At 43.8% G+C, this 144179-nt stretch overlaps 1 protein-coding gene across 1 annotated transcript; it reads right to left on the bottom strand.

Annotated features, from left to right (window-relative positions):
* Positions 1-53648: 53648 nt before the first annotated feature.
* On the bottom strand, positions 53649-125308 carry TAAR1 (trace amine associated receptor 1). Its single transcript, XM_030195502.1, has 2 exons — positions 125231-125308; positions 53649-55000 (listed from the first exon to the last, which is right to left on the bottom strand). Exons 1-2 carry the CDS (start codon positions 125251-125253, stop codon positions 53860-53862), a joined length of 1164 nt encoding a protein of 387 aa, XP_030051362.1. The 5' UTR covers positions 125254-125308; the 3' UTR covers positions 53649-53859.
* Between the last annotated feature and the right edge of the window lie 18871 nt (positions 125309-144179).

Here is a 144179-nt window from a genome sequence, read left to right as displayed (position 1 = left end):
CATTTCTTGATTAGCTTTCGAAGGTTGCCCTTCTTCGTCAGATCGGAAATAAGCAAATGTGCTAGCTGACAGTGTATATAAGTGAAAACATTCAAGCATTACTATGACAGTCTGACAGGGTGGGAGGATGGGGGTGGGTCAGAGATATGCATGGGGACATCAAAGCATATCATTGATATTCTAACAGGATGGGTGTGGATAGGTGAGGGGTGGGATGATCAACAGAGACATACAGCTTTATGGTTTATAATGGGCTAGGAACCCCAGATCCTTGTTAAGTCCTTTCTGTTGGGTGTTAAAATATTCAATCATTCTGACTTCAAAGGTCTTACGTTCTTGTATGGTTTTAAAGTTACCTTTCAGTATTCTCACTGTGAAATCACTGGTACAGTGTCCTGGTTCTGTGAAGTGCTGTCCCACCGGGGTGGGGGCCCTACTGGCTATATTGTTCATGCGATGTCTATGTAAATTGAATCTTGTCTTAAGCATCTGGCCTGTTTCTCCAATATAGCATCCTTCGTTACATTTTTTACACTGAATGATATATACCACATTGGAAGATGAGCAAGTGAAAGATCCCTTTATGTTATTTGCTTATTTCCGATCTGACGAAGAAGGGCAACCTTCGAAAGCTAATCAAGAAATGTATTAAGTTATGTCCAATAAAAAGGTATCATCTTATTTTCTTTTTCATGTTTTATTTTGTTTGATAACAGATCGATGTATAAATTAAAGCAGAACTTCAATGATCAGGTACTAAAATATCAAACCGATGTTGTAACCATTAAGGACAATGTTTCAGCAGTTATAAAAGATAATTTGATTATACATCAAAAAATAGAACAAATTGAAAATTATAACAGATGTCTAAATATGAGGATATTGAACTTCCCAAGGCCTGTTGGGATTCTTCCTTTAGAACTATTTAAAAAAAACCTTATTGAAAATTTTAAAATTTTACCTCAAAATATTCCTCTTATAAATAAGATATTCTTTCTTCCGGAAAAGAAGAGACAAGTAGGTTCTTATGAAGGAATGGAAGAGGTCCAGGAAGAGGAGAAATTGAATGATTTAAGAAATATTTCCTTGATTTTGGAGGACTCATTATCAGAAGTAACAAAAAGGGCCACATTATTGGTGTCATTTGTATTTGAACAAGACTTTAATGCCATTTTGAAGTTACACTTTAAGAATGTTAATCAAACATTTTGTGGTCAAAAATTAAGGATATTCCCATATGTCACTAGATCTACTCAAGACAAACGTGAAAGCTTCTTAGATATGAGAAATGAAACAAAATTGTTGGGGGCTACTTTCCTTTTATCTTACCCCTGTAAATGCATAGTTAAATATTTGGGAACCAAATATGGTTTGTTTGTTTTTTATCAGATCAGCTTAGGGCTTTCATAGACCTGAAGAGGGGATCAGGGGAATTAACAACTGTTAAATAGGCTGTATGATTTAACATACGGCGGGCTGGGCCTTTCCTTGTTTATTGTATTCCACTTTGATTTCCTTAAATGTTTTGGTCACTCCCCAAGTTTGTGGTCTATGGAAGGGTTAAATACCCAACAAAAATGAATTAAAAAGTTTTTTTTCCTTTTTGTTGTATGGGAAGACAAATTGAATTTGTATTATTTCCCTGTGTTTCATGTAACAAGTTATTACTTGTGTAATATGAGTAAAGCAATAAAAATAAATTAAATTTTTTAAAAATTACCCTAGCGAAAGGTAGGCACAACTGCTCTAAGGACGGCACAAATGGGCTGCCTAAGGGGATCTTTTACTAAAGATTAACTCGACATCTGCAGCAAGGCCCATTTTATTCCTATGGACCCTGCTGCAGATAACTCAAGCTAATCTTTAGTAAAAGACCCCCTAAGTTTCCACATGTATCTTGCAATTCTGTTGCATTCTGTTGCATAGTGTAGACCTTCTTTGTCCCCAAGAATGTCAACACTATGCAGTGGTAGCATATACTTTTATGCATGCATGTCTCAGGCAATTCTATAAATAAGAATATAAAAATAGCCATACTGGCTCTGACCAATGGTCAATCTAGCCCTGTATCCTGTTTCAAGCAGTGGCCAATCCAAGTCACAAGTACCTGGCAGAATCCCTAATAGCAGCAATCCCAGGGCAAGCAGTGGCTTCCCCCATGTCTATTTCAATAGCAGACTATGGACTCTTCCTCCAAGAACTTGTCCAAACCTTTTATAAACCCAGATATACTAACCGCTGTTATCACATCCTTCGGCAACGAGTTCCTGAGCTTAAATGTTTTTTGAGTGAAAAAATATTTCTTGTTTTAAAAGTATGTCCATGTAAATTCATTGAGTGTACTTTTTGAAAGAATGAAAAATTCATTCACTTTTACCTATTCTATACCACACAGGATTTTACATACCTCAATCATATCCCCCCCCCCCCCCCCCCCAGCCGTCTCTTTCTCAAGGTGAAGAGCCCTAACTTCTTTATCATTTATCATCATCCCCTTTATCATTTTGGTCGCTCTTCTTTGAATCTTTTCTAATTCTGCTATATCTTTTTTTTGAGATACGGCGACCAAATTGAACACAGTATTCTAGGGGGGGTCTTTTACTAGGGTACGCTAGTGTTTTTAGTGCATGCTAATAGTTAGAGCGCTTTAAATGTTAGAGAAGTCCATATATTACAGAAAGTTAGTGTTACATATAAATAACATTCATTCAGAAACTACTTACAATTTGTTTTACCTCTGGTGTAATTAACACATGTTACATCAAGATGAATAGTCAAATAATAAAATACCCAGTTACATTATGAAGAAGCTGGCTCACTCAGAATGCAGTTTTTGTATATTTTTTCTCCATAAATTCCTCAAAGAAAAATGAGTTGTCTTTAGAAATAAACAAATCCAGGTCGAGATTTGTTCTTAGTATTGCCGGTGCTCTTAGCTGCCTTTCTGATACTGATGCAAAAAATGTATATTGTTACCAAAAGAAAAACCTGTACTGCAACTAGAATATCAGTAAATAGTTTTTTGTTCTTGGCAAGCAGCTTAGGATCAGTTTTCAGCCTGTCCGGTTATACCATATGTATAAATATAGCCAAAATTTTCAGATGAAATTATAAGGGCCAAAGTGTGGGGAGCCAAGAGGGACATATCCTCATTATCTTACATTCAGATCCCAGAAGAATCAAAGCAGAAGAAAACATAACTTTAACTCCTGAAACTCCAAATACATAAATTCCAATTTTGAAGGTGCTGATCTAGCCTCATGTGGCCAAAGATCTACTCCTAGCCTCATTTTATTGTATACATCATTGTGTTAAGATTGAAAAGCGAGGTTACATGTCCAAAAATTGGATGTTCTAATAGTAGGAGACAGCATCTTATCTCATGATATTAAAAACCCAATTGGATCAATATTTAAACCTCAGGGTCAATGTTTGTTTTAAACCTTGAACTGCAACATTTAAATTATTCATGAATATTTAGCACCACTAAGAAAGTAAGAACATAAAAATTGCCATTCTGGGTCAGACCGATGGTCCATCTAGCCTAGTATCCTGCTTTCAGCAGTGGCCAATCTTACTGTACTTTAGTGTACATCACTTCAATAGCCTTCAGTGACTTATGTATTTAGATACAGTAGGTATTTTTCTGTTCCTGGAGGGCACACAATTTAAAAAAAAATAATTAAAAAAAAGAGTTAAAATGGGTTTGGAACCTGGGTCCCTTGGTGTACAGTCAACTTCACTAGCCACTAGGCTATTCCTTACCTCTGCAAGCAGCTTTATTCAGAATGCCCATAATACCTGAAGCTGTCATAGAGCCTGGTATTCCTTCCCAGTTTCATTTTCAAGGGAGAGGAAGGCAGACAGCAACCACTGGGGGATTAAGGAGTTGTCATGCCATAATCCTTCCAGTGGCCAGCTGCTCAATCAGAGCACCTTTTTATACCCTAGATATGTTTGAAACAGGTCTAACTAAGACTGTTCTTATTTTTAGACTTGGACGTTGCCTTCCCTTCGGTAATCAATGTTAGATGTCCTGATTTTGGGCCCTCCCCAGTCCTGCCCAACACACGCCCACAACACTCTCCCTTGCTATTTGGACGTATGGTAGTGTCACAAACTGGGCAGGTGGCACTTTAGCACTCTCCATTCGTTCCCAAACCATACACAGTATATATTCACACTTGACCAGTTATCCGATAAAGAGTGGAATTTATTGTGGCCGCAACATTCTACAGTTTATATCTATGAATACATTCACAGTAGCAAGCAATTTCTAATCAAGTATACATTTTACAATGATACACAATTTTATGACTCCATTTCTATATATAGCATTTGAGGCAAAGTGGCCTAGCCTTCTGAGTCACACAGTTCTCTCTTTTTCTGCCATAATCACGCTGTAGTTTTTGCTCCGCCTGGTGCATATACCGCTGCCATGCCCAGGTGCTAACATCACATCTTTGCTCAAGGGATTGCCGTAAAAGCATCCTCACTCTCATAACCGTTAACTCTCTTTCTTGAAGCTTTCAGCCTCCCCATTCCATCCAAGTCTGAGGTAGGCTCTGCTGATCATCTGTTAATTTGGCACTGGCCCCCCTCTGTAGAAGAGGGGAACTGCCCTTGGTCTTAAACATCATCCATGCCACTGCTAGCCTGGGACATCAAACACATGACTTTTTACCTTGCTTTGGTTTGCAACATAGTGCTGTGTGCTCTTTCAGGCTAGGACCCACCACCACAGACCGGGACAGCGAAACCTCGCTTGTCACGGTCCCCCCATATTTCACCCAATCTGTGGCCACGTCCACTCTGACACCTTATGGGTGTACTGCACAGAATGCCCTTGTAAGGCCTTGCTGAATCTTGCGCCAATCCGTCAAAACTATGCGCAGTACTGTGCCCAACTCATTCTTTGTCTTCTCTTGATCTGTTGCTGTGTGTGTCGTTTGCAGCTCCTCCTGGCTGCCCACACAGGTAATGTCACAACTGACATGCCATCGGTACCACATCTCGCCAGTGGGCCTTGCTGTGCCCTCAAACCAATCGGTGTTAAAATTCAGTGGGCGTTTCAGTGCCCCAAACCTATTTTAATAACTGACACATTCACACTTACCTCCATCCCCTCATGTCTCTCTCCCACTTGTCCTGGGTACACCGCTTCACGCAAACATTGCCTTTATTACCTCACTGGTTGTGCTATCCCAGCACCCTGTGTCTCCTTTCTGTGCTGTCTCTCATAGCACCCGTTGTCTTTTTGGTGCATCCCGTTGAAGGATGCACTTACCATTTTTTCAAACCCGATGTTCTGGGCCTCCTGGCCATCCAAGCCAGGAGACAAGCTGTATCTCCATACATTCTCTCAATAAGTCTGCTACCATGCAGGCATATATTTCTTTGCTTAAGTTCCAACTTTTCCAACAACAATTTTCAAACAATGCTTTACCACATAACTTAAAACTGTTTGCTGTTAAGTTGCTGTGTACCCGTCACTGTCATTGTATATGTACGCATGAATGTGGACCTACCATCTTGTAACCTATATATCTATATATCTCCTACAGCCAAAGTTGTCACCTATAATTCCAGCTATTAAGCCATTTCTAAGGTGTGAAGCATACCTGACAGTTGGAGTTGAACATTACCTGATGAAACGAGTAGAGAAATACTGCCCCTTAACCTGTTCTCTTGTGATGGATTTGGAGTTGAACCTTACCTGATAAAAAACCTAGAGACATACGGCTTCTTCATCTGTTCTCAGTGCAATGCATTTTATCTTATACGTGAGCGACGCTTGATTTGGCCTCTATAATGTATCTGAAACATAAGCAGCACTTGATCTAACATCTGTACTGCACCTTAAACTAGAGCAGTGCTGTCCTGTCGTGCAGAGTGCTTCCACATTCCATAATTCATAATCCATAATTCATAATTCCGCAAACTATTGAAGACTCATCTCTTTGATAAAATTTACTGTAAGGATCAAAACACATGAAGTCCACACTCACTGTTCAGAAATACACCAATACATTACCTTCTGAATTCTCAGCCCCCGTAATTTTATCACATTTATACCTTTACTCACAGAAAAATGTTATACCGAATGTTCTCTTGCTAATGTTCTATTACCCTATCAGTTTCCCGTTGTCTCTTTCCAGTGTTCCATTGTTCTTTTCCTTTGTCCTATTTCCTAACGATACTTTGACTTTGTCTTGCATAACTTCTCACAATGTAATCCATAACTGAGTTGTAACAAATCGTATTTCCATCATTTACAATGTATTGGAAGCCACACTGAGCCCGCAAATAGGTGGGAAAATGTGGGATACAAATGCAATAAATAAATAAAATAAATAAAATAATGGTGATGAGCCGTGCTCATCTGATACTTACTGGTGCAGTGGGCCGTCTATAAAGGAGGTGGGACCACACTTGCCCTGTCTAGGACGATAGGATAGTAGCTTTGATACCTCTGTCTTATTCATAATACGTGGATGACGTTACTATAGCCACTGTTGCCCGGAGAAGGAATGCTGTCATAACTTCTGTGTGTAATCCCTCCATGTGTGCCCTATCTTGCCTCACTGACATCCTATGCAAAGAAAATGCGCAATGTAAAAACATACTATACCCTGGTGAGGAAATCCGTCCCGTGATGCGAATTGGACCATAGAAGTGAGCCGTCACCCACGTAGTGTCTCGTGAAAAAACAAGCAGGGTGGACACCTGTGGTGCCATTGAAACTCAGCAAGTCAACTGCGATAGAGGACTTGCATGTATGAGTACTATTGCCATGAATTATGTTCCTAACACCTTTTGTCAACCCTGAGAGAAATGCGAGCGAAAGCAAATAACCCGTTAGCTAATCATTCTTGTCGTGAATACTTCTTTGAAGAATGCTGGTTAACCACTGCTTTCTTGACGTGAATGCAAGCAAAACACTCTTTTGTATAGGAAAATGCTGGATAGAAGCTGTATCGTAGAGACGATGCTGGCTATAAGATGTGCCGTAGAGACGATAGATGCGTCAACCATCAATCTGTAGGAAGCATGAAAGCTGGTACCTGTAAAGTTAATGTGTGTTATTGCTACACTGCAACCTCCTATGCTCATGTAATTAATCTACCTAGCCTCAATTATGTGCTGGTTTAGCCATGTAAGTGGTAGTATTCAACGTGCATCAATTATGTCTGATACTACCTACAGTGTAGATGTAGTTACCACATCTAGACGTCAGGTCTATTCATAGCTGGGGAATCTAACTTGACACCAAGTTGTACATCACTGCCAATTGAGACTCTATAGTGATAGAAAGGTGAGAGTCACTGTCATGAATTACGTTTCCGAAGCTCTTTGTCAGTAGCCTCACGCCTCAGTGCTCTGTCCACCCTGCACATTGCACCAGGGCCGAAATCGTCTATGCACGTACCTTTGGAAAACCTGGGGAAGTGAACATGGCTCTCCCCAATGCTCAGCACTCTCCTACTGTGTTCGTCAATTGGCTTCCTCAGGCTCCTATTGGGTGCAACAAGCACTGCTGCTGGCGCGCCCTCCTCACTACGCCATGCAAGAACCCCCCAGAACAGCACCGCTGGAGAAGGTGCTTGTAGCGTGTGCTCTATCACGCTAAAGTGCGCAAAATTTGCCAGTGTTTAAAACTGCTGCCACCAGCGGATCAATTCCCATGAGGCAGCATGCCTGCACTGTCGGGTGCCTGCCCGCCAGCAAGCTCGTGGGCTGCATGGCGAAAGACCCGCCCGGCACACCTCCCGGGACACGCGGGTGCTGCAGTACAGTTCCCCACCATGGCCTCCGCCCCCATGCTGGGAGTCCCCGCTCTCTGTGCCGGTACCCTGCCCAGCCGCTCATTGCCCCAGGCATGTGGACGGCCGCAAGAGTGTGACCATGCTGACTAGGGGCCATGGCCAACAGGCACAGCCCTCCTCAGGTGCCCGATCTGCAGAGCAAGGGAAGCACCCCTCCGCTCCAATTCCGATGCCACGGCTCAAGGGAAATCCGATAACGGTTGTCCAGGAACAAAAGTGCGCTAAACCAAAAGGATGCGGGCCAAATCTATCAGAACGGCACTCACCCCTGTTTTCAAATGCTCCTGATGCTGCTCTGAACACATCGAAATCGCCCAGACAAGTGATTCCTGGCCGACTATACAGAACAAGGAACACGTGGACCGTCTTGAGCCGTGGGAGCAGCAGGCTTCAATAGTGGGTGCACATTGCAGGCGCCGGCCTTCCTGCTCCCAGAGGTCACTTCTCTCCCACCCCACCTCATACTTCCTGTCTTGCCTGCCTTCCTATAGGTCCTCTCTTCTTTCGTGCCTCTCCTTACGTATCCCTTACCTAACTTGCCTATGCTTGCAATCCCCTCTAAACTTTCCATCACCCTCCCCCCTCTCCCTCTTCCCCTATTACCTCCTATTCCTGCCATGCTAGGCCACCGCCCATTTGTGCTCGTGACCGCCTAATGCTGGGTTACTGTCCTGACATCCAAATCCTGCCTTTGCAAAAATCAGGATTTGGATATTTCACAAAACCTGGCAGATTATTTTTTGTTTAAAATAAGTTAAGAAACCAATTGATATCTGACACTGCCAACTATGAAGATTTTGTATTATTTCCTGAGCCTAATAATTTATGTTTCCAAAAAGATTGGAAAGATTTTTAAATCTCAGCTATTACTGAAATACATTTTTTGTTACATCAGTTTTCGACATCTCACTGTGTTCTGGATAATTGCCCTTCCCATCTATATGCATCAGCATCTTCAGATTTCATTATTTAGTTAGCTTCTGTGCTATCAGGTATACGTAAATCAGTACAGTTTCCCTAAATTTAAGGGGACATTGTGTAAACACCTATACCTAAAAGTCATTCACTATCAGCATCTGATCCCTCAAATTATAGGTTGAATGCAGGAATTCCCCTTTTCAGAAAGATTACAGAGCATATAGTTGCAGGTCAATTAGGCAATTATTTAGAGATTCATGATCTACTTTCTGACACACAATTTTCCTTTCATAAGGGTTTAAATACAAGACACTTTTGGGAAGTTTGGTCCATGAAATAAAATTATAATTATCTCAAGGTCACCACATCAGTGGTTTTTCACCTGATTAGACAACCAAACAGCAGTAGTGATCCAAGGAAGGACAAATACTGCAAGAGTTTATCCAAATGTCAGCTTTAATGGAAACAGGACCCAACCTGGCCAAGTTTCGAAAAAAACCTTCGCCAGATTGTGGTCATGACAAATGTGACTATATGGAACATATACACATTCCACACCTTCACAGACACCCATGAAGGACATAGCTGCTAGCTGACAGTATGACCAAATTTGCACACTACACAGCAAGACCTAAGGATGAAAGATTGATAATTGCAGTCCAAAGCAGTGGATTACAGATGAGATGGTTCAAAGCAAGCACAGAAAAAAAGTGGTAGAACAGACATTTGTATTTTCTGTAAAAAAAAAAAAAAAAAAGAGCTAGAAAATGGTCATTCATAGCTGGCTACGAAGTGCTGATGGCAGAAAATATTTATACAGAAAAGCCCAATATGGTGGCATGATTCATTCATTGGAAACTCTGTAAACATTACTACATCACTGTACCAGAAAAGCATTGAAATCATGATCCTAAGAGAATTGTGGAAAACAAAGAGGTTATGATAACTTAGGACATCCCCATCGCGACCGATAAAAAGCAGGATGCAAGAAAAATGGACATAGTGGTAAAAATTTGAAACACCAGAACAGTATTAATCATACAGGTATCAGTTCCAAGCAATTACTCAATGAATTGTGTGGAGAGAGAAGATCCTCAAGTACCAAGAAATGCTGTCCAAAACCAAGAAAATATGGCAGAAAGATACGGAAATATGTCCCATCATTTTGGGGTCCACAGACTTAATTGAAAGGAATTTTCAAGCACACCTGGATAGATAGCCTATACATCTTACATCTTACTAACTCCAGAGGGAAGTTATCGTTAGCATGATATTTATTTATTTATTTATTTATTTGCTGCACTTGTATCCCACATATAAGTTTTACAGTGAGCATTAGCAGTGAATTTGAGAAATTGAGATCATATTCCACATACCCTAGCTTACAAGTGAGGTTCTTTACTGTACATGCTGAAAATGAACCCATTTGGAGAAATTGCCCCAAAACACCTTCAGACCTCATACTTCCAGACTGCAGGCATTGTATATCACATAATCATTAGAGAATGTCTATGCCTACATCCGAACTATACATATCATATATTATGCTCATGGCCAGAATACAGAATAGGCTGGTCCAGGCACAGCCCATGTCGGGAAAGGAGGGGGGATGCAGAGTTTTGAGAGCTCTGCAGTATGTGCAACCATTCTCTCACACATGATGAATCCAACAGCTACCAGTGTCACCATAGAGAAGGTCATGTGATTCCATTATGGGAGCTCCACCAGAGATAGGTTGTAAACAGGTGTCTCTTTCTTTCCAAGCTTATTATAGTTTTGCTATCCCATCCTGTGCTATTGGAGGAATGCAGTGTGATTAGAGTACAGAGCTTTTGTTTTGGTGATGAAGTCTACAAGTTATTATTATTATTGTTATTACTACTATTTATTACATTTGTACCCCGCGCTTTCCCACACAATGCAGGCTCACTTACATAGTAATTTGAAATACAAAGTTAAGAATAGAATTTTCAATAAAACAGTAGTAAAACAACGTAAAGTTGGGCTTAGTAGTGTATGATAAGTTGAGCTAGATAATATATGACTAGGATAAAAGAGGGTAGACATGATAGGATAGTGTAATTTGGGAGAAAAGGGGTAAGGAGGGATAAAATTAAGGAGAGATGGAAAGAGAAGGAGGGGAGGTTGGTATTTGAGTCAGAACAGAATTGGGAGTGGAGGTTGGCGAGATTAGGTTGGGGCATTAGGGTAGGCTTGCTTAAAGAGATGAGCTTTCAGCATTTTTCTAAAGTGCAAGATGTCGTTTATTAATTGGATTGGTCTGGGTAGAGTGTATGGACAACAGGTTCTAAGATTTTGGCAGTAAAGGGGAGATTGGGACGCAGCAGTAGTTGTTGAGATCTGTAGAAGAAGTGGAAATATCTTTAATTTTAAGACAAAGAATAGCTGTTTTCAGAAGTCTGGTACTAAACCTAGAGATAGGCTGAGGGAAACCATAGAATGGATAAAGGGTAACAGGGAGTCAAGGGACCACTTAATTAAGGAAGATGGAACTGGATCGTTCAGCTAGGTTGTGGTATTCAACTGCTTAATGATTTTGCTTATCCCTGAGAGAGATGGTTGGGTGAACTGAGTCATGGTACTGCAAGCAACAGATGCCCATTGCGAGTAAGGTAAAGATTACTAAAATGTAGTCAGAGGTGGGAGTCTTTCACACAAAGTAATGATTTTCTTCTCAAATGGGTTGACAATGATTGAGCAAGAGGGATCCTGCTTGGAAGTCATATGAGTGGTGTGAAAAGTGGTAAGACACTTAAGTGTGCTATGTAGGATGGAGGTTTTGAGTGCTTTAACAATTGTAGCAGTGACATACTTCCTTTTAGCTGTCAGTATGGCAGATTTGTAAGAATGAGCAGTGCTTTTGAAAATGGAGAGATGGATAGAGGAAGGGTATCAATGCCTTTTCCTTTCAGCTTGGCAGACCTGCATTTTAAGTAGCTGTAGATCTTTTGTAAACCATGGGCTATGTGTCCTATGCTTTTCTGAGAGCTGAAGAGATTGCAGTGGGGCAAAAGCTTCAAATGCTAAACGTAGCTGTAAGTTCCACATTTGATCAGGGAGGGAGGGAGCAGTTAAGGAACTAAGATCAAGATTAGAATGGTTAAGGAGTGAAGTTGAGGTAATTTCTGTAAGATCTCTATGGGGGTATTGTCTTAAGAGGTAGCGAACGATGAGATATATGTGAAGACTGAAAATGATAAGGGAATGGTCTGGCCATGACAAAGAGAGCATAGAGTTAACATGCAAAGAATGAGTTTGGGTTGGAGTAGATAAGAAGAGATCTAGTGTGTGTCCACCATGATGAGTGGGGCCAGTGACATCTTATGTTAGAACATAATCTAGCAGAAAGGTTGAGAGATCTTTCGAGAAAGAGGAGATTGGATCATAGAGATGAATATTAAAGTCTCCTAAGATAACTGAGTAAGGTGAGCTAAAACAAAAATCAGCTAAAAGTGAATGAAGGAGTTTGGATGATGCAACAGAAGAAAAAATCTGAATGTGTATTGCAATGAAAGCAGAATTTTAGTGATTCTAGGAAGGGGTGTGATAGGGTAGAAAAGTTAAACAAAGCCAGCTTGTACTGCGACCCCCCTATCCCCACCCCGATGACTGTTGTGATTACAAACAATATAACAATACTCAGGGGAAACTGCCTGGTTCAAATATGCTGCATCAGTTTCAGATAACCAAGTTTCTGTAGGGAAGAGAAGAATACAGTTGTGAGAAAGGACAAGATCATATACTAGTGTGTACTTACTGTGGACAGTGCAGAAATTCAGCAGACCAACTAAAAGAGTACAGAGGTTGGGAGGAAATAGGTGCAAGAGGGAAAGGGAGAAAGGGATGGCTATGAGATGTCTTACTTGTCCTAAGGAGTGAGATGAATAACTAGAGTGTGGCCAACGGCCCCAGATAACCAGGATGAGCTGTGCCAGACACATAATGATCAGAAGAAGGCTTCTAAGAGGAAAACATATAATGCTAGGCCAAGAGGGCCAGAATAAACGTAAGAAAAATTAAAAGTAAAAGAGGGGTGCATAAGAAGGAGCGTACAAAGGAGCAGGACCCTGTGAGGTCACTTCCTGAATGGGCGAGACTTATGGCACTGAAACTACAGCATTCACTGCAGCCCAGGGGGCAACGAGCTGGGAAGAGCTCTGTGATTGGAGGGAAGAAGGGCTAGCGAAAGGCCTATATGGGCTTTGGAAGTCGAAATTAGATGTGTTCCTTTTAACACCTAATAGCCTTGTAATCATTACAGCTCAAAGGGAGGAAGAAGATGATGAAGGGAAGGAAGAGGAGACAGATGAAAAGGAGAAGGAGGAGCAGAAAAATGATGAAAAGGAGAAAGGAGGAGGAAGAAGAAGAGACAGAGGAAAAGGTATGGAGGGAGGCAGGCACTGAAGTAGTCCCACCAAACTTAAGGCAGTGCTTCTGGAGAAGGGAAAGGCAGCAGAGCATCCACCCCTCAAAGACGTACTGTGGGGATAGAGTGGAAGGAAGAGGTACAATAATTGCCATTGCTACCACCTGGAGGAAAGGTGGAAGAGTGGCCATAGAACTAACAGCTGCTTAGGAAAGAGGACACCATCCCCACCATTGAGGATCTACTTTATCTGGCCCTGCCCCACATCATCCCCTGCAGCTTCTGGCCACAGAGGACCAGGATATCCTCATGCATGTGCTTCATGTGAGTGACCATGAGGTCCAGCACCTGAGATTGCTTCATGAGGTCTAGCAGCAAATCCAGTCCCTCAGACTGGACCTACTGCCAGCCCACACAGACCTACATGAGGACATGAGGATATGACCCACTGGTTATCCAAATGGAAGCCATTAGGGCAGAGCTGCATACCTTCACAGAGGCTGTGAGACAGTTTGGGTCATTTAGCTCTTCTCCTCCACCTGACTACCAGCCTAAAATATGCCCCACAAGTATTGGAAAATGGGCCACACTTATATACAGTACTATCACTAGGGGTTAACCCTTCACTTTTAATTTTATAGATTGACCCCACCTTTGATACTACATGACTTCAATTAGAAGTTATATCTAATATTTTGAACCCAGTGGCTAGGCATACCCCAAGGTAAGTCCCAAGGCAAATCAATCTGATGGGGTCAAGGGGGGTTGGGATTGGTGGAGAGTTGGGTTATTGAATGAGGGAGGGGCTTAGAGGGAGAACCCTTAACTCGGGGAGGATTGGATCAAGGAACATTAATGATTTTGAGGAGAATAGGCTAAAAAGTTTTCATGTCCCGATTTGGATATTCCATTTCTGATTTAGACACCCTGCATAAAATGTGTTTTTAACTTTTGGGGATTTATTATTTCCATCTTAGCAATCTTGACATTATCCCCCCTGTATTCAGTGCTGCTGACCGGTTAAAAAGCACTTAACCGGCTATCCACCGATATTCAGTGGATAATCAGCTATCCCCTGCTGAATATCCCTGTTAGCGGCTAGCAGATAACCAGCTATATCACCCAATATAACTGGCTATCCATCTATTTTTTAAGCCAGTTTAGTGGCCGTATTTGGCCATGTGAAAATGTGGGATATCTTTGGCCAGTTTGGCCCCTGGGATTGGTTGAAGCAGCCTGCTATTGCTGATACTGCCAGGAAAACAGAAAAGAAAGATGAAGAAGGAAAGAGAGGTACAGAATTGTGGGAAGGTGGGGGGAGGCCAAAGAGGGGGAGAGGTTCAGCATCAGAGGAGTGGAACAAGGAGGGAGAGAGGTTCTGCATTAGCACTGGGCAAGGAGGCAGAGATGTGCTGAATCAGAGGGCCAAGGAGGGAGAGAGGTGTTCCATCAGAGTGGGCAAGGAGGGAGGGAGTTGCTGCATTGAGGGATAAGGAGGGAGAGAGAAGAGCTGCATGGAGGGCAAGGAGGAAGAGAAGTTCTGCATAGGGGGCAAGGAGAGAAAGCAGCGCTGCATCAGGGGGCATGGAGGGAGAGAGGTTCTGAATGGGGGGCAAGGAGGGAGACCAGTGCTGAATCAGGGGGCAAGGAGGGAGAGAGGTGCTGGACATGAGGTCAGGTAAGGAAGAGAAAAATCTAATGAGGGGTTTGAGGAAGAAAGAGGGTGTGGAGAGTGAAAGATATGCTGGATGTTGAGGGGGAGGGGCAAGGAAAGAGAGAGGTGCCAGGACCTGCAGGGAAAGAAGGAAGAGGAAGGGGTGCTGGTCCTGCAAAGGGGAGACAGAAAAAGAGCAAGGTAAGAGAGACCAACACTTGCTGGACCCCTCAGGGGGGGCAGGGAGAAGGAAGAGAGAGAGAGAGATGCTGGCTGTGAGAGGGAGACAGGAGTAAAGGAAGAGTGAGAGAGAGAGAGAGAGAGAGTTGTTGGCACTGGGGGTGGAGGGAAGAGGGACACAGAACAGTTATGTTGGATAGGGCAAGAATCAGGCCACAGACATGGGAGATGCTCAACATGGTGGAAAGCCAGGGGTGATGCTGGGTCAGATAGGTAGGGATGCAGAGAGAAGATGGATGGTAGACATGGAGAGAAAAGAAGTGTCAAATAGACAAGGATACTCCAGCAAAATAGTTAAGAGAAGAAAGAGGAAGGCAGAAACCAAAGACTAGGACCAACATAATAAGAAAAATAAAATGACCAGACAATAAAGGTAGGAAAAACAACTTTATCATCTATTTATTGATTGGAATGTATCAGTTTTTGGAATGTGCATCTGCCAAAACTAGTTTTAGACATGGCTGAGGCCCAAGAGAAAAACCTCATTCATTGAACTTCAATTTCCAGCATTGCAGTGATAATTCTCCAGCCCTGGGATGGGCCATTGTTGGTGTCTCTGAGGGTGATGTTCAAATGGTGGGTGAATAGGGGCAGGAGAAATACTGGACAGGGCAGATAGCAGTACAGAGGGAAGATGGATGGTGGAAATGGAGAGCCAAAGAGACCCTGACAAGAGAGTTAAGAAAAGACAGGAAAGCAGAAACCAGAGACTGGGACCAACACAATTAGAAAAGTAAAATGACCAGATACTAATGGTAAAAAAATGAATTTTATTTTCTATTTATGAATAGAATGTGTCAGTTTTGGAATGTACATCTGCCAAAACTAGTTTAAGACAAGACTGGAGACCGCAAGAAAAACCTCCAGCACTTCCAGCTTTGGGATAGGCCATCTTTAGCATCTCTGGTTATCATTTTATTCAAATGACCAGAAATTCACGGAAGCATCATACCACAGTGACTTTTAAGTATTGCATAGCTAGAAAATAATCCACTTTGTACAATTATTGTATTCTATTCATCTCAGTAATGCTGATGAAATGTTAGTGCTGACTGTTTTGTGTAAATATTCAAATAATATTTTCCAGAAGTATTCTAGAGCATTTTCCCTCGGGCTTAAGAAAAGCTAGTCAGGTGATATTGTCTTTTACAGGCACTTAAATAGACAGCCATCTGGCATAAGTTTTAATAAGACTACTAATTAGATGTTTTCAGAGCTACATCTTTAGCACTTCATTTACAGTCTCACACTCTAAAGTCACACTTTTGCTGAACTAACTTAAAGCCATTAACCTAATGAGACAAAAGAGAAAAGCGCTTTTTTCACAGTTTATTCTAACTTGTCAACTGGGCTTAAACAGAGACTCCTGGGTTTCATTAATTCTTTTCCACTTTTCACTCATTGTAGTAAATAACTTCACACTGGTGAAGATCACTGGTGGAGAAATGACAAGGCCTAGAAATGAAATCTGAGGCCTGATTAAGGCTGTGTCTTCAGAGATCACGGAGTGATGGTAAACAAAAGCCAGTGGAGATTTCATAAACAGGACAATCTATGACAGAACTGATGCAAGTTCAGCCTCCTGCTAACTGGATTCACATTTGCTCAACAGTGTTGATCCAGTCTTGGTTTTGCCCCATTGCATGCAGGGAATTGTAATATTGCTTTTCTTAGGGGATGCAATGGGGAAATCAGAACTACAAGTCCCTGCATGCAATGGGGTAAACCCAGGACTGGATCAACACTGTTGGGCAAATCTGGCTCCCTAGATAGAACTGAACTCAGACACCTACTAAATGTATTTATTTATATTTGTATTCCATTTAACTTTACAATCCTAAACAGATGACAGATTAAACATCCACAATAATATGACATACATAAAAATACACATGATTTAATTTTTAATGCATCAATATGTATGCACTGAAAGATTACTTTCCCTTCTTTTCATGATCTTATTTTAGTTTTAGATTTTCAGTATGAAATTCACTTACAGAAGCCTGTAAAGGTTTACAATGGATGATTTCATTCCAATTATCACTGCCAGGCAGTGGGTTCAGTTCCTGGTACAAACTTTCATTCATTAAGTCAGTGGTTCCCAAACCTGGTCCTGGAGGCAATCCAGCCAGTGAGGTTTTCAGGATACCCACAATGAATATTTATGAGAGATTTGCATGCAAATCTCTCTCATGCATATTCATTGTAGATATCCTGAAAACCTGACTGGCAGAAGTGCCTCCAGGACCAGCAGGCAGATTATCAGAAGCCCACAGCTGTTCCATACTGCGCTCTAAAAATAGCTCAGTTACCGCATGGGTCTATACCGCTCCTATGATCAGAGATAATAGAGTGCAAATTTAAGCAGGGTATTATCTCTGATCATAGGGTAAAAGTGCAGTGGACCTCCAACACTCCTAGCGCCCCACCCACACCCACACACACTCATAAGGCCCTGGTGACCCACTGGGCTGCAAGCCCAAACCCCCGTACCTGGTGGTCTAGTGATCCCTCTCCCCCCGTTCCTTTACGTTAGAGGAGGGAGTAGTACACTCCCTTCACTTCAGTGCCACCTTCAAAATGGTGGCATCCAGTCCTGCCAAGTGCATCCTGGGATACGCTGGGTGGGCTTCCCTACCATATAAGGGAGTTTCTCCCTTATATGGTTGGGAAGCCCCGTCCAGCACATCCTAGGATGAACTGGGCATGGCACCGCCATTTTGAAGGTGGTGCTGAAGAGGAGGGAGTGTGCTACTCCCTCCTCCACCACAAAGAAATGGGGGGAGAGGGGGCCACTAGACCACCAGGTGGGGGGGGGGGGTTGAGCTTGCAGCCCATTGGGTGGGGCTCCTGTAGGGGGAGGGGGCTCAGGTTACAGTTCTGTAGGGGAGATGGAGGAGCTTGCTAGCATGCAAATTGGCTCCCCATTCCTCCCCAGTGCTCCGCAAACCCTAACGCCAGCTCTGTTAGTTTGGCGCACTGCCCACTAAGTATTGGGGAGGAATTGGTAATGCACTGTTTAGCATGCATTTGCATGCTCATTGCATTCAAAGCCAACAAGCACGTTGTTGCATTCGCTTGCCAGCTCTGATCATTGGGTGGAAGCAAACACAGGCGCCAGTACGGCGTTATTGGCATCTAGCATCTGATTTGCTTCTGATCATCAGCACATTGGGAACCACTGTATTAAGACATCTGGCGCTCTTGAAGAGGTAGAAAACTATCATTACACAACAATGAAAAACAGTGACCAGATCAGGGTGCCTAGGTTAATAGGGCAGGAAGGTGCCTGTTTTTTACCTTTTTTAATAATAATATACAGTGCCTAAGGGGTCCGTTTACTAAGCTGCAGTAAAAATTGGGCATAGCACAACTTTGTGCAGGTTTTTCCCATGCACAAAAGCAATTTTTATCACAGCTGTAAAAATGGCTTTTTTTTCTATTTTTTTACATTAATGGCCATGTTCTAATGTTGCCATTAGCGCGTGGCCATTAAAAAAATGAGCATGTGTACACTTATCACCACCCATTTTTGTAGGCAATAAGGGCTCATGCGTTATTCGTGTGCTAACCAGTTAATGCATGGTAATGTAGTTACACTGATTAGCATAGGAACGCCCACCGTCTTCCCCCCAGTCACACCCGGATAGCAATGCACATTTGGCACTTGCTGCAGGATACCTGAGTGTGTCCCATTGTATGCCTTTTTAAGCTGCATTAGGGGCCCTAAATGTCTTTGCAAAACACTAGCACAAATCCTGCAGAAATCATGCTTAGATTGAAGGTGCAGACATTACATGTGCTTAAAAGCAGATGTAAAAATATGCTGATAATTTATAAAATACGCACATAAATCGTTTGCACAAACACCGACCCTGAGTATTTCTACTGTACAAATGTAGACACAAAATAATTTTTAAAAATCTAGTTTTATAAAAGCCCATTTAAGGGGTCCTTTCACTAAGGTGTGCTGAAAAATGGCCTGCGGTAGTGTAGACACGTGTTTTGGGCTCACGCAGAATTATTTTTCAGCGCACCTACAAAAAAATGCCTTTTTTAAGTTTTTGCCAAAAATGGACATGCGGCAAAATGAAAATTGTCGCGCATCTAGCGGTAAAGTCTCATGCGGTAACTGGGCAATAATGACCTTCTACACATGCCAAATACCACTTGGCATGCATCTGATACGCGTGGCAGAAAATAAAAATTATTTTTGGGACGCGCGTATTAGATGTACGCCAAAAATAAATTACTGTAAGAGCCACACGGTAGATGTGGTAACTCCATTTTGGCACACATTGGGCGCGCTTAGACGCTTAGGCGGCTTAGTAAAAGGGCCCCTAAGTGTATAAATCCCTGCAATGACTATGTCTGTGGGGTGGTTTGTTTTTTTTATTTATAAGAATTTAAATTTACAAGCAATAAAATACTTGCCAGAAATATAGAGAAAGTAATACACAAGAATAATTTCAATCAGGTAACTCTATACTCTTCCTTAGACCACAAAATAGGGAGAGTGAAACAAGACAAGGAGATCAATTAAACAACAGTAAACAGAAAAAAACGTGGTATTAACCTGATTATCCCCAGTTATTATTTATCTGAATCATTATTCCACATTCATCGTCTGGTTGGCTTCTTCAAACCCAAAAAGGTGTATATTCAATTTATTTCATTGGAAACATACTTATTGTCCAATATGAGTAGAAATAATACACCTAATTTCATTTTTTCTCTTTTAAAACCAGAAATTATTTAACAATGTGAACACTTGAGTCTCTAATCCAATTCCCCCTGATTAAGGTAATCCCAGTTTCACAGGCTTCACTCCTTTTGAATTAATATTAGTAAGTAATAATTTATATTACTAAGAGGAATCATTACAAAGGAAAATAACAAACTTTTCAGGAAATATTTCTGAGGAAATCTTTAGGAGTCATACCGGAACAATCTCAATATTAATCATCCGTAATAATATTCATTTTGTTCAAATTTCTGGTCTATTATCATTTTCAAAATCTTAACCATTTCCTACTCCTGTAGAACTTCATTTTCTGTATCAATTTTTCTTTCTCAAAGGGTTCCATTAGGTTATCCATGTAGCTCACTAATAAGATTATATCTGAAGCAAAATTATTTACTACCACCGTTAGGTCCTGGAGCGCCATCCAGATGATATTCAATGTAACCTCCACGGGAGCCAAAAACTCCAAGCTGATAGCTCTTATGGGTTTAGGAGTGGCACCGCCGACTCAGGTTCAGTTGTAAATGACTTCCGTTTCAGCATGGACTCCTAACTCACTCCTCCACTCCTTTGGACATGGTGGTTAAATGATTCGAGAGCGATGAAATTGTTTCCAGGTCCAAGAGCGTCGACTCTATGTCTGTGTTAACGGGATGTTCTCAGTATCTGGTCATTCAGTTAACACAGAGGAAATACATTTGTCACAAATGAAGTGCATAGCAGACAATGCAGATGCACTATGCACTTAACGCCAGCTAGTGAGGTGGCATTAAGTGATCTATGTTATCTGTTATGTAACAGTTAATGGGTGGTAAATTACCCAGTTAGTGGACTGAATATTCCCGCTAACTAGGTAACTCCCAGCTCCACCTAGAGTCCTCCCTGGACTGCCCCAGCACTTCCCAAATAGGGTGGAATTCAGTTCATGGTGCCCAAAATTAGGTCCTGGAGATTTGTGCTAAGCTGGTAACCAATAGAGGGCGCTCTGTGCAAAGCACTCTTTATGGAATACTAGCTTAGCATGGATTTCACACCTGACTATATACATGCCAGCATTTATGCCTGCCAAAAATTTGTTTAATGCTGGCACTCAATTTATTCAATAAAAAGGACAGAATATTTAGCTGTGCAGGGACATATATACTACAATAATCTTTATCCCAGGCAACTGTTTAACTCAGCACAATGCAGCAGCAGTGTAAACATCAAATCAGGAAACTTTCATGGATTTTTTTTTTTTACAATACTCTCAACATAATTTCACAAGTTTCAAATAACTACTATAAGGATGATCAGAATTCACAGCATCAACATTGCTATCCAAATCTTCCAAAGCAATGACGTGCAAATCTTCATTTATGTGAGACAGTGTGCAATGTGAACCTGTTCCCTGAGGAAGAGACAAAATTTGGCCAAGTCGGTGGAGGTTCTCAGTGTGGAAAACAGCCGCAAGTTAAGTTGCATTAGTGCTAGTAACAAAGTTTTGAACATTTTTTGGAATGTTTTTAAAGAAAAGTTAACAAAATTCAAAGTGGATAAGCCAAATCATTAAAAAAAAACATTAAAAATGGTGGATCGATGAAGATTTGCATATCGTTGCTTTTGAAGATTTGGATAGCGACGTTGATGCTGTGAATTCTGATGATCCTTATTAGTTGTAATTTGAAACTTGTAAAAATATGTTGAGAGTATTGTAAAAAAATCCATGAAAGTTTCCTGATTTAATATTTACTCTGCTGCTGCATTGTGCTGAGTTAAACAGTTACCTGGGATAAAGATTATTGCAGCACTCAATTTATGGCAGCTGGGAATGCAATTTAAACTATTCTATAACATTGTATCTAACTTATGGGAATGCCCCTGATCCGTCCATGCTTCTCCCATGGCCATACTCCTTTGAAGTTGTATACTATAGAATAGCGATGAGGGCGGATGTGCACGTAACTCAAATTGTTGCCAATTAACAGCAGTCATTGATTATTATTGCCTCATTAATTAGTTTGGCACAGATCTGGCATCTGCGCACAAAATTGTGTGCCCAGCTTTAGGCGACCTATATAGAATCTGTGGAATAGTGCCAAAGTGGTCTGCCCAGATTTTCAGTGACATTATATGGGTAAGTGCTGCTGAAAATCCAGCCATGACTGCTCCTACCCAGACAAGTCCTGTTGAATATTAGCCCCTTAATATATAACAGGTGAAGCCCAATTTTGGCGTCTAGGTCAGAAAAGGGACATCCAAGTTAGGATTTTCAAAATTTGAAATGTACTTTACAAGATGCTCCACTGAATATGAAGCCTTTTGTAAAGTACGCATAAGGGCATGTGGCACGTCCAGCAGGAGGAAGCATTGTACAAAAACAGGTATGTTCAAAGCAGGAGCACACTTACATACAGTGTATAAGTTTGAGATTTTCTACCAAATGAGTAAGAAAGTAGCCATTTATTTATATTGTAATCACCCCCCTTATACCTCCAGCATAAAGTGTGTGCCCCAGGATACCTATTGCAAGTAGCCATGCCAAATATCCAAAGTCACACTGCTGAGAGCAGGGGGGAGCAATGGCATACCAAGGGGGGGCAGTGGGGGCGGTCCGCCCCGGGTGCACATTGCTGGGGGGGTGCCGCGGCGCACGCCTGTTGCCCTGTCTCGGAGTTCGCAATTCGCATGTGTTCACTGCTCCCTCTGAGTCTGCCCTGGAACAGCCCACCCTTGGCTACGCCACTGCCCTGTGGCCCCACGCAGATACGCCCCTGAGATGGAATCTTCTGTCTCTCAAATAAGGGCAATGAAGAGTCAAGTGCAGCAAGATATTTTGGTAATGCACCATAAACTTGACAATTTGGAGTCTAAGTCTTTGAACTTTAGGATATTAAATTGAATAGATTTTTGAAAGAAGTTCTCAAATATCCTGAAAATGGATTACCACTTTTGCAAAAATATACTACTTTGTGACTTGCTCCTAGTACCGATCTCATCCTGGAAGCTTTCCACCACTGGGCCTTGGGGACTTCCTCATGCCTCCAAAGGCCTTGCCCTGAGTTGGCTCCCAGGGACTGATATGCCCCAAGTTTACTCCCAATGGATGTCTGTGCTGCTGCACCTGGGGTCCGATTAGATCCCCAGGCCTCACCCTGAGCTGCTCCCAAAGATTAATTGCACTGAGCACCTCCCAAGAGTTGCCGGTCTTGATCTTCTCATCTTGCTGTGGTGCCTCTATGGGCCCTGCTATGGCCTAGAATAACAGCTCTTAATAGAGCTCTGTGAACCACAGCCCCAGGATTTCCCCCAAAGAGGGAAGGGCCGCCAGATAATGAAAACTTTCTCAGTCCAAGTCATGCCTGATAATTCTGACACCAAAAATAGCTGTGTGTGTTGGGGGGGGGGGGGGGGGCGCTGAGGCTGGATTGGAACAGATACACACAGGCTCTTTATAGATCTCTTGGGGGTGGCTCTGAAAAGAGCCCATAGGGCAGACCTGCCAGACCAGGACCTGGAGTACAGCAGAGCTGGAACACTGAAGCTGGACTGGAACAGGAACATGCTGAGGCTAGACTGGAACAGGAACTACTAGGCACTGGCTCTGAAAAGAGCTCTTGGGGGCAGGGCTAGTAGACCAGAGCCTGGGGTAGAGCAGGGCTGAAACACTGAGGCTGGACTGGAACAGAAACATGCTGAGGCTAGAATGGAACAGGAATTTCTGGGCACTGGCTCTGAAAAGAGCCCTTGGGGGTAGGCCTGATGGACCAGGTCCTAGGGCAGGGGTAGGCAACTCCGGTCCTCGAGAGCTGCAGGCAGGTCAGGTTTTCAGGATATCCACAATGAATATGCAGGAGATAGATTTGCAAGCACTGCCTCCATGGTATGCAAATATATCTCATGCATATTCATTGTGGATATCCTGAAAACCTGACCTGCCTGCGGCTCTCGAGGACCGGAGTTGCCTACCCCTGTCCTAGGGTACAGCAGAGCTGGAACACTGAGGTGGAATGGAACAGGAACATGTTGAGGATGGACTGGAACATGAACTGCTAGGTACTGGCTCTGAAAAGAGCCCTTGGGGGCAGGCCTGGTAGACCAGGGCCTGGGTACAGTACAGCTGGAACACTGAGGCTGGTCTGGAACAGGAACTGCTAGACACATGATCTGAAAACAGCCCTTGAGGGGTGCCTCTGATAGAAACCCTTGGGGGCAGGCCTGGTTCTGTCAGAAAGCTGTAAAATAATCCTGGGGTATTGCGTTGTCCTCATTGGCATCTCTTGCATAAATGTCTGCGTTGAATGTACTCAGCATCACAGCTATCGGAGCAAACTTATTGCAACATATGCCTTTGTGCCTTATGTAACAGCGAATACATAGCAAGGCTTCCAGAGTACCCTGTCACATCCTGTTTATAAAGTTTGTCTTGATGAGGCTCATCTGAGAAAAAATTCTTTCAACTGCTGCATTGCTGAAAGGTAAAGCCAGATAGGCAAACACAGCGGGGGGTGACACGAAGGAGGATGCAGAACAAACATGTCCAATGGGCTAAAAAGTTCACATCAGATGCTTTATTCAAAGTAAAATGAACTCGAGACGACTTGTGTTTCGGCTCAAAGGCCTGCTTCAGGAATCCCTAAACAATGTAAAGCCAACATACTTAGAGCAAAATGCCCCAGCTCAAGTAAATCATGATCTCCCAAGGCATCTATGTGATTTACTACAGTCACCCAAAACTGCTCAATGTTGTTGTTAGTAAAGGTGAGCCACACCAATGTGCTGATTCGCATCCACTACTGCTCCAGATCTCCAAGATTCCCTTTATACAGAGGAAAAAATAATAAGTTTGAAAGTTGAGGTTTGTGGGGTCTAAGGACAATGGATGGAAAAAGATCTGCAAGAGACTCTAGCTGCTGTACATTTGTCGGTAGTCTCTGATGCATTTCCTTCAAAGGTTCAAATAGGTAGTCCCGACAACGCTCTTTTATTTGATCTGCAGGTGTGCGTTCAATTTGAGCTTCATGCAGCAACAGCTCAAATTCAGTCCCAAAGTTCATAGCTGCCAATGGTAAATGGCGGGACCTATCTTCCAAATTATATGCGTGTTGCTCCCCATGATGTAAATGTGGATGCCTCACTATTCACAGTATATAACTCATTTACTAGCACACTATCTGGTCTTTATACTGGATTCCAAAATATAACCACAACACTTCTTTACATCCAGTTTAAATCCTTCCAGCCTCACTTTTCAATTGATATATCTCAGTCACTGCCAATTCGATTTCTCATTCAATATATCTCCAATTATTTCAAGTTCATCAACAGTTCTAATAGTTTTTTACTCAAGTGATCTCAGTGATGCGTACCGCCCACCACCCTTACAGGATTTACGTGGCGATTTCTAGAGCATAACCTCTTCACCGGTCAACTCTTTTAGGGGGGTATGTCCTTGAGGCAGCTCGTTGGTGAGCAAAACATATCGGAAAATAGCACCCCTGTGTCCGACTAAGTAAAGTTTTGAAAAGATAAGTAAAATTAAAAATCATTGGAAAAAATTTTATATATATACTAGTAAAAAAAGGCCCGTTTCTGCCACTGATGAAACGGGCCCTAGCCGCCACCGGACTCCCTTCCCCTCCCCTTAAGCTTGTCTCCGTGCTGGTCTAGAGGTACCTGTTCGGTCGGGGCAGGAATGAAAGAGCCCCCTCTTTCCTGCCCGTAGCGGTGCTGCTAGCTTCCTTGCTGCATCGTGTGGGAGTCCGGCTCTCGGCGTTTCAAAATGGCTGCCGAGAGTTGAAGTCTCGCGAGGCAGCTTCAACTCTCGGCGGCCATTTTGATTCGCCGAGAGCCAGACTCTGACACAATGCAGCCGGGCAGCTAGCAGCAGCGCACCGGGCAGGAAAGCGGGGGTTCCTTCGTTCCTGCCCGAGCGAACAGGTACCGCTTGACCACCAGGGATAGTGGCGTAAGGGGATGGGAAGTGACAGGGGGGAGGGAAGGTGATGAGGGAAAGAGTGTGGTACCGGGGGCGGGCTGGTACCTTGAAAGGGGCAGGGCGATGTGGTGAAAGGGGCCGGGGTGATGGGCACGTCGGCATTTGCGGCTGGGATTTGTTTGAAGGGAAGAGTACTGCTCCCCGTGCATTGATTTGCCTTGTTTTTGTGTTCCGCCCTCAGCGTCATCACGTGTGACGCGAGGGCGGGGCATGCCGACATGGTAAGTGTTGAGGCTTCACCACCATGATGTTACGAACCGGTGTGTGAGTGCCTGCAGTGACGTCAGTGTCCTCAGAACGTTGAGGGTGTGTTTTATTATAGTAGATATGAAGCTAATGTCCTAAAATGTTCTAAAAAAGTTGACCGGTGAAGAGGTTGATGCTCTAGAAATCGCCACGTAAATCCTGTAAGGGTGGTGGGCGGTGAGCATCACTGAGGTCACTTGAGTAAAAAGCTATTAGAACTGTTGATGAACTTGATATAATTGGAGATATATTGAATGAGAAATGGAATTGGCAGTGACTGAGATATATCAATTGAAAAGTGAGGCTGGAAGGATTTAAACTGGATGTAAAGAAGTGTTGTGGTCACTATTCACAGCAGCATGTTGCAATACAATGTTATCAGACTCGAACAGCTTGTTCACTTGGTTGAGTTCCTGTAGTATGGGCCTTAAGAATACCAAGTACAACTTGTTTTCTGGTGTGCAAAATATCTGATAAAGCAGCTTAGCAGTGTAGTTGTGCGCCTCATCCTTCACAATCTGGAAACGATGGTTTAGTTCATCATTGATCAAGGATGTGCTGAACACAAGTTGCTATGGACAGCAAGTGAATGTTTGACAACTTCAGGATCTTTACTGGTTCTTCGTCAACATTGATGCATTCGTATAATCATCTGTATATCTGCTGGCACACTGTACTATGGCAAAACCAGTTATAGGTCTCAGCAGCCATGAATTCAATGTTCCTTGGCATCACCATTAACGCATGCGAGGAACTGAGTTAAATTGAATGGCCAATGCACTTAATGTGTACGATGTTAGGGCACACTTCACAAAACCGTAATATGACCGAATGGTATTACAGCCATCGGTCGCTAAGCCCAAACATTTGTCTATCGCAAGATGATTTGCTATAAGAACTTTAGTAATGCCACTGAATATTCAATCTGTAGTACCAGACTCAAGCAATATTAATCCTAGAAATATGGTGGTAATACAGCTCAAGGAACGACTGTAGTAGTGCACCATCACACATATCTGTTTCTATAGGCCAATATCTGTGCTTTCATCAATAATTAATGAGTATGGCTGTGTGCTGAGGTCAATGGCCACCTCGCATTGCTATTGGAGGGAGCAAAAATGAGGCTTGAATTTGACTCAGGAAGTGTTGCTGCTTTTCAAATTGAAGCCTCATTCTGGCTCCCTCCAATAGCAATGCAAAGTGGCCAGTGATGTCAGCGCACAGCTGTTCAGTATACAGGCTTCTGCCAGGTATGGTGCCTTACTATTTAGGCTGAGTGTCATGTGTGGTGGCAGTACTCAGCTTGGGAGATAGACAGGACTGGGACTGCAGTGGAGGTGAACTTATATGGTGACAGGTAGGGAGAGAGCTGCAAAGCACAGGCAAGGCAAGGATCACGCTGCAAACCTGGCGGCCACCCAAACCCGCATGTGCAGCCCAAATAGTGAAGTTTCAAGGAATAAAAGCAATTTTTACTTTCTTTCTGTCAAGTAAACAGAATCAAATCCATTTCAGTTTTTCATTCTTTCAAACGTTTCAGTACTAGAATTAAAATCAAAGCTCTTTCAAACACCTTCAGTTATAGCCTGTTCACATACAGTCTAAAACTCATAACAACTCAGAAGTTAATGGATATTAATCAAATTCTGACCCAAATACTTCTCACTGACTCAACTGCCCTTTTCCCCACAGCCATTTGTTTCTTCAGCCAGACTCAACAACAGCCGTTCTTCTCTCGCTACTATGCTCGTGCACCTGGTACTAGAACACTGTCTGCCTTCCACAAGCAACATTGGCTTTGCAACATTACAAATTAAACCGCTCCAAACTTTTTTAAATACTTCTTTTCAGACATTAAAATAACATTTTCCCTTTAATATTAGCAAACATCCATCACATGTTCACACTCAGAGCGATAATCTTCATTCATTCATTCATTCTCATGTACACAGTTCTGCTCTGTTTTACATTTAACATTCCAGCAGCAATTTTAAAACCATCAGGGTCTCAGGAATTATAATACATATTGCCAAAAGTTTTACAACACACGGTGCCATTCGCCCTTAACATATCAACATTAACCATTCTCCCAAACATTTGCATTCACTCACATCTTTACCATTCAGCGTTTTCTCACCATTTTTTCAACCCCTGTAGCTGTTTTCTGTTCCTTTCCTGCCACTTTATTTTCCCCAGAGCTCCAGAGAAACTTAAAAGGTCTTTTAAAATTCAGCCATAGTCTGCTTATGACTGTTATGCCACTGCCTGCTTCCTTCTCTCAGTACAGCCCACCTTCCTGTTCACGAGCTTTTACACCCATTGCATACCTGGGGAAACCAACTCTCTCACTGGCCCCCACCTTTGTCATCAGGGTCTCTCAGCCAATCAGAAAACTGTGTCTGGACTCTGTTTTGCACCTCTCAAACATCCGGGAAACTCTTTCCATGAATGTGTACCCACGTGCTGCCCACGCATGTACTGTGAACTCTAACCCTGTGTTACCACGGTATCCAAGGCACTGTCACTACACAAACACCCCCAATGCTGCTGTTACTGTCACACTCCATAGCCTTCATCAACCCTTGACCAGCCTCATTCTCATCCCTGCTAATGCCTCCTGATACTGGAGCCACACCCATGTACCCTGGAGCCAGGGCTGTGCCAACACAGTAAGCGCGGTAAGCGCCGCAGGGGGGCACCTGCCTTCAAGGGCGCTGCGCCATCAAGTTGTATTTTTTTTAAAAAACCTTACTCCTCCGCTCCATCCCCGATTCCCCGGCGCTGTAAATTTACCTCGCTCCAGCTCCAACATCTGCGCAGCGTCAGTGAAAGCACTGCCTGTCTGACATCTCTCCACCAGCCTTCCCTTCGCTCGTTCGTTCCCTCTGTGTCCCGCCCTACTACTACTACTACTACTACTATTTAGCATTTCTATAGCGCTACAAGGCGTACGCAGCGCTGCACAAAGAAAGAAGAAAGACAGTCCCTGCTCAAAGAGCTTACAATCTAATAGACAAAAAATAAAGTAAAGTAAGCAAATCAAATCAATTAATGTGTACAGGAAGGAGGAGAGGAGGGTAGGTGGAGGTGAGTGGTTACAAGTGGTTACGAGTCAAAAGCAAGGAAATGACCTCAGAAGAAGGCGGGACACAGAGGGAATGAACGAGTGAAGGGAAGGCTGGTGGAGAGACGTCAGACAGGCAGCGCTTTCACTGACGCTGCGCAGACGTCGGAGCCAGAGGCGGAGAGAGGTAAATTTAAAGTGCGGGGGGGGGGTGCGCCAACTGATGGTCTGCAGGGGGGCGCCAGAGACCCTAGGCACTGCCCTGCCTGGAGCCCCTCTCTTGCACTGATCTGAAGCACTTCCAGTTCATGGGTGAACATGGCTTCTCCCCCGGACTGGCAACATGCAGTTAGCAAGTCCTGAAACACCTCTCGCCCTGCCTATCTTGGGTGAGCATTTAGTTTATTTTTTATTACCCTTTTACACATGGAAAGGCCCGTTGTTCTAATAGGCCTTAGACTTGTGACCAGAAAAGAAGGACACTGCCAGACATTGCCAAGGTTGCAAGTGGTCAAGAAGAATAACAACTGCACATTCTTGGTTGGAACAAGTACTTCATGGTCAAAATGACCTTGCTGCATGATGCATGTGGCACAATGTTTTGGTTCCCCAAATCACAACATTGGGACTCAACAAACTTGTTGTTCCAGGCTTTGAGGCTTGTTTTCACCCAAGAATTGGTATAAGAAGCCTCTGCAAAGACATGAAGTTATCTGACGTTATCTGGAGTGGTTGTTCGAAGGGCTGCCGATAGGGGAACAGATGACTACAGATCTAAGCTGCCAAACCATGGAGACATCCTAAGCTTGTTAAACACAGCCCTGCCTGCCTACTCCTGTCTGCACCTTTTGTCATCATCATCAAGAGAGAAGTAGTGATAGTGAATAACAGCTTCAGGTATTATGGCCATTCCTAAAAGAGCAGAAAGCAAATTTATTTTATTTATTTATTTATTTATTGCATTTGTATCCCACATTTTCCCACCTATTTGCGGGCTCAGTGTGGCTTACAATACATTGTGAATGATGGAAATACAATTTGTTACAGTACGGTTATGGGTTACATTGTGAAGAGTTATGGGAAGACAAAGTCAAAGTCAAAATATCATTAGGGGAATAGAACAATAGAATGTAACAATGGGAGAATGATAGGGCGATAGAACAATAGCAAGAGAAGAATTTTGTCTGTGGGTAGAGTTTTAAGTGTGGTGAATATACGGGGGAAGAGAATTCAGAAGACAGTGTATTGATGCATTTCTATTAGTGTGTATGTAGGGAATAGTCTAGTGCAGTGGTTCCCAAACCCAAACCTGGAGGCACCCCAGCTAGTTAGGTTTTTGGGATATCCACAATGAATATTCATGAGAGAGATTCGAAAGCAGTGGAAGCAGTGCATGCAAATCTCTCTCATGAATATTCATTGTGGATATCCCAAAAACCTGACTGGCTGGGGTGCCTCTAGGACCGGGTTTGGGAACCACTGACCTAGTGGTCAGTGCAGTGGACTTTGAACAACGGGACCCAGGCTTAACTCTCACTTTAAGTAGTTTATTTCTGTACAAATTTGTGAGCCCTCTTGGAATATAGAAATACTTACTATACCTGAATTTATAAGACACCTGCAATCTTGATGGCTATAGTAGTGGTGTACCTTTAGATACAGAAGGTTTTTTTAATCTGTTCCAGGTGGTCCCACAATAACATATAAATGAATTAAGGTGGGATGGCCCTGCCTGCCTACTTCTGTCCGCACATCCTGTCATCATCATCCAGAGTCAGCACTTGACAGCTTCCTGCCACCCTCCACCTCCGGTGTCTGTGAGAGAAAGAGGACCCTTCATCTTTGGTCAGGTTGTAAACTATCTTTTATCATAGTGCTACAGAAGATAATAGTCCTCACATTAGGACTTAGGGTATTAAGTGTACATTCTCATCACCTTGTCTTGATGGGTACATAATTATTCACTGCTCTAACATCAGTTTAACTAATTTATCTTCCATACATAATTTTATCTGCTACCAGCCCAGAATGCTCTAGCAGGGGGGTGAAACTTGGGGACTTGGTGGGAGATGGAGGACCAGGGATGGACATAAAGAAGGAGTAAGGGGTGGTACACAGGCCACCGTGCCCCACCCACACACTCAGTCTAGAGTGACAGAAAAGCATTGCTGCTTAGGCAAAATGACTAATGAATTCAAAGAGTTGAACTAATTGGTTAAAAGGCTATGAGAAAAAGTAACTGGTTAAGAGTGTTGGTATTAGACTGTGTGGTATATGGTTTATAGCCTTCTATGCATTTCAGTGGTTATCTCAAGCCAAAGCTTTAAATATTGTTACTATTTCAATGCCTTTATATATCGGTATAGCAAATCCTGTATATAGTTCAATAAAACTGTTAAATATTTTGTTTAGTCTTGTTCACAGAGGTAATTTTTTGAGGTTTCCTGGAGGGGGGGGGGGGAGAGGGAAAACCTGCACACTAACCCTTTTCTTCCCCAGGTGGAGGCACTCGGGGCCAGAAGCTTAAGGGATTGATGGAGCCTGCCCTAGGGGGACTCCAGCCAGGTTGGGCCCCGGACCCAGAGTCACCCACAAGGGGGTTTTACAGATATGTAACATTATTCAAGATTATTATACACTTAGAAGGAAATCTCAAGTGATATTTAGCACCCAGTGTCAATGCTTTCTGTCTCTCTTATGTCCATCTGATAAATCCAGAAATATCCAAAATCTATTTCCCAAAAAATTAATAGAGGAAACTTGTCAAAAACAGAGCCTAAGTAATGCATCCCTATCTTCTAAAAAGTCAAAGGATACTAACAAGATAGCCCTTTTTGAGAACTTCTTTCAAAAATCTATTAAAAGTATCACAAGTTGATAACTTTATAGATAGAAAATTTAATATCCTTAAGTTCAAAGACTTAGCCCCATTCTCTACTACCCGGCTACCGTGTGCTCCAAGTGGTAATTTTAATTTTGACGCGTGTCCAAAATGCACAGCAGAAAATAATTTCTATTTTCTACCATGCGGCTCTAACTGGGCAGTAATTGGCAGTGTACGCAGGCTGACGATTACCACCTGGTTAATGCATGAGACTTTACTGCTTAGTCAATGGGTGGTTGTAAGGTCTCAGGCTCAAAATGAATGTTCTGATTTTTATTTTGCCGCACGTCCATTTTTGGCAAAAAAAGCCTTTATTGCAGGTGCGCTGAAAAATAGACCTTTGCACGTCCAATACACACACCTATACCAGTGCAGGCCATTTTTCAGTTTGCCTTAGAAAAAGGCCACCTTGGTAAATGTAAGAATTTAAAATTAATGGATTCATGTTCAAATTACAAGTATGGACATACTTTCATTTTGAAAATATGCCAAAGTGCACACAGGGAAAAATATTCATGTACTATTTACTTGTGTATGTAGTTTGAAAATTCCCCTTTTCTCATTGTTCCATGTTTTTCAGCATGACAATTCCATACTAAACGTTCGGCTCTGCTCCAGGTTACACAGTACAATTCTTTAATCTTTTCTACCAGAGTTCTTCCACAAATACTTCATCAAAAGGGCTCTATGTATCCTTTTTTAGAGATCTTGGTGGAAACAGAGAAAGATGGAATAAGCTCACTAGGCCAGGGACTACAGCCCAGCTTGTTGCTAAAAATCCAAGCCAGATCTATGAGCATAAGCATAAGCATGGAAGCATAAGGGAATCACAAAAGTTTCCCTTACTTATTGCATCACTATTGCCAAATACATTCAGTTATGAGGACACATGTGTTGTGTATCAGACACTTCCCAATGAGAAAGTCTATTTAAAAAGTGTGAGGTAGATATTCAGCCAGAAGCGGTCAGCATTTTTTTTTATGCTCAGACATTCAATGCCGGACCATGTCTGGGCACTGGCATTGAATATCCGGGCATATGCAGCCAGATAAAATCTAGCCAGTTAGGGGACCCTTTTACTAAGGCACGTAAGCCCCTATGCACCTCCAAAACGTGTCAAATTGGCACTACCGCCCAGCTACCATGTGTCCCAGGCGGTAATTCCATTTTTGGTGTGCGCCCAAAAAACACGCGGTAGAAAATATGTTTTATTTTCTACCACGTGGTGCTTACCCGGCGATAATTGGCAGTTGACGTGCGCAGGATGCTTACCTCCCAGTTAGCATGTGAGACCTTACCGCTAAGTCAATGGATGGTGGTAAGGTCTCAGGCCGAAAATGGACACGTGATGGTTTTCATTTTGCCGCACATCCATTTTCTAGCACATTAAAAAAATGCCTTTTTTTCCAGGCCCGCTGAGGAAATGGATCAGTGCACGTCCAAAACATGTACCTATACCAGTGCAGGCCACTTTTGGGTGCACCTTAGTAAAAGGGCCCCTTAGTGCAGTACTCACCAGTTAACCAGCTAAGGTGAGCCACATAAAGATATATTGTGTTTTATGTGGTCCTATTTATGAGGTTACCTTAACCGGTTAAGTGCTGAATATTAGTACTTAATCGGCTAAGTACCAACTCGGCCCCTGGAATGCCCACAAAATAACCGATTTCACCTTAGGCACTAACTGGGCATTTTCAGAGGCACTATCCTGTTAAGTGCCACTGAATATGCCCAGTTAACCACAGACAAGTGATTTAAATGGCCAAGAGCCTCTCCTGGCCATTTAAATCATTCTGAATATGAACTATTGTGTATACAATGTATAATCCCACTTCAGATCTTAATCTTCTTTTTCCCTTTGTCCATCCTGATTCTTGTCCTGGGAGTAGGCTGAGACTCAAGGGAGGAGATCTTGGGCAGCCAAGAAAGGAAGTGTGGTAAAGGTTCATGAAAATTGTTGGGAAAATGTGGGATACAAATGCTATAAATAAATAAATAAATACTGAAGGATTTGGAAATTAAATGGACCAGAATTAAAGTGGTAAATGGGAAATTAGTCCCATCCTTGACCTGTCACAGACAGATAAAATACCTAATATACCTCATTGCATATCACTTCAATCACTCTCAGGCTTGTAGGCATTGTGTATATCAAAAACTAAATAAATAATGTTATATTGCTGTTCTATAACATCTGCATTCTGTGTGCATATTTGTTAAAGTGTTATGCTGCCACCTGCTGGCTGCAAAAATACCTACATCCACAATAACTTTTTTTTTTTCATTTATTTTATAAATTTAAATTCTGCCTAAAAACTAAGTGGATTACAATAAAACGTACAGAAAATAAACACAAAACCACATACTGTAAGCAACTTTGATTCCTTAAAACTGAAATCTTATCCTAGCTCCTGCCTGGTCTACTGACCTTCCACAGGAGCCAGTGAATCTTTGGAATGTTCTCCAGTAAATCAGACTCTCCATTTTTGTGGACTGGGATTTAGAATGCATTGCTTTTACAGCAATTCTTCTGACATGGTCCAGCAATTCAGCACCTGTGCCCTGAGGGTTGTTAATTGCTCCTGACAACTTGAAGATGCTGAGACTGTGGTTCTTGATTCTATTATCCAGTAGGCTTTATATATATATCCAGTTCCTGTTATATGTCCAATAGATATAGAACTTATGAAACAACTCTGTCTTATATGCCAATCTGAATTTGGGTTTAGCTCTATGTTTACCTGCATCCATCACCATTACATATTATGAGGACATAACTCTTCTTGTTTTCATTGAAGAGTTACTTCTCCTGACTTAAAGCAGCAGAATTTCTATTTGAAGTAAGAAAAATGGCCTAAGTGGAAATTCATCAAAAAAAAGTAGACTTCAATGTTCACTTCTGAATATATTGGAGGATATTCAGGTAGGAGGAAAAGGTCTTATAAATCACAGGGATATGTCACGGCATAGTGAATTCGGTATCAGCAAATCCCTCGTGATTGAAATAATCATAGACAAAAAAAAAAAACCTCCTTCCTCAATTTGTGCTACCATATGTGCGAAACTACTATATAAGAAAATAACATTTCTCTTTTTTATATGTATATGTAACAATCATGAAACCCAAATGACCAACAGTTTAGCAAGAACAAATATTATTCCACTTATCTGAAACCTCAATCGGTCCCAACAGGCACCTGTTTTGCTGCCGCTTTTTCAAGGGACATGAGCTGTGGAATGTTACTGGTTGTCTTACTGCTTTCTTCTGTCGGCAGTGGAGCTAACCTGTAGTAGTTTCAGTTACCGATATGAGAAAACCCAGGGAAAATCTCTCTCCAAAGAGAACCTTGTCTAGGGAGTAGTTGTTTAGAACAATGTCCTAGTGCTCAGTTTTCCAGCGACACCTTTGAGAGTAATTTTATAACGGACATAAGTGAGTAGAACAGGTTTTTAAAAATATATACATGACATTTTTGAGAAATAAAAAACTTATAATCAAATAAACAAGGATCATCAAATAAACACAATCACTAAACACAGCATAAATGACTTTCTAGGAAATAATAACAGATACTCACTATCAAAAGAAACCAATTATCATTAAAAAAATGAGAGAAGGAATAAAATCAAGGAAAAATTAACAGAAGAAAAGCAAAGAACTATTATCAACTAATCAGTGACGATCCTAGGTCGGCTGCCACCCGGGGTGGATCACCGATGCGCACCCCCTCCCCGGGTGCAGAACGACACCCCCCCTAGTGCAATGACACCCCCCTGGCGCATCAACCCCCCCCCCCCCAGGTGCATTTTTAGCTGCTGGGAGCAGCCGTGTGGCTCTCGGCTTCGCTGGCTCCCTGTTCCCTCTGCCCCGGAACAAGAAGTAACCTGTTCCGGGGCAGAAGGAGCAGGGAACCAGCGGAGCCGACAGGCACGCGGCTGCTCTCTGCACCCCCCCAGTAGTGTGCACCTGGGGCAGACCGCCCCCACTGCCCCGCCCTTGGTACACCGCTGCAACTAATTCTAAACAATTACCTGTCAAGCAATGCTTTATTACCAGTGGAGGGGCATTTTTGATATGACATTTAAATCTGACTTTGGATGTTTTGTTTAAAACTTTCAAAATTCAAGAGGTGAATATAGCAAACTTTGAAACAGCAAAACAGTTATCTTTTTGTTTTGAAAATTTCCGTGTGCTAGAAAAATTTCCATTTGCTAGACATTGCTGTATTCAGTGTGTCTATCTTGTTGGACCATTTTGAAAAAAAAAATGTTCTAGTGAAAAATGCACAAAATCAAGCCATTTGGATGTAGGAAGAGCCAGAATTTGTAGTAGACTGGCCATAGAGATATCCCAGCAGAGCAGGGGGGCACCCTAAGAGGCACTGCAGTGGACTTCATATAAAAGGTCTGGTGAGCCGTCCAAAACCCACCAAAAACTTACTGTGCCCAACTATATACCTGATGGCTCTTATGTCTGCTGGTGTCACCTATATGTGAGTACATAGGTTTTTGATGGGTTTTGGGAGGCTGACACTTTCCACCACAAGTTAGAGTGGATTATGGGCTGAGGTCCTCTTCTCCACAGTGCACTGCACCAACCACTAGGCTATTCCAGGGACCTGCTTGCTGCTCTAATAGGACTGGCTATAACATCTGAGGCTGTCATAGAGGCTGGTATGTGCTGTTTCTTTCAGATCTTTGGGGGATGGGAGGGGGGTCAGTGACCACTGGGGGATTAAGGAGAGGCCATTCCTTTATTCCTCCAGTAGTCATCTGGTCAGTTAGGACACTTTTTTGTGGCTTAGTCATTATTAAAACAGGTCTAGCTCAACACGTCTTAGTTTTCGACCTGGACATTTTTGTTTTCTTCCATTATGGCAGAAAAACATCCAAGTGTTAGGAATACCCAAACCCCATCCTTAGCATGCTCCTGACACACCCCATTGTGAACTGAATACACTGTGGATGAACTGCATAGAAAAACATTTGGAAAATGGATTTTGAAAATAACGATTTAAACGTTTTGGGAAGCAAAACCTCCAAATGTTGCTTTATACCACTTTTAAAATGTTTTTCTCTTTTGAAAATGAGCTCCACAGTAACATAAGAGCCTCTATATGCCATTTGCTTCCCGTCTAACTCTCTTCTTGGCTATGGACAAGTTCCTTCAGTTGCACGGGATAATTTAAAAAAAAAAACAACAACAACAACATTATAATCCTTCCCCTGAAATTTTACTAAACATCTGTAAAATTACAAAAAAAAGTTAGTCCCAAGAAACATGTGGATAAACATAAATTGGACAGCCATGAAAGGGCTGAAAAAAGCTTACAAAACAAAGATGGGTGGCTGGGAGTCAAACACTAAAAGAGGAACTTTAATAACGGCTGTGCTGGGGTCCTTTTACTAAGGTGTGCTAATAGATTTAACGTGTGTAGCATTTGGTGAGTGCTAAATCTGTTAGCTCACCTTAGTAAAAGGAGCCCTAAAACAGTAACTTTAATAACTGCTATGTTGTGTTATTAAAGTTCTAACTGCTTTTTTAGATAAGCTGAGTATTATAAACATACACTGAAATTACCTATTCAACCCTAATTCCACGTTTTGTAAAATTTGAACACAATCTATCAGCAGGCAAAATATTCACCTGTGCAGTTTTCCTCCCGGCAGCAGCAGGTCCTGTCTCAACAATTATTCCAGGATTAAGAGAAATTAAGCTCTGTTTAATATATATACTTCTAATGTGATGTCTGTTAATAAAACTTTGGTGATTAACATGCAATTAGCTTGCCAGAGAGACCCTTTCAGTTTAGTTTCCTTGATCTGTCAATAATAATCAAACAATATCACAGTTTTTTTTCTTACTTCCTCACAGAAAGATCCTAGGCAAAACTGTTTTCTTTTAATGTTAATGTCTCTAGCAAACAACGTATCTATGTATACACAATAACTTTGACCCTGTCTTGCTTTCTATTAGTTTTAATAGGCAGAGACTTTTTTAAATCAACCATTAGAAAAGTAACTTTAATAACTGCAATGCTATGCTAGGCTCTAGCCCCCAAATTCTATATATGGTGCCTTAAATTATGCACACTTATTTGGCTGCATAACCAATTAGCAGCACTAATTTGTTTGAATTAGAATTTACGCACACAGCTTTTTAGGTGTATTCTATAACACAGCGCGCATAAATTCTAATGCGCGGAATCAAAAAGGGAGCATGGCCATGAGCGTGGAATGGGCAGGTTGTAGGCTTTTCAAAAAACTATGCACAGTATTATAGAATATACCCAATCTACGCCTAGCAGGTATTTAGGCTTGGTTTTGGGTGGCCTAAATGGGTGTGCCTACATTTAAGTCACAAGAATGGTGCATAGGCATATTCTATAAACTATGCCTAACTTTAGGTGTAGTTTATAGAATCACGCTAACCACATGGTTTTTTGGCACCTCATGTTTATAGAATTATGGCCCTAACTGCTTTCTTAATCAAACACTAAACAGTGACTTTAGTTACTGTTACACCACACTTTAACTGCTCTAAACAATGACTTTAAGTGATACACTATACTATAAACTGCTTTGGTGAGTTAAGCAAAGTAATATAAAAACACCTATTTGAACATAATTTCCCAGCAGTTAAAATACTCACCAATGAGTTTCCTCCTTGAAACAGCAGATCCTGTCTTTGGAAATTGCCTACAGACAATTTAAAGAATGTATTTTATTCATATTTATAATCTATGGAGCAGTTGATGGGGTAATTTGGAATTATGTATTTCTGTCTTTTGTTTATTTAAAAAATGCTAGGCTGTTTCAGCTTTTATTATAAAATCTCTGTCCGGCTATTGTAAGGTTTGCATTTTACTAGTATCTCTTATTCTGCTCTATGCACTTCTGCGTGATGTTTGGAGTTCTACCAGGTTCTAATTTAAAAGCTGTACTATCTGCTTTTTAAAGCTAAGTATCAACAACCTAGTTTCACCATGGTTAAGGATGAACCCATCCTTTTGGACTAGGCTCACCCTTCCACAAAGTGTTGCCCAGTTCCTAATAAATCTAAATGCCTTCTACCTGCCCATATAAAAAAAAACTCTGACCCCTAGAGGCAATACCACAATATTACTGTTGGGTACTCAGCCATTTTGATAGTGCCAGTTGTCAAGGTAAGACCAGTGGGTATCACCCTTGCTCCACTAGACTTCAGGGAAACCTGAAAAGCCTGAAGAGTGGGTTATGAGAGATGGAGTCTGCCAGGGGGCTACACACTACTGTTAATCATTTGTATAGTGTTACTAGGCATATGCAGCGCTGTACACATTATCCCCAGGATGCTCTATATCGCACTGAGATTTCTGTGTGGAAATTGAAGCGTATTCCATTACAATTGATTAACAAGCTAATCAGCATTGATAATTGGATTTTAACAACCAATTATCAGCACTAATTGGATTAGAATTTACATGCAGAACTATCTAAACATATTCTATAATGTGATGTGTGCAAATTCTAAGTTGCATAGTTGAAAAGAGGGCGTGGCCATGGTGTTATAGAATACACCCGCTCCATGCATAATTTGGGCGTTGGGATTTACACCAAATTTTATTTAGCATAACTGCCCTTGACTAAATTTAGTTACACAGAGTAGCACTCGGCGTATTCTGTATACTGTGCAGAAATGTAGGCTTATTCTATAAAGTTGGCCTAAATTAAGGTGTACTTTATAGAATACACTTAGGCAAATTTCATTTTGGCGCTGATTTTTTTTGGTATGATATATAGAATCTAGTCCCATATGAAGGTACTTTGTCTGTCCCTAGAGGATTCACAATCTACTTTTTTGTACCTGGGGCAATAGAGGGTTAAGTGACATGGAGGGGCATTTTCGAAACATCTAAGTTGGAATTTGGACGTCTTTGTAAAACGTCTAAATTCGGAGGCGGGGAAAAGGTCATTTTTGAAAAAGATGGATGTCCATCTTTTGGGTTCGAAAATACCATGGTTGTCCTTGGATTTGGAGGTTTTGAAATTTGGACGTCTGATTTTCGGCCATTTTCGATCACAAAGACGTCCAAGTCTAAAACATCCAAATTCAAGCCATTTGGATGTGGGAGAAGCCAGCATTTCTAGTACACTGTTCCCCCTGACATGCCAGGATTGCAATCGGGCACCCTAGGGAGCACTATAGTGGACTTCATAAAATGCTCCCAGGTACACAGCTCCCTTACCTTGTGTGCTGAGCCCCCCAACCCCCCCCCCCCCAAAACCCACTACCCCCAACTGTACACCACTACCATAGCCACTACAGGTGAAGAGGGGCATCTATATGTGTGTACAGAGGGTTTCTCGTGGGTTTTGGAGGGCTCACTGTTTCCTCCACAAGTGTAACAGGTAGGGGGGTATGGGCCTGGGTCCACCTGTCTGAAGTGCACTGCACCTACTACTAAACTACTCCAGGGACCTGCATGCGCTGTAATGGGCCTGAGTATGACATCTGAGGCTGGCAAGTAATATTTTTAATCATGTTTTCTGAGGGTGGGAGGGGTTAGTGACTACTGGGGGAGTAAGAGGAGGTCAACCTCGATTCCCTCCACTGGTCATCTATTCATTTCAGGCACCTTTTTGTGCCTTATTCGTAATAAAAACAGGTCTAGCTAAAAATGTCCAAGTTTTAGTGCTAGATGACTTTGCTTTGTTCCATTATGGCTCAAAGACGTCCAACTCTTAGAAACTACTACTACTACAATTTAACATTTCTAAAGCGCTGCTAGGGTTACGCAGCACTGTACAATTTAACGCCCAAGTCCCGCCTCAAACACGCCTCCGATATGCCCACTTGAGATTTGGACGTCCTTGTGACGGACTTCCGCTAGAGACGTACAAAATTGGGTTTCGATTATACCGATTTGGATGTCTCTGTGAGATGGACGTCCAAGTTCCAGTTTATGTCACTTTTTGGACACCCATCTCTTTTGAAAATGAATCTGTTAGAGAGTTAAGTGTCTTGCCTAAGGTCACAAGGAGCTGCAGTAGGAACTGAACCCAGGTCATCAGGATCTAAGTCCACTGCACTGACCATTAGGCCACTCCTCAAGGGGGAGACTAACACTTGGTTGTCTATACATTGGGGGGGGGGGTTGCCTTAGGGGACTGGCATCATGGAGTAATTTCTCCGAGTGCCAGGTTGCTATACAGCAGAACATATGCAGAGATTTTGGAAAGCTATTCTCAGATCTGGGGGGGGGGGATTTCTACATTTTTTTACCCTCATGTACAGCGTTCTAAAAATCATTGTTCCCTTTATACATGGAGGGACTTTAATATATGGTCCTGTAACTATTTTACAAGATGATCTATGTTTGGCAGAGTCTCTGATAAAACAGTACAGGAATTCTCCACATCTTGAGCTGGATATTTCAATTCCCCTGCACATAAGGAAAGTTGTTTGTAAGAAAACTATACAGAAGCTTCCTATTAGACTTATAAATAAAACATGTAATTAGTATACTAGTTCCATGGTTGTTCATGGTAAAGGAGTTTACTGCTGAGTTCCTGTCCCAGAGAAAGTGAATGTGTGAGTGTGTGTGTGTGACAGAGTTTTTTTTTGTGTGTGTTTGTATTGTGGCGGGAGGGTGGAGGTTGGGAGGGGCGTTTGAATGAGTGTATGTGTGTGTTAGTGATAGAGGCATTTTTTCAATCTCCCTGGGGGGGGGGGAGGGGGTTGGAGGCATGGATGGTGAAGTTGGAGGGGGTAGTGTTGGGCTTGTGTGTCTCTGTGTGTCAGAGAAAGAGAGACAGTGTGTATGAGTGTTAGACTCTGTGTCTTGACAAATAGAGTGAATGTTTTATTGTCTGGTGTGTTAGTGATACAGACATTGAGAGTGAGGGCATCTTTTTTTTTTTTAGTTAAATTAAGCTGTACCTTGTTTCTTTATAGGGGAGTTTATTGCTGGTATGTGTGTGTGTGAGAGAGAGAGAGAGTGTGACTGTGTCAGAGTGTGTGTCACAGAGTGTAAGTGAGAGATTTTGTGTGTGTGATAGTGACTGACTGTGTATGTGAGAGAGGTGGAGTGTCAGAGTAAGTCACATTTTTTGTTTGAGTAAACTGTACCTTGTGCAAAAGTTGTTGTGGCAGCATTGAAGGGCTTCGTTTTTTTTTCTTTGTTGCTTTTCGTTGACTGAAGAACAGTACAGCCGGCTCCCATTTACCCTTCCCCTTCTCTCTCAGATGTGGTCCCGCCCTCATTTCCTGTTTATGCAAGGGCAGGACGCTGATAGAGAAGGGGAAAGGTAAATGCGAGCCGGCTGTGCTGTGCTTCAGTCAGGTTAGTAAAATGTTTTTAAAGCTATGGTTGTCCGAATTCAGAGAGGAGAGGGAGGTAGGCGGGAGTGTGCTTTGGGGAGGAGGGTGGGTGATGGGGGCTGTGTGCGGGTGACAGGGTCCAGTGGGGAGAGGGAGAGAACCCGGGGGCAGGGCCGGTCTTAGCAAGTGCGGGGCCCTATGCAGACCAATTTGGTGGGGCCTCATCCTAGCCCCTCCCCACCCTAGCCCTGCCTCACCATAGCTCCGCCCCCACCCTAGCTCCACCCCATTGATAAGATTATTCCATTTTTAGAAAATTGTTTATTTATGAAATTTCAAATAAAGACAAATGAAACTAAACTTGTACAAAAAAACTGATTGAAATAATAAGCACAATGCTATCATGAACCCCCCCCCCTCCCCATAAATTCAGTTCAAGTCCACTACAATTAGTAGTTCCAATTCTCATAACAAAGGAGAATAAAGGAAAAATACTAAGAAAAGATCCAGTACTTTCAAATTCCCCTATTTTTTAATTTAAAAAGGTTCCTTGGAAATGGATTTTATATGTGCTCTTTTCCTCTCCTAAGCTGAACATACTTAGAGAAATGCCCCTCTTTCTTGAGGCTACAATGCTATTTGCTTTGGAAACTCAAATTCTCCTAAATACACATGATCTGGCCAGCTTAGTAAGATAAGTACCTTTAGATGGACAATTTTTAGTCTGCCCACTTGGGATTCTTTAGGTTTTCAATAACTTTGGGCAAATTAACAGTAAAGTCTGACACTACTAGCCCTCTCCACTTGCCCCTGTCCCCACCCCTCACATACACGCACCACTTTAGCTAACCTCTTGATCTTTTCCTGTCACTGCCCTTCATAAAACATTGAATTTTGACTTAATCACTGATGGGAGAATAATAGACTACTGCAATAGTATTTACCTTTAAAATGGCACAAAAGGGGTTTGAAACTTCCTTCTTCCTTATAAGAAAAGCTATCATCATACCTGGCTTACCTTTGAATGGCAGTGGCACAAACTTGCTCCAGCTCGAGTTCCACTTGACTGTCTTTATTTATTTTTAAGTCGCACTCACTTGCACACCGGCTCACCTCCCACCAGGCTCCAGGCAGCTTTCCCGCTCAGTGACTCCCGCCCGCCAAACAGGAAATACCTCATCAGAAGGCAGGACATTGAGTGGGAAGTGAAACGCTGGGGTGAGCCGTCGCTGCAACTGTCTGTCAGGAGCCGGGGCCGTCGCTCTGGTGCTGCAACTGACTGTCGGGGCCGTTGGTGCAACTGTCGGGGAGGCGGGAGGCTGCTGACGATGGGCTCAGCGGGAGGGGGGCACCATGCCGCAACGTAGCGGGAGCGGAGCGGCGGCGGCCGAGCGGGATCATGATGTGGTTGTCCAAGCGGGGGTCGGTCAGAGTGAGGCAGAGTTGAGGTGCGCCGTGCAGGGCCCCCCTAAGCGCAGGGCCCTATGCGACCGCCTCTGTCACCTCTGCCTAAGACCAGCCCTGCCCGGGGGGGGGGGGGAGAGGGTGTTGTTGCGTGTGTGGCTGATGCCGCTTGTCTTCTTCTTTCTTTCGTTCATTGATTGAAGTTCGGGCACACGTGTTATGCTGTTTTTTTAGTCCATTGGAGTTGTGATTGGGCACTGCTGCTGTTGATGCACAAGGAAGTATGTGACGTCATTTCCGGAGTTGGAGTTACAGAGGCAAGAACGCCTCAAGCTTTTGTGCCACGCAGTCAGCTTCAGAACGTTGGAGGTGCTTTTTATTATATAGGATTAGCGCATGGCCATTCAATCAGAAAATGGAAATTGGCCATTTTCCAGATGCAGTAGAAATTATCTTAGCACATGGGAAAGACCTGTAACTTTGTAAAAGGACCCTATGTAAGTTATGCATGTATTTGCAGAATATCGCTTAGGCAGAGTTTGGGCATTTAGGACTCAATTCTATAGGAAATGCACACTAAGCGCTAGTCTATAAATGGCGCTCTAAGTTGGGCACCATTCATAGAATAGCGCTTAACGTCAGGATCCATGCCCGACTTTGGGAATGAACTTTTACATCAACTAAACCCTAGTGTAAATCCCCACAAATAAATTAGAACATGGATCCCCCAAAATTCTACAACACTGCGTGCAAATCCTAGAAATGTCCCTGACCCACCCATGCCCCTTCCATGGACATGCCCTATGTTGGATCCACCCAGAAAAATGTATGCGCACATCATAGAAGGAAACTGAGGACATCTACAGGCACCTCTTCTATTTCTGCAGCCTATGTAAATATCCTCAAAATACTCCAACAAATCTGAAATGTTCAGATTTCACAACTCAGCTTCATCTAGAATATCAACAAAAGCTTTGGGCACTTCTTGAACAGATAAAAATGCCAGATAACACAATGACTTTACCACACGGAGAACATCTTCATTTTCTTTATATGCTGCCGCCAATCCGTTACATTGCACATTTCTCCATACAGACTGAGTCAGATAAAAAAACCATCCCTGAATATTGACATCCAGGAATTCAGCCTCAAAAGCCGCTTTTGAAGCAAGCTCAAAATCCAAAATACAAATTTCTGGAGCTAAACAACAGCAGAATGTCTTTAAAACAGCAAATAGGTTGATTGAGTTTTATCAGGAAAGATTGCATAAATGCAGGGATAAACACCACCACAAACTGCATGAACCACGAAAAGCTGACAGAATATTAAAGCAATAGCTTCAAAAGTCCCATTGCACATCCAAACTTTAGCAGCACATAAGAAATCTAATATTGTTTCAGAAGCATAAATAACCTTTGGTTTAGAATTTGCCTCATCACCATTTGTACAATTAGCTTTGCAGTATAGCAGAAACCGCATAGTCTTACCCACATGAATGGCAGTCTGATATTTCTTTGTAATATACAAACCCACTGCAGAGTTTGACTCTTCCTCGAATGCATCAAGGCGCTTCTGAGCATGCTGGATTTTACAGGCCGTAGACATTTTCAGGGGAGCAGATGCGAGAACTTCTTCAGTAAAAGATGCCAAAGCATAACTTATCATACATTGAGGAGGTAGCCTATTAAGGCACCCATCAAGTGCCATTCTTTGTAGTTACTACTACTACTTCTATTTAACATTTCTAAAGCGCTACTAGGGTTACGCAGCGCTGTACAATTTAACAGGATCAGGGGTGTGGTTTTGAGGTTGCAATTCTTGAAAAGACACATTAGCAGTATTCTACTCCAATGAGGTAGTTAAACTACCATAGCATCACTGTTGGTTGCATTTCCAGTTCAAAGTGGACTTGTTTTTCCATGAGAAATGTTAAGAAAAGCCATTAAGGTATATTTTGTCTCTTCCCTTTGAGGATTTAAAATCTCCATGCCTCTACTAGTACAGCCTTGTGGAGCATGACGGCTATGCTTGTTCCCTGTCCCCCTTAAGAGACGCTCAGTAACATGATATATGCTTATATGTTAAAGTCACGTGCTTAAATGTCAGGACTAAATGACACATGCTTAAGTGACCGACAACAGGCCTGTATAATAGGATGACAAGAAAGAAGACACTCACAGAAGACCACTTTGAATCCACTTGAAGTATGCAAGAGAATACGTAGGATCCACTGTAACTGAACCCAGGTCATCAGGATCTAAGTCCACTGCACTGACCATTAGGCCACTCCTCAAGGAGGAGACTAACACTTGGTTGTCTATACATGGGGGGTTGCCTTAGGGGACTGATGGAAAAAAAAGAAAACATGTTTGCCTAAATGCAAGGTTTTATGTTTGACACAAACCCAACAAGTATAACACAGAGGCATTTCTCAGAACAGAAAGGTCAATAAATGGGAAATAAATACAGTAAAGTTATTTAAGAAAATCTGCTGTTCTCTGCAATAAAGTTGAAACTAGTATGGATGTTCACCTTTCAGCAGTAAGCCAAAACACACAAGCTACAGTGAGTGGCTAGGGGGAAGAAAAGTTCAATATCCTTGAGTAAACCAGTCATGACTTCAGTCCAATCAAAATTTGAATAATTTGAAGGTTCCCAGTCATTGACAATCCTCAAGGAACTTGATAAGAGTTTGAACAGTTTTGCAAAGAATGGTCTAATATTGACAAATCTAGCTATGCACATTTACTGGAGGGTGGCTTACCTCAACAGACTTCCAAAGTAATTCCTTTATGTAGGAGTTTGAGACTTATCCAATTGTTTCATTTCAGTTTTGTTTCTAGAGCATATAGTTTATGCTTCACTAAGATAATATTGTTGAGGAGGCTAAGATCCTTTTACCAAACAGCGGTAACAGGTGGCCTGCAGTAGTGTTGGTGTGTAGGATTGTCACGCATCAAGACCACCTTCTACCACCATAGGTAAAAGGGCACCCCAACATAATAGATCATACAAAAAAAATACCCGACAAAAAACCCCCAACAAAACAGACTAAAACCAAAACAGACCACAAAAAAAAGAAAAGTAAAAAATGTGCTTTTGTATTTGAATGCCTCATATAGGATAGAAGCGGTGATGTAAAGAAATGTCTTCTTTAGTAAGGACAGAAGTAGATATTCAGTTGTCACATTATCCATACTTTAGGATTAAATCAAGACTGTTTTATATGATATGGCTTTATCTGTTTTAGAAAGTTTACTGGCAAAATACACAGCTATAGATCTTTTTGACTGAGCCATTTGTGAAGTTTATGTAATATCAAATGGTCTGACATGAGCAGCTATTTATATGTGTATTATTTTTTTTTGTGTGTGTAGTGTGTTTGTTGTATTGTTTTGTTTTGTTTTGTCAACAACTGTGTTCTAGCTATTGGTGCATTTCTTTTCAGAATGAGTAACTATTGGATCTTTAACTGTGGTAGAATTGAACCTGTCATTTGACCTAAACTGGATTTTGATTGGCTGTTCTATAGTCGACATAGAAGTCCTTTTTTTTTTACACTGATTATCTTGTGCTTTGCAACCGTTATGAAATACAAGTTGATTTTGAGCCGTTGCTCATGCCAAATCTTTTCAGTCTGGCCAAACCCACTGGATGAGTTTTTCTTAACTGAGAAATTCAGATGTTCTCCTGCTGTCATCTCAAAGGTCTGCCCAAAAAGTGAAAATGAAAACTGTAGTGATGGGAAGTGCAAAAGGAAAAGTTAGGGGTCAAATGGGGAGATGGGGGAGAGTGAAAGAAGGACTGGGGAATGGATGAGAATGTGAGGGGGAAATGAAATGGGGTGTGTGCATGGAGGAGGAGGATAGAGGCTGGGGGATGGGGATAGAAGGAGGGAGAGTATGAGGTAGGGAACAGGAGAGAAAGGAACGTGCAAGAGGGTGGTAGACTGAGGAAATGAGTGCAGGGACATCAGGGATGACTGCAGAATGCCTATTTGGCAAGAGGTGTATACACATATCACCACACTAAACATATACACACTTTCCCCTCCACTTCTCTATTACACACCAGAAACACACACACAGAGACATATATGACATCCACCCCTCCCCATACACATATCATATCTATCCCCTATACAAACTCACATACACACACATATCATCTCCTTATACACGCCTTCCCTCTCTCCCACAGATATCTCCACACCCAACACACATACCCTGCACCCCACGCAATGGCATACCAAGTGGGGGCGGTCTGCCCCGGGTGCACGCCACTGGGGGGTGCCGTGCGCTGGTCAGCGTCATTCGTTTCCATGCTCCCTCTGCCCTCGAACAGGAAGTAACCTGTTCCGGGGCACAGGGAGCATGGAAACAAACGACGCTGACTGGTGTGTGGCATTCCCCCCCCCAGCGGCGTGCACCCGGGGGGGGATTCTTTTGCTGGGGTGACGCAGTGTCATACCTTCTCGGGGGGGGGTCACGCTGCACGTGGGGGGGCGCTGCACCCGGGGGGCGGGGCGCATCGGCGATCCGCCCCGGGTGTCAGCGCCCCTAGGAACGCCACTGACCCCATGCACACATATACTTTTATAATAGGTACAAATATATATAGAATACAACTCGTAGACATGCCTTTTACAACCTTATCAACCTACCTACATAAACCCACAGCTCCTGCCAGTCTAACAAGACACACTTTACCATGTCTCATCCCACAGAGTTCCCCACCCAGACATAAATGGATTTGTCAGTATGGGTAAGGAAATGCATCATTTTGTCACACTATGGAGGTAATTTTATCAAGTAACTCCTGCACATATGAAGCCAACAAGTGCATAAATGACCTCTTTTAAATACCAACTGGCTTTACGTACATGCCATAACATGATGGCACATACTGTTATGTGCCATCAGTAGGCATCTTGGAGCAACTTGTCCAGGAACTGACAAAAGGGGGAACTGTTTTAGATCTAATCCTTAGTGGAATGCAGGACTTAGTACAAGAAGTAACAGTATTGGGTCTGCTGGGAAACAGTGATCATAACATGATCAAATTTGACTTAATAACTGGAGTGTAGTCACTATGCAAATCTACAGTAGCGGCATTTAATTTTCGAAAGGGTAACTATGATAAAATGATGAAAATAGTTTTAAAAAGCTGAAAGGCTCAGCTGCAAAGTTTAGGACTTTAATTCTGGCATGGACGTTATTTAAAAATACCATTTTGAAAGCCCAGACCAGATATACTCCATATATTAATAAAGGTGGAAATAAGAGCAAATGGCAGCCAGCATGATTAAAGGTAGAAGTGAAAGAGGCTATTAGACCCAAAAGAACATCTTTCAGAATATGGAAAAAAAGATCTGAATGAAGAAAACAAGAAGCAACACACTGGCAAGTTAGATGCAAAGCATTGAAAAAGGCCAAAAAAGAATATGAAGAAAAACTTGCCTTGAAAGCAAAAACTCATAGTAATATGTTTTTCAGATATATCAGAAGCAGAAAGCCTGTGAGGGAATCTGTAGGAGTGTTAGATAGGGCACTCAGAGAGGACAGGGCCATAGCAGAGAGGCTGAATGAATTCTTTGTCTAGGCCTTTACTGAAGAAGATGTAAGTGATCTACCTGTACCTCAGATGGTTATCAAGGGTGATGATGCAGAAGAAATCTTGGTGAATCTGGAAAATGTACTGACCCAAATCAACTAATTAAAGAGTAGTAAATCACCTGGACTGGATGGTATGCACCCTAGGGTACTAAAAGAGCTCAAATATTAAATTGCAAACCTGTTGCTAATAATCTGTAATCTGTCATAACAATTTTCCATAGTACTTGAAGATTGGAGGGTGGACAATGTGACACTGATTTTTAAAAAGGGATCCAGGGGTGATCCAGGAAATTACAGACTGGTAAGCCTGATATCAGTGTTGGGCAAAATAGTGGAAACTACTATAAAGAATAAAATCACTAAACACATAGACAAAAATAGTTTAATGCAACAGAATCAGGATAGATTTAGCCAAGGAACATTTCTTTGAAGGCATGAATAAACATGTGTATAAAGGTGAACCAAATTTAGTGTATCTAGATTTTCAGAAAGCATTTGTCAAAGTCTTTCGTGAGAGACTCCTGAGAAAATTAAAGAGTCATATCATAGGAGGCAATGTTCTGTTGTGGGTTAGAAATTGGTTGATGGATTGAAAACAGGGGGTAGGGTTAAATGGCCAATTCTCTCAGTGGAGGAGGGTGAATAGTGGAGTGCCCCGAGGATCTGTATTGGGATCAGTGCCATTTAACATATTTATTAATGATCTGGAAATGGGAACAATGAGTGAGGTGATTAAATCTAAAGAAAACAAAAAAACTATTCAGAGTTGTTAAAACACATGCAAATTGTGAAAAATTGCAGGAAGACCTTAGGAAGTTGTAAGACTGGGCATCCAAATGGCAGATTAAATTTAATGTGGACAAATGCAAAGAATAATGGGAAGAATAATTCAAATCACAGTTACTTGATGCCAAGATCCACTTTAGGAGTCAGCACCCAAGAAAAAGATCTATGGGTCATTGTAGACAATACAGCTATAGCCAAAAAAGCAAACAGAATGGTAGGAATTATTAGGAAAGGGATAAAAAAAACAAGACAAAGAATATTATAATGACTCTGTATTGCTCATGGTGCGACCACATCTTGAGTATTGTGTGTAATTCTGGTTGTTGTATCTTAAGAAAGATATAGCATAATTAGAAAAGCTTCAAAGGGTGACCAGATTGATTAAGGTGATGAAACTCCTCTCATATAAGGAAAGGCTTAAGAGGCTAGGACTCTTCAGCTTGAAAAGAGATGGCTGAGAGGGGATATGTTAGAGGTCTGCAAAATACTTAGTGGTGTAGAATGGGTAAATGTAAATTGATTTTTTATTCTTTCAAAAATACAAAGACTAGGGGACACTCAATGAAGTTATATGGTACTACTTTTAAAATGAACAGGAGGAAATATTTGCCAGAGGATGTGATATCAGCGGTTAATGAATCTGGATTTATACAAGGTTTGGACAAGTTCCTGGAGGAAAAGTCCAGTCTTCTATTGAAGGGGGAAGCCACTGCTTGTCCCTGGGATCAATAGCATGAATCTTGCTACTATTTGGGATTCTGTCAGGAACATGTGACCTTAATTGGCCACTGCTGGAAACAGGACACTGGGCTAGATGGACCATTGGTCTGACCCAGTATGGCTGTTATGTTCTTATGGATGTAACCTGGATGTTCCTGAACAAAGCCTAAATAAGGACATCCTTCTTTTTAGACATGGACATTCTTTCCCCTTTGGTAACTGCTGTTGAATATCCAGATTCCAGGTCCTAATCCCACCAAAACACACCCAGAACATGCCCCTTTGCTATTTGGACATACTGCAGTGTTGGATGTCCCTATTCTGCCTTTGCAAAATTGGAATTTGGACATCTTAAGACATGGACATCCATTTTGGCTTCTTGAGACTTCCATATGCTTCAAAAATGAGTGTCTATATGTTTCAAGGACATGTAGTGTCTGACATTGCTGCCTGGATGTCTCATCACCATCTGAAACTAAACATGACCAAGACTGAGCTTCTTATCTTTTCCCCTAAACCAACCTCTCCCCCCATTCTCTCTCTCTCTCTCTGTGGATAACACTCTCATCCTCCCTGTCTCATCCAGTGGCGTAGCTACGTGGGGCCTGAGGGGGCCGGGCCCCCCGCAGATTCACCCCAGGACCCCCCTCCCGGCGAACCCGCCCCCGCCGCCGCCTACCTTTACTTTTGCTGGCGGGGGATCCCACTCCCCGCCAGCCGACGTCTTCTCAGTCCTTCCTGCTCTTCAATTTGTTTGCTGACGTCCTGCACGTAATTGTAAGTGCAGGACGTCAGCAAACAAATTGAAGAGCAGGAAGCGACTGAGAAGAAGACGTCGGCTGGCGGGGAGTGGGATCCCCCGCCAGCAAAAGTAAAGGTAGGCTGCAGCGGCGGCGGGTTCGCGGCGGGAGGGGGGGCGGCAATGTCGGCGGTGGGGGGGCGGCACCGGGGGGAGGGCTAAAATATGCCCCCTCCCCCCGGGCTCTGGACCTCTCCCCCACGGAAGGCTGGCTACGCCCCTGGTCTCATCAGCTCGTAATCTTGGGGTAATCTTCAACCCCTCTCATTTTCTGCACATATTCAACAGACTGCTAAAACCTGTTGTTTCTTTCTCTATAATATCACAAAAATGTGTCCTTTCCTTTCTGAGCATACCACCAGAACCCTGATCCACACTCTTATCACCTCTCGCTTAGACTATTGCAACTTGCTTCTCAGAGGTCTCCCACTAAGCCATCTCTATCCCCTTCAATCTGTTCAAAATTCTGCTCACGACTTATATTCTGCTAGTGTCGCTATGCTCATATCAGCCCTCTCCTCAAGTCACTTCATTGGCTCCCTATCCATTTACTCACACAGTTCAAACTCCTCTTATTGGCTTATAAGTGCATTCACTCTGCAGCTCCTCAGTACCTCTCCACTCTTATCTCTCCCTACACTTCTCCCCGGGAATTCCATTCACTGGGTAAATCTCTCTAATCTGTACTCTTCTCTTCCACTGCTAACTCCAGACTCTGTTCCTTTTATCTTGCTGCACCATATGCCTGGAATAGACTTCCTGAGCCAGTATATCAAGCTCCATCTCTGGCCGTCTTCAAATCTAAGCTAAAAGCCCACCTTTTTGATGCTGCTTTCAACTCCTAACCCTTATTCACTTGTTCAGAACTCTTATTTTATCATCCTTACTTTAATATTCCCTTCTCTTGTTTGTCCTGTTTGTCTGTCCTAATTAGATTGTAAGCTCTGTCGAGCAGGGACTGTCTTTTTATGTTCAAGTGTACAGCGCTGCATACGTCTAGTAGCGCTATAGAAATGATAATTAGTAAAAGTAGTGGTAGTATTAGGACAGACAAACAGGACAAACAAGAGAAGGGAATATTAAAGTAAGGATTATGCTGCAAAAATTTGTTTGTATCACATTCCTTAGAAACTGAAGGCTTTGGTCTTAATGAAAGTGACTATTGGAGATGTGCCTATAGTGGACACATATTGATAATGATTCCCCCGTCCCCAAAAACACATTTCCTCTGAAATGAGTGACATCTGGCATGTCAATAAGTAAAACAAAAAGAGGAAAAAAAAACAAACCCTCTTTATATAGATACATGGTTATCAATAGAAATCAAACAAAATAAAACATGGGCAACCTTCGAAAGCTAATCAAGAAATGTATTAAGTTATGTCCAATAAAAAAGGTATCATCTTATTTTCTTTTCCATGTTTTATTTTGTTTGATTTCTATTGATAACCTTTAAGAGTGGACTAACACGGCTACCACACCTCTCTACTTATAGATACATGTAAATCTGATGCACTGAAACAAAAAAAAAAAATATGAGGAAACTTTCAAGGGTTGTAGACTTTACATAGCTATTACAATTTATTTTCCTATAAGACCTATTGGTCTTAACTGCATCAACATTACATAAGGGTAACATGTGCAGGTCGTCTGTATTAGAGAAGAGCTGTATAATACAGAAAAGCATATTTTCTCTAGAAAGTACGGATGAAAAACATAAGGAGGTGAAAACTGTTATCCTAGTCTTGCCTTCTAGGTAGCAAATTAAGATCAGCATACATTGAGACTGATGTAACAAACTCACAGAATGTCCCAGGAAAGTTTGCAACAATGTAAATGAGATCTACAGCATTCATTTGCCAAAAGATTACCCACAGCTTGCTAAAAGGCACAAAGATGACTTGGGGAAGTTGCCTCTGAATTAATAAACTGCTTTGCACTGCAACTCACTAAGGGCCCTTTTGCAAAGCAGCAGCAAGCTCAATATTAAAAGGAATATATGGGTGTCTCTATCGTTTAGCACATGCAAATTTTAGCATGTGCTAAAAACGCTAGCACACCTTAGTAAACAGGGCCCCGAATTTTGTACTTTGCACATGGTCAGGCATTTTTCTCTTGTCTTTTTTTTTCAGAATTTGTACAAAACAATGCTAGGTATTACATCGGAGCTGTTGTTTGAAATCTTATTTGTAACATTTACCAATCTGTAATGAGGACATTCTTAGAGGTGGTACCTTTATGCTGACCATCTCTTAGCAGATCTATGCATGTGCATCCAAAATCCGATTGCTGTTATTCAGAAAACAACCTAGTCCGGGAAGAGTCTGGACTGAAGACTTTTCCAAACATAATCATCTTTAGTGCTTTACGAAACCACATGTAAAAAAATGCATACACCAATGGGTTAAATGTGGAATTCAAGTAGCCAAACCAAACTAAGGCATCTATCAAGATGGGTGGCAAAGTGTAGTTCAGAAAGGGGTCACTTACAATACAAAAGAAAAATGGGGACCAGCAAATAAGGAAAACCCCTATCACTATCCCTATAGTTTTTGCAGCTTTCCTCTCTCTGCTTCTTGAAATTCGCTGCTTTTCTCCAAGCCTTGACTGGAATGCAAACTGATTAGTTACATCTTTAATTGACCTGGCTTGCCTCCTGGCAATCAGGTATATTTTACCATAGATACAGAGCATCACAAATCCAGGGATGTAGAAAGACATCATGGAGGACACCACGACCGAAGTTTTAGTGAAAAAGACATAGCAGCCTCCAACACAGTTGACGTGATTATGGAAATGCTCTTCTGCCCCTTTTAAGTTCAGCTCCAAAAAGACCATTATGAAAGCAAAAATGGCTGGGATTGTCCAACTGACCAGGATCATAGAAAGGATGATGCACATGTTCATTTTTGTTTTATATCTTAAAGGGTCACACACGGCATAATAGCGGTCAACGGAAATGAACGAGAGATGGAAGATAGACGCAGTGCTCAGCATGATGTCTGTGCTGGTATGTACTTTGCAGAACAGATCTCCAAAATACCAGCAGTGCTCCACAGATCTCGCCATGCTGTACGGCATGACAAAAATGCCAAGCAGAAGGTCCACAGAGGCCATGGAAAGGATGAGGTAATTGGTTGGGCTGTGAAGCTGCTTGAAGTGAGAAATGGAGATGATAACTACTAAGTTGCCGGCCACGGTCATTAGTATCGTGCATATCATAAAAATGTACATAGGGATGCGGATGCTGCTTGGCAAACTGTTCTTCAGACAGGACCCATTAATAAATTCATAGCAGAACTGCACGTTTTCTGAGACTTTTGAATCATTTGAGTTCATTTTAGATTCTCTTCTGGGTGTTCCTTTGTTTACTTTCAATGCATCTATGAATTTCCTCTTTCTTAGGATAGATTTGGAGTTACAGCTCAGTAAACTGTAGATGAAAAAAAAAGAAAAAAATTAAATAAGTCTTCTGAAATTAAAAATATTATGCACCTTTTAATATAATTTCTTGCACTAAAGTTTTAAATTGTATTTTTTTCTCCAAGGAATTATATTAAAGACAATGAGACTGATATTCAAAAGTAATGATGTAGTCTGTGTGGGGCTGACCCCGTAAGGGTTGGGTTTTTGTTTTTGTTTTTTAGAAAAAGAAATCCTGGACACTTTAATGAATAATTTTTGCTATATTGCCAAAATTATCTCTAAAAAGAAGGCATTTTGAGACATTCCTATGTGTGTCCCTAGCGTTAGCGAATGCTAATTTTTAGCCTGCACTAAAAACGCTAGCGCACTTTAGTAAACAGGGCCCTAAGTGGCGATATTCAGCCACGATACATATAAGTTTGGTGACCAAGCAGTCCACACAAATGGCAGATATAACCTGAAATGTTTAAAGCCCCATTTTGCATAGGAGAACATTGGAAATGGGGCCATCCAGGTCAGGATATTTGCATTTCCAGAAAATGGCTACTATAAAATTACACAGTGGTAAACCACGTAAAGAGTAGGTGCACAAAAACATAGAGGAGTAGCCTACTGGTTAGGGCAGTGGACTTCAAGAAACCCGGGTTCAAATCCCACTTTATCACTTTTATTTATTTTTATTGTGAGCCCTCCAGAAACAGAAAAATACCTGCAGGTACAGTAGGCATTTTTCTGTTCCGGGAGGGCGCACAATTACAAACTATGGGGTCCTTTTAAAGAGCAGTGGTAAGCCCAATGCGGGCTTACTGCTGATTGTTCCAGGACTACCGTTGGCCCATCATGGCCACCGACGGTAGTTCCGGGTCGAGCGCATGCCATTTCTGATGGGGAAAACCCCCCAGAAATGGTTAGCATGGCAGTACCCCAGCGGTAATTGGGTATTGCCGTGTGCTGCCCAGTTACTGCCAGGTTACCGCGGAAGCCCTTATCGCCACCTCAGTGGGTGGTGGTAAGGTCTCCCCGTTGCAAGGCCACACAGTAAGAGTTTTCTTACTGTATTGCCATTTTGTTTTTCACTGTGGTAAAAAGGGCCCTGGCACATAGGAAAAATGGCCCCCGCCACTACTGCAGTGCCCTTTTTCCCACAACTTGGTAACCCCTGTTTACTAAGGTGTGCGCTAAATGTTTTTAGTGCACGCTAAATGCTAGAGACACCCATATATTCCTATGGGTGTCTCTAGCATTAGCACACACTAATGTTTTGTGCTCACTAAAAATTCTAGCGTACCCATAGTGCAGCTTAGTAAGCAGGTCCCCGTGTAGATGTCCATAATGTTCCTATGGGCATCTACACAGTTAGCGTGTGCTAATTTTTAGCATGTGCTAAAACAGTAGTGCACCTTAGCAAATAATAAGAACCCTTCATAAAAGACTCACCATCACCATCTGTATTAGAACTAATCAACAGTAAACTCCTTAATTTGGTTACTTCAACCAAACTGTTAACATTTATCGCTATACCTTATTTTACATTTTGCATATCTGATATGTATTAATTATTTCTTTCTTCTAATTTTCTTGATATCTTTGTACATTAATTGTAACAATACTCTGTTCATCTCATTCCGTTAATGACGATTGTCATTGCGGCATAATGTAAGCCACATTGAGCCTGCAAAGAGGTGGGAAAATGTGGGATATAAATGCAGCAAATAAATAAATAAATAAAAAATAGGGCCCTAAGAGTTAAAATTGGAATTTGAACCTGGGTCCCTTGGTTTACAGTCCATTCCACTAACCACTAGGCTGCGCCTGTGTCCTGCAGGGATATCTTTGTGGTCAGTCTTCTAAGAACGCTGCCAGACAGATGTCCTTGGCTCTGCTTTTTTGTCATTCATATGTTGGATGTTCCAGTTTGTAAAATGGCTGTTCATGCTGGACATCCTCAACGCATTGACGCCCATCTCATGTATTTTCAAACAGAAAATCCTGACATATTTCCTGTTGGAAAATACATGTGAGATGGATGTCTGTATTAGACGTTATGAGCTAGACATCTCTATTTTGACTAGGACATCCTTTCAAAAATGCCCCTTCACATATTTTTTGATAGTGACACACCTGTGGGATTTAGTACCTAACCCGTGACTAGAATGCATTAATATTTTTACAATTGAATAATGCAGATGGATATTGTTGTGGCAGGCTGGGAATGCACTGTGACATCTGGAGCACAGCTCTTAAACAGATATCAATGGGCACTATACCAATGACCTAATTAACCCCCTCTTTTACAAAGCCATGCTAGTGGCTGCCAGTGCGGTAATGCCGACACAGCCCATTCAAAGTGAATGGGCTGTGTTGGCATTGCCACGTGGCTTTGTAAAAGGGGGAGGGGTAACTGTCTCATTGAAATATTTGACACTCTCTGGAAAAAGTGACTAAAATAGCAGCTCTAAAATATTGAAAATGGCTAATTTTTCATGTCATGGGTACTAGTACTACTACTACTACTTATCATTTCTATAGCGCTACTAGATGTACGCAGTGCTGTACACTTGAAAATGAAGAGACAGTCCCTGCTCGAACAAAAGCAGTCTGAAAAACATTACGCTTGAACTTCTAATGTGGAGGGGCATAATCGAATGTCGCCGGCGAAATGGATCGCCGGCGATCTATTTTGGCAGCGGCGCAACAGCTAGCCGGAACCGTATTATCGAAAAAGATGGCCGGCCATCTTTTTTTCGATAATACGGTTTAGCCCGGCCAAATGCCAGAGTTCGCCGGGTTTGAGATGGCCGGTTTTGTTTTTCAGCGATAATGAAAAAAAATGCCGGCAATCTCAAACCCAGTGAAATCCAAGGCATTTGGTCGTGGGGGGAGCCAGGATTTGTAGTGCACTGGTCCCCCTGACATGCCAGGACAGCAATCGGGCACCCTAGGGGGCACTTCTAAAAATGTTTTAAAAATATACAAATACCTCCCAGGTGCATAGCTCCCTTACCTTGGGTGCTGAGCCCCCCAAATCCCCCCCAAAACCCACTCCCCACAACTTTACACCACTACCATAGTCCTTATGAGTGAAGGGGGGCACCTACATGTGGGTACAGTGGGTTTTGGGGGGGGGTTGGAGGGCTGAACACTTACCACCACAAATGTAACAGGTAGGGGGGAATGGACCTAGGTCTGCCTGCCTGAAGTGCACTGCACCCATTAAAAACTGCTCCAGGGACTTGCATACTGCTGTCACGGAGCTGGGTATGACATTTGAGGCTGGCATACAGGCTGGCCAAAAAAGGTTTTTATTTTTATTTTTTTTAGTGTGTGAGGGGGTTGGTGACCACTGGGGGAGTATGGGGAGGTCATTCCCCATTTCCTCTGGTGGTCAACTGGTGAGTTGGGGCACCTTTTGAGGCTTGGTCGTGAAAATAAAAGGACCAAGTAAACCCGGCGAAATACTGATTAACGCAGCTTTTCCATTATCTGCGAAAGCTGGCCATCTGGTAGCCACACCTATGCCCGCCCATGTCCCGCTTTCACTACACCGCTGACACACCCCCTTCAAATTTCGCTGGCTCGGCGACGGGAAAGCGGCGATGCTTTGATTATACGGATGTCGCCGCTTTTGAGAGATCGCCGGCCATCTCCCGATTTATGTCGGAAGATGCCCGGTGATCACTTTCGAAAATAAGCCTGATAGTAATATAGTAGGTGACGGCAGATAAAGACCTGTACGGTCCATCCAATCTGCCAAGATAAACTCATTCTATCAGCTGCTGTATTTTTTATTATTATTATTATTGTGAACCCTCCAGAAACAGAAAAGTTAACTTTTGTTAGCTTTTTTTATTTTTCACATAAAAGGATGGGGTTTGGACTGTTGTATTACAAATTGTTTGCTCTAGAAAAATTCAATAAAACCTTGTTTTTGTTGTTGTTGTTTTTTTTTGTTTGTTTCTGGTAACTTTAGTCACCTTTTCCCAGAGATAGTCACATATAACGTGGAGGGGAATAATCGAACGGCGCCGGCGAATTACATGGCCGGCGATGTATTTTGGCGGCGCCGCAAACAGCTGGCCAGACCCGTATTTTCGAAAAAGATGGCCAGCCATCTTTTGTTTCGATAATACGGTTCCGGCCAGCCAAATGCATTGGATTTGGCTGGGGTTTGAGATGGCCGGCTTCATTTTTTAGCGATAATGGAAAGCTATGTCGGCCATCTCAAACCCCGGCCAAATTCAAGGCATTTGGCCGTGGGAGGAGCCAGCATTTTTAGTGCACTGGCCCCCCTGAAATGCCAGAACACCAACCGGGACCCTAGGGGTCACTGTGGTGGACTTCAGAAAAGCTCCCACATGCATAGGTCCCTTACTTTGGGAGCTGAGCCCCCCCAACCCCCCCCCCCCCCAAAAAAAAAAAACCACTACCCACAAATTTACTGCACCACTAAAACTGCTCCAGGGACCTGCATACAGCCTCTAGGACTTATTGCTGCTGTATAACTTTGCCACACCAGTTCACACCTGAAGACTAATCTCTCTGAAAAAGTCCTTTCTTGAAATAACCACGTTTACTCACAGTTAACTGCAGATCAGAGGTTGAGCCCCACTGGCAAAGAGTCCCCTGGTACTAAGATTAGCAGTAGGTCACAGCTGGAACAATGGTGTACAATGCCCTCTTTCAGCACCATTCAAGGTAAGAACTACATTCTCTGACGTGGGTAACACAGGAAAGGGATCTAAAACTGTCTTACAAAAATGGCCACTACCGCATCGACTACAACAGGAAACAAAACAGGGCACACTCTGACCCAGTAAGCAGGGGGAAAAGCAGAGCCTACCAACTACCAATACCTATACCCACCACAATGCATTGCTGATGTGACTCTGCAGTGCAAATAACAGAAAAGGTGCCACACTCACCCCAGAGCCACATCACAAGCAGGCAAAGGCTGTCAGAGGACAGAACACATTCTGCTCTCATGGAGGTGGGTACGGCATTTGAGGCTGGCATAGAGGCTGGCAAAAAAGTATTTGTAACCTGTTTTTTATGCTGGGAGGGGGTTGGTGACCACTGGGGGAGTATGGGGAGGTCATCCCTGATTCCTTCCGGTGGTCATGTGGTCAGTTCGGCCGCCTTTTTGAAGCTTGGACCTGAAAAAAAAGGGACCAAGTAAAAGCGGCCAAATGCTCTTCATTGCCGGGTTTTTTTTCCCATTATGAGCTAAAGCTGGCCATTTCATAACCCTGCCCATGTCCCACCTTCGCGTTGCTGCCAACACGCCCCCTTGAACTTTCACCGGCTCTGCGATGGGAAAGCGGCGATGGTGTCAAAATAGCGACTTTCGATTATACCGATTTGGCCGCCTTTGTGAGATTGCCGGCCATCTCCCGATTTGTGTCAGAAGATGGCCGGCGATCACTTTCAAAAATGAGCTGGAAAGTAACGTGGAGGGGAATAATCGAATGGCGCCGGCAAAATACATGGCCGGTGATGTATTTTGGCGGCGCCGCAAACAGCTGGCCAGACCCGTATTTTCAAAAAAGATGACCGGCCATATTTTGTTTCGATAATACGGTTCCAGCCAGCCAAATGCATTGGATTTGGCCGGGGTTTCAGATGGCCGGCTTCGTTTTTTAGCGATAATGGAAAGTTATGTCGGCCATCTCAAACCCTGGCCAAATTTAAGGCATTTGGCCATGGGAGGAGCCAGCATTTTTAGTGCACTGGCCCCCCTGACATGCCAGGACACCAGCCGGGCTCCCTAGGGGTCACTGTGGTGGACTTCAGAGAAGCTCCCACGTGCATAGCTCTCTTACTTTGGGAGCTGAGCCCCCCAACCCCGCCCCCCAAAACCCACTACCCACAAATGTACTACACCCACTAAAACTGCTCCAGGGACCTGCATACAGCCTCTAGGACTTATTGCTGCTGTATAACTTTGGCACACCAGTTCACACCTGAAGACTAATATCTCTGGAAAAAGTCCTTTCTTGAAATAACTACGTTTACTCTGACGTGGGTAACACAGGAAAGGGATCTAAAACTGTCTTACAAAAATGGCCACTACCGCATCGACTACAACAGGAAACAAAACAGGGCACACTCTGACCCAGTAAGCAGGGGGAAAAGCAGAGCCTACCACGTACCAATACCTATACCCACCACAATGCATTGCTGATGTGACTCTGCAGTGCAAATAACAGAAAAGGTGCCACACTCACCCCAGAATCACATCACAAGCAGGCAAAGGCTGTCGGAGGACAGAACACATTCTGCTGTCATGGAGGTGGGTACGGCATTTGAGGCTGGCATTGAGGTTGGCAAAAAAAGTATTTGTAACCTGTTTTTTATGCTGGGAAGGGGTTGGTGACCACTGGGGGAGTACGGGGCCAGCAAACAGCTGGCCAGACCCGTATTTTCGAAAAAGATGATCGGCCATATTTTGTTTCGATAATACGGTTCCGGCCAGCCAAATGCATTGGATTTGCCTGGGGTTTGATATGGCCGGCTTCGTTTTTTAGTGATAATGGAAAGTTATGTCGGCCATCTCAAACCCCGGCCAAATTCAAGGCATTTGGCCATGGGAGGAGCCAGCATTTTTAGTGCACTGGCCCCCCTGACATGCCAGGACACCAACCGGGCTCCCTAGGGGTCACTGCGGTGGACTTCAGAAAAGCTCCCACATGCCTAGCTCCCTTACTTTGGGAGCTGAGCCCCCCAACCCTCCCCCCCCAAAACCCACTACCCACACATGTACTACACCCACTAAAACTGCTCCAGGGACCTGCATACAGCCTCTAGGACTTATTGCTGCTGTATAACTTTGGCACACCAGTTCACACCTGAAGACTAATCTCTCTGGAAAAAGTCCTTTCTTGAAATAACCACGTTTACTCACAGTTAACTGCAGATCAGAGGTTGAGCCCCACTGGCAAAGAGTCCCCTGGTACTAAGATTAGCAGTAGGTCAGAGCTGGCACAATGGTGTACAAAGCCCTCTTTCAGCACCATTCAAGGTAAGAACTACATTCTCTGACGTGGGTAACACAGGAAAGGGAACTAAAACTGTCTTATAAAATGGCCACTACCACATGGACTACAACAGGAAACAAAACAGGGCACACTCTGACCCAGTAAGCAGGGGAAAAAGCAGAGCCTACCAACTACCAATACCTATACCCATAGGCGGTCGGTGGCCGACCTGTTTGGGGAGGCTAAAGGGGCAGGGTTATGGGTGGTGCCAGGGGGCGGGGCTTACATCCATAATTATCTGACAACACACAGGAAAAATAAATAAAAGTAAAATAGTCACAATTAATACCTTTAACAATTCAACATCAGATCCTCCAAAATATTATAAAACCATGTCTGATGTTATGACAAACAAACTAAAATTAATTTTAAGTGTTGATGTCACCTTCGAATGGCCAACACACAATCTCTCCACTGCAAAACACTATACACAAACTTGTGCAAAAACACACTCAGAAACTTACCAAACCAAAAGGCAGCACTGTAATTACACCAGGCTCTAAAACACCAATACACTACCTAGTGAAAAAAACAAAACCAAAAGGGCTGCAAATAGTACACGCTAGCAGAATACTGAACCTTGATCACACATGAAAAACACATGACAACAGATATGACAAAAGGAACTAGAAATCAAAAGATACGAAGGCAAAATATTGAACTGGAAAATTATCTCAAGAAGTCAGACTCGGCATGCAACAATACTAGAGAAATTGAAACTTACCTGCAAAATATCAGAAATGTACATTTCCAAAAGCTGACATATTGCAATTAATACATTCTGAATAAAATACTTTTCTCTACCTTTGTTTTCTGAACATTTAGTTTTTCTATTCGCTTTGGTCCCAGTGTCTTCTGTTTTATGGTGTCTTCTTTCCATTTTAAATTCTTTCACTCACCATGTCCACCATCCTCCTGTGTCCTTATGCGTTCTGTCTACCATCTGTGGCACCCTGTTCATATCCTTCCTCCAGTTGCAGCATCTGCCCTCAAAGCGTTCCGATCCAGTCCTTAAATTCAGCAGTTTCCCCTCCATCCATATTCAACATTTCTCCTCACTCCCCTCCCCTCCCCTCCATTCATCCATCTGTGTCCAGCAACTCTACTCCTTCCCCTGCCCTCCATCCATATCTAGCAAATCTCTCTCCCCTGGTCCTTCCATCCATCCATCTAGCAAATCTCCTCTCTCCCCTGACCCCTCCATCCTTCCATATCTAGCAATTTTCCTCTCTCCCCTGCCCTCCCCTACATGTCCAGTGATTTCTCTTCTCTCCCCTGTCCCGTCTACCCCCCTCTCCTCATCCTTCCATCCGTTTTCCCTCTTTATCTCCCCATCCTTCTGTCTTCCTCTTCTCTCTTTCTCTCCATATCCTTCCATTCGTCTACCCCCTCTCCCGATCCTGCCATCCAACGTCTACCCCCCATCTCTCCCAATCCTTCCATCCAGTCTCTCTCTCTCTCTCTCTATCCCCTTCTTTCCATCCAGTGTCCCTCTCTCTACCCTTTTCCATTCATCATGCACCCCTCTCTCTCTCTCCCCATCCTTCAATGTTTCTCCACCTGTTAGTTTCTCTCCCTACCCCTTCCTTCCAGCGTCTTCCCTCTTTCACCCCCCCCTTCTCCTCATTTTCAGCAGCTTCTCCCTTTCTCCAGGACTCCAGCCCTTCTCCATGTCCCCTCCTTCTCTCCCCATCTTTCCACTCTCTCCATTAAACCTGCCTAGTGCCTCCCGCTCCCCCTTCCACCCGGTATTAATTTGTTGGCCACTGCTGCTTCTCCTCATCAACACCTCAAAGTGCGACCAGAGGCAAACCCAAAGAAGCAGACACTCAACAGCTCACACACAAGTTACTCCATCCATCCCCCGTCTGGTATCGCTTTATCTTTCTCAACAGTCCAAGCCCCCAATCCCAGCGATTCTCCCCCTCATTCTGAAACTCCCACCTTCCCACTTGTGTCTGAGATCAGATCACCGCCACAACAAACCCTACACCTTTCCTTCATGGGCAGTTTCCTTTTTTTGGCATGGCAGCGTGAGAAGATGCATCAGAGCAGAGGGGGCGGGACGCCAGAGAAGGAAATTGGTGGGACCGGTGGCGGGCGATTTAAGGCATCAGTTTGAAAGTAGGGTTGGGGGGAGTTTGAGAATAAAGGAGAGGTGCTGAATCGCGAACAGGGAGGTGAGATCGAGATGGCAGGACCACGAGGAGAGAACGGAACCTCGGGCTCCGAGCACGTGCGACTTGGTATCACCAGGCTTGACCTGTTGGCTGTTTAGAAAACCGGCCAACTAACTTCCTGCTCCTCCAGGGGCAGAGAGAGGAGCGGCTGCACCGCAGACAGCCCATGCTTGAAGGCTGCCACAGCCCCACTGCTGTTTACATTTTTTTGTTACTTTTTTTTTTTTGTCGCGCTGAAGAGAAGACTTTCCCGCTTTTGCGGGAGTGCGGGAGATGATCCGCCAAAGCGGGAGTCTCCCGACTTGGCAGGTCTGGGTCTGTGTTGGGTGAGTGGGCCTCGTGCCTGGAGGGAAAGTGGCTGCTCCAATGGCTACGTTTGGGGGGGCAATGCCCATGGGCGGGGAAGGTCACAGCTGGGCTGGGGAGGCTTAGCCTCCCCAAGCCTCTTATACGGGGCGCCCATGCCTATACCCACCACAATGCATTGCTGATGTGACTCTGCAGTGCAAATAACAGAAAAGGTGCCACACTCACCCCTGAGCCACATCACAAGCAGGCAAAGGCTGTCGGAGGACAGAACACATTCTGCTGTCATGGAGGTAGGTACGGCATTTGAGGCTGGCATAGAGGCTGGCAAAAAAGTATTTGTAACCTGTTTTTTATGCTGGGAGGGGGTTGGTGACCACTGGGGGAGTACGGGGAGGTCATCCCCAATTCCTTCCGGTGGTCATGTGGTCAGTTCGGCCACCTTTTTGAAGCTTAGACCTGAAAAAAAAAGGGGCCAAGTAAAAGCGGCCAAATGCTCTTCATCGCCGGGGTTTTTTTTTCCATTATGGGCTAAAGCCGGCCATTTTGTAACCTCGCCCATGTCCCGCCTTCGCGTTGCTGCCAACACGCCCCCTTGAACTTTTGCTGGCTCTGCAACGGGAAAGCAGTGATGGTGTCAAAATAGCGGCTTTCGATTATACCGATTGGGCCGCCTTTGCGAGATCGCCAGCCATCTCCCGATTTGTGTCGGAAGATGGCCAGCGATCACTTTCAAAAATGAGCTGGATAGTAACATAGTAGATGACCACAGAAAAAGACCTGCACGGTCCATCCAGTCTGCCCAACAAGATAAACTCATATGTGCTACTTTTTGTGTTTACCCTACTTTGATTTGAACCTGTCGTCTTCAGGGCACAGACCGTATAAGTCTGCCCAGCACTATATAGTATAGCAATTCATGGTTCCTAAAAGAATTGTAAAACATCTCATTTTGATAACTGCATATTCATTAAGATGGTATCTGCTATCATATTATAGATATAAACCAATTGTTTTTTTTATTTTCCCTGTTTTCTTTAATGATATAATCATTCAGCATTGCGAAGATATTTATTAGGATATGACTTATAGGAGGAAGGGGCTTTTTCAGTTTTGCTTCTGACCGAACCATTACAGCACACAAGATTTGAGCTTTCTCTCAGTTAAAAATGATACTAGCAGTTCTGTCACTTCAGAAATGGATCTTATGCAGATTTCTGACAAATCACAATTACTGTTGCTGTTATTGTAGACTGAGAAAACAAATTTCACCATATTTACTTCTTTGTTCCTGATAATATGATATTAGTCAAAAATGCCATTTTTCCCATTCAGTACTTAAGGGAAAAACTAATTCTTGAAACATTCCCTTGATATCTTCTATAATTCCACTTCCTCAGTGACCACATCTGTAAAATCTGCTTGTGATGGGGTATATAGAACACTGCCCCCTCACCCTTAAGAAGGATCCCTCAGTTTCTGCAAGCCACCTTAAGTAGAGGAGTGTGGTAGCCGTGTTAGTCCACTCTTAAGGTTATCAATAGAAATCAAACAAAATAAAACATGGAAAAGAAAATAAGATGATACCTTTTTTATTGGACATAATTTAATACATTTCTTGATTAGCTTTCGAAGGTTGCCCTTCTTCGTCAGATTGGAAATAAGCAAATGTGCTAGCTGACAGTGTATATAAGTGAAAACATTCAAGCATTACTATGACAGTCTGACAGGGTGGGAGGATGGGGGTGGATAGGAGGTATGCATGGGGACATCAAAGCATATCATTGATATTCTAACAGGATGGGTGTGGATAGGTGAGGGGTGGGGTGATCAACAGAGAAATACAGCTTTATGGTTTATAATGGGCTAGGAACCCCAGATCCTTGTTAAGTCCTTTCTGTTGGGTGTTAAAATATTCAATCATTCTGACTTCAAAGGTCTTACGTTCTTGTATGGTTTTGAAGTTACCTTTCAGGATTCTCATTGTGAAGTCACTGGTACAGTGTCCTGGTCCTGTAAAATGCTGACCAACAGGCGTGGGAGCCCTACTGGCACCAGTATTATTCATGTGATGTCTATGTAAATTGAATCTTGTCTTAAGCATCTGGCCTGTTTCTCCAATATAGCATCCTTCGTTACATTTTTTTACACTGAATGATATATACCACATTGGAAGATGAGCAAGTGAAAGATTCCTTTATGTTGAATATCTTTCCTTTGTGGATGACTGTGGGGTCCTGTGAAATATTTTGGCATAGTTTGCAACTGGATAAATTACAGGAAAGTGTGCCCTTCTGTTCCTTTTCAGTCTGTGATGGAAGTTTACTTCTGATTAGCTTGTGTTTTAAGTTGTGTGGCTGTCGGAAGGCCAGTACTGGTGGGGATGGGAATATCTCTTTCAGTAATTCATCCTCCTGGAGTATAGGTTGTAGATCTCTTATGATTTTCCTCAGTTTTTCCAGCTCTGGATTGTATGTCACTACAAGGGGGATTCTGTCTGTGGATTTTTTCTCCTTGTACTGTAGCAGATTCTCCCTGGGTGTTTTGAGGGAGGAGGCAATATTCTTGGAGATTAATTTGGGGTTGTAGCCTTTCTGTTTGAAGGATGCAGTCAGGCTTTTAAGGTGTCTGTCTCTATCCCCTGGGTCAGAGCAGAAATGGTGGTATCTTGTGGCCTGGCTGTAAATGATGGATCTTTTTGTATGTGAAGGATGGAAGCTGGAGTTGTGGAGGTAGCTGCATCTGTCTGTGGGTTTCTTGTATATAGATGTTTGTATACAGCCATCACTGATTGAGACCGTGGTGTCCAAAAAATTGACTTTTTCTGGGGAGTAGTCAATTTTGAATCTGATTGTAGGATGGTATGTATTGAAGGCAGAATAAAATTGTTTCATGCAAGGCAGAATAAAATTGTTTCAATGCAAGCCACCTTAAAACCCTTAGTCCCTCTCAGGGAGGAAGTGAGACAGGAAGAGTGGAGCTGAAACCAGGAACTATAAAAGGCAGGGCCACAGTGGAGTTGGGAGAGGGGGCCCAGAGGCAAGAAGCGAAGGCCTAGGGCATACATCTTCACTGCATACCTGTGAACTGGAACCACAACAGCCAGGTAGGCCAAGTTTAACTTGGACCTTGTAGCTTTACATGTTGGATCCAGCCTGAGGCAGGCTAGCTGGTGAAATGTTAAGAGCTATACTGATAACTCATGGAAGGCAGCCCAGAGACAAGAGGAAGTATTGCTTTACCAAGAGACTGTAGTGCATACAGTGGTCCTGAAGGAGCATGCCACGGAGGACACTGGAAGGAGAAATCCAATGCAAAACTAGTCTTTGAATATGAGACTAGTTTTGCATTGGATTTCTCCTTCCCCTGTGAACTCAACATGACCCCCATTCCCAAAACCTTTAATAAATTTTAATTTTGCTTACTCTAACCTGCTATGTGGTGTCACTTTATCCGGGCCCTGAGCCCACTTTGTTCACAGTTTCACACTGCCATAACAAATGTTTCTTCAACAGGGCAGATGTCATGAGTTAAAAAACTTTCTGTAGAATGAAGCTTTATAGAAACACCAAAATAACAAAACTAGGTAAACTTCTTAATGTCTAAACGGTAAAGAAACTTGCACAACCTTACAAACCTAGGGGCCCTTTTATAAAGGCGTGGGAGAGCTAACGTGCGGGTAGTGCATACCCAATCGGCACTACTGCCGGGGTAGCATGTGCACCCGGCGGTAATTCCAATTTTGGTACGTGCCAAATCCCATGGTAGAAAATAATTTTCTATTTTCTACTGCGGGGGCGTTCCTGGCGGTAAGCGGCAGCACACCCATGTTGGTGCGCGCTGCATGGTTACTGCATGGGTAGCGTTTAAACCCTTACTGCTAGGTCAATGGGTGACAGTAAGGGCTCAGGCTGTAAATAGGCAAGTGCTAGTTTTAATATTAGAGCAGGCCCATTTCCCGGCCCATTAAAATAATTGCCTTTTTCTCAGTCGCGGTAAAAAATGGCCCAGCACTTGCCTAAAAGATGCACCCACACTACCGCAGGCCACTTTTTACTACGGCTTTGTAAAAGGACCCCCTAATCACCTGGTCTTTAGCTACTGTTATTTACCATCCCTTATCAAGTAGGGATTCTACATGGAAAATGAGATGTCTAGTTTCTCAAGTATTTTACAAAAGCCTTGCTGAACATGAAGCCTTTTGTAATATATATATATATATATATATATATATATATATATATATATATATATATATATATATATATATATAAATGTATATATATATATATATATATATATATATATATATAAATGTATATATATATATATATATCAAACATATAAACGGCGAGTGACCGACTCACTCGCAAATGCGCAGTAGAGACTTCCCTCTCTGTCCCGCCCCCGCGTCAATCCATGATGACGGGGGCGGGACAGAGAGGGAAACTGCGCAAAGCCGCCGAGGTCGCTACCGCTCCCCCCCCCCGCCCAAGGTCGCCGCTGCCGCTACCGCTCCCCCCAACCGGTGTCGCCGCCGCCAGCCCTCCACCCGGCCCAGGCCCTCTCTCCGCTACTGAACTTACATCCATTCACCGGAACGCAGCACGCATATCAGCTGAGCTGCCGTCCGCCTTCCTTCCCTGCCTGTGCCCCGCCCTCGCTGATGTTACGTCACACGAGGGTGGGACACAGGCAGAGAAGGAAGGCCGACGGCAGCTCAGCTGATCTGCCCTGCTGCGTTCCAGCGAATGGATGTAAGTTCAGTAGCGGAGAGAGGGCCTGGGCCGGGTGGAGGGCTGGCGGCAGCGACTCCGGGAGTGGGGGGGAACGGGAACGGTGGCGACCACACGGGGGGCCAGCGTTGGTGACCACACGGGGGGGGGCAGCGTCGACCTCCGAAAATCCCAATACCAGCCCGTTTTAACGGGCTCAACGGCTAGTATATATATAAGTACACAGGGAGATGCAGGTGTCATTTTCCATGTATCTGGTGGGAACAGCCATTCCCAAGGAAACATGGTCAATAAAAAACAACCTCATTAGGGGCCTTACTTACTAAGGTGCGCTAGTGTTTTTAGCGTGCGCTAATTCTACAGACACCCATAGGAATATATGGGTGTCTCTAGCATTGGCGCATGCTAAAAATGTTAGCGCGCCTAAAGTGCAGCTTAGTAAACAGGGCCCTAGGTGTTGTGAACATGTATGTCCTGGTACTTAAACATATAAGAGTTGTTTTTACAAGACTGGATTCCAGGAAGAGCAAATTAAGGAAATGAACTAAAAACTCTCTCTGGGCAATATTCAGCTCACAGTGGTGAGCGGTTTTAAGGTTGCTGACAGTCAAGGTCTGAATTAGATTTGGGTAGTCAATGCCAGGCCATGTCTGGGTTTAGGCCTTATACATACAGGTCTTCAGCAGACCCAAAAGTTATGCAGATACTGGCCAATATTCAGTGTCTGAACCTGCATACCTACCCGGGCATAGATAGCACTGCACCAGCTCCAATTGATTCAGAATGCTGCAGCAAGACTCACAGAAGGTTGCAAGCAACGTGACCACATTACACCATTTTTGCGAAAACTTCATTGGGTACCAGTACAATACAGGGCTAAATTTAAAACTCTATGACTGATCTTCAAGTCCCTTAAAGGAAATGGCTCCGAGTACTTGAAGAACAGGATGACCCTCTACACACCTCCAAGAAAGCTAATGTTCTCCCAAGGGCTATCCCTAACCACACCCTCTCCAAAGGACATTACAGGATGTGATACCTGTAAGCGAGCTTTTCTGGAGTAGCCCCCACACTCTGGAATGCACTCCGTGAAAGGCTCCGCTTAACACAAGACTACCTCTATTTCTGTAAGCAGGTGAAAGCTTGGCTTTTCAAGCAGGCCTTTAATGGAAGAAGTAACTAACTTGTTAGTCTCACTCACATAGGATTACAATATGTCCGGGTTTCCCCGGACATGTCCTCTTTTTGAGGGCGCCGTCGGGAGTCCGGGCGGGTTTCCGAGTTTTCTCTATTTGTCCGGGTTTCTTCTCAGTTCGGGTCACATGACCATGACTTGTGCACTGGCTGACGCCAGCAGGCAGCAGCGTCTGTGCGTGTGCCATCCAGCCTGATCAGCTGATCTATTTGTCTTGCACTGGGACCTTCTGCGCCTTTGCCAGCAGCGTCACCATGCACGCAAGGTCCTCGTGCAGTGCACGCGTCGGGTGGCGGCTGGCTGGTGGGCAAAAAGGAGCTCGAACTTGGAGAACAACAACAGGAGGACAACAGAGTAGGTTGGGACCGGACGATGGCAAAGGGCCAAGGCACGGTGCGTGCGTGCACCACACTGACTCACCGCTTGTTTGATTGAGCACATCCACGAATCCAGACACGATCATCACTGATGTCTCCTGAGCCGTTGAGCCTCAGAGCCAGGCTAACGGTAATGTTACTAAGGGGAGCAAAGCTTGAAGAGACGGAGGAATCAAGAAGAAGAGAGAGACAGCTGCCTGAGACTGCCAGAAGAGCTGTGCGCCGCTATCTGCGGCTGCAACCTGTCCAGAAAGTTTACCAGTTAAGTTTTTTTCAAGTTCAACAGGCAGGCTGCAGCACAGCAGTAGACAGACTGTCACTTGTCTCCGTGATCTTAATTCCTCTGTCTCCCCCTCACACTGTTGTTTTTTTTTTTGTTTGTTTCCTTATCAGCACAGCACAGTAGTGTTCCTCTTAATTCAAGCTTCCCAAAAATCCCACACCACACAAGGAAACCACCTTCCTCCACAGCAGGGAACTAATGGGGGTTTTTTTCCAGGTGGTAAGGTTTCAGTGAGGCTTTTGCAAATATTCACCAGAGCTCACACTACCTGCCTAATGCCGTACATGCATGTGCAACAGAGACTGGGCGCACGCCTCACACAAAGAATATAAAAACTGCCGAGGTTGGCTTGCTTTCTTTAACTACTCTCTTTCCTGAAAAGACCACACTGTTCAGCTATGCAGCACTGAGGTAATAAAAAGCAAAAACAGTTTTATGACAAAGTATTCCTCCAGACTCTAACCCCAGTCAGTGTTCTACAAAAAGAATGTGTATGTATGTGATGCTTGGCACTCTGGTGCTGAGTGATATGACTCGGGTCTGACAGTCCCTGACTCCTCCTGGCCCGGCCTGAATCAGAATCTTTGAAGAAGATGAGAGAGGAAGCAAGCAAGCTACAGCAGCACAATTGCACATCCTGAATCCTGCACTGTGACTCTCAGCCTGCCTGCCAGGAGCCAGTCCAAGTTAATCTTGGTTCTTGGAGTACCAGCTGACAAAGAGAAGACCCAAGAGAGGGCCATTCTGTGGAATTCTCCACTGCTGTGCTGTGCACCCCCCCTCACCAATGCAACACCACCAACCGATTACTGCACTCAAGGTGAGTAATTGGGAGACTTTTGTGGAGTCTGGGATTGAGGTGGGGGAGGGAATGGGAATGGTGGAAGGGGGTTGAATACGTGGAAATATATATGCTGGTTGTCCACTCCTCACCGTGTTCAACCCCTGGATAAAAGTCATTCATTGATACCCAAAGAAGACTCCACTAAACACTAATTGGGCTCATAGGAGCCAACTTTTCAAAATGATTGGGGGTGATGAAAATTTTTTTTTTTTTACAGGTGGTGCATGTCCCCGTCCCCCATCCCCCTCCACCTCCCTCCGAGTTCCAGGCCCCCTCCCTCCCTTCCTTCGAGTTCCAGGCCCCCTCCCTCCCCTCTCTCTCCTTTCCCTCCTCCTCCCTCCGAATTCCAGGGTCCCTCCCTCCCTCCAAGTTCCAGGGTCCCTCCCCCTCCGAGTTCCACAGGGTCCCCCCTCCCGGTTCCACAGGGTCCCTCTTCCTGAGTTCCACAGGGTCCCGTCCCCCGTCCCAAGTTCCCTCCCTCCTGAGTTCCACAGGGTCTCTCTCCTGAGTTCCACAGGGTCCCCCTCCCTCCCTCCCGAGTTCCACAGGGTCCCGGCCCTCCCTCCCTCCCAGTTCCACAGGGTCCCCTCTCCCTCCCTCCCTTCCCCCCTCCCAGTTCCAGGGTCCTCCCTTCCCCCCTCCCAGTTCCAGGGTCTCCTCTCCCAGTTCCAGGGTCCTCCCTCCCTCCCTCTGAGTTCCAGGGTCGTCATCCCTCCCTTCCTCCCTCCCTCCCTTCCTTTGAGTTCCAGGCCCCCTCCCTCTCTCCCTCCCTTCGAATTCCAGGCCCCCTCCCTCCCTCCGAATTTTAAAAGTCATCTCTTGACTTGTCTTGACTTACCTCATCGGGGACGGGTTACGGCGGCCGGCAGCAGCGGTGAAATGCATGCAGCCTCGGCCCTTCTCCCTATCTGTCTCTCAGCTCTGGTCCCGCCCTCATTTCCTGTTTCCACAAGGGCAGAACCAGAGCTGAGAGGCAGAGAGGGAGAAGGGCTGAGGCTGCATGCATTTCACCGCTGCTGCTGCTGCTGCCGGCCACCGTAACCCGTCCCCGACGAGGTAAGTCAAAACAAGAGATGACTTTTAAAATTCGGAGGGAGGGAGGGGGCCTGGAATTCGAAGGGAGGGAGGGAGGAAGGGAGGGAGGGACGACGACCCTGGAACTCAGAGGGAGGGAACGAACTACTTCCGGTGGGTGGAATATTAGGGGTGCTTGAGCACCCACAACACCCACGGAGTCGGCGCCTATGATTGCGCTCATAAGCAGTTCAAGCGGCAGCCTCGCGAGACTTCCATAGAAGTCTTGTATAGGGGACGGGGCAGGGGCATGACAGGGGGTGGGGTATGCATCCTCTTTTTTTCTTAGGGCAAATATGGTAACCCTACACTCACATACAAGGTGTGACACGGGCTGCACATACTGCAGTAGGACATGTTTATCCTCTCCTACCCTAGCTGAGATTATATTTAATCATCTCTCTGACCTCATGTGCAACTTTCTTTAAATTAATCCCTTTATTTTCTAACTCCTCTTACTTTCTTACCTATCTATATGTTCCATATTTGCTTATACCTGATGCTGTCTGTTAAAATGTTCTGTTGCATATTGTGTTGATATTGTAATGTAAATACCACACAGATCAAAAAAACTGCTTGCTGATAATGATAACCTCAAAAACTGTACCAGCAGTTCTGTAGTGTCTATATTAAATAGACACTAAGGAACTATGGATATTGTAATGTAGCATGCCACGTCAAACTTTGTACTGTTATGTGAATATTTTTACTGCTGTAATTGGCTATTGCTTATGTTTGATTTATTCTTACTGTACACTGCCTAGAGTGAATTCTTTCAAAAAGGCAGTAAATAAATCCTAATAAATAAATAAATAATGGGCCCTTTTACTAGGGCGTGGCAAAAAGTGGCCTGCGGCAGTGTGAGTGCGTCTTTTGGGTGCGTGCCCAGCCAGTTTTTGCAGCGTCCTGGAAAAGGGGACCCAAAAATGGATGTGTGGCAAAATAAAAACAAGTTTGTGTCCATTTTCAGCCTGAGACCTTACTGCCACCCATTGACTTAGCGGTAAGGTCTCATGTGCCACCCAGGCAATATGCATGCAATGCACACCCACTGCTGTTTACTGCCAGGTAAGCACCACGCGATAGAAAATAGAAGATATTTTCTCCCATGTGTTTTTGGCGCACACAAAATTCAGAATTACCACCTGGGGCATGCGGTAGCCATGCGTTAATGCTGATTTGGCACATGCTGGATGCATGTAGGCCCTTACATGTCTTTTAAGGGCCCCTTAAGAAATAAAATGTGTGTTCCTATCTATCTGGTTAGATATGTGGGCACTGACACTGGATTTTGCTAGTTCTCACATATCTTCAGATTCTACTCCAACTCTGCCCTGGACTGCATTGGTACTAATTAAATAGTGCTGCGGTAGTCGCATCAGATTTTCAGTGGCACTATGGGATAGATTGTACATATGGTGCCAAAAAAAATAGTGCTGAAAAAAGCGCTATTCTATAAGCTGCACTTAAAATGACGTGCAGGTTACGGACTAGCACATATGCCCGGGAACTGCGCCTAACTTTAAGCACGGCAACTGAAATGTGGTACAAATATACGCACCTACATTAGGCACATATCCCCGTTATTCTATAACAAAGCATATTCATTTTAGGAATGCACCCATTATGCCCTTGACCCTCCCATTTCATATCGTGCCCCCTTTTTCAGCTCACGCATAAATTTTAGGCGCAAATCCTACACCTAAATTTATATGCGTAAATGCCAATTAAATCTAACTAGTGCCTATAATTGCTTGTTAAAAAGCCAATTATTTGTGCTAATTAGCTTGCTGTTCAATTAAATTGCATGTGCAAATTGGGTGCATGGCCAAAGTAGCACTCACAATTGTTGGTGACTTTTATAGAATTAGGAGGTATGTGGTTAAGTGCCGCTGAAAATCCATAGATGGTTCACTCGGCCTGTAAATAGTGGCTTTTTAAAATCTCCGTTTACACATGTAGGGCATTTACATCTGTAGATGCTGCCAAATGCCATGCAAGTGTTCTAAAATAAACCCCTTAAATACAAACACCATCAAAAAGAGCGCAGTATAGTATTAGAGAAATTAATGCTTCAATACCGTTTTCATTTTCATTTCTATGAGGTGGAGTAATGATCTTGGGCAAGTCACTTCACCCTCCGTCACTTAAGAACTTGATTAGATTATACAAACATCAGAGGCAGGAAAATATTTCTTCACTCAACGTGTAATTGAACTCTGGAATTCGTCATCAGAGAATGTAGTAAAAGCAGTTAGCTTAGCGGGGTTTCAAAAGGGTTTGGATGACTTCCTAAAGAAAAAGTCCATAGACCATTATTAAAATGGACTTGGGGACAATCCACTGTTTATTTCTAGGATAAGTAGCATAAAATGTATTGTACTGTTTTAGGATCTTGCCAGGTACTTGTGACTGGATTGGCCACTGTTGGAAACAGGATGCTGGGCTTGATGGACCTTCTGTCTGTCCCATTATGGCAATACCTTTGTACTTATATAAATACCTATTGTACCTAACCTTGGTTCACACTGAGCTTGTATTTGAAAAAGTTGAGTACTACATCTAAAATCCAAATCAAAACAGTATCACACCTTTTCAATTAGTATTTTGGGTTCTGCAAAGAAATAAGAAGAAAAGTAGAGGAAGCTATTTGGGGCCTCCTTTAGAAATTCAAGTGAACAAACACCACCATTAAACAGTGTGTTCAGCTCATTAACTTTTACTTTCCGGGCCTTCACTATCCTCCTGCAGTATAGTAATTCCTGGAGCTCATGAACTATAATGTTTCTACAGTTTGGTGAATTTTATGAATGGAACGATCCTAGCATACGTTTGGACTGATGGAGCCAGAAGTTCATATTTTTTTCTGAGAATGTAAAACAAAAGTGATCAGAAAGACACGTTGAAAAGAGCATAAAGAACCCCTAGGGGCTTTTTTTGGATTTTTTTTTTAATTAAATTACAAAATGGCTTAGAAAGAATTGTGATAATTTTAGCAATTATTTGCTGTGTTTACTTGCAACTGGTGCAGACATTTTGCCTCCCTTTGCACAAAAATCAGCAGTGCATCAATGTCAACCAAGCTGCTCTGAACCTGATTATGATACCTTTATTATCACTCATGATCCATGAGTTTAGTGCGAATGCTTATTACTACACAGATGATATCCTCCTGATACATTTTACAACTGCTGACACTGTGGACCTTCAGCCTCTTCAGACCTTCCTTAGAGCTGTAACAAATTGGCTTTACGATAATCATTTAGTCCTTAATCCTGAAAACAAAACCCCGTGGAGGGGCATAATCGAAAGGGGCGCCCAAGTTTTCCTGAGGACGTCCTGGCAAAGGGGCGGGGGAAACCCATATTATCGAAACAAGATGGGCGTCCATCTTTCATTTCCATAATATGGTCGGGGACACCCAAATCGTGAAATTTAGGTGAACCTTAAAGATGGTCGTCCTTAGAGATGGTCGTCCCCGATTTTCGGCGATAATGGAAACTGAGGACGCCCATCTCAGAAACAACCATATCCAATCCTTTTGGTCATGGGAGGAGCCAGGATTCGTATTGCACTGGTCCCCCTGACATGCCAAGACACCAACCGGGCACCCTTGGGGGCACTGCAGTGGACTTCACAAATTGCAGAGCTCCCTTACCTTGTGTGCTGAGCCCCCCAAAACCCACTCCCTTCAACTGTACACCACTACCATAGCCCTAAGGGGTGAAGGGGGGCACCTACATGTGGGTACAGTGGGTTTCTGGTGGGTTTTGAAGGATTCACATTTACCACCACAAGTGCAACAGGTAGGGGGGGATGGGCCTGGGTCCGCCTGCCTGAAGTGCACTGCACCCACTAAAACTGCTCCAGGGACCTGCATACTGCTGTCATGGAGCTGGGTATGATATTTGAGGCTGGAAAAAATATTTTAAAAACATTTTTTGAGGGTGGGAGGGAGATAGTGACCAATGGAGGACTAAGGGGAGGTCATCCCCGATTCCCTCCACTGGTCATCTAGTCATTTAGGGCACATTTTTGTGGCTTGGTCGTAAGAAAAAAAGGACTAGGTAAATTCGTCCAAGTGTTCGTCAGGGACGCACTTTTTTTTCCATTATCGATCGAGGACGCCCATGTGTTAGGCACGCCCCAGTCCCGCCTTCACTATGCCTCCGACACGCCCCTGTGAACTTTGGTTATCCCCGCGATGGAAAGCAGTTGAGGACACCCAAAATCGTCTTTCCATTATGCCGATTTGGGCGACCCTGTGAGAAGGATGCCCATCTTGCGATTTCGAAAATAAGCCTGATAGTCTCATGTTTACAGGTCGTATACCTCCTTTGACCTTTTCCCTCACTCTGGTCAAGCAGTATCAGCAGTGCCATTCTTTAAATATTTGGGAGTTACTTTAGACTCCGAACTTATATTTTCTCTAATGTAATAAAAAAAGTTTGTTTGTTTTTTTGCTCTCCAACAATTAAGGTCAATTAGAAGCTATCTTGATCAAGATGCTTCACTTGCTCTATTTTACTCATTTATAAACTCTCGTTATAATTATTGTAACATCATCTATGCAGGTGTTACAAAGTTCAACGTTAAACATTTACAAACTCTGCAAAACACAGCAGCTCGAATATTCTCTAAGGCTAAATGTAGGGATCCTGTTACACCACTCCTACTGTATTTACATTGGTTACCAATAGAATATAGAATTAAGTTTAAAATTCTCTGTTGACCCATAGGGCTTTACATACTGGCAGACCTAAGGGCCCTTTACAACGTGGGCTTACTGCTCGCTATTCCCACCGGTAGTATTTCTGGTTCGAGCGTGCCTCATTTCCGAGGGAAAAAACTCTGGAAATGGTTAATCCATGGCCACGCGCTAAGAGTTTTCTTACCGCTTGGCGATTTTATTTTGGGGGCTTTTTGACCACTGTGGTCAAAAGGGCCCTAGTGCATGTGAAAAATGGCCCCCACTGCTACCTCAGGGCCCTTTTCCCTCAATTTGGTAAAAGGACCCCCTAGTTAGTTATCATCCTATCTATTCCATATGCTCTACACATTTATTACAATCTTTGAACAACCATGTACTTGTACTCATAAACCTCAATCGAGCAAGGTGAGGAGAGACAAGTAACTCTGCATTTTATTTTATGGTATCTGATCTATGGAACAATCTGCTCCTGTCCTTACAATCTGAAAACTCAGACAATTTCGGACAGTTCTTAAGCCATATTTTTTAAAGTTAGCTTTTGGAAGCAATCTAGATAATTAGGAAGTGCTCCCTTTTGTTCGCCCCTCCATGTGGTGTTGGAAAGAAATGAAGGCAGTAAAGGGCAGAGCAAAGCCTGTACAACTAATGGTGATTAAGGTCATAGGAGCCAACTTTTCAAAATGATTGGGGGTGCTGAACACAACCCAATATTCTCCCTCTTCCTGCCACTACAAAAAAGAAATCTTAGTTTGCATTCAAGGATCCCCTGTCCCTCTCCCCCTCCATGTATTATCTCCCCCCCCCCCCCCTCTCTCTCTCTCTCTCTCTCTCTCTCTCTTGTGCTGGCCATGCAACATCTCCTCTCTGTTTTTTCCCCCATCCAACATCATCCATCTGTCTTTCCCAGGATATCTTTTCTATCTCTCTCCGCCCCAATCCAACATCAGCACTTGACCCCACCTGACAGCAGAGCGAAGGAGGGAAAAGTAAAAGTTACCTTCCTTCTTGACTTCTTCAGCTTTTTAACGTCGTCATTGTCTGGGGCCGCTGGGCTGGCACCTTTCCTTGGCTTGTTGTACCTCTCTCTGGGCTGGCTCGCTCTCTGAGACGTCTCTGCCCTTTTTCAGTTCTGTTCTGATCGGGAGCAGGGCCGCCCGCCGGAAAGCACACCGACCGTCCGTGACCACCACACACCACACAGCTTCGCCTTCGGCGCTCTCCCTCTGCAGATTCCCGCCTATGCGGGACAGAAAAAGGAAACTGCTTACTCTACACTGTAGCTTGCCCTGCACAGCTTCCGGACCCGGAAGTTGGAACAATGAAGCTGTGTGCAGGGCAGTCTAGGAAGCATGCAGGGACTGCAGCGGGAGCCGGCCGGGAGGGACAGGAGTCGGACAGAAATGCACGCATGGCGCCACCGGCCCACTGCCTAAATTCGGGCTTCGGCGGCGGCTCTGGTCCCGGAAGCTCCTCTGTGCTCTGCCTCGGCTCTGACTGTGCCTGTGCAGCATGATGATCATCATCCCGCCTATGCGGGACCGGAAAGAGCAGCCAGAGCCAGAGAGAAAGCTTCCGACGGCGAAGGCAATGTCACGGAGACGAAGACCGAGTCAATCCGGATTCCGGAACATTGAAGGAGGAGGCAGAGCGGACGGACAGCACAGCGACAGCGGTGCAGCAGGGCAAGGACGGAGTCGGGTCAGAACGGTGCAGGGAGTGGGAGCGGGACCGGGCGGGAGCCGGGAGGGACTTTATGCCCCACTTCACTTCATCTCGTGCCACTTCCAAATTATTGGGGGTGCTTGAGCACCCACAGCACCCACGAAGTCAGCGCCTATGATTAAGGTATATTGGGGTGAATTCTATAAATAGCACAAAAAACAAATCAGCACCAAAAAAGCACTATTCTCTAAGCCGTGCTTAAATTTAGGCATGGTTTATAGAATAGTGCTTGCACCCAGGACTAACTTTAGGCATGACCATTTGCACCAATTGAAACATGCTGAAAATGTACACGCCTAAACTGGGCATTTACTCCCCTTATTCTAATGAACATAAATGCTAGGATCACTCCCGTTCTGCCAATAACCCTCCCATTTCCATGGCCATTTTTTTACTTGCACACAAATTCCACTTACATCTAATTAATTTTAATAATTGCTTGTTAAAAAGCCAATTACTGGCACTAATTAGCTCATTTGTCAATGAAATTGCATGCACAAATTTGCATGCACAATTTTTGGCAGTTTTTATAGAATTAGGGGGATTGTGTATATGTGCTTAAACGAATGATCTCTTTTCTACCACATAATGGAGTTCTTTTAACGAATTTTATAATGTTTTATTATTGCCAACCACCTAGACTTGCAGAGCAAATGAAGCAATATAGAAAAACTTAATAAACGATAAACAATAAAAATGAGCAGGTTCTTTCTATTGAAAGCTCAGCAGTGGTAGTAATTTACTCACCAACTGGATTCCTTGAGTCACCCTCTTTTCTTTTGCCAAGAATAACGAAGGCTTGTACTAAATATATATTACATTTTCCTGGGGCAAAGAATGGGGTGGTTGTTCAGTTGGTCATTGAAGCAGGATATTGTCCATTTTCCCAGGTTTCACTAAGAACGGTTCTTATGGTTCCCTATTTATTTATTTATTTATATTTTGCTCACACATTTTTCAGTAGTAGTTCAAGGTGAGTCACATTCAGGTACACTGGATATTTCTCTGTCCCAGGAGGGCTCATAATCTAAGTTTGTACCTGAGGCAATGGAGGGTTAAGTGACTTGCCAAGATCACAAGGAGCAGCAGCAGGATTTCAACCGGCCACCTCTGGATTGCAAGACCAGTGCTCTAACCACTAGGCCACTCCACTCCACTGATGTACTCATTAGTACATCATAATGTGATATTATCTTCTGATCCCTTGGGTGCAAATACTCCATCTCTGATGTCTCTTAAGACTTGAATTTCAAATACTAGAAATCCTATATAATAATTTGCACCTCCAACGTTTCATGTCTGGCTGCCTGGGTTCGTAACATCTCCTGACATCAGCCAGCCTCCAGTGTTCCATTCCCCCTCACTGTCCCGCACTCGCGTCAAGACGTAATGATGTCAGAGGGCAGAACAGTGAGAGGAAAGGGAACGCTTGTGGCGAGCTGATGTCAGGAGGGATGTTACAAACGGAATGGAAGCCAGCGCCAGCCAGCCAGAGAACGTTCAGGTACAAATCGAGGGGAGGAGAGAATCGCAGGACATCGAGGGGAGGGAGGAAGGGAAGGGGTGGGGAGGGCAGGGCAGAGGAGAATTGATGGACATGGATTGGATGGGAGGACAGTAGAGGAGAGAATCACGGGACACGGAGGGGAGGGGAGGGAAGAACCGCTGGACATAGAGGGGAGGGCAAGGGAGAGAGAAAAAAAAAAGCTTACATGACAGCCTTCCTAGGGCCCGTTTCATTGTTGAGGAAACGGGCATGGTTCCATTAGTGTACAATAACGCAAAGAGTTGAATATATTTTGTTTCTGCATTTTAAATACCTTTTACAAAGTGGTGGTAAGTCCAACATGGGTTTACCACATGCTAATCTGTAGCTACCACTTGCTCAAAGTGGGCACCAATGCTAGTTCCAGTCCCAGCATGCATCATTTCCCACGCTAGGGAAAATCAGCCTGGATTTTTTAGCTTGGTGCTAACCTGTGCTAGGACCGCTGCTTTTTAATATATTTATAAATGATTTAGAGATGGGAGTAACTAGCGAGATAATTAAATTTGCTGATGACACAAAGTTATTCAAAGTCGTTAAATCGCGACAGGATTGTGAAAAATTACAAGAGGACCTTACGAGACTGGGAGACTGGGCGGCTAAATGGCAGATGATGTTTAATGTGAGCAAGTGCAAGGTGATGCATGTGGGAAAAAAGAACCCGAATTATAGCTACGTCATGCAAGGTTCCACGTTAGGAGTTACGGACCAAGAAAGGGATCTGGGTGTCGTCGTCGATAAGACACTGAAACCTTCTGCTCAATGTGCTGCTGCGGCTAAGAAAGCAAATAGAATGTTGGGTATTATTAGGAAAGGTATGGAAAACAGGTGTGAGGATGTTATAATGCCATTGTATCGCTCCATGGTGCGACCGCACCTTGAGTATTGTGTTCAATTCTGGTCGCCGCATCTCAAGAAAGATATAGTAGAATTGGAAAAGGTGCAGCGAAGGGCAACTAAAATGATAACGGGGATGGGACGACTTCCCTATGAAGAAAGACTAAGGAGGCTAGGGCTATACAGCTTGGAGAAGAGACGGCTGAGGGGAGACATGATAGAGGTATATAAAATAATGAGTGGAGTGGAACAGGTGGATGTGAAGCGTCTGTTCACGCTTTCCAAAAATACTAGGACTAGGGGGCATGCAATGAAACTACAGTGTAGTAAATTTAAAACAAATCAGAGAAAATTTTTCTTCACCCAACGTGTAATTAAACTCTGGAATTCGTTGCCAGAGAAAGTGGTGAAGGCGGTTAGCTTAGCAGAGTTTAAAAAGGGGTTGGACGGTTTCCTAAAGGACAAGTCCATAAACCGCTACTAAACGGACTTGGAAAAATCCAAAATTCCAGGAATAACATGTATAGAATGTTTGTACGTTTGGGAAGCTTGCCAGGTGCCCTTGGCCTGGATTGGCCGCTGTCGTGGACAGGATGCTGGGCTCGATGGACCCTTGGTCTTTTCCCAGTATGGCATTACTTATGTACTTATGTAATCCTGCAGTGCCACTCACTACCTGGTTACCGCCAAGTTAGCATGAGAGCCCTTAAGGCCACTTCAACGGGTGATGATAAGGGCTCCCCCCGCCCCGCATGGCCACGTGGTAAGAGCAATCTTACCACATTGCCTTGCCATGGCTATTTACAGGGTTGTTGTTTTACCCGCTGTGGTAAAAAGAGCCACAGTTCATGGCAAAAATGCCCCCCCCCCGTTAGCGACGGGCCCTTTTTACCGCAGCTTGGTAAAAGGAGCCCTCATATTTTAATATTAATCAGTGCATTTTAAGCTTAAGGTGTTTTATGCTTTTTCCTTAAATGCTGATCTTCTAGTTTGTAATGCATACTTGTTAATCTATCAAGAATAAATAAATAGATTATAAATCTCACTGTGTAAATTGAAAGGCAATTACAGTAATTCTATAAAGCTGTCTTCCCTTGACATAGTCTATTTTTATTATACAATTAGGTAGAGATTGATAATTCACTGCATAATATTTTTTCTGAGTAAACTCCAAATGATACTCTTGTTCTTTCGTGTTTATTCACTTGCTCAGATACTGAACAATGAGCAGCATAATGAATAGACCTATTATGAAATTATCTCCGATTTCCATTTGAACATGTCCTATTTGATGTAGTGGAAAAAATTAAATGAATTATTCAGTTGCATGGCATGATTAATCACAGTAAACGTTTCTAGTAAGTTCATAGATAGTAAAATCCTTGCTCTCAACACTAACTAGGGAGTCCTTTTACTAAGCTGTGGCCAAAAAGGGCCTGCGTAGGCCTCAGCGTATGTTTTTGAAGCGTGCTGAGGCCCCCTTTTACTGCAACAGGTAAAAGGCTGCATATTTGTTACAGAAATGGCTGCCATTTCGGGGGGGAGCACTTACCACCACCCATTGAGGTGGCGGTAAGGGCTCCCGCACTAACCCGGCAGTAACTGGGCAGTAACTGGTGCACACCGGGGGTGGGAACTATCACCGGGCTGCTGCTATAGCCCAGCAGTACTTACAGTTTAGCGAGCAGTAAGCCCACATTGAGCTTACTGCTGCTTAGTAAAAGACCCTTTAGGATTCCCAAGACAGTGCTATTTACAGGTCCTATTATAAACAGGTAAAACCCTTTATCGCCCCTTAAATATGTTTGAAATGTGTTTCCAACTGAGTTGAAACTGTATTTTAGGTGAGTACAAAACTGTCCTCATATCTCAAGACACCATTGACCTCAAGAGTACTGAAAGCTCACAATGATGCTTTCAGAGGCATAGCCAGACTTCGACGGGAGTGGGGGTCCAGAGCCCGAGGTGAGTGGGCACATTTTAGCCCCCCCCCCCCGGCGCTGCCAACCTCCCCCCCACCCGCCGCCAACTTTTACCTGCCGCCGCCAACCTCTCGATCCCCCCTTGACGCCGCGAACCCTCTCCCGCCGTGTACATTTGCTGTGAAAGCATCCAGGGGCGTAGCTATCATGGGGGTATGGGCCCCCGTAGATTTGGCCCTGGACCCCCCTGCCACGACCCTCTCAACCCCCCTTCCTGCCGCCAACCCTCCCCCACCGCCATCGCATACCTTTGCTGGTGGGGGACCCCAAGTCCCGCCAGCCGAAGTCCTCTTCTGAACCGCATGGCGTTGCCGAATGATCTGATAAAGTTTGAATCTGTTTCTGTGCTTGCATCTGACGTCCTGCACGTACAGCGTGCAGGACGTCAGACGCACGCACAAAAACTTGATCAGATCATTCAGCAAGCAACACCACGCGGCAGAGAAGAGGACTTCGGCTGGCGAGGGTGGGGTCCCCCACCAGCAAAGGTATGCGATGGCGGTGGGGGAGGGTTGGTGGCGGGAAGGGGGGTTGAGAGGGTCGCGGCAGGGGGGGTCCAGGGCCAAATCTACGGGGCCCATACCCCCATGATAGCTACGCCCCTGAATGCTTTCACAGTCACGTTGAGGAAAAGTTAAGGGCCCTATTTATTAATTAGCACTAAGATTCTACAGTTACTGCCAAAACGAACTTGCTATAACTATAAAACCTCTATTAAGTGTTGGGGCATTCCAGGCAATTTCCCATTCATTTAATGCAGGGAAAAAAGGTTTACCTTAATTCTAAAATGTTAGAACATAAGGGGTCATTTTACAAAGCTGTGGTAAGCCCTAACACCACTATCGCAGGGCGCACTCAGGCGTCCGACTGTAGTTTTGGCATCTGCGCATGCTTCCCACATGCTAAAAAATATGTTTTTAGTTTTTAGCACTAGGGTCGTGTTTGGGGGTGGAAATCAGGCATGTCCTGCATTAACCGGTTAACACAACTACACTGCCACGTGCCAACTGATTAGTGCATGATTAGTAAAGGAGACCTTACCGCCTAGAAAATAGGTGTCAGTAAATGCTCCCACACTAATGGGGAAATTAGCTAGTGGCCATTAATTGAGAAAATGAGAAATGCGGCCATTTTATAACCACATTAAAAGTGGCCTCAGCGTGTGGAAAAACCCCGTGCTAGTGACAGAGCTGGCCACTTTTTAGCGCAGCTTAGGAAAAGGGCCTTTAAGATTATAGAATACTAGCACATATATAAGGGCCCCTTTTACCAAGCTGCAGCAAAAGGGGGCCAGCGCTGGCATTGGCTCATGTTTTAAACGCACGCCGAGGCCCTCTTTTACTGCAGCTGGTAAAAGGGAAGGTCTTGCTTTCCTGCAGAAATGGTCAGGCGGCATTTTGGGGGGAGCCCTTACTGCCACCCATTGAGGTGGCGGTAAGGGCTTCTGCGCTAACCCAGCGGTAACCGGACAGCGTGCGGCACTGCCCGGTTATCACCGGGTAGAGTCCGGCGCTACAAAAATGTATTTATTTTTGTAGTGCCGGAAATGACAACACGGTAAGGGTGGGAAGTACCACCGGGCTGTTCCAGTAGCCTGGTGGTACTTCCGTTATAGTGAGCAGTAAGCCCACATTGGACTTACCACCACTTAGTAAAAGGAGTCCTAAGTGAATGTCACTTTCACATGCGTTAAGGAGGAGAGTCTATCCAGCTTATAATCGAACGAGAATAACGCCCAAGTTCCGACCTAAATCGGGAGATGGGCGTTCTTCTCACAAAAACAAATAAAGCGGCATAATCGAAAGCCGACCTTTGGACGCTTTCAACTGCACTCCGTCGCGGATGCGGACAAAGTTGACGGGGGAGTGTCGGAGGCGTGGTGAAGGCGGAACTGGGGCGTGGTTATCACCCGAACAGAGATGGGCGCCCTTCGCCGATAATGGATGCGTTTGTAGCTAGAATTTAGGGCACTTTTCCTGGACCCTGTTTTTTGACGAATAAGGCCCCAAAAAGTGCCCTAAATGACCAGATGACCCCCAGAGGGAGTCGGGGATGACCTCCCCTGACTCCCCCAGTGGTCACTAACCCCCTCCCACCACAACAAATGATGTTTCACAACTTTTACTTTCACCCTCAAATGTCATACCCTCCTCCCAAGCAGCAGTATGCAGGTCCCTGGAGCAGTTGTTAGGGGGTGCAGTGGACGTCAGGCAGGTGGACCCAGGCCCATCCCCCCCCTACCTGTTACAATTGTGCTGCTTTAATGCTACTAGTCGTCCAACCCCCCCAAACCCCCTGTACCCACATGTAGGTGCCCCCCTTCACCCCTTAGGGCTATAGTACTGGTGTAGACTTGTGGGCAGTGGGTTTTGAGGGGGATTTGGGGGGCTCAACACCCAAGGGAAGGGTGCTATGCACCTGGGAGCTCTTTTTCCTTTTTTTTTGTTTTTGTAAAAGTGCCCCCTAGGGTGCCCGGTTGGTGTCCTGGCATGTGAGGGGGACCAGTGCACTATGAATCCTGGCCCCTCCCACGAACAAATGCCTTGGATGTATTCGTTTTTGAGCTGGGCGCTTTCATTTTCCATTATCGGTGAAAAGCAAAAACGCCCAGCTCACACTTTGGCGAATAAACCATGGGCGTCTATTTTTTTTTTGAACATACGGTTCACTCCGCCCCTTCACGGACCCGTTCTCGGAGATAAACGCCCATGGAGATAGGCGTTTCTGTTCGATTATGCCCCTCCATATATGGTGCCTAAAAAATTGGCGCTGAAATCAGTTCCGACTAAGCATATTCTATAATCGGTGCCTAGATTTAGGCACCAATTATAGAATATATTTACTTGATATTTCAGTGCCAATATCTGCGCTCATCCATTTACGCCAATGAAAACCTAGTATAAATCTCAGAGTGTAGATTTAGGCGCACTGGACCTTATTCTATAACTAGGCACCTAAATTTTGGACTACCTATGAAACGCTCATAACCATGCCCCCTTTTCCCTCAGTGCGTTAGAAGTTCGGCACACATCATTACAGAATACACTTAGCGAGTTGTGCGCCTAAATTCTAATCAGTGCCAATTAGTTTGGCAATTAAAATTCAATGCCAAGAAATGCGAAGTGATGCACTTAGGGAATAGAAATCCACGGGAGATGTATGTGTTAGGCGGCAAGAGTCTGATAGGTACGGACGGGGAGAGGGATCTTGGGGTGATAGTATCTGAGGATTTGAAGGCGACGAAACAGTGTGACAAGGCGGTGGCTGTATCTAGAAGGTTGTTGGGCTGTATAGAGAGAGGTGTGACCAGCAGAAGAAAGGGAGTATTGATGTCCCTGTATAAGTCATTGCTGAGGCCCCATCTGGAGTATTGTGTTCAGTTTTGGAGGCCGTATCTTGCTAAGGATGTAAAAAGAATCGAAGCGGTGCAAAGAAAAGCTACGAGAATGGTATGGGATTTGCGTTACAAGACGTATGAGGAGAGACTTGCTGACCTGAACATGTATACCCTGGAGGAAAGGAGAAACAGGGGTGATATGATACAGACATTCAAATATTTGAAAGGTATTAATCCGCAAACGAACCTTTTCCGGAGATACGAAAGCAGTAGAACTAGAGGACATGAAATGAGATTGAAGGGGGCCAGACTCAAGAAAAATGTCAGGAAGTATTTTTTCACGGAGAGAGTGGTGGATGCTTGGAATGCCCTCCCGTGGGAGGTGGTGGAGATGAAAACGGTAACGGAATTCAAACATGCGTGGGATAAACATAAAGGAATCCTGTTCAGAAGAAATGGATCCTCAGAAGCTTAGCCGAGACTGGATAACAGAGCCGGTAGTGGGAGGCGGGGCTGGTGGTTGGGAGGCGGGGATAGTGCTGGGCAGACTTATATGGTCTGTGCCAGAGCAGATGGTGGGAGGTGGGAATAGTGCTGGGCAGACTTGTACGGTCTGTGCCCTGAAAAAGACAGGTACAAATCAAGGTAAGGTATACACAAAAAAGTGGCACATTTCTTGGGCAGACTGGATGGACCGTGCAGGTCTTTTTCTGCCGTCATCTACTATGTTACTATGCATGTTACTATGTTAGTGCTTATTATTTCTTGTTAACTGCTGTTATCAGCTCTCATTAGTTAAGTCAATTAAGTTACGAGCAGTGTTATAGAATCCGCACCGATTTTGGTGCGTAAATCTAAGAGCACTATATAGAATCTGGGGGGGTAAGTGCTTTGTGTGTGCACAGTGATATTCTATAATGTATGTGTGCAACTAGCATAGCATATAATTGCAGGATACCGAATATCCATGAAGGGTAGTATTAGGGTGATTGTAGAGTTTAGTTATTAAGGGGTCCTTTTACCAGGGGCGTAGCCAGACTTCGGCGGGAGGGGAGTCCAGAGCCCGAGGTGAGGGAGCATATTTTAGCCCCCTTCCTCTGCCACCACCCCCCCCCCCCCCGCCATTGCTGACCCCCCCTCGCTGCCGCCGCCACCACCCACCAACAACTTTGACCCCCCCCCCCCCCCGTTGCCGACCCTCTCGACCCCCCCTCTTGCTGCCAACCCTCCCCCGCCATCGCCGTCACCTACCTTTGCTGGTGGGGACTCCAACCCCCGCCAGCCAAGGTCCTCTTTTTCCTTCGTTCTGTTTCTGAGTCCTGGCGGGGTTTGGGGTCCCCCGCCAGCAAAGGTAGGCGACGGCAGGTTGGCGGCGGGAGGGAGGGTCAATAGGGTTGTCGGCAGGGGGTCCAGGGCCAAATCTACGGGGGCCCAGTCCCCCATGGCCCCACATAGCTACACCCCTGCCTTTTACTAAGCAGCAGTAAAATTGGGCCTGCGCTAACATCAGCACGTGTTTTCGATGCACGCTGAGGCACCCTTTTACTGCAGCAGGTAAAATGCTGCCTTTTTCCTGGAAAAGAAATGGCCGTGCGGTAAGTGAAAGGAGCACCTAGCGCCATCCATTGAGGTGGTAGTAAGGGCTCCCACACGAACCCGGTGTTGATTACTGCCGGGTAAGCACTGGAAATGGCACACGCTGGAGGATGGGAACTACCGCAAGGCTCCTGATAGCACCGGATTGGTGAGCGGCAAGCCTGTTGCCGAATGCCAACCCTTTAGTAAAAGAGCTCCTAAAATCTCAAGAAGGGTACCTCAGGTCTGTAAATTCATTCAGAGCAGTTGCAAGGCTATAGTTTTGCTAAGGGCATATAATTGCCTTGTACTGGTCCTGTTGATTTATAGAATGATTTTGCCAATGTGTACCGATCCTATTTAATTTTACATCATCCAGATTGCAATGGCCTCAAATACAAATCTACCTACGCATCAAGCTTCTCCTTCATAGGAACTCAGCTATGGAATGCACTGGCTAAACTCTTAAAATCAACTCAGAATCATCTAAACTTCAGGAAATTATTGAAGACCACCCTGTTCAAGAAGGCGTACCATCCAGACGTTACTTAGTTTCTTTCTTATCTGTTCAGCAAAATTTATGGACCCTAATGTTTTCCCATCATCTTTTCTTATCTTTGTTGTCTTAGACGATACGTTTACGAATAATTTTTTACTATGACATTGTTTAATGATATTATACTGAACTGTAGCCTACCCATGTTATTGTGTAAGCCACATTGAGCCTGCAACTAGTGGGAAATGTGAGGTATAAATGTGTTAAATAAATAAATAAATACCGAAAAAGAGAAATCCGTAGATAAACTAGGCTTTGCATGTCCCATCTGTCAAATCTGTTTGTGTGAGTTCTGTTTAATCATGATTACATTTTCTGATCTCTTTATCACCGGTGAGAAATACTTTGAAAGTCATACTTGTGCAATTAGCTCTCTTGCATTTATGTAATACAGCCCAATTAGTTAACTTAGAACACCAACTCTACTATCCATAATTAGTAGTATGCAGCAAATACAGACTGTGACAATAGAAACCATTTGCCACAGATATATTGCTCACTTAGTATTTGTTGATTAAACTATTTGCAGAGCAGAATAAACAGAAGCAGGTTATTAGATACACACCTTATTAGTCTTCATACACTGGGTATTAGCTCCCTGATTCTATAAAGGTCGCCAAACATTGAGCATGCAAAGTTACGTACATTCCCAATTTGTGCTTGCAATTTAATAATGAGCCAATTAATATCAATAATTGGCTTTTAACAAGCAATTATTGGCACTCATTAGATTTAATTGGGACCAACACATGTAAATTTGGGTGTGGGATCTGCACCTAATATTTACGCATGGTTCAAAAAAGGGGGCATGGAAATGTGAGGGTCATGAGTGTTTCGAGGTGGAGTAGGGGTGTGGTTTTGAGTTGCACACATAATTACTGAATAATGGTGCTCCGCACGTAAAGTTAGATGTGGGCATTTGCACTACATTTTGGTGGTGCAAATGATCGTGCCTACATTTTACGCGTGACTCTCCGTTTAAGCGTGTATTCTGTAAACTATGCTGAACTTTATGCATGGCTTATAGAATATTGTTTAAGCTGGTATTTTTTTGTGCCGATATTTTAGGTGTGGTACTGCGACTTTGTAAAGGGGAGGGGGGGATAGAATCTAGCTCTATCAAAGTAGAGTATTAACTTTTGAACATGATTTCTAATTTTCATATTACTACTACTACTACTACTACTTAACATTTCTAGAGCGCTACTAGGGTTACGCAGCGCTGTACAATTTAACAAAGAGAGACAGTCCCTGCTCAAAGAGCTTACAATCTAATAGACAAGTGAACGGTCGGTCCAATAGGGGCAGTCAAATTGGGGCAGTCTGGATTCACTGAACGGTAAGGGTTAGGTGCCGAACGCAGCATTGAAGAGGTGGGCTTTAAGCAAAGACTTGAAGACGGGCAGGGAGGGGGCTTGGCGTAAGGGTTCAGGAAGGTTGTTCCTAGCATAGGGTGAGGCGAGGCAGAATGAGCGGAGCCTGGAGTTGGCGGTGGTGGAGAAGGGTACTGAGAGGAGGGATTTATCCTGTGAACGGAGGTTACGGGCGGGAACGTAAGGGGAGATGAGGGTAGAAAGATAGTGAGCATTTATAGTAGATAGTAGAAAGATAGTAGAAAGATAGTGAGTATTTATATTGCCCATAAAAATACTGAAACTTATTTCTAGACAGTCTTGAGCTACTCAGAAGCCAGATGATAAATTTAATAAAGCAAGATCACCTGCTGCAAACGTATTGTGACCCTGGGCAAGTCACTTAGGGGTCCTTTTACAAAGGCGCGCTGAAAAATGGCTTGCGGTAGTGTAGGCGCGGGTTTTGGGTGCGTGCTGATCCATTTTTTAGTGCACCTATAAAAAAGGCCTCTTTTTTTTTTTTTTTGCTGAAAATGGACATACAGCAAAATCAAAATTGCTGCGCATCCATTTTCGGTCTGAGACCTTACCACCAGCCATAGACCCAGTGGTAAAGAATTTGGGCAGTAAAGACCTACGCGCCTCAGATTCCACTTGGCGCACATCCATTACGCATGCCAGAAAATAAAAAATATTTTGCAGACACGCACCAAAATTCAAATATCCTGCACGAACCATGCTGTAGCAGGGTGGTAACTCCAATTTGGCGCATGTTGGGCGCATGTAGGTGCCTACGCGGCTTAGTAAAAGGGGCCCTAAACCTTCCATTGCCCAGCTACAACACTTAAGGCCCTGTTTACTAAGGTGCACTAGCGTTTCTAGCACATGCTAAAAATTAGCATACACTAATGCTAGAGACACTCATATATTCCTATGGGTGTCTCTAGCATTAGCGTGCACTAATTTTTAGCGTGCGTTAAAACTGATAGCGCAGCTTAGTAAACAGGGCCCTCAGATTCTGAGCCCACTAAGGACAGAGCAAGTGCCTGAATGCAAAATGTAACCATGTTGATTGTACCACAGAACAGCAGTATATAAATACATTTAATAATGATAATAATTAAATAATATTTCACAGAAACTTGTAAACAGAAATCTCCTTTAGGGATAGGCAGCACAAAAAATGTGTGATTTTTTTTTTTTATTCCAGAACGAACGTCATCAGGAGTGTGCACTCTTTGCAAAGGAGTGTGTACAATGTGCAAAGAGATCACATTCTTAATAACAAGTGTGCACTCATAGTAACGTGGAGGGGAATAATCGAATGGGGATGACCATCTCTAAGGGCACCCATCTCTAAGGACGTCCCGGTGATGGGGCGAGGAAACCTGTATTATCAAAACAAGATGGGCGTCCATCTTTTGTTTCGATAATACAGTCAGGGACGCCCAAATCTCAACATTTAGGTTGACCTTAGAGATGGTCATCCCCAGTTTTCGGCGATAATAGAAACCCAGGACGCCCATCTCAAAAATGACCAAATCCAAGTCATTTAGTCATGGGAGGAGCCAGCATTTGTAGTGCACTGGTCCCCCTGACATGCCAGGACACCAACCGGGCACCGCAGGAGGACTGCAGTGGACTAACTGATGCACTAACTGAATGGAAAAAGGCATGCAGTGGTCACTAACAACCTCCCACCCCGAAAAAAACAACTTTAAAAATGTTTGTCTTGTTCTTTACAGTATGGGTGAAGGATGTCCTTTGCTATGCTGCCATGACAGCAGTTTGAGGATGTCCTTTGCTATTTATTTAGATTTTGCTCACACATTTTTCAGTAGTAGCTCAAGGTGAGTTATATTCAGGTACACTGTATATTTCTATGCCTCCATCCCTGCAACGGCAGTTGAGGATGTCCTTTGATATGCCTCTGTCCCTGCAGCGGCAGTTGAAGACGTCCTTTACTATGGTGGTTGAGGACATCCAAAATGTGGATGTTTGTGAGAAGGATGTCCATGCCTGCTATGCCTCTAACACCCCCTTTATTTATTTGGATTACAAGTAGCAGCAGTGGGATTTGAACTGACCACCTCTGGATTACAAAATCAGTGCTCTAACCACTAGGCCACTCCTCCACTCCACACCTTTGAAATTTGGCCATCCCTGTGGGGGGGCAGTTGAGGACGTCAAAAATGTTTGAAAGAAGGACGTCCACGCCCTTCTAATGCATCCGCTGACACAAATATACCTCCCCCCAGGGACCTGCATACTGCCCCCCCCCCCCCCACAGGAATGGCCAAATTTCAAAAGCGAGACGTGGAGTGGAGGAGTGGCCTAGTGGTTAGAACACTGGTCTTGCACTCCAGAGGTGGTTGGTTCAAATCCCACTGCTGCTACTTGTGATCCAAAATCCAAATAAATAAAGGGGGTGTCAGAGGCATAGCAGGTATGGGCATCATTCTCACAGAAACACCCTGGTATAGACAAAAGATTTTAAAGTTGTTTTTTTTTTTCAGGGTGGGAGGTGGTTAGTGACCACTGGGGGAATCAGGGGAGGTCATCCCTGATTCTATCCGGTGGTCATCTGGTCATTTAGGGCACCTTTTTGTGGCTTGGTCGTAAAAAAAAGGGCCAAGTAAAGTCGGCCAAGTGTTCGTCAGGGACACCCTTCTTTTTTCCATTATTGCTCGAGAATGCCCCTCTGTTAAGCACGCCCCAGTCCCGCCTTTGCTACGCCTCCCACACGCCCCCAGGAACTTTGGTCATCCCCGCGACGGGAAGCAGTTGGGGACTCCCAAAATTGGCTTTCGATTATGCCGATTTGGGCAGAGAAGGACGCTCATCTCTAGATTTGTGTAAAGATGGGCGTCCTTCCCTTTTGAAAATAAGCTAGATAGTAACATAGTAAGTGATGGCAGATAAAGACCTGAACGGTCCATCCAGTCCGCCCAAGATAAACTCATTTTACTTGATATTTATTTATTTATTTGTTGCGTTTGTACCCCACATTTCCCCACCTATTTGCAGGCTCAATGTGGCTTACATAGTACCGTGAGGCATTAACCACCTCCGGTGATGAAACAAATACAGAGTGATGTTGTGGCAGTCACATTAGAGAAACAAGAGAAGAAGAGTTATATACTGTTCATTGCAAGTTTTGGTTTCGTTGTGTTGCTGAGTTCAGGCACTTAAGCTGGATCAGTAGGATATGCCTTTTCGAACAGATCGGTCTTTAGTGATTTCCGGAAGTTGAGGTGGTCCTGCGTGGTCTTTATGGCTTTCGGTAATGCGTTCCATAGTTGCGTGCTTATATAGGAGAAGCTGGATCCATAAATTGATTTGATATGCGATACTTTATATATATATCCCGAGTTTGATTTGCCCTTGCCATTCTCAGGGCATAAACTGTAGAAGTCTGCCCAGGACTCTTCTTGTACTAAATGTTCTGAAGCTAATGTCGAAGCCCCTTAAAATTTACACTCAAGCCCATCCCTATTCATTCAGTCACAATCAGGGCAGAGACTGTAGAAGTCTGCCCAGCACCGGTTTCGCTTCCCAATTACCAGCATCGCCACCCAATCTTCGCTAAGATTCCATGGATCTATTCTTTCAAAACAGGATTCCTTTGTGTTTATTCCACGCATGTTTGAATTCCATTACCGTTTTCATCTCCACCACCTCCCGCGGGAGAGCATTCCACGTATCCATCACTCTCTCCATGAAAAATACTTCCTGACATTACTCCTGAGTCTGCCCCCTTCAACTTCAATTCATGTCCTCTAGTTCTACCACCACTCCTCTCCTATGCACGTGCACACTGTTGGGAAAGAAGAAGAGTGCACGTTGTTACCGGCGAATGACATTTTTTCACAAATGACTGCCCATTGCTAATCTCCTCTGTACCTTTATGAGCTGCTTGTTATCAGAAAGACTCTGGAACTACGTAATACAATTCGTACTAAAAAAATGTAAAGTCCCATTTTGCACAGACTACCAAGATCAGAAAAAGCTTATCCAAGGCAGGCCATTCAAAATTTTCAGCTTATTTTACAAAAGACTTGTAAAGAGTGTTTTTAGGGCCAGAAGCATAAGCACAATTGCCCCCTACTCACGCCTCAAAATCCCAGTCCAAACATCCAAATAGCTTACATGATTCATAGGAGGTAAGAATACTGATGAGGAAAATTTCTAAAATATATGTGTATTTCCTTTGTAAAGTGGAACATAAACATAAATAGTCAGCCCATGCCAACACCTACACCATGCCCCCTTGAAATTTCTGTGTGCCATAGATATACATGTTAGTAATTTTAGAAAAGCATCTACAATGTCCATATGTCTGTCCATTTACATATGTAAACTAGTCTATAAGTCTTTATAATCCTTAGCATTAATGTCTACACATTTACCCCCACTGTTCAGTTGGCAGGGGTCAGAGTATTCATAAATGAATGTCGATTGAAACAACACCAACAAAGAGTAGGCAACCACTCTGCCCAACAAAATTGTAAACATCACTGAGGGTGTTTGAATTGCTTTATTTTAGTACTGTTATGCCCATTGGACTACACATCTATGCAGAGGTGATTTAAGACTACATGTGTTGACTCCTGATGCAGGCCCTGTGGCCAAAACATGACCATTCTTTTACCTTCAGGCTCCAATCCCTTTAACTGGTGTAAAAACTATCTTTGTTAATAAACCATTCTCACCAGATCTAACCGTTAAACAATATTTCGTAACTTTTTAATTTTTATATATGTTTGGAACATGAAAAGACATTCCCCCCTGTGTTGTAGATAAATTCCCTTGAAGACACCGTCATCATGGTGAAACCTGGCTTCACGACGGGAATAGCAAAGGGACACTGGTTTTAAAATGCGAATTGAGAACACACAAGCACTGGGGTGATAATTGATCTGCAGCAGCACAACCAGCCCCGGCACTGAATAGAACCACCTGAAGCTAAGTAATTTAACTATTCTCTAAGGCTCAGATGATCAAAAGCCTCGTGCTGTTCCAAACAGCGCCCTAAAAATAGCGCCGGGACAGCGCAGGGCTTTTGTGCATCGATGATCAAAGATAATGCATGCAAATCTAAGCAGCACTATTATCTTTGATTATCATGTTTAAGTGCGGGAGAATTGCGCCTGAGCATGCGCTCAGCACAATCCTCCCGCACTTGTTTGACAGGTCTGGGCTGTCAAAAGCCCAAACCTGTCAAACAGCCTGCCGAGGCCCAAACAACGAGGGCTGGAGGACCGAACAACATGTGTCTCCAGCCCCCCCCCCCAAACCCCCAGAAAACATCGAGGCCGCCGCCGCCGGCCAAACCCTCTCCCACCCTCCCACCCAGCGACGGGGGGGCTGGAGGTCCGGTCGACCTCCGGTCCCCCCGACGATCTGACCCCCTCCATGCACAGGCAGGGCTGGAGATCCGGTGGGTCTCCAGCCCCCCCCCCCCCGAACCCCCAGAAATCGTGGTGGCCGCCTCCGGCCAAATGCTGTCCCACCCTCCCACCCAGCGACGGGGGGGGGGGGGGGGCTGGAGGTTCGGTGAGTCTCCAGCCCCCCAAACCCCCAGAAATCGTTGTGGCCTCCTCCGGCCAAAGGCTATCACACACTGTTATCCATCGACGGGGGGGGGGTGGGGGCTGGAGGTCCGGTGGACCTCCAGCCCACCCCAACTCCTCCCCCGCAGCATTCTCCATTGAATCCCTGGTGGTCCGTGGTGACCCTCCCTCCCGCCCGGCCCCCCTACCTTTCGTTGGAGGAGGGACGCAGCCTGCCTGCCTCCCTCTTCCTGTCAACGCCGCTGCAAAATGGCGGCACCCAGCCCTTCGCATTGCATCCTGGGATGCGCTGGGCGGGGCTACAGACCATGTAAGGGAGTTGCTCCCTTACATGGTCTGTAGCCCCACCCAGCGCATCCCAGGATGCAATGGGCAGGGCAGGGCGCTGCCATTTTGCAGCGGCGTCGACAGGAAGAGGAGGGAGGCAGGCAGGCTGCGTCCCTTCTCCAACGAAAGGTAGGGGGGCCGGCCGGGAGGGAGGGTCACCACGGACCACCAGGGATTCAATGGAGAACGCTGGGGGGGAGGAGTTGGGGTGGGCTGGAGGTCCACTGGACCTCCAGCCCCCACCCCCGTCGATGGATAACAGTGTGTGATAGCCTTTGGCCGGAGGTGGCCACAACAATTTCTGGGGGTTTGGGGGGGGCTGGAGACCCACCGAACTTCCAGCCCCCCCCCCCGTCGCTGGGTGGGGGGGGGGGACAGCGTTTGGCCGGAGGCGGCCACCACGATTTCTGGGGGTTCAGAGGGGGGGACTGGAGACCTATCGAATCTCCAGCCCTCCCTGGGCATGGAGGGGGTTGGATCGTCGTGGGGGGGGGGAACCGGAGGTCCACCAGACCTCCAGTCCCCTGTTTGCGTTTGCTTTGGGGGGAAACGGGGGCCTGCCAGCATGCAACTGCATGCTGGACAGGGCTCACCATTCCTCCCCAATGATCCACAAAGTCTAACGCCAGCTCAGAGCTGGCGTTGATTTTGCCGCGGCCAGCGACCCAATCTTTGGCGCGCTGGCCGCTGATCATTGGGGATGAATGCGTTAAGCGCTGATTATCATGCATTTACAAGCTAATTGCGCTAGAAGCCCTGTTTAGCATGCATTTGCATGCTACTTGTGCTAAGAGCCCTCGAGTGCGTTGTTTCAGGCGCTCGAGGGCTCTGATCATAGGGCAGCAGCAAACCCCGGTGCTAGTATGGCGTTAACAGCCTCTAGCGCCGGAGTTTGCTTTTGAACGTGAGGGCCTAAGAGTCAACTAAAGAAAGTGATACACTTAAACAAGAAGGCAGGAAGGCAGGTACAGTGCTATGATGTTGAAGGGCAGTTGTGCTGGCATGCTATGTAATGGTATAGAACCACAATAGCAATACTGAGCACTGCATATAAAAATTAAATAAAAAAGTTACAAAACATGACCATGTCAAGTCATTTGAAGAGTTGTAATAAGGACTGTGGTATTTTTTCATTATTTGACTGTGGAGTTTGGTTCTTCTGTGGTTTGTTCAGAAGGTAATTCTACAACAGGTCACCTGGGGGGGGGGGGGGGAAGAGATAAGTAACCATCGATTTTAGACCTATTTTATAAAGACAGTAGACACCAATGTGTCTTTATGAAGTGCCAGCACAAATCCTGCAGAAATCGTGAGTAAACCCACATTCACAATTGGGAGCTAAGGTGAATGTATATCAGTACAGTATGCTTGTACTTACATATTTTATAAAACATATGTGTAAATCATGACTCTGCCTAGTTGTTCCCAAAATCCATTCCTGAATATGCCTATATGTATCATGTAAAGTTTTGCATAACTTCATGTGTACTTGTTATGTGGGGGTAATTCTGTATGAGGCATTTTACACAGTATACTGGCATATACATGCAAGAAAGTCTTTATAAAATTACCCCTGTAATGGCACTGGCCAGAGATATATGGCATAAAGCAAAAGGGACAAAGTCCAGGCTCTTGCAAGCTCTTTGTGGGCGTCTTTTGCTAAGGCGCGCTCACGTTTTTAGCGCACGCTAAAACTGTGGGTGCGCAAAACATAAGAGACACCCATAGGAATGCATTGGCATCTCTAACGTAGCGCGCACTAAAAACATGAGCACGCATTAGTAAAAGAGCCCCCTAAGAGTCCCTTTTACCAAACTGCAGTAAAAAGTGGCCTTAGCTAAGGCCATTTTTTCTGCAGGGGTAAAATGTTAAGTACATAAGTACATAAGTACATAAGTAGTGCCATACTGGGAAAGACCAAAGGTCCATCTAGCCCAGCATCCTGTCACCGACAGTGGCCAATCCAGGTCAAGGGCACCTGGCACGCTCCCCAAACGTAAAAACATTCCAGACAAGTTATACCTAAAAATGCGGAATTTTTCCAAGTCCATTTAATAGCGGTCTATGGACTTGTCCTTTAGGAATCTATCTAACCCCTTTTTAAACTCCGTCAAGCTAACCGCCCGTACCACGTTCTCCGGCAACGAATTCCAGAGTCTAATTACACGTTGGGTGAAGAAAAATTTTCTCCGATTCGTTTTAAATTTACCACACTGTAGCTTCAACTCATGCCCTCTAGTCCTAGTATTTTTGGATAGCGTGAACAGTCGCTTCACATCCACCCGATCCATTCCACTCATTATTTTATACACTTCTATCATATCTCCCCTCAGCCGTCTCTTCTCCAAGCTGAAAAGCCCTAGCCTTCTCAGCCTCTCTTCATAGGAAAGTCGTCCCATCCCCACTATCATTTTCGTCGCCCTTCGCTGTACCTTTTCCAATTCTACTATATCTTTTTTGAGATACGGAGACCAGTACTGAACACAATACTCCAGGTGCGGTCGCACCATGGAGCGATACAACGGCATTATAACATCCGCACACCTGGACTCCATACCCTTCCTAATAACACCCAACATTCTATTCGCTTTCCTAGCCGCAGCAGCACACTGAGCAGAAGGTTTCAGCGTATCATCGACGACGACACCCAGATCCCTTTCTTGATCCGTAACTCCTAACGCGGAACCTTGCAAGACGTAGCTATAATTCGGGTTCCTCTTACCCACATGCATCACTTTGCACTTGTCAACATTGAACTTCATCTGCCACTTGCACGCCCATTCTCCCAGTCTCGCAAGGTCCTACTGTAATCGTTCACATTCCTCCTGCGACTTGACGACCCTGAATAATTTTGTGTCATCGGCGAATTTAATTACCTCACTAGTTATTCCCATCTCTAGGTCATTTATAAATACATTAAAAAGCAACGGACCCAGCACAGACCCCTGCGGGACCCCACTAACTACCCTCCTCCACTGAGAATACTGGCCACGCAATCCTACTCTCTGCTTCCTATCTTTCAACCAGTTCTTAATCCATAATAATACCCTACCTCCGATTCCATGACTCTGCAATTTCTTCAGGAGTCTTTCGTGCGGCACTTTGTCAAACGCCTTCTGAAAATCCAGATATACAATATCAACCGGCTCCCCATTGTCCACATGTTTGCTTACCCCCTCAAAAAAATGCATTAGATTGGTGAGGCAAGACTTCCCTTCACTAAATCCGTGCTGACTTTGTCTCATCAGTCCATGTTTTTGTATATGCTCTGCAATTTTATTCTTAATAATAGCCTCTACCATCTTGCCCGGCACCGACGTCAGACTCACCGGTCTATAATTTCCCGGATCTCCTCTGGAACCCTTCTTAAAAATCGGAGTAACATTGGCTACCCTCCAGTCTTCCGGTACTACACTCGATTTTAGGGACAGATTGCATATTTCTAACAGTAGCTCCGCAAGTTCATTTTTTAGTTCTATTAATACTCTGGGATGAATACCATCAGGTCCCGGTGATTTACTACTCTTCAGCTTGCTGAACTGACCCATTACATCCTCCAAGGTTACAGAGAATTTGTTTAGTTTCTCCGACTCCCCCGCTTCAAATATTCTTTCCGGCACCGGTGTCCCCCCCAAATCCTCCTCGGTGAAGACCGAAGCAAAGAATTCATTTAATTTCTCCGCTACGGCTTTGTCCTCCTTGATCGCCCCTTTAACACCATTTTCGTCCAGCGGCCCAACCGACTCTTTGGCCGGTTTCCTGCTTTTAATGTATCTAAAAAAATTTTTACTATGTATTTTTGCTTCCAACGCTAATTTCTTCTCAAAGTCCTTTTTTGCCCTCCTTATCTCCGCTTTGCATTTGGCTTGGCATTCCTTATGATCTATCCTGTTACTTTCAGTTGGTTCTCTTCTCCACTTTCTGAAGGACTGTTTTTTGGCTCTAATGATTTCCTTTATCTTACTGTTTAGCCACGCCGGCTGACGTTTAGTCTTTTTTCCCTTTTTTCTAATACGTGGAATATATTTGTCCTGAACCTCCAGGATGGTGTTTTTAAACAGCATCCACGCCTGATGCAAGTTTTTTACTCTGCGAGCTGCTCCTTTCAGTCTTTTTTTCACCATTTTTCTCATTTTGTCGTAATCACCTTTTCTATAGTTAAACGCTAGCGTACTTGATTTCCTAGTTTCACTTCCTTCAATGCCAATATCAAAACCGATCATATTATGATCACTGTTATCAAGCGGCCCTCGTATCGTTACCCCCTGCACTAGATCATGAGCACCATGATGATTTTTCTATTTTATGTATTAATACCCATGTTATAATTTTCCCATTAGCACATGGCCTTTAGCACATGAGCCCCTACCTCCATTTATTTTGCAGGTGATAAGGGCTCATTTGCTAACCACATGCTAATAGATTAGTGCGCAGCAATATAGCTGCGCTAACTGATCAGTGCAAAACATGCCCACTCTCCACCCCCCCCCCCCCCAGATATGCCCCTAGAACTAAAAAATAAACTGTATTTTTTAGCATATGGGTAGCACGTGCCGATCCCAAAATTACCGTGCGATGCCTGATTGCTCCTTACAATAAGGCATTTTTAGCTGCAGTAAGCACATGTTGGTGCTTTCTGCAGCTTAGTAAAAGGGTCCCTCAGTAAAATGGTGTCCTCAGAATCACCACCAAGCACCTTCACCTGGGGAGGCTCTAGGGAGATGTAATTACTTCTTTTTTGGTACAGCTAGCTTTTCCCAAGTACTGCAGCTAGCAAAGGTGTTTTTGTGAGCTACAATGTTCATCACCATGCCAGTGAGCTTCTCTAAAAGTGTTTGCATGTGATACAGCCCATTGGGATACAGTGCCAAGCAAAAACTGTATAAAGATTTACACTAATAACACATTTGGGGGGTTCTTTTACAAGTGGCCTTAGCACGCCCTTGCACAGGTTTTTCACACACGCTAAGGCCATTTTTACCACAGCCATAAAAATGGCTTTTGTATTAATGGCCATGCGCAAATGTTGCCATTTTGTGGGCAGTAACAGCTCACACATTATTCTTGTGCTTACTAGTTAATACGTGGTAATGTAGCTGTGTTAACTGATTAGCACAGGAATGCTCACTTTTTGATCCCAGACAAGCCTTCTAAAAAAATGATTAAAATATTTTTTAATGCACAGTTAGCCCACACGCATATTTGGTAATTGCCATAGGATTCCATTTTAAGCTGCTTTAGTCGGACATTATCATCTAACACAGCTTAGTAAAAGGGCCCCTTGCTATGTTATTTCCAGTTACTTTGTGATGACATATTTTACTGCATCTTAAAATGAATGTATGCATTTATTTAATCAATTTCTTATATACCACTTGCAAGGCCAAAAGCAAATGCATTATTACAGCTTAACAAACAGGCCCCTAGACGAAATACATGCCATCTATTCTAAATAAGTCAGGAGAAATGATATATTGAGATACAATTAATCGTATGTTTTCCCTAGAGTATTTCATAAGCATACAATAAAGCTAATAAAATGAGGTTTTTGCTTTGCTTAATAGCAAATATTCAGTTGGACAGAAAATAATCAAGTTTTCATTCTGCAGGGACAGAAACATCTGACAGTGAAGGCTCTAATAATTAACTTTCTGCTTTGAAGATAATTACTCTTTAAACATCTGTACAGCACAGAGCTCTTTTTCTTTTAAAATAAAATGTCTCTCTGTAAATTCATGAGTCACTAATAAAACCCAGAACATTGTACTGGACTGATGAAGTCTTCATGCAGGTTTATAAGCTGATATGATCCACAAAATAATCCTTAAAACGGCGGAGATGTGGAGAGGCATTTTCGATACGATGTTGTTAATATGTGTTACAACTAGAGACCCCTTCACTGGAATAGTGGTGGGCCGAGCCCTATAGCCTAGGCTGCTAAGAAGCACTGACCAGGCCTGAAAATCTGATGATGGCCTTGCAGCTGAGTGCCTGCGGAAGCAGGACCGGTTGGCAAGCCTTATCAGGATCTGGTGTGACATCCAAATACAGTGTATGGGCCAAGATGGAGGAATAAATGGCTAGAATAGTAAAAAGTTAGGTCAATAAAATGGAGTCTGTTTTTGTAAGATGGAGTCCTGTTCATGAAATATGAATACTTGTCTTTGCACTTTTTTTTAAAAGACTTGTTTACAAGTCAGGATGTTACAGTTATGAAGAAATAGGTAAAGGGGACCAGAGATCGGAGAGGAAGTGACGTCACGAGGCTAGATGGTCGCCTGAGCCTTTAGCTCCTGAACTTCCCCGTCAATAATTTGCAAAATCTGCTGCCATCGGGACCCAAAAACGGGTGAAAGATACTTGTGTAGAAGGGTCTTTAAGCGCGATTCACGAAAGAGTGATCGAAATGAGCAAGAATGCTGGTAATTCACAGAAAGACGGAGAACGTGGCCCGCCGAGGAAGTCGGCGCGGGACCTGCTCAGACATGTGTCTCCAGGGGCGGGAAGATCGTCGGGGTCGGAATCAGCTTCCTTGCAACTTGAATTACGCCGTCCGACACCGAGGAAGACCTTTCCGAAAGAATTAACTAAATGCCTTGAAGAAATTTGCGCCGAAATAAAAGCATCTAAGCAGGAAATACTGGAACATGTGGATGCTATCAGCGTGGACCTCCGAGAATTGGGAGGACGTGTGGAGGCGCTTGAAGAGAGAGCGGACGAGCAGGAGGAAAGATTTGATGGGATGAATGCTACTTGGAAACAGCTGATGGAGAAATCGGAAGAACTGGACTATAAGATTGATGATTTAGAAAACCGGGGACGAAGAAATAACCTCCGGTTTCGGGGGGTTCCAGAGAATAGCAATATGGAGGATGTTCCGGCTGTGGTTCGTATGTTATGCGCCAAGATTATGGGAGATACCACGGATCTGAATTCAGTGGGGATTGAGCGCGCACACAGAGCACTAGGTAAACCTAGGGACAATCGCCCGCGTGATATCATAGCATGCTTTACCTCTTATGCTTTTAAAGAACAGTTGTGGTTGAAGGCGCGCCAAGTTCAGTCCCTGGATTACAATAATGCATCAGTAATGGTTTATCAGGACCTATCGCTCTTCACGTTGACGCAAAGAAGAGCAATGAAACCAGTCTTGGAGATATTAGTGAAGGAAAAGATCGCTTACAGATGGCTGTTTCCATTTGCGCTGGGATTCACAGTTAATGGGAAATCAACACGAGCCCGCAAGGTGACAGAGGCCTGGAAAATGCTACACGAGGCGGGATTGACCGCAATGGCGGTACCGCCGGGTGAGATGGCGCCAACCACCAAGGCACAGATGCAGAAATGGCGGAAGATCGAATCTACAGCTAAAAGCAAGCGTGCTCCTAAATGATTTTGACAATTTCTTTCTTCTTGATTTAATAACAGGCTGATTTTGAGGAGCGCGATGAATGGTCAATGTTATGCTGTACCAGTTGGACCGAGATGTTGTTGCAGCTAATGCCAGTATATTGGGGTTCTGATGTGTGGTTAGATTTACAGTTTGCAATATTTTTAATTGTGAAGGGGAATAGAAAGACAGGGGTTGATGTTAGACGGAGGGGGGTTCATTTAGTCTCGGGGGGGGAATTTCCTTTGTTTTCTCCCATTCAGAGCCATTGGTTCTGTCTGGTGGGGGTATGAGAGTTGGGAGGGGGGTGAGTGTTGAATTGGGGGGAGGGAGACATTTAAGGGGTTCTGTTCAGGGGAAGAGTTTGTTTGACAGAGGGTGCAAGAGATTGGGGATGTGCTTGAGCGGGGAGGAAGAGGGGAGGGGGAGGGTAGGAGTGGGGTGGGGGGGGAGAAGAGGAGTGGCTGTGGGGCGGGATAGGGGAAAGGAAGATTAGGAGAAGTGGGGGGGGATTCTCTCCAAGGTTTCTTCAGCACTTTAGGCATAGAGATTATGGCCGATTTTAAAATTTTGACTTATAATGTAAAAGGCCTAAACACACCCTATAAAAGACACACCTTGCTCAAAGAACTGAAATTGATTCAGCCTCAGGCGGTTTTTTTGCAAGAGACACATTTGCTTAAGAGAGCGGAAGGTTTATTAAATTTTTCACAGTACCCCCTTGCCTACTTTGCTTCAGATGCTCAAGGAGCAAAGAAGAGGGGTGTGGCCATTTTATTCCATAAGGATGTGCAGGTGCAGCTTCTGCACCTGAAGAGAGATTTGGAGGGACGTTATCTGTTTCTGCACATCCTCTTAGAGCATGAGGAATTTACTCTGGGGTGTGTTTATGCCCCAAATGAGAGACAGGACCAATTCTTTGTACATCTTCAGAAAGAATTACAACTTTTTGTAAGGGGAAAACTGATAGTAGCAGGGGATTTTAATGCCACTTTACAGCCAGGAATAGATAAATCTGTCATCCCAGTTTCCACTGATTATAAACTTTCTAAGGCATTTGGAAGCTTTGTGGACTCAATGGGTATGTATGATGCATGGCGTTCAGCCCACCCACGGATCAGAGACTACACTTTTTACTCACATGTTCATCTATCTCATTCTCGGTTGGACTATGTATTATTAGATAAAACTCTGTCTGAGGGGGGAGGTGACTCGTTCATTGGACATATAACTATGTCAGATCATGCTCCTGTCTGGGTCTCTGTTCCATCATTGAGAGAGGAGATCAAAGATCGGAGATGGTCCTTAAATAATTGCTTGTTAAATGATCCTGAAATTGTTGAGAACTTTGTCCCTATGTTAAAGGAATATTTTGAGCTGAATCTAGATTCAGGCCCACAGTTGGGTGTGATATGGGATGCTTTCAAGGCTGTAGCCAGGGGTTACTTTATAAAATGTGCCAGTAAACGAAATAGAGTGCATAGAGTACGTCTGCAAAATTGTATGGAGAGACTGGGGTCGCTGGAGAGTGGGTACAAGGCCACTGGGTCAGTGTCCGTTTTCCGGGAGCTTCAGGCTGTGAGGTTGGAAGTGGCTGCGTTGCATGAGGAGAGTCTGAAATTTGTGCACGCGTGCTTGAAGCAGGTACATTATGAATGCAGTAATAAGCCTGGGCGACTTTTGGCGTCCAAACTGAGACAGATGAGAGCTGACAGACACATACTGCGTGTACAGGATGAGGGGGGCGGTCAAGTGCACAGCTCTCCTCAAATTCGGGAATGCTTTGCACAGTTCTACAAGAAGTTATATAAACGGGATGCCACTGTACAGGATTCAGAAATTGATACTTACTTGGTACATAGAGAGTTGCCGGGGTTATTGGAGGGTCAGAGAGAGGCATTGGATGCCTCAGTGACAGTTGGGGAGGTATTAAAAGTAATTAAGGAATTGCCGGCAGGTAAAGTTCCTGGCCTTGATGGCTTGACGAACGAGTTCTATAAGGCCTATGCAAGGGAGTTGGCCCCCTACCTGGTTCGGGTACTCAACTCGGTGCGGGAGGGGGTACAGCTGCCAGAGTCAATGATGGAGGCTTGGCTGGCTGTTATCCCCAAGCCGGGAAAAGATAAGACTATATGCGCCTCTTACCGACCAATATCCATCTTAAACACAGATGTTAAAATATTGGCAAAAATATTGGCTAATCGTCTGGCTAAGGTGCTACCCACCCTGGTACACCCGGATCAGGTGGGATTTGTGGCCAATAGGCAGGCTATGGATAATATCAGGAGGACTTTGAACTTATTGCACGTATCTCAGGTGAAGGAATTGCCGATGGTCTTGTTAGGATTAGACGCGGAAAAGGCCTTTGATAGGGTCCATTGGGGATACCTGGATAAGGTTTTGAATAAATTCGGTGTGGGGCCATTCTTTACATCCTGGATCCGAGCTTTTTACACGTTCCCCAAAGCCTGTGTAAGAATTAATGGGGGTCACTCGGGCCTTTTTGAGTTGGAACGGGGTACGAGACAGGGGTGCCCATTGTCGCCTCTTTTATTCGCCTTGGCAATGGAGCCCCTAGCAGCAGCGATTCGGGGTAATGTAGATATCACAGGGGTAAAAGTGAAAGGTCAGGAATTTAAGATTGCACTTTTTGCGGACGATGTCCTTTTGTCTTTGACTAATCCACTTGTATCGCTCCCAAATCTATTGCAGGAAATAGAAGCGTATTCGGCTGTATCTGGGTATAAGTTGAACGCGAGCAAGTCTATTGGAATGGCGGTTAGAATATCGCCCCAGCTGATGGAAACCCTGGAAAAATTTTTTGCATTTAAGTGGTCTGCAAGGGATATTAGATATCTTGGGGTACAAATACCTTGGAAGTTGTCAGAGTTGTTTTCAGTCAATTACTTGCCTCTAAAGCAGGCCCTAATTAGGGATTTAGAACGTTGGCAAAATTTAGGTATCTCTTGGTTAGGGAAGATAGCAGCTCTTATAATGAATATTCTTTCACGTTTATTGTATTTGTTTCAGGTGCTCCCACTATGTCTGCCGCGTTCCTATATTTCTGGCTTGCAGGATAGACTTATTCGGTTTATTTGGAATCAAAAGCGACCAAGATTGCCACGTACCTTTTTGTATAAATCTAGGCGAGAAGGGGGGTTGGGGTACCAAATCTGTTTTGGTACCACTGTGCAGCGCAGTCGAGATCGGCGATAGAATGGTTCCGGGGGGAGGACCACAAATTGTGGGTGCATTTGGAACAAGACCTGGTGGGTAGTCGTCCATTGGGTCAATTGCTGTGGCTCCAGTCAAGATATAGAGGTAGGGTGGAGCACTTTCCACCTAATGTGCAGGTTACATTTCATTATTGGGATCTTCTCACACAGACTCGGAAGCCAGAGCTGTCTAGACTCGCGCCCCTGGGAGATCACCCGTTGTTTGAGCCAGGGATTGGTAACACTGTATTAAAGCGTTGGGGGGAATTGGGCTTGGACCTCTGGGGACAATTATACGAGGAGGGAAAGATGGTTACATTTGAGACCTTGGTAAAAACTTATCAGATTCCGTGGAAGGACCATTATGCTTATTTACAATTGAAACACTTTCTGCAATGTCCGGCACATAAATTGGCTCTGACTCGTGAGATTACCTTGTTGGAAGAGATGTGTGTGGACAACAGGAGTACAAGGGGCATGATCACCATGCTGTATGGTTATGCGTTGCAGCGCCTCCGGCAGTATACTCTCCATAGAAAGAATTGGGAAAAAGAATTAGATTTTACTCTGTCGGAGGCTTCTTGGTTGCATCTTGAAAAAAACCTTTTGAAATCGTCTATATCGGTTGCATTGAAAGAGAACGCTATTAAGATTTTCTACAGGTGGTATCTAACACCGGTGCGGCTCCATCATATGTTTAGTACGACATCAGATAGGTGCTGGAGGGGATGTGGGGGTGTGGGATCTATGGGCCATATTTGGTGGACCTGTCCTAAGGCACGAGCCTACTGGAAAGGAGTCCAGTCTCGGGCCCAGGTTTGGGTGGGTAGACCGGTGCAGTGGCATCCTGCTGTCTTTTTGTTGGGGATGAGACCGATTGGTCTTACGGACTCCCAATTTAGATTGCTTCAGGGACTCTTACATACTGCTCGTATTAATTTGGCGCAGAGTTGGAAGTCCCCTAAGGTTCCTTCGATGGTGAGGTGGATATCAAAGGTCTGGTATATAAGTGAAATGGAACGCTTGACTGCGGAGAAAAAGAAACTCTTGGCTAAGTGGGAGAGAGTGTGGAGCCCGTTTGTAAATGCGTGTCCGGTTTGAAATAGATGGGTGACTATGTCTTGTGCATTGACTCAGTTTGAATGTTGGAGAGATACAGGGTGGGAAAGGGTGGGATGGGACTTAGTGGGAGGGGGTTTAAAAGAGAAGAATGGAATGGAGGCTTAGAGGGAAGGGAGGAACTAGGGAGGGCTTACATAAATTTCAAAAATTATATAGGTTTAAAAAAACTTAAGGGTCATTAGGTATTTGTTTGCAGCATTGATCACTAAAATGACTACTGTATTTGGTTTGTAAAGTAGGGCTGACAGATTGAAGCCTGATTAATGTTAAGTTTTGCTATACTTTTGCTGGTGTGCAACTGGCTAATATATCTTGTCAATGCTAAATAAAGACCTTAATAAATTAAAAAAAAAGAAATAGGTAAAGGGGAGGGTGAGATGGGCTTCCGATCTGCGGTTGAGCTAGCTGTCAGAAAATATGATCCACATATGAAAAAAATGTGTGCCCATTGGGTTTAATAAGTAAGGAGAGGGTATTTAAGATCAGCCAATTGGGGAGAAGTTTGGAGTTTTCCCCAACGCTACCCAGAGGGCAGAACTACGGTCGGTTAGCCTAAGATCTTGACTGATGAGCGTGCCAGATTGATTGAAGTACCCGTTGGTAAGAATAAAGATCAATTCTAACATCTCTCTCTCGTCTATATTCAGTTTCTTGGCTGCATACTTGTTTCTCTGAATACACCAAAACAAATTATTCCCCATAATATTCACATAAGCAAGGAAACTCCTACTCATTAGTGCATTATGTGGGAGAATAGATGCACAAGGATGCACTTAGATACTAAGAGTCAGAAAGCCGAGATCTCATTTAACAGACTTAGAATGAGCCTTCTGAAACCCTCTCTTCACCTCCGTGGGCACGGGTCCAACGGAGATCTAGAGAGGGGTACGTAAAAACAATGTCTAAGTCCGACTTTGGACGATTATGCCCCTCTGTCTCATCCCTACACAGCGCAGATAACCCCACAATTATCAACACCTCAGATTACACCCTCCGTATCTCAGATAGCCTGAAAATCCTTGGCGTTACAATGGACCGCAACTTAACACTAGAAACTCAAGTGACATCCACAACAAGGAAAATGTTCCACTCAATGTGGAAACTCAAACGCGTGAAACAATTCTTCCTGAGGGGAACATTTCGCAACCTGATACAATCAATGGTACTAAGCCATGTAGACTACTGCAATGGAATTTATGCGGGATGCAAAGAACAAACGTTAAAGAAACTTCAGACCGCTCAAAACACGGCAGCAAGGCTTATCTTTGGAAAAACGTGATTTGAAAGTGCAAAACCCCTTCGCAAAAAAATTCACTGGCTCCCAATCAAAGAACGCATTGCTTTCAAAATCTGCACTCTGGTTCACAAAAGTATCTACAGTGAAGCTCCAGGATATGACAGACTTGATCGACCTACCAACTAAAAACACATCCGAATCAACACGAACGTACATAAATCTGCACTACCCAAGCTGCAAAGGACTCAAATACAAATCAACTTATGCGTCCAGTTTTTCCTACATAAGCACACAACTGTGGAATGCGTTACCAAAAGCCTTGAAAACTACGAACGACCACCTAAACTTCCGGAAAACACTAAAAACTAACCTGTTTAAAAAGGCATACCCTACCGATCCAACATAAATGCCTGATCTCTGCAACACAACAAAACTAAAGAACGTAATGGACATAACACAACTCTTCCATTGTACGATTTCCTAGTGTGGCTGTGCCACATGAACTTTATCTTACCACAACATCACTTTGTATTTGTTTACACTGGAGTCTGTAACGCCTCTCCAGTACTATGTAAGCCACATTGAGCCTATAAACAGGTGGGAAAATATGGGATATAAATGTAACATAAATAAAATAAATAAATGTATGCAGTAGTATCCACATTAGGTAAGGTTCTTTAGTTGTCTTAGAAATTGTAGTGCAAGATATATTTTGAGCAGAACCAAATTCCCAAAACTTAGAGGTAAAATTTTCCCTTTGAACACAGCCGATACTCAGGGGTTTTGAGTATTCAAGAGGGGAATAATCGAACAGCGCCGGCGAAATTGATGGCCGGCCATCTTCGGGGCCGGTGCCGTAAGTGGGTGGAGCCGGGTTTAGAATAGGATCGCCGCCGGGTTTAGATGGGATGGCCGGGTCCGAATTTCAGCCATAATGGAAACCGGACCCGGCCATCTGAAACCCGGCGAAATGCAAGGCATTTGGCCGTGGGAGGAGCCAGTATTTGTAGTGCACTGGCCCCCCTGACATGCCAGGACACCAACCGGGCACCCTAGGGGGCACTTAAAAAATCTTTAAAAAACAAAACAAAATTAGCTTCCAGGTGCATAACACCCTTCCGTTGTGTGCTAAGCTCCCCAAATCCCCCACCAAAACCCACTGCCCACAAGTCTACACCATTACCATAGCCCTAAGGGGTGAAGGGGGGCACCTACATGTGGGTACAGTGGGTTTGGGGGGGTTTTGGAGGGCTCAACATTAACCACCACAAGTGTAACAGGTAAGGGGGGATGGGCCTGGGTCCGCCAGTCTGAAGTGCACTGCACCCACTAAAAAACTGCTCCAGGGACCTGCATACTGCTGTCATGGAGCTGAGCATGACATTTGAGGCTGGCATAGAGGCTGGAAAAAAATGTGTTGTTTTTTTTTTGTGTGTGTGTGGGAGGGGGTTGGTGACCACTTGGGGAGTAAAGGGAGGTGATCCCCACTTCTCTCCGGTGGTCATCTGGTCAGCTCGGGCTCTTTTTTGGGACTTGGCCCTAAAAATACATGGACCAAGTCCGCACAGTGAAATACTCATTCGAGCCAGCATTTTTATTTTCATAATAAGGTGAAGCCGGCCATCTCGTAACCCCTGCCCTGCTCTGCCCCCCCCCCCCCTTCCCGCCTTCGCTACCCTACCAACATGCCCCCTTGAAGGTTGGCCGGCGCCGCAACAAAAAAGCAATTTTGGCCAGCCAAAATCGGCTTTCGATAATACCGATTTGGCCGGGATTGAGAGATCGCTGGTGATCTCCCGATTTGTGTAGGAAGATCGCTGGCGATCCCTTTCGAAAAAAGCCTGATTATCTGGCCTCTATGACAGAAACAGAAGGCATCAGAAACTGCAGCCAGCTAGCCCAAAGGACATGCTCAAGAGCCAAAGAAGGCACAAAGTTCCTCTTCCCCATCATCCCACAGAAGCTGTGGCTTTACCTAACCTAAGGAAAGAAAGTGAGCAGTCACCTCTACTCACACTTCCAACAGAAAGAAGAGGTCGGTAATGGTCTTTGGACAAATTCCAATTTTACAACTTTGCAATAGATATTATAGTGCAATAAGGCCTCTTTTACTAAGGCACGGACTGTGGTGTATTCTATAACAATGCGCATAGATTTTAGAAATGCCCATGACCTGACCATTTCACACCCATGGCCATGCCCCCTTTTCAACTATGCAACTTAGAATTTACGCTTAGAATACGCTTAGAAAGCTGTTTGCGTAAATTCTAATTAATGCCAATTATTGTCAATAATTGCTTGTTAAGTGGCAATTATCAGTGTTGATTGGCTTGTTAGCTAATTAAGTTGCATGTGCAAATCCAGAAAAGACCACATTTGAGTGCGCAACTTAAGTTGTGCTATATAGAATCCGAGGGAGACAATGTAAAAATTGCCCTTGCATGTTTACTTACTCTGATATCCATAGGGTGTGCTAGCTGTTATACTGTAAGTCTGATTACTAAGATTTTACATAGACACACCCTATACAAATTGTATCTGCATGTGAAATTCTGCAAGAAGTTAGATAATCTTGGCACTAATTGGCTCATTTTCGAAAGAGAAGGACGTCCATCTTTCGACATAAAACAGAAGATGGACATCCTTCTCCCAGAGACGTCCAAATCGGTATAATCAAAACCCGATTTTGGACGTCTCCAACTGCAGTCCATCGCAAGGATGGCCAAATTTCAAGGGGGCATGTCGGACGCTTAGTGAAGGCGGGACATGGGCGTGCCTAACACTTGGACGTCTTTGACCCATAATTGAAAAAAACAAGGACGACACTTGGACATTTTTACCCGGACGTGTTTTTATTACAAATAAGGAACAAAAAGATGCCTGAAATGTCCAGGTGACCACTGGAGGGAATCGGGGATGACCTCCCATTACTCCCCCAGTGGTCACTAACCCCCTCCCACCATCAAAACACATCTTTAAAAATATTTTGTGCCAGCCTCACATGTCATACTCAGGTCCATGACAGCGCATTCAGGTCCCTGGAGCAGTTTTAGTGGGTACTGCAGTGCGCTTCAGACAGGCAGACCCAGCCCCATTCCCCCTACCTGTTACATTTGTGGAGGAAACAGTGAGCCCTCCAAAACCCACCAGAAACCCACTGTACCCACATCTAGGTGCCCCCCTTCACCCGTAAGGGCTATGGTAGTGTACAGTCGGGGGTAGTGGGGTTTGGGGGGCTCAGCACACAAGGTAAGGGAGCTATATACCTGGAAGCAATTTATGAAGTCCACTGCAGTGCCCCCTAGGGTGCCCGGTTGGTGTCCTGGCATGTCAGGGGGACCAGTGCACTACAAATGCTGGCTCCTCCCACAACCAAATGGCTTGCATTTGGCCATTTTTGACATGGATGTCTTTGGTTTCAAAAATTGCCAAAAGTCAGAAACATCCATGTCTAGGGACATCCAAATTTAAGGATTTGGACATCTCTGATGGTATTTTCGAAACAAAAGATGGACGTCCATCTTTTTTCAAAAATACAGGTTTTCCCACCCCTAGATTTGGACGTTAAGCAAGGATGTTCAAATCGCAACTTGGACGTCCCTTTCAAAAATGCCCCTCCAAGTAGACAGGGACTTTGATGATGGTATTAAAAAAGTTAATTCTAAAGAAAACAGCTGTACTATGAAGGACCAATTAAAAGAAAGATAAAGTTCAAGCCAAAGCTCAGAAGTTTAATAACTTGACCATAATTAATGGAAAATTACTCATTTTGCCACATTATGCTACAGCTTCTGTACTTAACTCTGTAATATTTTCATTTACTAGGTTTCTGTTAGAATATATATTTAGCATTCACTCTTTACTTCCCAAAAGGAACTAATATTATCCATCTTCTAATTATAGAATGCAAGCAGAATTATTGTGAGAACCTAAGGAATCTCTAGTGGTTCTGACTTTCTCAATTTTCTCATGGATTCATTGTTTATTATTACATTCCCAAGTCTCCACATTCATTTGGCTTCCTGACTCACACAATATAAACACTGTACATGTTTATAATCCTAGTTAGACAGCAAACACACAATATTTTGAACAAAATAAATCTGCCAATCTGAAAACTGATAAAGTATTTTCAGGCTTGCTTTCATCAACATCAGATTGTTCCAGAAAGGTGGAATAGGGTTGTAACTATGGAAACAGGCCTTCCACAGTACTTTGGTTCATCTCTGGTTATCAGGAAATGTATTTGTTACAAATTAGTAGATTATGACAATTGAAATTTGGTATATAAAATAAATATATTAAGAAAGGAGATATACATATTAGTTTCCTGTAAATATCACTGTAGTATCCCTATACATTAATTGATAATTAAACCAATAATATTTTATCTCACCTATTTCCAGTTGTGGAAATTCTGTATTGGCTTGGTGGAGAACTTCCAGGTCCACACCGTCATGATTCCCTTCTGTTATTTCAGTGATCCTTCTTTTCCATGAAGTATCTTTCTTGGAACAGCTTTTTTCTCCTCACTCCCTTTTATCCATTGAAGGCACTGTGTTTATTCCAACTCTACTTGTTAAGGGCAGGGGTTCAATGAATACTCATTGGATGTTATCAGGAAGGGGAGAAGGTCACATCCTTTGACATGGCCTGCTGTCCATTCACTGACCCCCCTTCTTGGAACAAGCTGGTTTTCAGACAATTACAGTCCTATGTCCCAGTGTCAAGCCACAAGTGCATCTGTAGTAAATGCTTTGCCTTGTGAGGTTTAAGTTCTTATGATGTATGCGCTCTGCAGTCATATTTTAGTCAAAGCAAAACCCACAATGACCTTTGCCAGTGACTAGCAAGAGGAGATACCAGAGCCATCTCATTCTCCTTCCCCCTGCTTTCCTAGTTGAGACAATTAACTATCTGTGCTTGCTGCTATTTATTATCTTGTGGAGCTCACCACAAAAGACATCCTGTGTTATCAGTTTCCTGCACAGCTGCACCTATTTATTGAGACACAGAAATGATATTAGCTTACGTTTCATACAAAGGGTGTCCTGTTTTTTCCTTCAGCTAATTTTTCAGGATTTCACAGCTGGAACACTTACAGTTCCTACCTATTCTATCCCCTTAACCGAAAAGCAGGGCACCTATTCCTGTATCTGCAACATCACAATTTACAAACAATGCTGGGTGCTCAACCTAAGCAGTAAAATTTCAGCCACCTAGGATTTGATGAATTTTCAACCTTAAATTTGTCTACTAAGTTCAGCAGAAAATTTGCACAGATCTAGGTGGCCAAAATGTGTGCAGCTGGTTTCAGACCTGAGAAAATCAGCATTTACCTACATAATTCCTCTCCCAGGAACTTTCTCTGCCTCTAAACTTCAAGTCCATCTCCTAGCATTCCCAATTTTAAAAAATTTAAAAAAACTTCTTGGCTGATTTCCTCATCCCTCCTTCCTACATGATCCTATCTCCTAGTTACCTAACCTATCACTAAAGACCTTGAGCAGAGTGCTGGCATTTCCTACCCCTGCAACCTCTAATAGTGTGCTTCCCCAAGCAGATGGCTCAGAGTTGCTCTGTCTATGCTCAGCGTCAGCATGGCCATACATAATATATAGGACCATATAATCCTGTGATTGTTTCCTGCATTGGAGAAAATTTGGGGAAGGATGTGATGTCAGTCGAATTTTGCATTCATTCTATTCTATATTAACTTTATTTAACTTCGATATGTCTTCTCTCAGCTCAATACACCTGGGATTAGATGAGCTACTCTTATCATATGCTAACAACATCGTGCTCCTCATACCAATTGCATCTTCTTATTAAGATCTAATCTGTTCTGTAACACTGGGATGAATGCTATTCAGACCTGGTCTTTGGCAAATAAACTAAAACTGAATACGCAAAAGACTAAGATCTTTTGGTACCGGAATCGAGGAATTGATGTCCCAACTTCAACACTATCCAATGATAGAACCTTCACAGTTGAATAAGGAGCCAGAGTGCTTGGGGTCCTACTCGACTCCTCACTATCATTTTCCTCTCATATGGAGCAAAACAATATTTAAAATGAGTCAACTACACTACCACTACTACTACTATTTAGCATTTCTATAGCGCTACAAGGCATACGCAGCGCTGCACAAACATAGAAGAAAGACACATAGGCAGGTCATTCTTTGATCAAAAAGCCTTTGCACTACTGGTCCAAATGCTTATCCTACCGCATCCGAACTACTATAATGTCTTATTTTTTGGTATTCAGACCCAATATCAGAAAAAGCTACATAGAGAACACAGCGGCAAGACTCATTTTCAAAATGAATAGATATACTAGCATTTCATCATATCTTGCTAAACTACATTGGTTACCCATAGCTGAAAGAATTAGGTTTAAAGCCACCTGCCTAGTATTCCAAATTCTGTAATGTGTCACATCTGAATTGCTGATTAATATCTCTTCCGTTTATATTGTTCACTCCAACAGATTGAAAAAAAACAATTGATTTTAGCCCCACTGTTCTATAAGGGAATCCAATTTCAGAAGATCTTCAGCTAACTCTTCCCTGTATCTGGAATCTCGTTATGGAACTCATTCCACTTGCCATTAGAACAGAGATTAACTACTTCAGCTTCCAGAAGAGGTTAAAAGCTTTCCTCTTTCCAAAGACTGCTACATAACAACCACCACTTCCTTATGTCCCCTGTCTATATCAAATGAAGCACCTTTACTACTCTCGCACTCTCTAGTATTATATAAGACTGAATTCAACCAATAAGATTGTATTTAACCACGGTTCTACCTATGACATTGTATCCAACTGTCATTCCACTTATGATATAAAATGCATTGAACCCTGAACAGGGGATATTAGCAGTATATAAGTCCTGATTTGAATCGAATTGAATTGAATATTAAGGGCCCTGTTTACTAAGCTGTGCTAGCATTTTTATCGTGTGCTCAATGCTAGAGTTGCCTATCCAGCTTTTTTTCGAAAGAGAAAAATGCCCAAATTCCGACCTAAATCGGGAGATGGACGTCTTTCTCTTGTGGGTGCCCAAATCGGTATAATCGAAAGCCGATTTTGGGCGTTTCCAACTGCACTCCGTTGCGGGAACGCATAAAGTTGACGGGGGCGTGTTGGAGGCATGGTGAAGGCGGGACTGGGGCGTGGTTATCGACTGAGGAGAGATGGGAGCGCTCGGCTGATAATCGAAAAAATAAAGGCATTTTTAGCCAGAATTTAGGACACTTTTTCTGGACCCTGTTTTTTCACGAACAGGTCCCAAAAAAGTGCCCTAAATGACCAGATGACCAACGGAGGAAATCGGGGATGACCTCCCCTGACTCCCCCAGTGGTCACTAACCCCCTCCCACCAAAAAAACTCAAACTTTAAACACTTTTTTTCCAGCCTCTATGCCAGCCTCAAATATCATCCCTAGCTCCATGACAGCAGCATGCAGGTCCCCCGAGCAAATTTAGTTTAGTTGGTGCTGCCCGGACCCATGCAGAAAGCAAAAATTGGAAGGAAAAATAAAACATGCAAGAGCAGTTGGGGACCTCCAAATTAAAAATTAGTAAAAGGGAGATTCAAACCAGCCACCTTCTGATTCCCAGGCCAGTGCTCTAAGTACTGCATCACAGAGTCAGTTGATTAGACACCCTTCCCTTTCCATTAAGTCCCTCCAATTTTCTGTCAGCCAATCACAGCTGTGGAGGAGTGGCCTAGTGGTTAGGATGGTGGACTTTGGTCCTGGGGAACTGAGTTCAATTCCCGGTACAGGCAGCTCCTTGTGACTCTGGGCAAGTCACTTAACCCTCCATTGCCCCAGGTACAAATAAGTACCTGTATACAATATGTAAGCCGCATTGAGCCTGCCATGAGTGGGAAAGTGCAGGGTACAAATGTAACATAAATAAATATATGTTCCTGTGGGTGACTAGCATTTAGTGTGTGTGCTAAAAACTTTAATGTGCCCTTAGTAAACAGGGCCCTAAGGGAAAGGGAATTGATATACTGCCTTTTGGTGGTTTTTGCAAATATATTCAAAGTGGTTTATATAGTATATGCATGTACTTATTTGTTCCTGGGGCAATGGAGGGTTAAATAACTTGCCCAGTGTCACAAGAAGCTGTAGTGGGAATCAAACCCAGTTCCCCAGGATCAAGGTCTGCTGTACTAACCACTAGGCTACTCCTCCTCCTAAGTCTTATATGCAGCTTTTATTCCAAAGAATTCAAAGTGGCTTACAGTAAGTAAACCTTCTCAAAAAAGGGAATTACAAGACAATTTTCCAAAAATCACTTAAAATAAAGCAATTATTCCTAAAGACAAAGCATTTTTAAAATTGTTCTTATATACAAGATAGATGGTCATTATCTAAATTAAAGAGGAAATTATAAACAATTTCCTCAAAATTCATTCATATTCAATGACTAATCCTTTGTGACAGGGTTTATAGAACACTGCCCCTCAACCTTAAGAAAAGTCCCTCTCTAACGAGCCGGGGCCACCTTAAAAGTACTGATCCCACCCAAGGAGGAAGTGAGCCAGGAGGGGCAGAGTCAATACCTGGGAGTTTAAAAGACAGAGCCAGTATGAGTTTAAGGAGGCCCAGGGAAGGAAGAACTGAAACCCAAGTTTATGCCTTCACTGAGTATGTTTAACGACTGTGACCAGGTTGAGGTAAGCCAACTTTGTTCCTTGTTAAGATTTGCAAGCTTTGTTGAGGTCCGGTTGGGGCCAGACCAGAGTTTCAGAAGACCCAAGAACTTCCAGGCTATGTTGGGGGTGGGGGGGCAACCAACCCCACCCCACCAGTCACAGACTGCTTGCCCGAGGCCTATTTCAGACTGTTGCTAAATAGGAGAAACTGTCACATCTAATGTTCCTGGTCTGTGAAGCAACAGGTCCCAGGGCTCAGGTGAATGAAACATTTATTTTCACGTTTATATCCCTTGTCTGACTGAGTTATTCCCAGGGCTACCCCATAACCTTCACCCTGGGTCTCACATCCTTGAAAACAAACAAACAAACAAACAAAAAAGTTAGAGCCTTTCGAAAATGCAAATAAAATGACAGTTGTCTGATTTGAGAGGAAATATCATTCTAAATTTTCTTGTTCTGGTGTGCAAACGTTTACCCTCCAATAGAGGTGTATATTCATGGTAATGCAGCTGCTATCTGTATCCTATTATCTTAGTCGATTGGGAAGTAAACCCCTATGAATGAATGTGTATTAGAACTAAGCAATAACCCACATTACTATGCCAGTTCTATTGCAGTTTAGACAACAGAACCATAAGTAAAGCAACTTTGAAGATCCACTAAACCTCAGGGCCACTGCTGAAAAGACCTTACCTGCCTGCATCTGAAGTAAAACAGATTTTTATTTTCTTAATTTTAAGATATTGAAAAGCAATGTAGAAGTCTCTCCTGCCTCTAGCCTTGCATCCCAATTGCTATTTTCGGCGACATTAACTGGATTTCCCATATGAAAACTAGACTCTTAGCTTTCTGGGGAATTTTAAAACTACCTTTCTCAGAATTTATAATCGGAAAAGGTCATGTTTGTCCCATTCATTGGCAGCAACTTAAAGCAGTAGAACTCTCCAGAATTCACAAATTACCAATTTAGCTGTTTCTTGCCTCTAGAGTATCTTTCCTTGATGCTATTCATACACCTTCCTTTCTTTGTTGCCCTAATATATTTTATTTCTGATGACAGGAGCCAAAAATAAAATAGGAACTCATTTTCGAAACAGAAAAATGTCCAAAAAACAGCACAAAGCAGCAGATAAACACTTTTTTTTTCCTAAAAACACCAAAATCACTACTTTCAAAACTCATTTTTAGATTTCTGGAGCCGGCTAACGCATAGCCGGTTAAGTGCAATATTCAGTACTTAACCAGTCAGGTTAACCATATAAATTGGACTATATCAAAATTAGTCCTGTTATTATGCAGTAACCCATAACCGCTTAAGTTCTTTTACTAACCTATAAATGCATTCACTCTGCTGCTCCCCAGTATCTCTCCACACTCGTCCTTCCCTACTCCCCTTCCCGTGCACTCCGATCCATGGATAAATCCTTCTTATCTGTTCCCTTCTCCACTACTGCCAACTCCAGACTTCGCTCCTTCTGTCTCGCTGCACCCTACGCCTGGAATAAACTTCCTGAGCCCTTACGTCTTGCCCCATCCTTGACCATCTTTAAATCTAGATTGAAAGCCCACCTCTTTAACATTGCTTTTGACTTGTAATCACTTGTAACCTCTTGCTTCCACGTACCCTCCTCTCCTCTTTCCTCTAAACATTAATTGATTTGCTTGCTTTATTTTTTGTCTATTAGATTGTAAGCTCTTTGAGCAGGGACTGTCTTTCTTCTATGTTTGTGCAGCGCTGCGTACGCCTTGTAGCACTATAGAAATGCTAAATAGTAGTAGTAGTAGAATATCGCATTTCACTAGCTATGAGTTAGCGGAAATCTGGAAATTCATTGCCGATGCCGGGACATGTCCCAGCATTTAATTTCCGGGTTTAACGCCAGCAGCGGTCAACGCAATGCCTGTTCCCATCTGTTTCTAGAGGTTGGAGATTCCTAGGGATGGGATGGGAGGCAGAAAGAGGGCAGTGTTGGATGAGGTTTGTGGCAGGCACAAATGTGTGGGCCTAAAGGCGGCACTTTAGTGTGTAAATGACAGTATTCTGTAACCTAAACACATACCGGCTGATATTCCTGGGTATTCACTGCTGGACGCTGGCATTGAATATCCGGTTTTAGGCTGGCCGCTAAAGCTTATTCAGCTGATATTCAGCCTGCAGGAGGCAGGCCGGCTAAGTCCCATGATTGGTGCTGAGCCTGGATATTCAATGCCAAGATGTTTCCGGTGACCAACGTTGACCATCCATCTCTTTTTTGGGCCAGTTTAAACTTAACTGGCTAAGTCAATACTCAGTGCTGGCGGATTAAGTTTATAGCAGCCAAAGACAGGCCTGCTATTTGGCCAGCCCGATTCAGCAGTTACACATAATCTGTGATGCGCTGAATATTCACAGCTAACCAGATATATTGCATGATATAGCTGGTTAGCTGCAATGTGTTAAGCAGTAATATTCAACAGAGATAACCAGCTATCTTACGTTAACTATTAGCACTTAGCCAGAAGTGCTATTTAACTGGTCAGTAGCCATGCCTGGCTGAATATCGGCTTGAATATAGTGCTGAATATCGGCCGGCATGGCTTTAAGTGCAATATTGATCCCCTGACCGCATAAACTGAACCGCTGAAAGATAGGACTGCTATATATATGCAGTACAATTTAAGCAGTTATCTGATGTGGTTAAGGGCTGAATATCGGCACTTAACCATATAAGTGCCAACTCTGCCTTTGGAATGCCTACAACTTAGCCATTTTCAGCGCAGACACTAACCAGATAACTGCTGCTGAATATCAGCAGTTAGCCACAAACAAGCAAATAATTGTTTGATATGTCATGCCCCGCCTATGAGCCTACCTTGTGAATGCCCCCTTGCCATTAGGCACTATCTGGCCGATATTCAAAATCATTTAACCAGCCAGGAATGACTCCAGTCCGGTTAAATAACATTTTAGCACCTAACTATGAATATTCAGCGGGAGATAACTGGTTATCTCCTCTGAGTATTTGCAGTTAGCAGCTTGTTGCTAACCGACTATATCGCACAACATAGCCAGTTAAGCGTGGATATTCAGTGGTAAGCCAACTAAGTTTAGTAGGTATAATAGGGCGACATACATAGCATATCTATCTTTAACCACTAAGCACTTATTTATTTACAATATTTATATCTCACATTATCCCAGCAACCTGAGTTCAGTGTGTGTGGCTAATACAGTGAAATCACATCATACAGAACACAAAGTGAACATATTATTAGACTATGAATACATAGTACATTGCAATAGAAAGAGAAAGTAAAAAACAGTGGAGAATGAAAACAAGATTCAGTAACCAAAAATTGACTAGGCGTGGAGATCAGTACAGTATCCACACCTAAAAAGTTTCCAAAGAGGAAAGTTTTTAACATCCTCTAATCACACTGACCCCTCACTGACTTCGGCAAGGAATTCCAACAATTTGTGCCCTGATAAGCAAATCCTGCTGCAAGAACTGATTTGTAAACAATGTTCTTACAACTTAAAAAAAAAAAAAAAGTGCTCAGCACTGCCAGCTGAAAATCTATTACTTTTTTTTTCCCCAACTAGATACTATGGAATCATTTCTGCACTATGCCTCAAAAAGTGTGTCAGTTAAAGAAATAGGACAAAGACCGAGAAGTTGAAATAAGGACAATAGAAAATATCAAAGAAAAAAGAAAAGCTGCCTTTTCCAGTGATCTAGACAGTAAAACTGCTTAATCACTCGATTTGCTAATGCACTGATACTGATTTGTCCACGCCAATTTCTTTCCTGTCATAGCACATAGAAGGATCTGGATTTTAAGATCTCATGAGCTTTTCCAGAAGTCTCATTGACTGTTTTGAATTCACACCAGTATAAGACCTCTGAATATAGATCACTTACTTTCAGCAGTGACTAGTTATCAGCTGATCTCTTTTGTTTTCTACAAATAGTTGTACTTAGAGCTTCTGATTTAAATTTTTTATTTTTTTATTTATTGAGATTTTTTTTTTACACATTTAAATCTTAATACAAGGATTAACACTTGATCCGGAAAAGCATTACAAATCTAAATAATATCAAACAATAATCAATACTAATAAATTCTGACACATTATAATAACGCTCAAGTCCACATTATTTTGGGGGGGGGGGGGGGGTTTCCTTCTGCACAAGTTAAGAGGAAATTTAAAGAATTCAATTTTCAAAGAAAAAATGCAGCTAGGAAAAAACAAGATATTAAACTATTACACTCCCTCAGCTCTTTTTGAGGAAACAAAGGATGTTAAGTGGGATGGTTCCATGAACACAAATTTAAGTGTTTTATAACAAACAATACACTTGCAAGGAAATCTAAAATAAAATGTGCCTCCTAGTTGCAAAACTGCAGGTTTTAATAAAAATTGTTTCAGCCTCTTTTGTGTATCCCTCGAGATCTGAAAATAACAGTATTTTTAGTCCCATAAACAATTTTTCTTTATTCCTAAAAAAAAAAAGACAAAAAAGCCACTGTGGCAACTAAAGTTGTTGGAATAACCCGCTCAGTGTCTGAAGTTTCCAAAAGGGCAGTAACATCCAGTGGTGTCTGTTGCTGTGTCGAAACTGAATCTTTCTGAGGTATATAGTACATTTGTGTAAAAGGGGGTATATTAACTTCAGGAATTTCCAATATATCCTGCAGATATCTTTTCAACATCTCCAAAGGACTTATCATTTTTACTTTTGGAAAATTTATAAATCTTAAATTATATCTTCTCATATGATTATCATATAATGCCGCTTTACTTCTGAGACTTGAAATATCCTTTATCATTGTTGTTTGTACATTTCCTATATTTACAAGGTTTTTCTCAGTATTTTCCAATTGTTCAAAAGAAGATCTTATATCTATTTCATTTTTCACCACTCTGTTCTCTATCAAAGAGTTAGTTTGCTGTAGTAAAGATAATGTCATTTGGGAAACTAAATCCCACAAAGAGTCCAATGTTACCTCTGCCGGTTTTTCCAATATCCCAGGAAGCACATTAAACAAAGGTTCTGGAATCGTCCCACCTTCTTTGCTTCCGTGTCCCGCAACTGATGAAATGTGACTGCTCACCTTAGGGGGTATTAACTGTCCCCCTAATTCCCTCTCGAGATGATTCCTCTGAGCTTCACTAGAGCTTTGGTCCACTTCACTACTTGGCGTTGGGCCTCTCGATCCCTCGGAGGGAGAGCTAGTCCGCTGAGGCTGCGGGGGTGGAGCTCTCTGATCAGGGCTCAGCATAACATCAAGCCCTGGAGTCGCCGATAATTCCTCCATAATGCCGGCATCTCCTAAGGGACCGCTCCTGATCTCTCTTTCTTGTCCTGGAGTCCTCAAAAAGCGGTCCATAGGTCCAGCAGGTAATAAGGTAGGCATTGGCGAAGCTCAGACCGCTGCCCTACCTCTTCTTTTTGGCATATTAGTATTAAGGAAAAGAGGTTCTCCACATTCCTAGGTGCATGTCGCCATCTTGGATTCCCCCATGAACAGCCTTATTTATTGAGATTCACTCAAGGCGCTGTACAGTAGGTACCGTTTAACATAAAACTTATAATTTTGTTTACAGCATAACAATAGTAAAATAACCAAGTATAAACTAAATACAACAAAAGAGATAAACTTGAAAACAGTAAATTGAAACCTACTAATAGAACTACCATGAAACAGTATAAAAAATATACACATTTAACCGCACTGGAATTCAAATACCAGAGATATAATACAATGTTAGCATAACACTAATGATACATCTAATAAGTATGCATTAGAACATTCAACTAACATAGATATGATGTTAAAGATTTTCTACAATACGGCTTACCATATAGCTGAGGGAACAAGAGCAGATGTGTGGTACAGAGTCAGTTGGGATAATTTGATGGTTAGCTAAACTCAAAGCAACCTCTTTTGTATAGTTAAGCAAGAGATAAGGAACTGATCTAAGTTACAGTGTGTGAAGCAAGCTAGTTCTGATGCAGAATGAGTGTATAGTCAGTCACCTTATGTATTAAAAGCTTGGGAGAATATTAGACTGATAATAAATCCCAATGTAAAAAAAAAGTGTTTTATTGGATGAACACCAGAAAAACACCACTTCCCCTAATATTCTCTTTCCCCTCCTACAGCTTTTCTTGAACTCTCCATTCAGTTTTTGGACTTTGTCCATGCTGCAGAAGTCTATTTACTTGATTCAGTAGAGAACGCTACTATTTTTTTTTGCACCCTCAAAGAATCCCAGATTTATAATTTCTAGACACCTAAAAATAGAAGCCTCTAATGTACTCTTCAAAAAGCTCTGTGGAAAATCTTTTCATCTCTTTGGTAAGATTTTAGAACTGTGTTCTTGAGCAGCACCAAGCTGTGGATTTAGTCTAATGACCGTCACATTCAAAATGCTGTTTACATTTCAAAAAGAAACAGGGAAGTAGAAATAGGGAATAAATTACAAAAGAGAAGTCAGAGTACTCTAGCTGAGCGTCAATTTTATTGTTCTTTTTGCTGTTACTAAATGCTAATAATTTTGAACATTGTCAGCACCTGCTCTTATTTATTTCTACTGTATGCATGACTGATAGCAATGAATTAATTTTATTCTTAAAATCATAATTTTAAATAGAAAGTTATGTCCGCAGTGAATGAAAATATGTAACAGAAACTTGACTATAAGACAAGTTGTCCACTTAGTCCCTTTTCTTGTTACTTTTCTAACTAAAATAGGGCTCCTTTTACAAAGCCACAGTAGAGATTCCCAGCAGGGCAAATGCAACAAAGCCCATTCATTTCCTATGGGCTTCGTCACATTTGCTGCGCAGGAATTACTACTGTGACTTTGTAAAAGGAACCCTTAGTAAAGCATTGCTTTAACTATATAAACAACATATTAATTACTGTGCTAGGAGACCAGCAGGTTACATCTAATTAAGGCTTCATCATTAATATATTAGTACATTAAGAACAAAATGCTCCAATACGCATGCAGACTAAAAATGAACTTTATTTCTACTCAGATTAATATGAACCCCCTACCTTCTGAGGAATAAGGTCATCATAATGGGCCACAGTCATTGAAATAATTCAGTGCACAATATTCCCAGGCTTCATCTGGTGCAAGTCTAAGTAGTATTTGAGAGAAGAATGGATTTAATCCCTACTGTTGACGTAAAAATTGACCATTCAGGCACAGATAAGCAATTAATAAATCATTGTAAAGACAGGTTAGCAGCCATGAGGAAAATAAATGTCTTTCGTGTTAAATCAACTCCAAGGCCATGAAAATAAACAATTCAGCTAAAGATGAAGATAAAATACAATTCATTTGCACACGCCCACAATGTTGTTCCTGTTGGCAACAGACTGCAAAAAGTTTGTGTGTTGCTATAGCAAAGTTCTTTGCTGTTAGGAACTCAGGAATAATATTTCTGTTTAGACTGGGTGTGCGGTTGGCACTTGAATAAGCAAGCACAGTTAGAATTTTGTCCCACATTTTATTTTGAATCCAACTATACCGAAATGAGTTAGAGTGACTATTTCACTCTGCCACGAGGTTGCCGTTGCTCTCAATGGGCAGTTCTAGTCTCTGGGTTTACTTCCATTGCATGCGAAGCCTGGTAGCTCCCAGAGTCATCAAGATGGACTCTGTGAGGGATCCTTCCATAGGTGAGCAGCTACAAGTTCATGACCCTTTTGGTAGACATATGATAACAGGACTCCTCCATTTAGGTGCCCCAGGGAGCACATAACCTAAAATGGCATCTGGATGCTCCAATCCCATTATAAAATGCTAGCGTAAACCCATATTGGTGTGCCTAAATGTAGATGAGACCATTTATGCCAGGTCTACAGCTGGAATAAATGGGCACACCTAAGAGTGCTATGCAATATGCATAACTTATAATATTCTATAAATTGCATGTGTAAGTTGGAGGCACACTCATGCCCCTCCCATGCTCCACCCACATGTACACCCTTGCAATTCCATGCTAGAGCACTTATGCACTATCTTATAGAATAGTGCATAGTGCACTGATGCACACATGGGCGTGTAACTGCATGTGCCCAGCTATATAATTGCCTTTAATTTATAAAGGGACACATACTTTAGGCAGTAAAGTACATGCCTGCTTTGGTGGTATGTTATTCATTTATACACAGATATAGCAATATATATGCAGAAACAAGAGGAGTGAGAATGACCACACTAATGAACCAGGATGGCAATAGAACGTCCTTTATTCAAACTGTGGATGTGTAACCAAAAATACAGCAACTTTTGACAACTGGGATTGTCTAGGTTCTTTTGCAGTTCGAAGAAGAAAGCTCTTGTTCTCTATGTGATTTTGCACACAAGGTGTGTACACATATCAGTGTATTGTGAAGACTCCTGAAGAAGGCTTTGCAGCTGTAACATGGCCTGTTTTGGGTCTGCGCTTTTGGTTACACATCCACAGTTTGAATAAATGACTTTCTGGTGCTCTCCTGGATCATTAGTGTGGTCTTCCCCATGCCTCTTTTTTTCTGCTTGGCTTTGTTTGTGGGAGTGATTTGGTTCTTACCGACCAGGTTTGAAATGGTGGTGCTTAGTTTGCCATGGACGTGCGCAGGGCTGGAGCTTTGGTAGAGCACCAAAATAGGTGTGTAGATTATAACATAGTATAACTTACAAGGGCACTTGATGAGGAGTAGCCTAGTGGTTAGTGCAGTGGACTTTGATTCTGATGAACTGGGTTCAATTCTCACTGCAACTCCTTGTGACTCTGGGTAAGTCACTTAACCCTCTATTGCCTCAGGTACAAAATAAGTACCTATAAATACTGTCCACCTTATAATCGAACGAGAAAAACGCCCAAGTTCCGACCTAAATCGGGAGATGGACGTTTATCTCACAAAAACGAATAAAGCGGTATAATCGAAAGCCGATTTTTGGACGTTTTCAACTGCACTCCGTCGCGGATGCGGACAAAGTTGATGGGGGCGTGTCAGAGGTGTGGCGAAGGCGGAACTGGGGCGTGGTTATCTGCCGAACAAAAATGGGTGCATTTCACCGATAATGGGAAAAAAGTATGCGTTGTTAGCTAGAATTTAGGACACTTTTCCTGGACCCTGTTTTTTCACGAATAAGGCCCCAAAAAGTGCCCTAAATGACCAGATGACCACTGGAGGGAATCGGGGATGACCTCCCCTGACTCCCCCAGTGGTCACTAACCCCCTCCCACCACAAAAAATGAAGTTTCACAACTTTTTATTTTCACCCTCAAATGTCATACCCAGCTCCCTGACAGCAGTATGCAGGTCACTGGAGGAGTTGTTAGGGGGTGCAGTGGACTTCAGGCAGGTGGACCCAGGCCCATCCCCCCTACCTGTTACAATTGTGCTGCTTAATGCTTATTAGTCGTCCAACCCCCCCAAACCCACTGTACCCACACGTAGGTGCCCCCCTTCACCCCTTAGGGCTATAGTAATGGTGTAGACTTGTGGGCAGTGGGTTTTGAGGGGGATTTGGGGGGCTCAACACACAAGGGAAGGGTGCTATGCACCTGGGAGCTCTTTTACCTTTTTTTTTTGGTTTTGTAAAAGTGCCCCCTAGGGTGCCCAGTTGGTGTCCTGGCATGTGAGGGGGACCAGTGCACTACGAATCCTGGCCCCTCCCACGAACAAATGCCTTGGATTTATTCGTTTTTGAGCTGGGCGCTTTCATTTTCCATTATCACTGAAAAACAAAAACGCCCAGCTCACACATTGTTGAATAAAACATGGGCGTCTATTTTTTCCCAAAATACGGTTCAGTCCACCCCTTCACGGACCCTTTCTTGGAGATAAACGCCCATGGAGATAGGCGTTTTCATTCAATTATGCCCCTCTATGTAAACCAGTTTGAATGTAGTTGCAAAACAAAAAAAAAACAAAGGCGGTATATCAAGTCCCATTCCTTTCCCTTTCCCTTTATACCAACTCTAGGGCTAGTGTAAATTGCTATGCCTGCCACTTACACTAGTATTTTATGTAAGGCATATTCCATTGTATGCCTGGATAATGAAAGGGTGGGGGAGGGGGCTTCATACATAAAGCATATATTGGTTGGGACCAACAGAAGCCAGGAGCCATAGGCAGTTTCACCATAAAAGCAGCACACTCCTTTCAGTCAATAAGATAGGCCACACCAGGATTGCTGTTCTGAATTTACTTTAAAGTCACTTTAGACAAATAACAGCACAATGATAACAACAGAGACAGCAACATAAGAAGAGAAAGTATCCAAATAATATTTACTACTACTACTACTTATTATTTCTAAAGCGCTACTACTACTACTACTACTATTTAACATTTCTAAAGCACTACCAGGGTTATGCAGCGCTGTACAAAGAAGGACAGTCCCTGCTCAAAGGAGCTTACAATCTAAAGGACAAAAAAGTGCAGACAATCAAATTGGAGGCTACTAGACGAACACAGTGCTGTACACTTGAACATGAAGAGACAGTCCCTGCTCGACAGAGCTTACAACCTAATTAGGACAGACAAACAGGATAAACAAGAGATAAGGGAATATTAAAGTGAGGGTGATAAAATAAGGGTTAGGAGTTAAAAGCAGCATCAAAAAGGTGGGCTATTTTTATCTTTAGTCCCATTTTCTCTTCTTTCCTATCTTTATTTTCTCCTTAAATCTCCCCACAAATGGAAGTAGTATATGATATAGTAGTTAATTTCAAAAGCGTATCACATCAGAGATGCTGAGACACTCCGGGGTTCTGAGGATCCACAGCAGCACTTCAAGTAGCTTCGTCCTGGATGGATGCGAAGTGTCACAGGAGATCTGATGCTGTAAGTGGTTCTTAATTCCTCAGCCTTTTGGGTGGTTCCAGGATCCAGCTCAGATGATGGGTAGTTCTGGGTGGCCTGCTGGAAATTCACAACTGGACACGACTTCTTCCTTTCTCCATTGCCTCAGGTGTTGAGTACAATAGGTTCCCAATTTCCTCTGTCTCATTGATAATACGGAGCTTAAGTAGCTGCTGTTAATACTGTGGAGGGTTATTATTGATATGACGTGTAAATCCAATTTTTAGATATTTTGCGCAAAGTGTCCAAAATTCCAGTAGTGAACATGGCCATTTTCAAACCAGAAAAATGTCCAACTTTTTGTTTCAAAAATGACTATTTGCTAGACATTTTTGTGCTCTGTGCATCTTACTGATGAAACTACATGGTCTATCACCATGCATCTCAGATCTGCTATCCTGTGCTGGTGTTGTACTGTTATGATTGGAGTTGTGAGCCCTTGTGCCCCGACTGAGCACGGCGAAGATGGAGTGCCACCGCGCTTGGTCAGGCAGCCAGACAACCCCAAGCTTCACCTGCACTTAGCCACTGTCCCCCAAGAATGAGCCCCTGGGTTCAAGCGGCCGGCAGGACTTCCGGAACCAGCGGGGTTGCGCGACCACTGACCAGACAAGCGGGAGCGCAGACACAGTCCTGGAGCAAGGAGTCAGCGAAGCAGCAAAAACAGAGAACAGTCCGAAGTCTGGGCCGGCAGCAACACAGCGTGAAGTCAAGAATCAGCCCAAAGGTCTGGGCAGGCAGCAACACAGCGTGAAGTCAGTAAACAATCCGGGGTCAGGAACACAGGAAAACACTGGAACAGATGAAGACCACAACCTCTATGCAAATAGAAGCCGAAGCAAGGAAGGACTGGAAACAGGGCTTTAAATAGTGCAGGGATTAGGCTCAACCATGTGCAGCTGTTCCAAGATGGCCGCCCCCATCAGAGGAGATGATCTACGCCCAAATATGAGCTTCCTTCCTGAAGCTGCTCAACTCCAAGATGGCTGCCACAAGCTGAGATGCCAACTCCAAGATGGCCATCCTATCCTGGAGATACCACATCCAAGATGGCCGCCGCATCCAAGAATGCCCATACCCTGCGTGAGCAGGCTGCACCTCTGGAGGAGTGTAGCAGAGCGTAACATGTACGCAGTGTTGCACTAATGGTGCCCTGATGTTCTGGGTGGAGAATCTGGAGTGATGTTCTGTTATCCTAGCATGGAATGTCCTTCTCGACTTACCAATATAAACTTTATTACAAGGACATCTGATGTAGTAAATCGCATTCATAGTAAGGCATGTGGTCTGATGTTTTAAACAACATAAATCAATTAACCAAAGAGATAAGAACTAAAGAGTAGCAGATAAGAGATTAAAAGCACCATCAGAAGGAGCAAGGAGCATTTTACAGCCAATCTGTGAGAAGCATGGAAACATATGTTTTTATGTTTCTGGCAGATTCGCTGTAAAAGATTGAATGATGCTGGAAATGGAAGTTGGATAAACTGTGCAGAGGACTACTGAGATCTATATCTCTTACAAAATTGTTTGATTCTTTTTGCAATGACCTCACATTGATATTACTGTCAATGTGCCTCACTGTTTTCATTTTTCTGTTTCTTTATCTATTTGTACAATACTGCAGTGCCTATTAAAGGGAAGGCTTTATTATTTATTTTCAAGTTAAAAAAGGTCTCAAGTCTTAAGAAGAAGGCGGCATAGTGAGGTATGCACAGACCATGAACTGATTAGATGGGGCAAAATCGATTAAGCAAAGACTGACAGGTATTGCTTTTTTCTTTGTGAATAGACCCGAGGTTCCAGTATCCCCCCATTGACAAAGCTGGATAGTGAAACAGGCTCCTGTCGGGATATGAAGATTCGGGAACTCAAGACTCTGTAATATGGTGTGAAGATATTTACACGCACCGGAAGGGTCAAGATAAGTGACTACTATCAGCCTGCCATTATTTGCGTGATTATATGAGCAGATATATATATATATATATATATATATATATATATATATATATATATATGCACTGTTATGTGAGCAGATTGATACACATAAGAACGGCAGTAGGAACTGCTAATAACAGCAGCTGATAATCTTAAATATATATGAAAAAACAGAAAAAAGAAGATAAGTTTAACAAAAGAAGAAAAATTTCACTTTAGATTATTAGCATTTGAAGGGAGGAAGGGGATCTTGTCAATGATTACAAACTGTCACAAAAGGGTTCTCACCATTGAGTGAGCAAAAAGATAAGATTACCCAGTGACTATATATATGAGACTTCCCCCTATAGTAATATAAGAATAATTAAAGATAGAACATAGCAGTAGTTGACTCCAGATCTTTCTATCTACCATAGAGTTGTTGACATGTATAGTGATAAGTAGATTATAATTGCATAAATTTCACAGTTATTTCTGGCATAAGCAGCATAAAATGTATTGAACTTTTTCAGGAACTTGCCAGGTATTTGTGACCTGGATTGGCTACTGGCTTGATGGACCTTTGGTCTGTCCCAGTGTGGCATTACATATGTACTTATGTAGACCATGGGGTCTCCATCAAAGTGCGGCAGTGCAACAACTCAAGGCTAAGGTACTGGTGGAGTCGGAGGAGGGACCACTGGGGTGGAACCTGGAGGACTCGACACCACTAGGGCTGTGGTACGCATTGCCGTGAACTGCGTAAAAAACCCCTGAAAGATTCTCATTAGTTGCTGTAACTGAGCCTGCTGTTGTTGGACCACCTAAGCTAGGTCCTGGAGGAATTGAAGAGGCAGCTTATCATTTGTGCTCATGGTTTCGGCAAACTGTCTCTATTGGGGAAGGTGAGTTCTTGGACTGTTGAGAGATTGGCTCTACCTGTACGGCATAAGCATAGAGCAGGTCCTCATTGACAGTTGCTAATGGAACCGCCTGGCAAAGTCTAGGAGCTGGAGAAGGCAGGGCCAGACTCAGACTAGCTGAAGCGTAGGACTAGGCACTACCTAGCAAACTTGCTGGAATTCAACTGGAACAGTCTAAAGGTTGGCTCTTAAAAGAGCCCTTGGGAGGGCTGGCTGGAACACAACTGGAACAGTCTAGAGGTTGGCTCTTAAAAGAGTCCTTGGTGGCAGTGGGATAAATGCTACCTGTGCACTGCTTAGCACAGAGCAAGTCCCCGTTGGTAGCTGCAGGTATCAGAACTAGAATCCTAACACTGGCCAGTTGCTGACCTTCCCTTAAGGAGGTTGGCTCTTAAGAGCCTGTGGGTAAAAAGAGGACAGGAAGGCACACAGGACTAGACAAGATGGGAACAGACAGACAGGACTTCAAGAACAGGACAGGGTAGGAAACCAGGAACAGAGGAAGGCAGGAACACCAGAATAGGCAGAGCTGGAAACAGATAGAGGCCGGGCTGTAGGGCTGGATGTGAGAAGTTCTGAAAACAAGCAGGGCTGGATGCAGGAACAATCAAGGCAATGAACACTGGAGTAAGCACAACTCTAGAAGCCTGTTGCCGAAGCACTGGTGGCATGTAGAGCACTTCCTTAAACATCCCTTAGCCAGGGAATGAAATCATCTGTCAGTGCCCCATTTATAGCTATAAAAGGGAAGTACAGCAACCTGGAAGTAAAGACTCACAAGACTCTAGGCACAGAATGCTGCAGGCTTCTAGCAGCATCCTGAACCAGGTGAGGGGCGAGACAGCTACAAAATTTCAGTCTCAGGTATGGACTAATTATGTCTTTAAAAAATGAGAAACGTTTACCAATAAAAAAGTAATTAACCTCAGAAATCACATACCCCACTTGAAGTACCTGCAGTTTTTAGGCTGGAGAATATGAAAAACATCAAATTTCTGAAAAACAAATTGCAGAGTCCCATTCTACTGACCTTATAGGGCCTTATTCTATAAAGGTTATGCTCCTAAATTTATACTCCTAAAATTTATGCTTCTAATTTATGAGTATAATTTAATCTTCTAACTTTATGCTCCTAAATTACGAGCATGATCTATTTAGGAACATAACCTGTATAGAATAAGGCCCATAGTATGCACAACTTTCAAAAATTAAAGTTACCCCTCCAAACTTTTATTGCCTTTCTCTGTTATTTGTAACCCTCCTTTTGGTACCTTTTCACTCAGCAGGTCACAATTATATTTTATTTTGTAACATCAGAATAGCTCCCCAAGAGATCCAGTCTAGAATTTTTATCGATGCCTACTAGGTTTTTAGAAAAGTGTTTCCGAGCTTTGCTGAGTCATGTATCAAAGTAACAGCTGCCTATTAGACCCACTTTTCAAACTGACAAACAGGAAGCAGTGGCCTACTAATAGCAGATCTTTTTAAATAGAAGGGTGTATCAGTAGGGAATGAAAATTAACAAAACAAGTTTCTACTAAGATTCAAGAGCGGATCTTCTTAATTGTGTCAAGCTACTGTTATCAGCGTAGCAACTGTGCTATCACTTTGTGCTGTTGATCTTCCAAATACACGTCACTTCTGTTTTTGAGTGCTATGGTTGCTATGGCTGGTGAGACTCTGTTTAAATAAAAATACAATATATTGTAAATACAATTTATTATGGTTTATTCTCAGTATTATCAGGATTAGTGATATAAATAATGAGGATAACGTTCAAAGGGATTTGCCTGAGTAGATCTACCTAGTAATGATCTCACTCACACCAGCAAACAATACTTGAGGACTTTCACGGTGCACATGCTTTTAGCCTGTCTAATAAGAAGCATTTGGGGGGGGGGGGCATGTTTACATCAGTGGATAAAAAATGTGATGGATCTGACAGAGAAAACACCCAGAAAAATCTTTCAATTTAAAAATCCTTCCTTCCTTACAGGTCAGAAAACATTTGTTTGGCCAGACAAAATTTATCAAGTTACCTGGTTGGGTTGGAGCTGGAGGATGCCATGGACAAAATTTGACTTTAACTGGATAGTGCTGTGAAAGTTACTCCATTAAGAATGGTAGTTACTTATGGGCACTGAGGGAATAATACACCATTTTGGCCAAATAGCATGCGTTAAATGGCAAAATCATGTGTTATTTGCTCTTAATGGATATTAGTTTACCACAGCATGAGCTCCTTTTGTTTTGTGGATTGCAGTGGTATGTTATAAAAATGCACTCGTCTTTTTTTAAAATGCTCAATTGGGATTATATATGCTAATCTCAACTTTGTTACATTTTTCAGACGTATCCATCTACTTGCTCCCATGATATATCTGGATTCTATTAGTCTGTCTCACTGTATTTTCAAAAGTAAGCTACATTGAACCTGAGTTTGCTTGGGATAATGTGTGATATAAATGTTTTTAAAAAGTCCATTATTTCTAATAATCTTTTTGCTATTGTTTTCAATAGTGTTTGCTATTGTTTTAGATGAGCCAGTGTGCAGGCATTCTCTACCTACTGGCTTCTGCCCATATAATGGGCTAGATAGGCTCACCCCCATCTCCTGTTTTATCTAAACTCCTTGGTAAAAAGGGTGGAGGAACTGTGGGTGCAGGAAAGAGGGAAAAAAGATAGGTAAGGGGGACATACTTGGAGGAGTGGGGAAGGGAAAAGGAGAAATAGAGCACATGGGACAGAAGGGAATGGAGAAGAGAGGGGGACATGCTGCTCATGGATATGTGTATCTTACTTTTAGGGCCATGTTTACTAAGCCACTGTCCCAGTGTGGCAATACTTATGTATTTATAACTTTTTAGTATGTGCTAATGCTAGAAACACCCATAGGAATGCAATTGGGTGTCTCTATCGTTAGTGCACGCTAATTTTTAGCTAGGGTTACCATTCGTCCGGATTTCCCCGGACATGTCCTCTTTTTGAGGGCATGTCCGGGGCGTCCGGTGGATTTTGCCCACACGCACATTTGTCCGGATTTATGGACAAAAGTGGGCGCGGGCGGGCGTGCATGCATGCGGGTGGGCGATTGGGTCTGGTCTCGTCTCCCCTCCCCTTCCCTACCATGTTCTCTGGTGGTCTAGTGACGTCTTCGGGGCAGGAAAGAGCCCCCTCTTTCCTGCCCGGAGCGCTGCCTCCCTTGTCCATCATCCTTCTCGGTTGGCTGGAGATTCAAAATGGCTGCCGAGAGTTGAAGTCTTGTGAGGCCGCTTCAACTCTCGGTGGCCATTTTGAATCCCCAGCCAAGACTGAGGAGGATGCAGGCAAGGGCATGCAGCGCTCCGGGCAGGAAAGAGGGGGCTCTTTCCTGCTCCGAAGACGTCACTAGACCACCAGGGCTAAATAGTAAGTGAGGGGGGTATGTGATGGGGGGGGCACGGGGGGGTATGTGAAGGGGGCGGGGGAAGGGACTATGTGACAGGGGGAGGGGAATAGGGGTGGAACGAGGACCCAAAAGGGGCGTGGTGGGGGCGGGGTATGGGCGTGATGGGGCAGGGTATGGGGGCGTGACATTTGTCCTTTTTTTCAGAGGACACAAAATGGTAACCCTATTTTAGCGCGTGCTAAAAAGGTAGTGCGCCTACAGCGTGGCTTAGTAAACAGGGCCCTTAATTTTGTGTTTACCAGAGTGTGGAAGAAAATGATTTATCTCTGGCTTTCTTGGGAGGGGGTCAGGGTAACTGTGGAATGGCAGGGGCAGGGTGGGCCGGGGGGCTAGGATGAAGGAGTTTAAGATTTTATTGAAGACTTTGGTTTTTTTAAATAAGCTTTTAATCTTGAGATTGTAGATGAGGAAGGAATACACTACTGGAGTGGTTCCCAAACCTGATCCTGGAGTCACCCCAGCCAGTCGGGTTTTTGGGATATCCACAATGAATATTCATGAGAGAGATTTTACATGCAGTAGAGGCATTGTATGCAAATTATCTTTCATGAATATTCATGGTGGATATCCCAAAAACCTGACTGGCTGGGATGCCTCCAGAACCAGGTTTGGGAACCACTGCACTAGTGATTCTGCAGATCACAAATTTTTTTAAGTGCTGTTATGTTTGTATGCTTGACTCTTAGATGATTGTTTTATGATTTTACTAAATATTGTATGGAGTTCTCTTTTTTTTATGCATTTTTGCTTATTTTTTTCTATTGTAATCCACTGTGATCTGCAAAGGTTAAGCAGTATATCAAGTTTAATAAAACAAGACATTTGTTTGACACTGTGAGGGTGTCTATAGGATGCTGCCACTTCCCCTTAAGGACACTTTCTCACACTGTCAGAGCCAACTTAAAACCCCCTAGTCTCGCCCCTGAGGGAAGTGACACAGGAAGGGTGGAGCCAGGAGGGCACGGTTCAGGAAGTATAAAAGGCCAGGCCAGAGATAGGTGAAGGAGGGTCCCAGAGGGAAGCAATGGCCCTTATGGCAGAAGCCTTTTCTCCAAAGCTGAGAAGCTGCAACCAGGTAGGCAGGTTCAACTTAGAACCTTGAACAGTTTTTGTTTTGATCTGGTCAACTGCAGACCATCCTCATGTACCCACTAGAAACTATGCTGGAACTCTGGATCCAGAGACCAGGCCAGAGACCAGCAAGAGTTGTTGCTCAGTAGTGAGGAATCTATGAGGGGCATAATTGAACGAAAACGTCTATCTCCATGGGCGTTTATCTCCGAGAACGGGTCTGTGAAGGGGCGGACCGAACCGTATTTTCGAAAAAAATAGACGTCCATGTTTTATTCGACAATTTGTGAGCTGGGCGTTTTTGTTTTTCAGCGATAATAGAAAATGAAAGCGCCCAGCTCAAAAACGAATAAATCCAAGGCATTTGTTCGTGGGAGGGGCCAGGATTCGTAGTGCACTGGTCCCCCCCTCACATGCCAGGACACCAACCGGGCACCCTAGGGGGCACTTTTACAAAAACAAAAAAAAGGTAAAAGAGCTCCCAGGTGCATAGTACCCTTCCCTTGTGTGTTGAGCCCCCCAAATCCCCCTCAAAACCCACTGCCCACAAGTCTACACCATTACTATAGCCCTAAGAGGTGAAGGGGGGCACCTACATGTGGGTACAGTGGGTTTGGGGGGGTTGGACGACTAAGCATTAAGCAGCACAATTGTAACAGGTGGGGGGGGGGATGGGCCTGGGTCCACCTGCCTGAAGTCCACTGCACCCCCTAACAACTGCTCCAGGGACCTGCATACTGCTGCCAGGGAGGTGGGTATGACATTTGAGGGTGACAATAAAAAGTTGTGAAACGGCATATTTTGTGGTGGGAGGGGGTTTGTGACCACTGGGGGAGTCAGGGGAGGTCATCCCTGATTCCCTCTGGGGGTAATCTGGTCATTTAGGGCACTTTTGGGGGCCTTATTCGTGAAAAAACAGGGTCCAGGAAAAGTGCCCTAAATTCTAGCTACAAACGCATACTTTTTTTCCATTATCGGCGAAAGGCGCCCATCTCTCCTCGGCCGATAACCATGCCCCAGTTCCACCTTCGCCACGCCTCCGACACGCCCCCGTCAACTTTGTACGCTTCCGCGATGGAGTGCAGTTGAAAACGTCCAAAATCGGCTTTCCATTATACCGATTTATTCGTTTTTGTGAGATAAACGTCTATCTTCCAATTTGGGTCGAAATCTAGGCGTTTTTCTCTTTCAATTATAAGGTGGTATGTATGCTGTGGCCCTGCAGGAGCAGGCCACCCAAAAAAACTGTTGTGCTTACAAAAATTAGCTTTAAATATTGTTTTCTCCCTTCCTGTGAAGTAAACAAGAGCCCCCGAGTCCCAGACACCTTTGATAAAATATTGTTTTCACTGTAATTTGTGGAGTGTGTGTCTTACTGGGCTCCGCAGCCTGCCTTCATTCACGGTACCAAAGGCACCTCCAATAAAAGGGTGTTCCATTGCCCCTAAGAAAAAAAAATTACTATTGCGTTCCATTTTGTCAGCACATACACATATTCAAACATGAGCAATAGGCAATTACAGCAGTAAAAATATTCAAATAACAATACAAAGTATGGCAGTACACTACTTACAATGTCTTAGATGAGTGAAGAAAGAAACTGGTAGAAGCCTTGATAGAACAGAGCGGGTGGGGGGGGGGGGGGTAGGGGGGTGAATGCCCCATTGGCAATAACACAGAACTCATCAGTATCACAAAGTTAAAAAGGCAGTAAAATCTAACTACTAGATCTTACAGCTGTGTTTTATAGAGGTGTGCAGGCAAAATACATTTTTGATTCTGGTCAGTTTTGTTAATTCCTGAATCTAGCTTCTGTGATATTTCTTTGTTATCAAACTTTTGTTCATTGTTGGTCTTATATTCTCAAACTGTATTTTGTGGAATGATGATGAGTTACAGATCTCCTTCAAATGGAGCCCCATTAAACAGAGAGATCCTGCTCCCCTTTACACAGATTTGAAATGGGCAGTACGATTGAATCACTGAATTATTTCCTTTCATTTTTCTGTGGTGATTATGTAATCTCACCCCATTTACCATCTGTAATGGTAAACATGTTCCTGGCAATAATTGCTGTATCTAACAGAATTAGGCAGTAACAGCCCTCTGGGAAATTATTAGCCACAGGGGAGCTTAAACCTCCTTACTTTTCCAGCCAGTCTTAGCTAAATTAAATTAGCAATTAGTTAAATAACAATTTGGAATACTGAGACTTTTATAACTTCAATTGGATTTTTATATGTACATAAAATGGTATATTAAGGAAGTTTTTCAAAGCTGTGCCCGCTGTCTGTTTAATCAGCAACACTAGGACAGATGGGCTATGCTTGTTTTGGCTATCAACCAAGATTCATGAAAGACTATTAACAATCTAAGGACAAACAATTCTATTCCTCACATCCACTTTTACTCCTACTTGCTGGTTTGTAGAACTTTGTAATTGTATAGAGCTATTTTTTAATAGCCTAGGATAAAATGTTTTAATGGCATAATATAATGTTCTTTTTCTTTCATTAAAGCTCTATAAATTTAAAAAGTTCCACAGAGGAGGAGTAAACACAGTAAATCACCCTACTTTAAAAAGCTTCTTTAATTCCCCACTGAATTTTTATAGAATAAAACTGTGGTGTGCACTTCAGAGATTAAAAAGTTCTTTATTAAAATGGTCAAAGACCCGACAGGCTGTATTTTGGCCTTAAAGGCCTGCCTCTGGAGTCCAGTGTCTTGGCCTTTACTGTCCATCTCTGGCTCTTTACAATCCATCCTGAGGTTGTGAGCTATGGACCCCGCTCCTCTCCAGGTTTCCCCTTTTAAGGCCTATAGAAATGATTTATAGTAGTAGTAGTAGTAGTAGTAACGCCAAAACACAGTCTGTGTCAGGTTCTTGACTGTTTTAATAAAGAACTCTTAATCTTTGAAGTGCACACTACAATTTGCATATGGGTTTTTTTTTCTCTCCACTGTGTGGCTTTTTCTCTCCACTATTTGGTTTTCCTGGATTGTTTTGTAGAGTTTTGACTTCCTGTTTTGTTTTGTTGTTTTCTTATAAAATCAGATAAAATTAAGCAATCTGCCACCTCCTTTCGCAATAGCACACTGGCAGTTTTTAATCTAAGCAATCTGCCTCCTCCTTTCTCAATAGCACATTGACAGTTTTTAATCTGTTTATGTATTTATTTAGAAAAAATTTTAACCCACTCTATCTACAATTCAAGGTGGGCTACAAGAAACATACACCATAAAAACAAGTTAACAAAACCCAAGGGGATCATTTACTAAAGTGTATTAGGCACTTGGGGGTCCTTTTACTAAGCTACAGTAAAAAGTGGCCTGCAGTAGAGTGGGCACATGTTTTTGTCATGCGCTGGGCCATTTTTTGCTTTTACTGTGGCTAGGAAAAAAGGTATTTTTTAAAAATGGGGCAGTAAATGGCCTTGTGCTAAACTTAAAAGTAGCACGCGACTATTTACTGCCTGAGCCCTTACCGCCACCCATTGACCTAGCAGTAAGGGCTCACACGCTACTCGTGCAGTAATCAGGCAGTGCACGCCAATGTGTCTATGCTGCTGATTGCCGTCAGGAACACCCCTTTGGTAGAAAATAGAAAATTATTTTCTACCACAGGAATCAGCATGCACCTACTTCAAAACTACCACAGGGCACCTGTGCTACCCCTACAGTAGTGCCAATTTGGCACCTGCTACTGTAATATATGGTTACATAACATATATTAAATGTTTTTTTCCTGGGGCTCTGGGGGGGCTTGTTCCAGGGTTTTGGTGGAGGCTGCTGGCTGGAAAAGGTTTAAAGTTTAGTTTGGGAATTGTTAATGGAGTTAGCTGAAGAAAGTGTGAGATGTTTCTTAAATGTGGTTTTATTTTTCAAGAAATAAACCATGATTAAGTGGGGATTGTACTTTAAAATGTTCCTTTCTGTTTTGGGTACAAGTCAGGTTAAAATTGACTTTGAAATTCTCTGTATACAGGGTTGCCAGGTGGAAAATTTTTTTCCCACCCAAACCAGCCTAAATCCAGCCCAAAACCCGCCCAAACTCAAACCCCGCCCCTGACACCCCCACCCCGCGTCATCAACCCCGCCCCCACCGTAATCAACCCCGCCCCCGTCGTCATCGGCCCCGCCTCCCCGTCACCGGCCCCGCCTCCCTGTCATCGGCCCCGCCCAGAACGTCACTAACCCCGCCCAAAACGTCACTAACTCCGCCCCCCGCAGCCAAAAAAAAACGCCTGAAAACCGCCCAAAAGAAAAAAAAGAAGCCCAAAAAACCGCAACCCACCGGGGGCAAAAATTTCCCACGGCGGGTTGGGGAAAACCGCCCACCTGGCAACACTGTCTGTATAGGAAGTTTTGCATTTACTTCTATGGGGGAGGGAGATTATAAACAGATCAGAAAAAAAACTGTCTTTCCCTGACAAGCTGATTGGTTGAGTGATGTCAGATTCTCTAAGGGGGGGGGTGAGTTGCCAGGGAGACTGGAGTGAGCAGCAGTGTTGCCAGGTGGGCGGTTTTACCGCCCAATTGGGCGGGTTTTCCGCGACCCGCCGCGGGAAATTTTTGCCCGCGGCGGGTTGCGGTTTTTTGGGCTGCTTTTTGGGCTTCAGGGCGGTTTTTTGGGCGGCTTTTTGCCTTTTTCGGCCACGAGGGGGCGGGGTTAGTGACGTTTTTGGGCGGGGTTAGTGACGTTTTGGGCGTGGCCGATGACGTGGGAGGCGGGGCCGATGATTTGGGAGGCGGGGCCGATGACGTGGGAGGCGTGGCCGATGACGGGGAGGCGGGGCCGGTGACGGGGAGGCGGGGCCGATGAAGTGGGAGGCGGGGCCGATGACGGGGAGGCGGGGCCGGTGACAGCGGGGGCGGGGGTGATGACGCGGGGGTGGGGGTGTCAGGGGCGGGGTTTGTGTTTGGGCGGGTTTGGGGCTGTTTTTTGGGCTGGATTGGGCTAGAAAAAAATTTTCCACCTGGCAACCCTGGTGAGCAGAGAGACCAGGGCTGTGAACATGGATTGAGAAAGAAAAGAACGTACAGTGTGTGTCTGTGTAAAAGTAAGAATAAAAGTATGGATTTTGTGAGTTTAAAGTGAAATGTGATATTGAAAAAGGGTACTTTAATATTGAAAGTGAGTGAAGGTGAGCTTTGGTGCTGAGAATGAGATGATTTGAGCTTAAAAGTGAGTACTTCAATAAACAGACTGCCTTTTTCATGATTGTGTTGCTGAAAACATGTGGGGAAAAACTGATGTATTTTGGGTGGGAGAGAGCTGTACTAATAGAAAGCTGTGAGAAGTTTTAAACCAAATTTAGTTTGGTTTGGAGTGAAACAGAGGTATGTATGTCCCAGCATGCAGTGAATGGAATGGTTAAGTTCTAAGGGAATTTAAGGTCATGGAAGGTGGAATGAGAGTCTGTAGGCTCAGGTATTAAGTGGATACATGGCTGCCTACTCTTTTTAAAATAAGGGAAAACAAAGGAACAGATCATCAGATATTAAAAATCCATGAGATCCCTGCAAAAACACCAATAGTGTACACAAAGAGACCAATTTCTACATCAGGAAAGAGAATAACCACAAATATCTGATTTTGATAAAAGACAATTTAAATACTTATCTGAAAAGGTTCTTTTCCGCCTTTTTAGGTGAAACAGACAAAGTTAAGGGTATACATGTAGCTCTACATTTGAATGTTGAATATGTTATTGCAGTTCTATTAAGCTTCACACTAATTGTGAATTTGAGTTTATTTGAATGAAAATTTGCTTGCATTTGTATTCAATAAAGAAAGAGATAATTTGCAAATCTGAAAGTTTGGTCTTTCCATTTCAGGAACAAATCCTAAATTTAGATTCGTTTCCTCGTTTATTCTTTGAGAGTAAAGGACGAGGTTAGTTTATTTGTTCCACTCCCTCGGCTGTGAGTGTGTGTTCCCTGGATATTCGCCATGACTACAACCATCAGGTATCTGGGAACACATCACTACAGTCCAGCTGAGAGGGGTGGTAATACTACCTGCGTGTTAGCACTACAGCTGCTTAGTAAAAGTGCCCCTCAGAGCATGAATTGGCACATGTTAACTGCTACTGCACAACAGGGCCACCGAAAGAGGGGGGGCAGGGGGGGGGAAATTTCCCGGCCCGGGCCTCCAAGGGGGGCCCGGCGCCGGGGTCAGGCCGCCGGCACTGCAGTCCCCGGTCTCACCTGCCTGCCTCCACGCTCAGGGCCCCCTTCATTCAAAGCGGCAGTCGCAGATCACCTCTCTTCTGGCCTTCCCTCCCTGTGTCCCGCCCTCGCAGAAACCAGAAGTTACATCAGACGAGGGCGGGACACAGGGAGGGAAGGCCAGAAGAGATGCGATCTGCGACTGCCGCTTTGAATGAAGGGGGCCCGGAGCGTGGAGGCAGGCAGGTGAGACCGGGGACTGCAGTGCCGGTGGCCTGACCCTGGCGCCGGGCTCCCCTTGGAGGCCCGGGCCTGGGAAATTTCCCCCCCCCCCCCCTCTCTTGGCGGCCCTGTTGTGCAGTAGCAGTTAACAAGAGATGCGATCTGCGACTGCTGCTTTGAATGAATGGGGCCCAGAGCCGTGGAGGCAGGCAGGTGAGACCGCAGACTGCAGCGGCGGGGGGAGCGGCGGGGGGGACGGAGGCAGGGCGGCCTTGCCCGGGCTAGTCTTTCCGCGGCCCTGCTGCACAAATGCAGCAACCTTGCAGTCCTTTTAAGTTTAGCACATGCTAAGTCACATGTTAAGGGAATTCTGGGTTAGGGAGTGTAATTAGGTAGGGCATGGGTGGAGAATGGATGTGGACAGTATAGAAAGTCATGGGATAGGAAGTAGTGTCCTATTTTGGATTAAGAACTGGTTAAAAGATAGAAAAAACGTAGTAGGGTTAACATGTCAGTATTCTCAATAGAAAAGGCTGGATAATGGGTTCCCCAGGGGTCTATGCTGGGACCCCTTCTTTTTAACTATTTATAAAGGATCTAGAGATGGGAATAACTAGTGAGGTAATTAAACTTGCTGATGACACAAAGTTTTTCAAAGTTGTTAAATCACAAGAGAATTGTGAAAAATTGCAAGAGGACCTTACAAGACTGGGAAATTGGGCATCCAAATGGCAGATGATATAACTTGAGCAAGTGCAAAGTGATGCATATAGGAAAGAGGAACCCACAACTATAGCTTCATGATGCAAGGTTCCACATTAGGCATCACCACCCAGTAAAAGGATCTAGGTATCATCATCAAACGCTCTGCTCAGTGTGCAGCTGCAGCTAAGAAAGCAAATAGAATGTTAGGAATTATTAGGAAACTAGTAAAAAAGGCCCGTTTCTGAGACCAATGAAACGGGCGCTAGCATGGTTTTCATCGTGAGAGTGTGTGTGTGAGAGAGACTGAGTGAATGTGCAAGTGTGTGTGACAGAGTGAGGCTGTGTGTGTGAGAATGAGTGTGTGTGTAAGAATGTGAGTGTGCATTTGATATATGTAGACTTTGTGTGAGAGTGATTGAGGGAGAGAGTGTGTGTGTTTGAAAGAGTGTGTGTTTCTGTGTATGTGTGAGTGTTTTAAGCAGGTGGTGCATTCCCCTCCCCCTACCCTGCCGCTGTTCTTTCCCCTCCTCTCACCGCCCCAGTCACCCTCCAAGTTCCAGGCCACCCTCCCCCCCCCCCCCTCAGAGTGAGTGTATGTGTTTGAAAGAGTGTGTGTGTGTGTGTATGTGTGAGTGTTTTAAGCAGGTGGCGCATTCCCCTTCCCGTTCTGTGCTCCTCT

Source organism: Microcaecilia unicolor, chromosome 3, assembly GCF_901765095.1.
Source record: "Microcaecilia unicolor chromosome 3, aMicUni1.1, whole genome shotgun sequence".
NCBI lineage: Eukaryota > Metazoa > Chordata > Amphibia > Gymnophiona > Siphonopidae > Microcaecilia > Microcaecilia unicolor.
The sequence above is the reverse complement of the archived record's forward strand: the minus strand, read 5'-3'. Positions and strand labels throughout refer to the sequence as shown.

Coding starts and splice junctions, on each gene's coding strand:
- TAAR1 (XM_030195502.1), bottom strand. CDS start 125,253: ATGATGACCTTATTCCTCAGAAG. Junction 55,001..125,230: donor ATGACCTTATTCCTCAGAAG/GTAGGGGGTTCA, acceptor TTTCATCTACAG/TTTACTGAGCTGTAACTCCA.